Source organism: Lagenorhynchus albirostris, chromosome 12 (assembly GCF_949774975.1).
Source record: "Lagenorhynchus albirostris chromosome 12, mLagAlb1.1, whole genome shotgun sequence".
Lineage (NCBI taxonomy): Eukaryota > Metazoa > Chordata > Mammalia > Artiodactyla > Delphinidae > Lagenorhynchus > Lagenorhynchus albirostris.
The window spans coordinates 68,579,952-68,724,130 of record NC_083106.1 but is presented as its reverse complement, the minus strand read 5'-3'; positions in this window follow the sequence as shown (position 1 = coordinate 68,724,130).

The window sequence follows — 144,179 nt, the reverse complement described above, 5'->3', positions numbered from 1 at the left end:
CCAAATCTGCTCACATTTAGAAAGTGCTCTTTGATTTCAGTTTAGAACCTTTCTCTAAGAGGAGCCAGGGTAGGGCACTTGAACTTGAAAGAAGTGTTTCATCTTCTCATCTTTTACTATCCCACTTCCACCCCCAAATGTCTTAAAATAAAGGTGTTTTATGAAACAGTATGGTGGCAGGAGTCTCCTTTGTAGAATCTTGTTCACAGTCTTTATTCTTTAGTTTAAAGTTAATGATTCTGAGTATTTCCCAGAGAAGTCAGTCGAATTAAAAAACTATTAGTATTCTCAAATACTATTAGCCACCTGGGGCCCAGGCTGAATCAATCCAATAGTTATCTACCCTACAGCTCACACTGAGTAGTCTATCACTGTGGTCCAGAAGCTCCCAGTAACGCTGTGTTCAATTGATCCGGAGAGGTTGGCTTCATTCCTCCAGGCAGTGAGTGCTTACCTGTTGAAAGTTATATCATACGTGTGGTGCAAGGAGAATGAAACTACCATGGTGCCAAACTTTTAAAAGGCGAGTCTCGCAATTCTTCCTGGAACTGTGAAACTTTAGTGGGGTTGCTACAGTTTCCTTACTGCCCTAAAGGGTATGTTTTTCTTTTTACAAAATAAACTGGTTTAAAATAAATTTTATTTTAAAAATTTGTTAGATTTTACAGTCATATATTTAGGTAATTAGAGAAAACTGAGATCTCATAAAACATGTTTCTGGCTTTTAGGACTAGTAAGAACTCTGTTATATGTGGGTAAATAATGAGGCACTGCTATGCAGAGCACCAGTTAGTTACTGTATCTATTCCATCAGGGGAATGTTTCAAAGAATTAGATATTTGTATTAAGTTTGTAAACAGAGGTTTTGGTGCCCAGGAGCCATTAGATATCTCTGTTTAACACTGTCATTGAATAGATTGTTGATTTGTCTTTTGCAAAGGAGTGTCAAGGTCACATGCTAATTGACCTAGAACTGTGATTTTTTTTTTTTTTTTTTTTTTAAAGAGTAACTTTCTTTAGTCATGGTCTGAAATGTTCTTCCTGAAGTTTTGGAAAGTGTGATTGACACTCTGCTAAATTTACTCTAACTTGTGCATTAAGTCAGAAATTTTGGCAAACCTTACTTCTTCAAGTGTTTTGTTTCCTATTTTTCCTCAGTGCGTTCATGAGAATCTTGATCTACCCGGTCCTGATAGCTGCGTATGGGATCTTTCTGAAATTATTCCGTAGCATTTTGAAAACAATAGAAAAGATTTGTGAAGAATGACTACATCCTCAACAAGTAACAAAAGTTTTATGTCTTACCAAAGGATTTAATTCATCAATCACACATTAGGGTTCTGTTATTAATTTCCAGTTTATCTTCATTAAAAATATTAGTGGAAGCACTCAGCTGGGTTACCTCTGCCATAACTCAGGATGAGTTCTCCTGTTTTATAGTCTAGACTTTGCTGACCTTCTTTTACTCCATATCATTCTTGTCACAGGTGTTTGGGTAGGAAGATTATTATTTGTGTTTCACGTTCTTTTTACTACTGACCAAAAATTCTGTCTCTAATCTGCAAAAGTTCAAAGTCCATGTAACAGAAAATTTTAATGTACTGTATTACTATGAAGGATTATTTTCTTTCATACTCTGTGCAAAATGTCCACCGCTAATTCTTTATTAACATGGAAATAGCATCTCTGTCTGGCTGCAAGTCTCTCTAGTGGGGCTGTCTGTGTCATACTGACTCCTGGGTGCAACCTCTCCATCCTCTGTCTGTCAGTGGGCATAGAGAGGGAGCAGTGAGAAAAAAACCTGAATCTTATTACTTCCCAAGGTAGATCTTGCTGTTCGTGAAGAGCTTGACTTATTAGGAACTTTAGCCTTATACTGATCCAGATCTGTCTTCTGGAACTTTCACTAGTCCCTGTTCTGATCTTTGAATCACACATCGTCTGACCTCCTTGTAGCCCTATAGCCTATTGATGCAAACAATGACTGTGAACCATGAAAAAATGACTGTGGAAAAACATTTACTTTGCGATTACTGTAAAAATAACATGCTCATTGTTTAACATTTAGAAAATATAGACATATAAATAGGATATTAAGAATAATCTATTATTCACCTCAATAGATGCTGAAAAAGCCATTTGATAAAATTCAACATCCATTCATGATAAAAACTCTCATCAAAATGGGTATAGAGCGGACATATCTCAACACAATAAAGGCCATTTACGACAAAGCCACAGTCAATGTAACATGCGATGGCGAAAAGCTGAAAGCCTTCCCATTAAATTTAAGAACAAGAAAAGGATGCCCACTATCATCGCTTCTATTTAACATAATATTGGAAGTCCTAGTCACAGCAATCAGACAAGAGAAAGAAATAAAAGGTATTCAAGTTGGAAGGGGAAGAGGTAAAACTGTCACTATTTGTAGATAACATGGTACTCTATATAGAGAACCCTAAAGTCTCCACTCAAAAACTATTAGAACTAATGAATGAATTCAGCAAGGTTTCAGGATACAAGATTAATATACAGAAATCTGCTGCATTTCTATACACTAATAATGAAATATGAGAAAGAAAAAAAATCCCATTTAAAATTGCATCAAAAAGAATAAAATACCTAGGAATAAACTTAACCAAGAAGATGAAAGACCTATACCTATAAAACACTGAGGAAGTAAATTGAGGATGATTCAAAGAAATAGAAAGATCCTATGCTCTTGGATTAGAAGAATCATATTATTAAAATGGCCATACTACCCAGAGCAATCTACACATTTAATGCAATCCCTATCAAAATACTCCTGCCATTTTCCCCAGAACTAGAACAAATAATCCTAAAATATATATGGAATCACAAAAGATCCAGAATTGCCAAAACAATCCTGAGAAGAAAGAACAAAGCTGGAGGTACAACCCTCCCAGACTTCAGACTGCAAAGTTAAAGTAATCAAAACAGCATGGTATTGGCACAAAAACAGACACATAGATCAATAGAACAGAATAGAGAGCCCAGAAATAAGCCCACGCACCTATGGTCAATTAATCTATGACAAATGAGTCAAGAATATACAATGGAGAAAAGACAGTCTCTTCAGAAGACAGTGGTACTGGGAAAACTGGACAGCTATATGTAAAGCAATGAGATTAGAACATTCCCTCATACCATACACAAAAATAAACACAAAATGGTTTAAAGACCTAAATGTACGACTTGAAACCATAAAACTCCTAGAAGAGGACATAGGCAGGACACTGACATAAATCATAGCAGTATTTTCTTAACTCAGTCTCCCAAGGCAAAAGAAATAAAAGCAAAAATAAGCAAATGAGACCTAGTTAAACTTAAAAACTTTTGCACAACAAAGGAAAGCGTCAACAAAATGAAAAGACAACCTACGGAATGGGAGAAAATATTTGTTGACAATGCCACCGACAAGGAGTTAATATCCAAAATATATAAACAGCTCATACAACTCAATATCAAAATACAAACAATCCTATCAAAGAATGGGCAGAAGAACTGAATAGACATTTTTTCAAAGAAGACATACAGACTGCTAGCAGGCACATGTAAAAATGCTCGACACTGCTAATTATTAGAGAAATGTAAATCAAAACCACAATGAGGTATCATCTCACAGCTGTCAGAATGGCTATCTCAAAAAGTCTACAAGTAACAAATGTTGAAGAAGGTGAGGGAAAAAAGGGACCCTCTTACACTTATATTTGTGTAAGAGTGCAAATTGGAATTTGCACAAAGGAATGCAAATTGGTGCAGCCACTATAAAAAACAGTATGAAGTTTCCTTAAAAAACTAAAAATAGAACTACCCTATGGTCCAGCAATTCAGCTCCTGAGTAAATATCTGGAAAAAATGAAAATACTAATTCGAAAAGATACATGCATCTCAGTGTTCATAGCAGCATTTACAATAGCCAAGACATGAAGCAACCCAAGTGTCCATCAACAGATGATTGGATTAAGAAGGTAATATATATATGTGTGTATATAATATGATATATAATATGTGTATATATATACATATATATAATGTAATATTACTCAGCCATAAAAAGAATGAAATACTGCCATTTGCAGCAATGTGGATGGACCTAGAGAATATTATGCTTAGTGAAATAAGTCTGACAGAGAAAGACAAATACCATGTGATATGACTTATATGTGGAACCTAAAAGAACCCACAAATGAAGGTATATACAAAACAGAAACAGACTCACAGACATGGAAAACAAAATTGTGTTTACCAAACGGGAGAGGGACTAGTGGGAGGGATAAATTAGGAGTATGGGATTAACAGATACAAACTACTATATATAAAATAGATAAGCAACAAGGATTTACTGTATAGCACAAGAAATTATACCCATTATTTTGTAATCACCTATAATGGAATGTAGTCTACAAAAATAAATTAAATCTATTATTATAATAATTATAATATTCACTTTCATTTGATAGAATTTCACATCTATGTGTATTTTCCAACAGTTTGATCCTATTGTATACCCAGTTTTGTTTTCTGAATATGAAATGAATTTGTAAATTCAGTCTCTTCATTGAAAAAGATCAGAAGACACACCTATTCCACACATAACTTATGTTAGTGATTACTACATACATTGGGATGTTAGGATTTCATGGTCATGCCCAATATCATATTCTTCCTGTAAAATACATAGTGGGGAATGTGAAGAATAATTTTGCTATAGAGCTCTGCTGAATGTTAGTCTGTTTCAGAGTAAAACCCTGTGCTATGTTCCTCCTGAGGCTGGCATGGAATTCTTGACATTCATTCTTCATGCTTGAATGGAGAGGCAAACAGTAAGAAGTGATTATTCCTAAACACAGCAAAGAAAATTTCTATTTGTTTATTTTTCTCTCTCACAATAACCTATCTCTGACAAATCCCAGGACTCCTTTCCCAGGCCAGTGCATGACCAGGCAGGTTCTGGATTAATTACAGTTGAGGTAGTTTGCAGGTAGCCGTGGCCAAGGCTTTGGGTAACTCTTGTACCTTAACCAGCGTCTTCCTTAGCAGCGTGGGTGAAGTCAGGGATAATTCTCTTCTCTTCATACTCATTTACAAAGGTTTTAATCAACATAAGACCCCGCAAACCTTGAGCCTGACCCAAAATGAATTTTTCCGGGATTCCTATGCAAGCTTTAGGCCTGTCCTAATTGTGTATAGCCATTGGAAGGATAAAAAGAAGATTTGGGAGTGTGGATTAGCAGGAAGTGAAGTTAGTTGAACTTTGGATCAACTTTCAATGCAATTGAAGGCACAATTTGATAGTTACAGAGGCCTCGAACAGTAAGGAATTGGCTAACTTCAGTTCCAGAGAAGATGCTAGGAAAAAACACTCAGTAGATCTGCAATCATCTGGAGCAGCTGTAATTGGTGTTGCTCAGATTATGCTTAGAAAACAGTGTTCGGTTTTGATTTCAACACTTGAAAAATGATGTGGAATAGGGCCAGAGAAGAAAAACCTGACATTTTCTGGCATTTTAAATTGTCACTTGTACCATTTAAGTTAAAACAAAATTCTCCCAAAGCAACTAACCAACAAAGAATGTGAATTTTGGGTCTGACAGATTGCAGTTTGATTATAGGCAATGTCTCCTTTAGCTATGTAACCTTGGAAATTAAAAAATGCTAATATTAAATATATTAAAATATTTATAGTTATCATACAGGATGGCATGAAATATAGCAATAAAATGAACATTTTTAGTTCTGCTTTAGGAGGGTTGTGTGCAGACAGAATATCTGTCCGCTATACTATCAGAAATGGAGGTTGGGTTATTAAAAAAAGTTTCTCCGAGTTTGTTTTCTTATCTATTAACAGGGATAATGATCCCTGATTCACAGGGTTTCTGTGACGATTAGATGAGATAGATTGTGTGAAAACAGCAAGGAGAGTACCCTCTTAGGAGTGGTCCCACCCACTGCCCACATTCCCACGGCCCATTCAAGCCAGCACACACACCCTGGCCTCTGCCCAGCCCACCTCTGAACCAAAGCTCATCAAGAGCAGCGAAAGAGCCTCTTGGTTCCCAACACTGATTTCAGGGCAGCCTTTGTCTCTTTTCTCCACTTTCTCTTCTTGAAGACCATCTGCTGTTGTTTGTGCAACGCTGCTTGCTCTTTGTTTTCCTCCTACTGTTCTCACTAGTCTCGCTCATTCTCCTCCTCAGCTTCTTCCTTCTTTACTTATCCCTTAAATGCCAGTGTATCCCCAGGCATCCGTCCTTAGCCTCTTTTTTCTTTTCTCTTTGTAGTCTCCCTGTGTGATTTATTGACTTGGTGTTCAAACTACTACTTCAGGCTGGTAATACAAATCTCTATTGCCAGCCAGAGATTTCTTCTGATCACCAATCAATTTCCTATTGGTCCTTTGCCATTAAATAATTGACAACATTTCCCAAACGAAAGTCATTGTCATGCACCTATTCCATATATATATATATATATATATATATATATATATTTGTGTGTATTTGTTTGTTTTGTTTGCTTGTTTGTTTTTGTTCCATATATATTGATTGGGTGCCTGAGATGTGCCAAGCCTTGACTATTTCTCCAACCCTATGTTCAGTCTGTTCCTCAGCTGGTGCCCTGCCTTACAGTCAAGTGGCGCTATAGAGTCTCCCCAATCCATCATGCTCCCTTATGTCTCTATGCGTAGAAAGAAGGAAGAAAGAGGCCACCTGATCTTGGACCAATAGAGAAAACTACTTGAGGTCCTGATTTTCCAGATTCCTGATTCCAGTCCTCATGAGACCCAGCTTTGTTCTGCTGATTCTTGACTTCTGTGAAATAAATACCCCTGTTATTTCTCCAATAAAATTTCCTTTAAGGTTGGGCTAGTTTGAATGGATTTATTCTTGAAGATCAAGGAGATTTGAAGTAAATGGCCTTTTCATGGAGGGAGCTTTGGAGGTGTTGTGGTTCCAATAATGAGCTAATCTGCTCCCTTAATAAATGAAATCAATGGTCTCTGCATAATGGCATGGCTGCAGATTGCTTTCCTTTAGGGTAATTTGGGATGATGACTAAGAACCAGGTGCTTCTCCCGATGCCATGAGATGACACAAGGGACCCCAGAGAAGGAAGGGAGGGAAAGAAAGGATGGAACAGGGAGAGGTTGTACCCTTGAGGGTGGCCTCTCAAGTGGCAGTTATGGGATGCTTTTTTGTTATGGTTCTTCTTCAAAGCCCAAATCAGCACTGAAATGGTGTTGAGAGGTGCAGGTGGAGAAAATACAGACTGAGTTGTGTTTGGGAGGGGGGCTATTTGGGGAGGGCTGAGCAGCGAGTGGGCTTCGGTGGGGCAGGACAAACAGCCAGGAGCCAAATGCCTGGCTGAGGTGGAAAGGGACTTGGGGAAAGTGTGAACGGGGACCGGAAGGTGTGCACATTATCTGAGGATTCCGAGAAGCATCTGGAGAAAGAGAATTCTTTACAAACCAGGTTTGGTAAATAAACTTCAAGCATGGGTGATTCAAAAGTCATTAGAATTTGCATATTAAAGGAAAGGAGACTCCCTGCTAACACTTAAAATGAGGGAATAAAATTAGGTTATCTCTAAGTCCCCTTTCCTAAAATATACCTTTTAGTCCCTCCCTATCAACTTTTTTTTCAATCTGAACAATAAACAACTGTGACCAATCAGGGTCTTATGAGATTATTACTTTTTATGCCACAGAAACACGGGCTCCAAGTCTAGTACACAGCTCAATGCTGAGGGAGCTAAAAAATACTGAGGCCTGGGCATAGCACGCTGCCCAAGCAGAATTCTGATTTAGTTGGCTTGGGACATTGTTTTTAAAAGCTCCCCAGTGGTTCTAACGCATGACCAAGGCTATGAACTACTGCAGTGATGACTTTAGATCGTTTAACCTGTGGTTTTCAGGAAACTATCTATAATAGCATCTATGTCCCTTTAAATGGGACAGAAATCTATTGAAAAAGATTCCAAAATCATCAATAATCAAAGGAAGAGAAAGGGGGATGTCATAGAAAGCTAAGGTTGGTCTTATCTGTCAGTCTCTCTGTGTCTGATCTTTTAGCTTGTGAGTGACCCAAGCTCTTTCTGTAGTGTCTTTTTCCCTTTGGCAGTCTACCTTCAGGACATTTCATTTTCTTCAGCTGCTTTAAAAGAAGATGGATGAAGAGTCTATTTTGTTGCTTGTTTGATTAAAAAGTTTGGCTGGACAAAATTGAAAACTATTCACGTACGATTGGGGGACAGGGAATACACTGTATTAATCTATACTATGAACAAACATGGGGGATATGAAAGCTTTGCTGTGCTTTCTTAATTTCCACTTTTCCATTTAATTTGGAATTGGAGACATAAAGTGGCAATTCTTAACCTTTTTAGAATTAAAAAGTACCCAACAGATATTTGTGTAATATCATTACCTGTCTCACCAGCTCTGGCCTCAAGGATGCGGCATGGCACAGGTATGGTTGAAGTCAAAGGATATAAGAGGAGCCCTCCTTGAGAGGTCACTGAAAATTGTTGGCACCAGTGGCTGAGATTTTTTTGGTTTTTGTTCATGTCTGGTACCATCTTCCTCACTATTGGGGCAGAAAGCTTGGCTTTAGCTCTTGTACATTTTTCCTTAATGTGCAGCTTTTTTCTACCTGACTACCTTGGGTAGAAAAGGTTCTGATACAGTTCTAGTATTCTCATTGTGGGAAGGTGCATTCTAGAGTGAAAGGCACTCTGTTACTCTTTTATGGCAACTAACTGCCAACTAGGCTCAAGTCTTTGTTCTGGAGAAAAATTAGAAAGTATCTACATTCCATTAAAAATAAAGGCTCATGTAGCAATGCTCCTTGCCACTTTTCAGTTGTTATTTCAGGTAGCTTATATGTTACTCTGTAAACCAGCAGAACTTCATGACTTTACAGATGTAACCTTGAAAACAACCTTTGGATAAAAGTAAATGTCTGCACATAATCTTAGGAGTATCCAATTGTATAATTTTTCACTAGGTTCCAATGCAAGAGAATGGTAAGAGAGTATAAAGAACTAGTTTGCAAGGAGAGTAATGTCATTTTTCTTGAATCACATATATTACTTTAAGCTGTAAATGTATCTTTATTAGCTTTCCACCTGGGGAAGCTAGAATTAAATTCCCAACAATGTGATCACAATCAGACTTACTCTCATTTGTTTTATCTAGTTTTAGCTTATAAAGTTTGGTATTACTACAAATGAAAACAAAATCTGAAGGTAGTTTGTGGTTTTTTTCTATTCTTTGGGTTTTACTTTCTAGTCATAGGAAAATATAATATTATGGGCTACCAAAGCTGGTGAGGGCAAGAAGCAGTCACTAGAACACTATGAGTGAGATGGTGCAAATTTATATGGCTTTTAGAAAGCAAAGGATGTTGATATCTTTAAATTATTTATGCTGTTTAATGCAGTGATTCCACTTTTATGAGTTTATATAAAAGAAACTGCCCTAAGTAAGTAATAATTTAAAAAATGTTTCATGTGCATATTCATCATAATGTTATTTAAATGTAAGAAAGTTAGAAGCAATCTTAATGCCCAGCTATGGGGAAAAGGCTAAGTAAACTATAGGACACCCACTGTATGAAATATTACAGTGCCATTTAAAAGAAGGAATATAGATATATAGAAAAATGTTTATGATATTATATGAAAACAGCAGAGTAAAAAAAAATTGTGTAAGATGTGCAAGTGCAACTTGGTTAAAAAACAAAACCAAAATCTATGCATAAATCCCTGTAAAAATACATTATATTGTTTATTTCTGGACGGTAAGATCAGGAAAAATCTTTTTTTTTTTTGTTTTGGCTGCACTGTGTGGCATGCGGGATATTCGTTCCTTGACCTGGAATCGAACCCATACCCCCCACAGTGGAAGCATGGAGTCTTAAGCACTGGACTGCCAGGGAATTCCCAGATCAGGAATAATCTTTAAATGTTTTTCCTATTTTATGTATATTTCCACATTTTCTAGGAAAAAGATAAATTTAAAACATTAAATATAAATAAGTAAAATGATGGGGTAACTGGTTTATGGGCTAAAGAGCTGCAGAGAAATTGAGGAAGAAAGGAGGCATCCTTTCCTTGGTGGGTGAAAGGCTATCAGAAGAGATCACCAGGGTGAATGCACAGGCTGCTTTGCAAATAATAAAGCCCCCATATATTTCTCGGTTTCCCAGTCTTTGTGAGCCATTGGATTGTTCAACTGTGATTTTGAAATTTGTTTTAATCAGAGACTTTTTGTTTAGAAGAAATGTCATATAGAAGCACAACAGATGGAATAAAATTAGGTTATCTCTCTCTCTCTCTCTCTCTCTCTCTCTCTCTCTCTATATATATATATATATACATATATATATTTTTTTTTTTTTTTTTTTTTTTTGTGGTACGCGGGCCTCTCACTGCTGTGGCCTCTCCCGTTGCGGAGCACAGGCTCCGGACGCGCAGGCTCAGCGGCCATGGCTCACGGGCCCAGCCGCTCCACAGCATGTGGGATCTTCCCAGACCGTGGCACGAACCCGTGTCCCCTGCATCGGCAGGCAGACTCTCAACCACTGTGCCACCAGGGAAGCCCAACAGTCTTCATTTTAAAGTCTATTTTATCTGATATGAATATTGCTATTCCAGCTTTCTTTTGATTTCCATTTGCATGGAATATCTTTTTCTATCCCCTCACTTTCAGTCGGTATGTGTCTCTAGTTCTGAAGTGGGTCTCTTGTAGACAGCATATATATGGGTCTTGTTTTTGTATCCATTCAGCCAGTTGGTGTCTTTTGGCTGAGGCATTTAATCCATTTACATTCAACGTTATTATCAATATGTATGTTCCTATTACCATTTTCTTAATTGTTTTGGTTTGCTTTTGTGGGTCTTTTTCTTCTTTTGTGTTTTCTGCTTAGAGAAGTTTCTTTATCATTTGTTGTAAAGCTGGTTTGGTGGTGCTGAATTGTCTTAGCTTTTGCTTGTCTGTAAACGTTTTAATTTCTCCGTCAAATCTGAATGAGATCCTTGCCGGGTAGAGTAATCTTGGTTTTAGGTTTTTCCCTTTCATCACTTTCAATATGTCATGCCACTCCCTTCTGGCTTTTAGAGTTTCTGCTGAAAGATCAGCTGTTAACTGTACGGGGATTCCCTTGTATGTTATTTGTTGCTTTTCCCTTGCTGCTTTTAATACTTTTTCTTTGTATTTAATTTTTGATAGTTTGATTAATATGTGTCTTGGCATGTTTCTCTTTGGGTTTATCCTGTATGGTACCCTCTGTGCTTCCCGGACTTGATTGACTTATTTCCTTTCCCATGTTAGGGAAGTTTTCATCTATAATCTCTTCAAATATTTTCTCAGACTCTTTCTTTTTCTCTTCTTCTGGGACCCCTATAATTCACATGTTGGTGCATTTAATGTTGTCCCAGAGGTCTCTGAGACTGTCCTCAATTCTTTTCATTCTTTTTTCTTTATTCTGCTCCCTGACAGTTATTTCCACCATTTTATCTTCCAGGTCACTTATCTGTTCTCCTGCCTCAGTTATTCTGCTATTGATTCCTTCTAGAATATTTTTAATTTCAGTTACTGTGTTGTTCATCACTGTGTGTTTGCTTTTTAGTGCTTCTAGATACTTGTTAAACGTTTCTTGTACTTTCTCCATTGTGTTTCTGAGGTTTTGGATCATCTTTACTATCATTACTCTGAATTCTTTTTCAGATACGTTGCCTATTTTGTCTTCATTTATTTGGTCTTTTAGGTTTTTACCTTGCTCCTTTTTCTGTAACACGTTTTTTTGGTCGTTTCATTTTTTTTTTTTTTTTTTTGATGGATGGGGTTGTATTCCTGTCTTACTGGTTGTTTGGCCTGAGGGGTCCCACACTGGAGTTTGCAGGCAGTTGGGTAGAGCTGGGTCCTGGTGCCGAGATGAGGACCTCTGGGAGACCTCACTCCGATTAATATTCCCTGGGGCCTGAGGTTCTCTGTTAGTCCAGCAGTTTGGACACAGCGCTCCCACCTCAGGAGCTCAGGCCAACCTCCAGCCTGGGAAGCAAGATTCTGCAAGCTGCATGGTGGGGCAAAAAAAAAAAATAAGAAAAAAAGGAGCAATACAATAACAAAGAATAAAAAATAAAATAAAATTTGAAAGATAAAAAATATATTAGGAAAAATAAAAATATAATTGAAGGAACTGCAACAAGGTAACAAAACCACAAGAGGAAAAAGAAAAGGAGGGGGAGGGAACAAGCCAAAAGGAGCAGAACAATAAAGCATAAAGAATAAAATAAAATTAGAAAAATAAATGATTTATTAGAAAAAATAGAAATATAAATGAATCAATAACAACAAGGTAAAACAGAACCCCAACCTAAAAGAAGAAGAAGAAAAAAGACCTTGGTATGGGAGGCAGAGTTTAGGAGTGTGGAACTTAGGCAAGGGCAGGGTTTAGGGTGGGGCGGGGCCTAAGGGGTGACGTTTGAGCATGGGGCGGGGCCTAGGCTCAGGACCCACAAGGCTGGAAAAGGTTTTGGGGGCGGGGCCTAGGCGGGGCGATATCCATGCGTGGGACAGGGCCTCTGCTTAGGACCTGCGTGGAAGGAGAGAGGCAGCACGTCCAAGGTGGGGGGTGTCCAGAGTGTGGAGTTCCAGAGTTTGGAGGTAGGGCCCTGGGTGAGGGTGTGTGTGTGGGGTTTAAGCCCAGCCAGGTTGGAGGGGGTCTCCGAGTGCAGAGTTAGGGCCCTGAGTGGGAGTGCAGGGGCGGGGCTGGGGCTCTGCGCAGCAGGAGGGAGGCTCTGAGGGCAGAGGATTAGGCCCCGGGAGCTCAACAGGCTCCCGGGCACCTAAGACAGGGAAGGCACTGGCTGCGTTCCCTTCCCTTCCTTCGCGCCTCTCCCCCACCATCTCCCCCAGGGTCTCCCCAGTCGCTGCTGGACCCCTAACCATGGGTGGGTCCCGCTGGGTGTAGGAACTCCTCCTCTCCCCAGCCGCCCCTCAGGGGTGCCGGTCCTGGAGGTCCGGCCTTTACTTTTGCTCCCCCTTCCCTCCCTCCCACTCCCCCAGGACCCGCATGGCTGGAGGGGGCCTCTGTGGGCAGAGGATCAGGCCTGGGATCTCAGCAGGTTCCTGGGGGTCCAAGAGAGCAGAGGAAACCTGGCCACACTCCCTTTTGATCATCTGCCCTTCCAGTGGTCCCCCAATTTCCCCCCTCAGGCGTGGGATCCCTTCCCCTCCCCCAGCTGCCCCTCAGGGACACCAGTCCCATCCTGCCTCCACTTCTCCTCCCCCTTCACTCCCCTCATGCCCCACATCCTACTCAGTCGTTGGGGGTTCCTCCCGTCCCCTTAGGTGTCCGTGGTCCCCCACCAGTGCCTGGTAGGTGCCCTAGTTGTGAGGACATGCGAATTCCATGTCTTCCTTGTCCACCATCTTGACTCTCCCATAGTCTACAGTGGTACATTTGTTAAGATTGATGATTCTACACTGACACATCATAATCACCCAAAGTCCGTAATTTATTTATGTTTCACTCTTGGTGTTGTACATTCTGTGAGTTTGGACAAAGTTTAATGACATGTATCCATCTTTATGGTATCAGAGTGTTTTCACTGTCCTAAAGGTCAGATGTTTTTAAGGTGGCAGGTCTAATTGCTTCAGATCCTATGTAAAGTGGCATAAAGATAAAAAGAGTGTAATTGAACTGTATTAACTAGACTGATATGCAAGTGGAATAACAAAGAAGTAGGGGAGGATGTACAATTGGTGCTTCTGTATGGGCTTCATGGGCCAGTCTCACTGGCTTCAGCAAGAGGCCTTTGGGAATCCAGACCGGAAAGGAGGAAAGTGGTATCCGTCACATGGAGGCCTAAAGAACTGCTTCATAATTCCAGGAAAGACACCTTCTAAGGATTCCTAGAGGAATCTGAAAGGGCTGGAGTCATAGAAATGCTTTTTGGGTTACATTAAACACAACCAGATTGTTACCCTAAACTGCTGTGTTTACATAAGCAAAGAGCAGATAAACTTTATGCAAGTTTATGAATTGTTTCCTCCTTGATGCCACAATCCTGTTGCTTTTTTCAGCAAAGTAATAAAATAGTTTTAATGAAACCGATAGAAATAATTCCCCCTGCAGACGTGTGGTAATCCTCAGCTTGTGACCCAAGGCCCTGCAGTTCTGGGTTACTGAGTAAGGGAATTATTTCATATTATGGTAGATGCAAAGGAGATTCCCCAGTGTTCTGTGATGGCGACAGAAACATATTAAGAACCACAAATGAAAATAGCAGCATAATTAAAGTATAACGTAAAAGTTAAGAAGTTCAAACCTAAGCTTGTTCTGTCCTTCATCCCGAGACCTCTTGACAGAAGTGTGTCAAAATTTTGCTTTTTGAAGAGATCTCATTTTAATGTTTTAAATTAAAGGCAGACCATTTTTGTGGAATTAGCACAACTTCGAAATAATGAGAATTATGCTACTTTGATTTGCTTTTTCCCTGAAGATTTTTTTTTTTTTTAAATCTGACATAACTACATTACGTTACAGGCACCAGGTCATTCATCCAGTGCCAGGGGCTTGGGGCAGTTGAAAGGGACACAGAGACCCCCATGTGTATCCCATTACCTACAGAGTGTCCTATAGAGTGTCTACCATTCTGTGGACTCTGGTCAGGACCCTGGTTCAAGCCCGACTGACAAATTTCACAGCATTTTATTAGTTTCAATATTAGAATATCTTCGTTTTCGCCTCTCTGTTTCACCTACTTCCTATCAGCAGTGCCACACTCATAACTAGCAGGGCAAGAGAGGCAATCCTGTTGCTTACCGGTTCAGGAGGCTTGTCTTGTTTGATGTATCATGATACGCCAATAAGTTCAGCATTCTGCATTTTCCCCCTCTTTTTTTAACTGAGTCATAAAATGCATAATATGAGGTATATTAATTGAAACATATATTTTAAGGAGTTTTTACATATGTATACACTTGTGTAACCACAACACAGATTAAGATATAGACTATTTCCAGGAGGTTTCCTGATGCCCCTTGCTGATTAATGCCACCATCCTAGAAGTAACCATTTTTCTGACTTCTCTACATACAGAACGCTTTCCTTTGCATCTGGCTTTTTTTTTTGCTCAACACCAGGTCTGTGAGATTTATCCAAGTGTTTCATCCATGAGCAGTTTGATTTTTTTTTTATTGCCATGCCATATTCCCCTGGATGAATCCACCACATTTTATTTATTTATTCTCCAGTTGATGGATTGTTTCCAGTCCATGACTTTTTATGAGTAAACCTACTCTGAACACTCCTGTATATATCTTTTGGTGGATGGAGATAAGCATTCACTTCTCTTGGGCATATGGCCAAGACTAGCATTGCTAGGGTATAGGTAGGTATATGTTTAGTTGACTAGTTTCTCTTAGTATTTACATGTTACATAACCATAGTACAATATCACAACCAGGAGACTGGTGTTGATACTATGTGTGTGTATAGTTCTATACCAGCTTATTACCTATGTCTATTTGTGTAACCAGCACCCCAGTTAAGGTTCAGAACCATTCCATCGCCACAAAGATCGCCCTCCTGCTATCCCTTTGCAGCCACGGCCAACCCTTTTTCCTCCACCATCCCTAATTCTTGACACCCACTAGCCTGTCATCCATCTCTAAAATTTTGTCATTTCAAGAATATAAGATGGATGGAATTATACAGTAGTGACCTTTTGAGACTGCCTTTTTTCACTCAGGTTAATGTCCTCAAGATCCATCCAATTTATTGCATGTATCAATGATGGTTACTTTTTATTGTGCAGTAGTGTTCCATGACATGACATGACCTCTGGTTCTAGGACAGGGGTCCCCAGTCCCGGGCCACGGACTGGTACCGGCGAGTGAGCGAAGCTTCATCTGCCACTCCCCATTTCTCCATCACTCACATTACCGCCTAAACCATCCCCCCCACCCCCAATTCGTGGAAAGAGTGTTTTCCATGAAACCAGTCCCTGGTGCCAAAAAGGTTGGGGACCGCTGTTCTAGGGTATTTGTCCAATGGAGGAGAGAAGCTGTAGTTGCACATGATAAATGTAATCTGACTGGATAATTTTCATCAAAGCTCTTAGAAGTCATGACAAATAAGCAAAAGATGATGATGATGATGATGATGACAGTGACAATCAGAATATGTTCAATTGAAGAAAAATCTGTTACAAACTCCTGCTGAGTTGTTGCCAGTGTCCTCATCAAGAAACAAGTAGGAGTCCAGTTGCCATGTGAGTCCCTTTAATCAATGTTCTTTTTTCTTTTTAGATTTTTAAAAATTTTTATTTTTTTCATTTATTTATTTTTGGCTGCTTGGGTCTTCGTTGCTGCACGTGGGCTTTCTCTAGTTGTGGCGAGTGGTGCTTTTTGTTGCGGTGCGCAGGCTTCTCATTGCGGTGGCTTCTCTTGTTGCAGAGCATGGCCTCTAGGCGCCTGGGCTCAGTAGTTGTGGCTTGCGGGCTTTAGAGTGCAGGCTCAGTAGTTGTGGTGCACGGGCTTAGTCGCTCTGCGGCATGTGGCATCTTCCTGGACCAGGGCTCGAACCCATGTCACCTGCATTGGCAGGTGGATTCTTAACCACTGAGCCACCAGGGAAACCCTTAATCAATGTTCTTGACATTTCCTAGAAATAAAGCTAAAGAATAAGAAGTGGCAAGAGATTCTCAATGAGGTATCAGGTATGAGGGTGCTCCTTAGCTTACATTAGATCGCTGGCAAGGTTTATTAAGTAAAAACAATGTGGCAATGGCAAATTTATATATTGGTTTGATGAAACCTACTCTGTTACGAAGATGCTTTCAATATTTTATTTCCCTTTTATCAATAACAAACCAATAAGGAAGGTGTTATTATTGTTGCAGTTTTAAAATGAGGAAATTGAGGCACAGAGGATTAAATAATTTACCCCAGAAATATAAATAGTAAGTGGTAGTGTTAGATTATACTGTAAGTGGTGTCAGCTGGGGCTGTGATTATCTGGGGACGGTATGAGGCTGAAACTACCAAGAGGGCTCACTTACACGTCTCCCAGTCTGTGCTGGCTTTTCTAGGAGCTCAGCTGGGACTGTCAACCACAGTGTCTCGATTTTCCTCCATATGCTTCATGGGACTTGAGATCCTAACAGTATGGTGGCCAAAGGAAATGTTTCAAGCATGAATGCAGAAGATGCAGATTTCTTAAGGTTCAGACTTTGAAATTAGACAGCATTACTTCCACTGCATTCCATTGGTGATAGCTGTCTCAGGGCCAGCCAAGATTCAGAGGGAGGGGATATTGACAGGAGGGGCGAAGAATTTGTGGTTGCCTTTTTTTTTTGTTTGCGGTACGCGGGCCTCCCCCTGCCGTGGCCTCTCCCGTTGCGGAGTACAGGCTCCGGACGCGCAGGCTCAGCGGCTATGGCTCACGGGCCTAGCCGCTCCGCGGCACGTGGGATCCTCCCAGACCGGGGCACGAACCCGTGTCCCCTGCATCGGCAGGCGGACTCTCAATGTGGTTGCCTTTAATCTACTGTAAGCATTGACTAATTCAAGCAAGAAAAATGATGTAGGGCAACTGTTGCTTTAATAACAGGTCTGTTTTCGGTCCTTGCATCTGACCTTATATTTTGTATCACTTCATTTTGTCTTAGCCAACAAAGCCTGATATTTAAACATACAGATTTAATTGATCAATAGAATTTCATGAATAGAATTAATATTTCAAAACGTATTATTGTCTAAGGTGAATTTTGGAAAAATCACAACTTCACAATTATCAGCTTAGGTGGTATCAGGTATGGACTTCTCATCAGTCAATCCTCTATTCCCTTTAGGGGTACTAGAGTCCTTGAGGGACCTTGTAATGTTTGAAGCAGGGCCAGTGTATTGGAACTGATTTTTGAAAAACATAGTCAGAACTTAGTCATGCATATTGTGCTGTTCATATCTAAAACATTATCTTGGAAGCTTCGCAATTATTCCAATAATGCTGCCTTATTAAAAAAGAATTTATGGAACTATTACTTTGGAATTGCTTTCGGAGTCTGTAACACTCACTTTGAAAATCCAGGCCAGTTATTTTTTTTTTTTTAGTGTGACTAATTTTTTAAGTGCTATGAGCTGAACAGACCTAAGTCTGATGAATGTGGCATGGGGGTCAAACTACGACTGCTGGTTTTGATGCTAAAAAAGATTTAATGACAAACTAATTAGGATTGATTTTCTTATTGCTTATAAATTGGCTTCTGATAGCAGTTCCAGGAAAAAAAAATCAAACATATTTTGAGCAATAGCTTCCTATTAAATTAGTGTGCCTCTCAGGGAATCCACTTTGAAAAAGGCAGCACATATTTGGATGTATAAATTCTGGCATATTTATTCAAAAAAGCAGATGAGTTACTTTATCTTCATCTTATATCACTTATAGTCTGATCTCATGTTTTTCTGATGTATGTATATAATATTAGTATTTTATACATATGTAGTGATTTTAACTTTTAAAATATTTTACAAACTTTTAAATCTTCGCAGTGAGGTCATGAACATATTATTTCATGAATATGTTGTTCAGTTTCGAAATGAGGAAATCAAGTTATAGAGATTTAAGAGCCTTTCTAAAAAAAGAAACAAAAATAAATAAATAATAAAAAAGAAACAATAGATGGTAAATGCCAGAACTGCAATAAAATCAGAGTTTTTTCCTTCATAATGCAGTAATAGTCCTTTTTATGACATGGTATCAGAAACAGTGGAAGAAGATAGCTATTTCGTAAAGGTGTTTGGATCTCAAAGAATAAATTAAGGTAAAATAATATTTTTTCAGAGAAGCGTTTAAAAAAGCTTTTGCAGGGCTGATCTGAACCATTAATTTTTCTCATAAGAATCTCAATTGATTCAGTAAATAATTCCATTCCCATCACTTTGGGTTCAATGGATTTTCTCCTTGTTTCTAACTATAGTATCCTAAGCAGGATGCTTTTGTGGCACTTTAAAGCGTTGCATTGGATTTTTCTAACACTGTACCTAAGATCAATGGTACCCGAACCGCGTGTCAGTCTGCGAACTCACTCCTGTTCAGTTAATGCCTGTGGAAAAAGAGGTCCATACTCCTGACAGAATCCCAGGAACAAGTCCCTTCCTCAGGAGGAGAAATTGCCTGTGACCATGAATGAGTGGGCTGCCGTACAATCCTTGGACCTGTCCTAAGTACTTCGGCAACTGCCCACTAACCTCTGCATGTTTCTCAGCAGAGTGAAGAATACAGTTCATTGTAATAAGCCCTAGGCCAGAAGATGTCCCTATAATCATGGATGTGTAGCTCTTCTCTGAGCATTGTCTGCAATTTCCTGCTTTAGTTAAAGGATGAGAGTTTCTGAAGTATGTTAGCCTACAAGGACTGCAATCGGAGAACTTAGTCTCTCTCCAAGTGCCATTTCAGCTTTCTATCAACCTTACAGGTAACCCAAGACTGAGATCTCAGAATTCTGCTGGGCCTCGCTTTTGCTTCCGGCATGAATGAACAATTTCTGTCTTCCATCCTATCCTCACTGATAGCAGTCTGTCTTCCTGTTCAGTCCAGCAAGGTTGGGCTTTCAGGTGTAGTAAAGGGGGACAAAGTGAAGAAGGTGGTCTTCCCCCCCCCCATGAAAATGTTCCAAAGGTGGGAAACTTTTGCAAAATTGCTGGTCTTTTTCTTTTTTAAACGGAGCAAAATTCTTATATTATGAGAAATACTAGTTTCTAGATTATAAATAATAGGGGGAATTTCTCAGGTTGACTGACGACAGAGACATGTGCAGCCTTCTTCTGTATGAAGAAAAGAGCAGACAGATTCCAAAAATGGGAAAAATAGCTGTAGACTGTGCCAGAAAGGGTTCCAAAATTCTATTCTTAAGCCCCTTGAAAGGTCAGAGCTCCAAACTTTGTTGTTCAGTTAAACCAAAACTTGGAGGAGCAAGAATTTCTAAACTAGAATTCGTGACATTGCTCTGTGTAGATCAGAGGGTACGGATCTCCAAAAATGGGAACATATATTTACATGTGGGTACATCTAGGACATGTAGACAAGGGTTCAGAGAGGAAGATTATTAAAATACAACAATTTCTTCTAAGTCTTCAGTGGATCATGTAAAAATTAAATCAGTGGGTGACTTAAGGTGTTGTATAAAACCAAATCACAAAATAAGTCCTATAATCCTGAGATCCAAGTGAGTAAGAACTCCTTTCACACATATCCAGGTTCTTTATCAGAATGAAATGTTGTTTTTAAGGGAAATATTTTTGTTTTTTAAGAAGTATGCTGAGAACAGGGTGGAGAAGTATGAGAACACTGAGAAATAAGAGTGATGACCCAAGGTTCTATGGTTGTATTAACCTTATTTTTTAAATAAATTTTAAAAAGAAAAAAAGGAGAGATTAAATTAGTGAGGACTGGAATATTTAAGTGTATTAAGTAGGTGGAAGATAGGAGATGAAGAAAAGATAGAAAGAGGTCCTGCTCCTGTCATATACTCCATGATAATTAGCCATGTTCTAGACTGAGACAGCAGACCCTCCCAAATGGGAAGCCATGGCCTCAGTATTGCAAACATGCCTCTCACCAAGGCTGCTGATAAAAATTGTTAGCATTCAGAGATTAAGAATTCCTTTTTTGTTTTTTTTAGAAGAGCAAGTAACCAGTTAGGCGGGGCTAATTCTCCTAATTTAGTTCTGTTACACCATGCCTAAAGAGAGAAAAAAAGATGGGTAGGACCATGGTGTTTGTCCTTAAAGGACTCCTATGGCACTACAATTTATTTCATTTTTTAAAACTAGTTTTAAAATTTAGACTTTTGTACATGGGTTGGAAATTACAGAAACCGATAGGAAAATACCATGAAATACTCTCCAACCAGAGGGGGATTGGGGCTCTTTCTCTTCCTCTGCTTCATTCTTCCCAACCTTACTGGGGGAAGGATTTTTTAGCATAACAATACACTGCAGGATTTGCCTGGTAATACCTTAAATGATTGTGACCTCGACATCCACAGTTGGGCAAGGAACCCTTGTTCTAAGTCTGAGGTTCTCACTTCAGGCATATAGGTGGACCAGGCTATGTAGGTGTGGAGAGGCTGTGAGGTATCGATGAGGAAAGCATAACATGCACACGCCTGAAGCTCTGTGGTCATGTGGCCTGTTGTACAACCCTGAGACTGATGGTGTGTAGCTGGCTCAGCTGGGATGGTCTTTTGCACATTTCCAAGCTAGACTCCATACAGAACTGTTCCAGTCTTATGTGTACATAAGTTCTGTTGTATATAACTTTGGCCTTGAAGGGGGCCAGCTGAGCTTCCACAAGTCTGATTTGGTGCTCAGTCCTTTAGGTGTTAGCTTCCAGAAATGTGTACTGTCTTCCTTCTTTGTATTTTCAATAAGTAAACCATATATGATTTAGCCGAGGTTGTGTGTCTGTCATCAGTGCAATCCTACTCCTGACGGCGGCCAATATGCTGATTACCCACACATCTGAGTTTCTCTACTAAAGGTAATAAACATTAGCAAGACAGACATTGTCTTGTTGGTACTCTGCTTTGAAGAACGTGAGGATCCACATTCCCTTCTAGGATAAAGCCAGGAATATATCCCCCCAGCCAGAGTCATACCAGGAAATAGGTCCCCTGGGTTATAAAAATTAAGGGAAATATGGAGTAGAAACCCTGAAAGGAAGTTTGAGTTGTGAAATAGCAGAGGGGCCTTAAGGTCAATGGGGAGAGAATTCCAGGTGCCCATCAGAGGCAGACTCTGTGAATTGAATTCATCCTGATGGAAATGGCAAAAGAATATTTTGCATCATCCTGAAGCCCCTATATATGTTCATGTAGAGCTATTCGAGATTATTCTTCTAGTCACTGAGCCAGTATTTTCTTTGAGATATTGGAGATAAAATTAAATTAGAAAATATTAATCAGTTCTGTGTACTCTATGTGTCTTTTACCTCGTTTAGCAATTTTACTAGAATAAACTTTTTACTTTGTTGATCTTTATTTTCTATTTCATTAATTTCTGCTCATCCAGCATGTGGCTTCATTCTTCATATACATGCTCTTTGGTGGTCGTTTCCCTTTTCGCATCATGACTTGTCCAGATCTCTGGGGCTCATCCAATCCTCTGGTACAATGCAGTACCCAGCTCTAATTTGCTACTTGCTCTTCAATGTGTTAAGGTATCCAGCCTTTTTTGCAGAAACACGTATTGCTGCCATTTGGAACTGTTCTCAATTAACAGATTCCACAACACCAGAGTCAGGCTTTAAAATACATTTTTTTTTTTGGACAGTGCCTAAAATGTGGAGCCCAAAGACTGTACTTCCACTGTATCTTAGAATATTATTTCATCAGAAGGGATATTTAGGTGGACTTTTGAAGTGTTGGCACTTTTGGCGAGTTTGGAGGATCCCCGCAGAAAAGGCAGGGAGTATTTTCTTCTAATGCTCGTCCTTGCGTGGTTCCCAGCGTACTGCTTCCTCTCTCACATACATATGTTAAAGTTGCTTCAGTGAAGTGGTGAGCAAATTCTTGATTATTTCCAATTTTCTCATTTTTCTTCAGGTTATTTACTTTACATCACTTTGGCATAAAATTCTCTGTACTATTTTGAGGACATGAAAGATAAACTATTTGTAAATTCCCAGTTCTCCACAGAGATGGACACCAAAGTCAATTCATTTTCTGTTGTTACTGTGTTCAGTGCACACATGCCATGGGGTTGTGAAACAATAAGTATATACCCTCCTTAAAAACTCATAATCTGTTGGGAAATAGTTATGTGGATAACATTAGAAGTGTCAAAGAAGATAAATTGCTGGGGAAAAAAACTCCATGGATTGTGTGTGTTCGTGTTTGTGTGTGTGCACATGCACACGTATACACATATATGTACTCTTGTCCTGGGGGTAGGACTGTTGAAGATGATATGCAAGGGAAGGACTTCAGTTCTTCTGAAGGATGGATGATGTTTCACCAGATGAAGTTGAAGGAAAAAGACTTTTCAATGGAGAGAACAGGGAGATAAAGCCAGGAATGGAAGAAGTATGGTTCTAGAGATTGCATTTTGTTTATTCTCATGATGTTAACATAACTGCCTCATTACAGACTGCAACAGAGAGATTAAATATCCTCATCAAACACACATGAGGAAGCTAAGGAAATGGAAGTGGAAATCACTTCTTCCAATTCATATACTACCTTCCCATCAGATTTCTAAGGAAATAATGTGTGAGCTGTCCCAGCAAAAATTTGGAGGCGGTATTAAGCCATATGCAATGCTCTCTAGGACCAACCCTGGTCCAGTGGTAAAGGAAAGAGAGAAGTGAAGTAATACTTACGGAACATCTTTCCATCAGATCTAGATACCTACTGACATACTTCTATGTAACGCTCATAATGAATGGTTTTACAGGCATCAGGGCTGTGTTTCAAAAGATTAACTTTATGTTTATGCTGTTCCCCACAAAAAGTCCACCAAGTAAGGATAAATAAACTTCATTTGTTCATTTTAGTTGAGAATTAAAGGGTAAAGTGGCTTCCCCTAGGCAAAGAGACAGGGAAGGAATGCTTGGGCCAAGGAAGCCGGTTGGAAGAGACAAAGGGATTGGAGAGGCATGATGAGGTCAGATAGCTAAGGCCGTATCAATGTGCAGTTGACACTCATTCATCCATTTATCAATTCATTCATTGCACAAATATTTATTGAGCTCTTGCAATGTGTAAGACACACTGCCCTGTGGACTCAGGATATAACAGTAACCAGATAGACCAGATCCTTCTTCTCATATGGTTTACATTCTTGTGGGTAGTTGCACACAGATAAAAAGCCAATGAATAAGAAAAGAAAATATTAGATAGTGGTGAAAAGTGCTGTACAGAGAAATATAAAAAACTAACCAGTATAGCTAGATGGCTGCTTTAGATTGGATTGGATTGTTGGATGATCAAGGAAGATAATGTACATAGGCTGAAGTTTGAATGGCAAAATTAAAAACAAAATACCAACCCAGAACACACAAACAAACAACATCTAGCTATATGAAAGTCAGGAAAAATAGAATTCTGAGTGCAATGTTCCTGAACTTAGAATCCTACTATAAGCTCAAGGAACTTAAGAAGCTAGGGTAGTTGGAGCATAGTGGCAAAAGGGAGAATGATATGAACTGAGGCCAGGTGAGTAGGCAGGTGTCAGATCACTTATGGCATTGTGAGAAGTTTGTATTTTATTTTATGGGTAATGGGAAACCATTGAAGAGATTTAAATTAGAAATGATCTCATATAACATTTTAAAAGATTTTTAAAACCTCACTGACTGCTGTGTAGAGAGTGAACCTAGAGGCTCGAGAATGAAATCAAGACCAGCTGGAGATCACTGCATCATACGAGAGAGAGTATTGTCTTGGACGTATATGGTTGCCTAAGAGGTTACGAGAACAGGATGGGCTCAGAACTGAATCATTCATGTCAATGAAGACTTATGCAAAAATCTATGAGATATGATGGTATAAAGAGTGACGAGCTGCCAAACACTTGGAACACAAGCATTCGTGCAGCAATGCTTCCAGATGCAAAGTGCTTCTTTTTACTCCCCAACTTTTAAAAGACACTGATAGCCTTTGAAGTTTCTGAAAAAGGCTCATAAAATTGAAAATTTTCTTTGATGTTATCAATGTGCAAATAATGATTGAAAACCAGGCACTGCCTTCATAGATAGAGCAGAGTTTCATCTAGATCCATGCTGAAGGGACATTGTGTAACAGCCATTTCTCCGTGATGTGCCACAAAATATTAGAAGAAATGTAAGCAACTGTGAGTATTTATGGACTGCATAATGTCACTTGACAAAGGCACGGCTTCAGTTCTCCTCTGCTGCTCTCCCAAAGCCACAGAGCATTTGGATGACTGCAAGACACGTTCAGCAAGGAAGTAAATCAATGGAAATCTAAGCCTCGTATTTTCTTTTCTTTGAAATCTTTTATTTTAAGCTAATGTAAGCTTGATATGAATCAAGACAGCTATTATAATAACAACATACTTTTTCCTTAATCACCATCAGTTAAAAATAATGTTTGACTTTAAAACCTGAAGAAGATAGTAACTTCATTTTACTTGTGTACAGTAGGATTTGATGTCATCTCACAAACTTTTGTAGTGAAATAATACCTAATTCAGACTTACATGATTTTTATGAAGACACTTTTTGATGCCTAATTCGTATTTGATCCTCTCAGTAAGTTTCTGTCAATACTTTACACCCTAGGGTGAGTTGGTAAGAAGAATTTCCCCCACTACAATTAGCTTGAAGTCAGGGCACTTAGAGGATAGGAACTTTAATTAAAATTAGGGAAGCAATAATTTGGGTGACTTTAAGGAAGATTTTCTGAGTGGTTAACCACGAACATCAAGTAGGTACTGGGTACATCCTAGGGAAATCTTGGAGAACGAGACCAAAAGACAAGATGTTGGCATCACCTAGATGGTAAAGGTGCAGCAAATTAGAGGCAAGAAGTTGTAGTATGAATAATGTGGGTGGTTGAGTCAGAGCCATCTCAATTACTGTTGTAAGGTTTTGGGGAATGTTATATGCAAGAGAGTTTCATAATTGGTAAAGAATTAATATAAATGTTAGATATTTTTATTTTTGAGAAGATGCTAGGAAGAAAATGATTGCACAGATGGCTCACTAGAATTTGAGAGCTACTGTTCCAGTGAAAGGACAAACAGTATCACCCAGTCCAATACAGAGTAGGAGAACCTCCGACTTCCACACAGATTCAGGGACACTGCTGGACCACAGTATTAGAGGGTGGCATACAGTAAAAAAGCAAGAAATATAAATGGGCCTGAATTCTGGAGGAACTCTTGTCAGCTTAAGTTTAGCTCTCTGTACATTTTATCATCAGAGTAGCAAGTTCTCAAAGCCTGGGGTGGAACTGTAGACATAGGGTTAAGGTAAGTTACAAAACTCACCAAAATTTAGTCTTGGTGCATTAATCTAAAAGTTGATGTATATCTAACAGTCATTCCCTACTTTTCCCCTACTAACAGACTCTGATTTTCTTCGTAAATTGGATAGATAGATTATTCTGGGAAACTGATCACATCCAGACTCAAGGAATGATTCCTCCTTGCTAGTCTAAATCAGTTATGGCAATTCCATCCCCCTTGCCAATAAGTGGTTTCGAAATGGCAAGTGACCCAATTCTATTTAAAAAAATGGAAAGCTAATGCCAGAGGGATTTGAAGCTGATGGTACACTAGCAGTAACCATAGCAACAACAACAAACAAATCTAGCCCCTGGCCAAATTGACTTAAATTTCCAGGCATAAATATTATTTACCTCAGTATATATTTTAGATACTCTATGTCGGAAAATCGTGAAATTATGAAACATGTAAAAATAGAGAAAAAAGCCCACTGTGAAGAGACAGAACAGTGAACAAATCTAGACTCAGAGATAATCCAGATATTGAAATCAGACAGGGATTTTATTTTATTTTATTTATTTATTTATTTATTTTTTAACATCTTTATTGGGGTATAATTGCTTTACAATGGTGTGTTAGTTTCTGCTTTATAACAAAGTGAATCAGTTATACATGTACATACGTTCCCATATCTCTTCCCTCTTGCATCTCCCTCCCTCCCACCCTCCCTATCCCACCCCTCCAGGCGGTCACAAAGCACTGAGCTGATCTCCCTGTGCCATGCGGCTGCTTCCCACTAGCTATCTACCTTACCACTAGCTATCTACCGTTTGTTAGTGTATATATGTCCATGCCTCTCTCTCGCCCAGACAGGGATTTTAAAATAAGTCTGGTTAATATGTTAGATGCTCCAATATGGAAAAAGTAAAAACATGCTATAGCCGGTTGAGAATTTTAACAAAGAGATGGAAAGTATAAGAAAGAGTCACATGAAAATGCTAGAAATAAAAAATACAGGTATGATAATGCCTTCAGCAGGCTTATGAATAGTTTCCATACAGCTGAGACAAGAATTAGTAAACTTGAGGAAATTGCTCAAACTGAAATTCAAAGAAAAAAAGTGAAATGAATATAAGCATACCTCAGAGATATTGCAGTTTGGTTCCAGACCACTGTAATACAGCAAATATTGCAATAAGTGTGCCACGCAAATTTTTTGATTTCTCAGTGCATATAAAAGTTATGTTTATGCTATGCTGTAGTCTATTATGTGTGCAATAGCATTATGTCTAAAAAACAACATACATACCTTAATTAAAAATACTTTATTGCTAAAATTGCTAACCATCATCTGACAATGCAGGATTGCCGCAAACTGCAGTAAAACAAGGTATGCCTGTAAAAACAGAGCACCCAAGAGCTTGGGATAATATCAAACAGTCTAACATAGGTATAACTGGACTCTCCAAAGGGGAAAATTGAGAGAATGTGGTGTGATAATATATGAAGATGTAATGTTGATAATTTTCTAAGAATTATGAACGATATCAAACCACAGATCTAAGAATATTAGAGAACCACACTGAGGATGAATATTGAAAAAATCACTCAGACACATCATATTCAAACATCTCGTTACCAAAGATAAAGAGACAATCTTGAAAACATCCAGAAAATTTAAAAACACAGAGAGACACCTTATATTCAGAGGAACAAAGGAAATATTATAATTACAGCAGACTTTCTTCAGAAACTCTGCAAGCCAGAAGACAATGAATCAACATCTTTAAAATACTGGAGGAAAAAAACCCAACAACAGCGGCCAAAAACCTGTCAACCCAAAATCTATACCCAGCAAAATTGTCTTCAGCATTGGTCATGATGTCACCATGCCTGCATAGACGGATTTTGAAATCTTTCCTGACTGCTCCAGTCAATTCTGACCACACCCTTCTCTGAATTTCTATAGCTCTGATCTTCGAATCACATGTTAGGTGTTTGATTCTTTCCTATAGTGTCTGTTCTTCAGGAATCACATGTCTGGAAGTCTCCAGAAAGTTGATAGTTTTCAGAAGGAGAGAAAATTCTGCTGCACTTTCCTGTCCCTAGCTCAGTGCTGGGCTCATGGTAGGAAGGTGACACATTTAAATCAAGCTTTTTCGTTGGTTGCTTTTGACTAGAAGGTGGCATATTTTTCTCATGTATTATAATAGATTTTTCTCATGTAATAGGGGCAAGGAGTCTATCTGATAGGCAAAATAGAAAAAGAGAGGACAGATAAGGCAGTTACCTTTTCTATGCCAGTGTTGCTCTTTATTTTCTTATAAGCAGAGTCTCTCCCTGCTCTAAGCACTCCCTACCTCACTTCTCTCCCTCTACCCCCAAAAGATATGCTTTGTCTGGTGAAATCTTCGATACATTGTTTGGAGACAGAAGAGCAGGAGCCTTCTCACTGGACTCACCCTCATCAACATCGATAATTCGAGAACTGCTTTCTTTGGAGCAAGGGGATAAGGAAGGTCGGCCACAGAAGGCTTTGTTTTGTTGAGTGGAGCATTGAAGTTGAAGATGCTTGTGAGAATAGACAGGGATTAAAGGGGGGCTGCAGGGGAGACATGAGGGTTCTGTAGTGGGAGAAGAACTTTAGCAGAGAAGATATTAGAGATCTAAGGAGGAAAATTTGAAAGTTTTGCTGAGGTGTGTTAAGTAACTCTGTATCCCCTGACGTTGCCAACACTTTAGAAGTTGGATTTATTAGGAGGGGAGGGAAGAGGGTAATACTGCAAATGCTGACTCTGGCCTCACAGAGGGTGCCGGGTAGGGTCAGTGGCAACCACAGGAAGTCTAACCTTCATGGATTAATTAAGTACCATTGCCATGATGAAAAGAACAGCTGCAATTCTGAGTTTTGTCAAGATCTGCCTGGACACTGCAGATAAACAACACTTCAAAAAATCATTTAGTTTTTAAAGTGGGCAGGTGGAAACTTTATTTTCGCTTCCCAGTGGGAATTATATTTTGAGCCTGGGAGTAGATACACATGCTAAATTTTGCTTATCAAAATGGAAACTATGGACAGACCTTAAATGATTACCTTAGTAGTCAAAGAGGCCTAGACAAATACAGATAATCTCTAAATACAATGTACTTTAAATATAAACAACAAACTTATAATGGTACTGAGAGACCACAGCGGCAACTAGATATATTTTAACAAGCCTGTGCCTCCTTTTCCACACATCTTCCTTTAATGGGCATTCTCCTTTCACAAGAAGTACCTGCCTGCACACACTAGGTCTGCTTCTCTCTAGGTGTGAGTCCTATACTCCTGGCCGGCAAAGCTAGCCAATAAGCAGATGCTGTACGTTAGCTTTGATCGCCATTAACTAAATGAGGCTGAAATTGTGCTCGTTATGAAAAGATTCTCAAATCCACATCCAGAGCTACTCCTGACGAGATGCAGCCAGACCGCCCAGCAGGACCCTGCTGTAGCACAAAGAGAGGCTCCTGCCCAGACACTGCTACTGAATACATAACCAGTTGAGTCAATAGCTGACTTAGAAGGTATTTTCTAGATTTTCTTGTACAATGGGAAGATGGGTCAGGGTGTAGTTACCTGAGGCTATTTCTGAGAAAGTGTACAGAAACTGTAGTAGATTGTTTCCAAAGGCGGCCTCACAGTTCCTCCCATCCAGCATGCAATTTTATAGTGCGACTTTGCCCTTTCCCATCAAGAGATGGAGTTTATTTCCTTTCCCTTAAATCTGCCTGGCTTCAAAGGCTCACTTTGAATAACAGAATGTGGTAGAAATGACATTCTAGAATTTCCAGGCCTAAGCCTTAAGCGACCTTGCAGCTTTCGCTCTTGCCCTCTCGGAGCCCAGAGCAACAGTTTAAACGAGTCTGACTACCTTCCTTCCAAGTGGGTGGCCATGTCGGAAAAAGGCCTTGAATGATGCGGGATTACAAAGAAATAGAAACTCAGCCTTTCCCTGGCCATTCCAGCTACCCCGGTGGCAATCCCGCTGGGAGAAATGGATGTGAATCCACCGTGGGTTCTCCAGCCCATCTAAGCTCCTCCAGCTAACATCATGTGAGGCGCAGCCTTGCTCCCACTGCAGAATCGTCAGCAAATAAATGCTCTTTATTATTTTCAGCCACATTGTTTTGGGAGCATTTCTCATGTAGCAATAAATAACCAATACCTAAGTAAACTAGCAGTGTAATAGTAATAAATATCAATGATGGTGATGACAGCAGTTAACATTTATATAATACCTCATATGTACCAGCACTCTTCTACATACTCTGCTTAAATTACTAATTTAATTTATTAATTTATTTTATTTTTGCTGTGTCGCGTCTTCGTTTCTGCGCGAGGGCTTTCTCTAGTTGCGGCAAGCGGGGGCCACTCTTCATCGCGGTGCACGGGCCTCTCACTATCACGGCCTCTCTTGTTGCGGAGCACAGGCTCCAGGCGCACAGGCTCCGTAGTTGTGGCTCACGGGCCTAGTTGCTCCGCGGCATGTGGGATCCTCCCAGACCAGGGCTCGAACCCGTGTCCCCTGCATTAGCAGGCAGATTCTCAACCACTGCGCCACCAGGGAAGCCCACTAATTTAATTTAAATGGCCCTGTGAGGTAGGTATGATAACTTATGTTCATTTTAAGAGATGAGAAACTTGAGACCCAGAAAGGTTACAGAGTCCAAAGTCACAAAGTAAGTGGTAGAGGTGGGACTGCATGAACACCTCTTAGGTGCTAGGTACTGTCTCAGGTCCTTTCTATAGATCATCTCTTAATTCTCGTACACCCTGACTCATGACATAAATATTAGTTCCTCTGTTTTGTAGGTGAGTAAACTAAGACTTGGAATCTGGTTAATGCGAGAGACAGCTTTTAAACCCAATGTAGCTGACTCCAGTGCCCAGTCTCTTTTCACTCTATGATGTGGAGTACCATCCACATTCAATTAGTTGTTCAAAATCATCTACAGGATGTCTTCCTGAAAACCTTTATGAATGTTGGATGTGTAACAAGGTAAGGATGTCCCCTCTCCTCACTCTTATGCAATACTGTATTATAGGCCTTTGCAGCAGGCAAGAAAAATAAATGAAAGTCATACTAAAGGAATAACTAAAACTGTCCCCATTTACAGACAGTGTGACTTCCTGTATATAAAAAAAGGAATGAGAAGGGAATAACTAAAACTGTCGGCATTTACAGACAGTGTGACTTCCTGTATATAAAAAACTCCCACCAGTAGAATAAGTGAATCTAACAAGGTCACTATGCAAAAATCAATCATATTTTCATACACTGTGAATAAATAATTAGAAATTGAAATCAAAAGTATCAGTTTTAATAGCACCAAAACCATGAAGTACTTAGGTGTAAATCTGACAAAACATTTGCAAGATCTGTATGTGGAAACTAAAAGACACTGATGAAAGAAATCAAAGACTTGAATAAAAGATATATCATGTTCATGGATTGGAAGACTCAATATTGTTAAGATATTAATTCTCTCCAAATTGATCTATAGATTAAATTGCAAGTCCAACCAAAATTCCACCAGGATTTTTTTATCTGAATCTTTTATTGAGGTGAAATTCACAAAACAAAATTAACCATTTTAAAGTGAACAATTCGGTGGCATTTAGTACATTCACAGTGCTGTGCAATCGTCTCTATCTGGTTTTCATCATCCCTAAAGGAGACCCTGTACCTGCTAAACAGTCACTCCCCTTCCCTCCCTTATCCTCAGCCCCTGACAACCACCAGTCTGCTCTGTCTCTGTGGGTTTGCCAATTCTGAACATTCATATAGGTGGGATCATACAATATATGGCCCTTTGTGTCTGATTTCTTTCACTTAGCAAGTTTTTGAGGTTCATCCACACTATAGCAAGTAAAAGAGCTTCATTCCTTTTATGGCTGAATAATATTCCCTTGTATAGATGAACCACCATTTGTTTATCAATTTGTCAGTTGATGGGCATTTGGACTGTTCCCACCTCTTGGCTATTGTGAACAGTGCTGCAATGAACATGCATGTCTATGGGCTTGTTTGAATCCCTGTTTTCAATTGTTTGGGGTCAGATGAGTTTTGTAGTCTCTCAACACACCTTCCCTGGGTTTTCTATCTCACTTCACATTTTACTTCTCTTTGTCCTTCTGTTTAACAGATCTAGCCCCAAGGCACCGAGAAGCTGATTCATACATTTCTTTTTCTTTCTTTTTTTTGAAGATTTTTTTGATGTGGACCATTTTTGAAGTCTTTATTGAATTTGTTACAATATTGCTTCTGTTTTATGTGTTGGCTTTTTGGCCACAAGGCATGTGGGATCCTAGCTCCCCAACCAGGCATCGAACCCACACCCCCTGCGTTGGAAGGTGAAGTCTTAACTGGTGGACTGCCAGGGAAGTCCCTGATTCATACATTTCTTAATCTGAGCAGGGGCTGCATTCACTGTGTGAAAATTCTTCAGAGTTCTGGGTGCAGGTGCTGTGGCGGTAATTTTTCCTTATAAGCATCTGGACCAATCAGGGTTATTGACTCTAAATACCAGAAACAAACTCTAACCAAGCAGAATTAATTCAATGAGATAATCCTGTAGCTCACAGAATTCACAGGGATCTGGACAATCAGACTTGAGAATATGCAGGAACTGTGGGGAATATGCAGGAACTGTGGGGTGGTGGGTACAGTGGACATCCTAGGACACCCCCGGCCACACCCTAGGAAGAGCTGTCTGTGTCAGCAGGCTGTCCTGGGTGTCCAGACTTTGAACAGAATCCACAGGCATCATTAAGGTGGGATACACACTGTTTTAGCTCCCAGCAGACACACACAGACATATACAGAAACACACATGCAAACACAGACACGCACAGACACAGAAAAATATACTCACACATCACTCATGCCCAGAGGCAGAGCTCTTCATGTAAGCCTAAATTATAACAATTTGAAAAGTCTAGAGAATTCCCTAGCGGTCCAGTGGTTGGGACTCCATGCTTCCACTGCAGGGGGCATAGGTTCGATCCCTGGTCAAGGAACTAAGGTCATGCATGCCATGGGGCATGGCAAAAAAAAAAAAAAAAAAAATCTAGCTGAAGACTTGATAATATCTCCTGTCCCAGGTCCCGCGAAGGCTGGATAAAATCCCTTCATACAGAACTACCTTCCTCCCCCTTTCCTATGGAGACAGGCCTTGACTCCTTGTCTGAAGAAAACAGGACACTTTCTTGAATAAGATGAAATGGTACTGCTCAAACTATCAATTTTCACAGACCACTGTTGTTCCTTTTTAATTCACTGTTGCTTCCTTCTGGAGGCTATGAGAGGAATTTTTTTTCCCCTTTTTTTCCAGTTCATATATTTTTGTTTGTTTGTTTGTTTTTGTATGTATGTATGTATATATGCGTCTATGTATTTATTGAGATATAATTGACATATAACATTGTGTTTGTTTAAGGTATACAATTTAAGGTTTGATACATTTATATATTGCAATATGATTACCGCCCTAGCATTAGCTAACACCTCTATCATGTTACATAATTATCATTTCTTTTTTTGTGGTAAGAACAATTAAGATCTAGTCTCTTAGCAACTATTAAGTTTATCATATGGCATTTTTTTTAACTTTTTATTTTGGAGTATAACGGATTAGCAATGTTGTGATAGTTTCAGGTGCACAGCAAAGTGGCTCAGCCATACATATACATGTATCCATTCTCCCCCAAACTCCCCTATCATACAGGATTGTTGCTTATAATCACTATGCTGTGCATTAGCTCTCCAGAACTTATTTGTCTACTAGTTGTAAGTCTGTACCTTTAAACAACATCTCTCCAGTTCCCCCACCCCGTAGTCCCTGATAATCACCATCTACTCTCTGCTTTACAAGTTAGACTTTTTTAGATTTCACATATAAGTGATATCATACAGCATTTGTCTTTCTCTGTCTGACTTACCTTACCTAGCACAATGCCCTCAAGGTCCATCCATGTTGTAGCAAATGTCAAGATTTCTTTCTTTTGAATGGCTGAATAATATTGTTTTTTTGGTGTGTGTTTATATACATATATGTGTATATGTATACACACACATATACATAATCTCACATCTTCTTTATCCATTCATCCACTGACAGACACTTAGATTGTTTCTATATCTTGGCTATTGTGAATAATGCTGCAATCCAGCAGAATTTGTGTGTGAGTGTGTGTGTGTGTGTGTGTGTGTAAAAATCAACAAACTGGTTCTAAAATCTATACAGAAAGGCAAAGTAGAATACCCAAAATAATTTGGAAAAAGAACAACAGAGCCAAAAGACTCTCACTACGCTATTTTGAGACTTACTAAAAAGCTACAGTAATCAAAGTATTGTGGTGTTGACTAAAGGGTATACATACAAATCAACAAAATAGAGTCCAGAAAATGACAATAGATTTTAAACAATAGGTCAATAGATTTTAAACAAAGGCAGTTTGAAGGAGATAGTTGGTTGACGCTCCACAAAAGAGTACAGTTGACCCTTGAACAACATGGTTTTGAACTGTGCAGGTTCACTTATACATGAATTTTTTTTCAAGAGTAAATACTACAGTCACGGGGGGAAGAGGAGGGTGGGATGACTTGGGAGATTAGGTCGACATAAATACACTACAATGTGTAAAACAGATTGGTAGTGGGAATCTGCAGTATAGCACAGCGAGCTCAGCTCGGTGCTCTGTGATGACCTAGATGGGCGGGATGGGTGGGGGGATGGGAGGGAGGTCCAAGAGGGAGGGGATATATGTATACATAGAGCTGATTCACTTCATTGCAGAAACCAACACCACATTGTAAAGCAATTATACTCCAATTAAAAAAAAAGTAAATACTATGGTACTACAGGATCCATAGTTGCTTGTATCTGTGGATGTGGAACGAAGGACACGGAGAGCCAACTGTAAAGTTACATGTGGATTTTTGACTGTAGGGTAGGGCATCCTTGCCCCCGAATTGTTCAAGACTCAACTGTATATCCAAACAGTTAACAAACACGTGGAAGATGCTCATTCTTATTAGTCATTAGGGAAGTGAAAATTATGAAAAATATGTAGGTGTCTAACTGAATTACTTTGCTGTACACCTGAAACTAACACCACATTATAAATCAACTGTAATATAAAATAAAAATTAAATTTAAAAAAACACAAGAAGCAAAAGAACAAAAACAAAATAGGATAGCACTACTCAACCTTCCAAAGGGTTAGAATTAAATATTGAAAATTACAATTTTCAGTGATGGTATAACTGGAACTCTTAGATGCCCCTGCTGGGAGAATAAACTGGTACAATCATTTTGAAGAACTATTTGACTGTTTCTACTAAAGCTGAACATTGCATACCCCATGACACAGCCATTCCACTTCTAGAAATATCCCAAGAGAAATGCATGCCTCAGTGCCCTAAAATACATGTTCAGGAATGTTCATAGCACTATTATTTCCCATAGTGGAAAAAGCCCCAAATGGCTGTTAATAGAATGGATGAATAAATTAGAATATTCATACATGGAATCCTGTATAGCAATGAAAAAGAACAAACCACTGCTATATACTATGGCATGGATGAATTTCACAAAAGTAATGTTGTTGAAAGAAGCCAGATATAAAAGAATATATACCATATGACCCTATTTACATAAGGTTCAAAACAGGAAAATCTGTATTTGAAATCAGATAGTTGATTCCATCTGAGAGAAGAGAAAAATGACTGGTTGGCATGGGGCACAAGCAGAGACTTCTGAGATGCTGGTAGTATTTCATTTCTTAACCTGAGTAGGGGCTGCCTTCACTTTGTGAAAATGCTTCAGCTTGTATGATTTTGATTTGAGCACTTTTCTCCATGTAAGTCTTTCTTTAATAAGAAATTTATTTTAAAAATATGTATACATATTTGGTTTTGCCTTTTTTTGATCTTAAAATGGAATCAGACTGAACATATTCTTATATGATTTGCTTTTTCATTTAACGTTCTTATTTTGCATTTATATGTTTATATATTTATTTCATATGTTGATACATGCAACTAGAGTTTAGTACGATCATAACTGTGTTTTAGAAAAATCATTCTTGTTGTTTTGTAGAGAATGGATTTGAGGAGGAAAAACCAGTGGCAGGGAGACAAGTCAGGAGATGATTGCCAAAATTTTGGAGAAATTAGGTGGCCCGATCAAAGGCAGTGGAAATAACCGTGACAATAGGGCCTGAAATTTAAGAACTGATCTTATGGCATTCCCATAAGATCTGGTGACTAATTGGATATTGGAAGTAGCAGAAAGTACGAGGTCTAATGTAACTTCCAAGTTTCTTTTTACATGGACCATAGGCTGGTATTCCAATATACCAGGGTTTTCCATCCCTGGCTACACATTAGAATCACTTAGAGGACTTTAAAAAAAAATAATAGTGTGCTTTCCTCTTCAATAAAGATCAATTAAATTGGAATATCTAAGGGGAGGGACCATGCTTTGGTGTATTTTCAAGAAACCAGGTGATTTCATTTGTGGCTAGGGTTGAGAACTGTTGCACTAGATTTTAAATTTCTTGTGGGAACATCTAATTTGTCATTGAATCCTGAGAACCTGGCAAATGTTTGGCATTCAGTATGTGATTAACAGAATTCATAGATAAATTAAGGAATATAGGAAAGAGGACCATGTTCTGTTGAATTTGAGATGCTGTGATACACCCATGAGATACTGTGTAATGGATTCATAGGGCTTTATGGCTCTAACTACAGAGAGAACTTGGGGCTGGAATGTAAACTTAGGAAACATGGCAATATGACTGGTGGTTTAAGCCAAAGGTGTAGATATAAACATGGCTCAGGAGGGCGGTGTAGACTGAGAAACAAGAAGAGAAATCTAGGGGAATAGATGAATGAATAATCCAGTCCTTGAATTCATGGCCCATAACCTTGGTGCAGGAACTGCATTGTTTATACTTCTTCCTCTTCTACCATCCCTCTGAGGACAGGACCCCACTTCCTATGAACAGACATTCTTGGTACAATGTCTTACCTGCCTGGCTGTCAGTGTTTTGACTTTCTGCACCTCAAAGTCCCAGTGGCTGCCCCACTGGCCACGATTGCATCTATTTCAATTCCCTGGCTTTCTAAGTCTTTGGTGTTTTGCTGCCATTACTTCCTTTGCTGAGCCATATTTTGGAACATGACTATTACAGCTGAGAGATTTTTGATGCCTATAGAGTTCTCTACAATTTTTTAAAAATATGCATATATCTTCTTCTTTTAAAGAGTTTTCTTTTGATGTGGACCATTTTGAAAGTCTTTATTGAATTTGTTATAAAATTGCTTCTGCTTTATGTTTTGGTTTTTTTTTGGCCACAAGCCTTGTGGGATCTTAGCTTCCTGACCAGGGATCTAACCAGCCCCTGCGTTGGAAGGCTAAGTCTTAACCACTGAACTGCCAAGGAAGTCCCCAAAATATGCATATATCTTCTTTTTGGTAAACCTTTGGTAAATAAAAGGCTTATTGGGATTGACATATATACACTATTGATACTACGTATAAAATAGATAACTAATGAGAACCTGCTGTATAGCACAGGGAGCTCTACTCAGTGCTCTGTGGTGACCTAAATGGGAAGGAAATCCAAAAAAGAGGATATATGTATGCGTACAGCTGATTCACTTTGCTGTATAGCAGAAACTAACACAACATTGTAAAGCAACTATACTCCAATAAAAATTTTTTTAAAAACCTTGTTTAGATGATTTCAACCTTGTGATCATCCTTAAAACCAGTAAATATGTGTTTTTTACTGTCTTAGAGAATGAAAGGATAAAAATATCCCACTTATACATAATAATATTACTCATTTCAAATGTGTTCACTAGTATATTTTTCATCATAAATATTCTCTATTTACAGTCTGGAATAATCACCACTAGTCGGGTGCAAACAGCTTCCTCTTTGTGTCGTTAAAAAAAGCAGTGAATGAAAATGTTTTCAAATTTAAATTTTACAAGGTTTAATTTTATGCGAAGGGATCAGACATAGCAAATTCTTATATATAAATTTATCTGATTATGGCAGAAAATATTTCTAGGCAGCAATTCATCTTACTAATATGTTATCAAGAAACTCCATTCATTAGCTAATTGCCATTTTGTTTTGGTGATCGTTGCATTTAGAATAATACCTTACTTTTGTTGAATGCTTGAAAATTTGCCAAAAAAATATTTTGAATTTAATAACTTGTTGAGAACTTGCTACGTTGATTGATGTGCTCGATGCTGAGAATGTTGAGATAAACAGTTCATGTTTTTAAGAAGAGGATGCTTTATCAGTCAGGGTTCCATTAGAGAAGCGGAATCAATAGGACACATTTTTATCTATCAGTATCTATAGCTATCTACTTCTATATCTATATCTATAGATCTATATATAGAGAGAGATCTATCTATATCTATCTACTTCTATATCTATATCTATTTCTTTATATATGGTAGTGGATGTATTCTAGAGATTTGACCTTATGCAATCGTAGAAGCTAAATAGTCTGGGGGAGATTATTTCTTCTGTATCCGAAGCTTCATTCTGGAGGCAGCAGTGCAGGCATTTGAGAGGGGCAGATGGATGTGAAGTGGGGCAGCAAGGAATGGATGAGCTGTAACCCACAAGGATGGACTGGACTTCTTGTCAGTGTCTCCCTGCCTTTAATCCTTGATGGAGTGTCTTTTGGTGAAGCTGGGGTTCTATATCATGGCGTTTAACAAGCTCCTGGCCTAGCACTCAGAGAAGCTGAAGAAGCAGCCAGCACGACCGTGAGTGCTGCGGGCGCTGAGGCCCGGCTGCTGCCCCAACCCCTCCAGGGGGCTCTGCAGAAAAGCAGCACTGAGTGTGAGATGCAGCATTGCCTCAGGTTCTGCACCGAGCCTCCGAAAAGATGGCTGCTGCTTCACTACCACCTTCCACTTCCTTCCTAATGCCTCTTGCAGCCCAGACTAACCTAGAATTATGCAGGGAAGGGAATTCTGGGAAATGTAGTTGCATTCTAGCTAAGTTGATGCAGTGCAGCTACATGTGCATGTCCATTCCTTAGCGAACCTGGGAAGAAGTGAAGAAAAATATACCCATTTTACTGATGAGGAAGGGCATCGAGACTCTGAAAAGTCATGCACCGCCAAGGCCTACGTAATGAGAGAAGGGTGGAGCCAGGGTCAGAGCACACATCTGATTCCCGACCCTGTGCTCTTCCAGCGCTCCCGCTGCCTGTAGACTGCCGCCATGCCAAGTGTACATTGCTCCCCAGTCGTATGTACGTAAATTTGATGTCTGATTTTTTTCTGATCTCCCACAGATGAAATTCATATTGAAATCATCACCCTTTGCTCCAGTAAATCCAGGAGGACTAGAAAATGAATTGTCCTTTATGAGAGGAACACTAACAAAACTTTGAAAGAACTGATTTAAATTTTAAAACAATTGATTTTGCTTTCCTCAGTTCTCTTTTTCTCCTCTCTCAGATTTTCTTCTCTGATAATTGCAGGGAGACCTATTTCAGGAATGATTTGTAATACCTGAGTGGACTGCTTTCTGGATGGAATGCAGAGACTTGGTCTCCCCAGGGCTGACTCATTTCATTGCAACTGGATAACAATGTGCTATTACTTCCAAAGATCAAAGTCTCCAACTTCCCTAAAGATTACATTGTGGGTAGAAGCAAGAAAGGAGGGGTTGAGAGTAGTGAGTGTATTTAACAAATTAATCCTCAGTAACTGAGAGCTAAAGCTCTGCAGCTGGTCTAATAAGAATTCATTTTCAGTGTTGAAAAATGGTAACATCCAGGGCATAAATTCTTGTAGCTGCAAGTTAGGTTTAATTTGGTATCAGTTACTGATGTTCTGTGGAAGGTTAAATAAAAAATCATTTAACTTCACTTTAGCTCCACTTCCTTTTATATAAAATGGGACTAATTTTTTCCCCACTACTTCCTACAAAGACATAAACTGAAAATTAATAGCTAGTAATATAACAGTTTGGATGAAATGACAGGCTACAGCTTTGTAAGTGCAATCTTATATTTAATCTTGGCTTCCAATCAAGATTTCTGATTCTGATGACGATAAGTCCTCAAAGTGCTGAAAATCAACTGCAGTCTCATCTCCAGTAATCTCACTTACTGTAGCCAGTTCAAATCATGTTTTATTTCTTTTTAGCTTTATAATCAATAACTCATGAAAAAAGCAGCCCATTAAATGATACTCTTTTTCAAGTTTTTAAAAATTAGCATTTTGGCTTGTCATATGTCTAATTCGTCCTACTAGAACTCTGCTTTGTGGAAAATTTCTAGCATAGTGCCTAAAACAGAGTATTTTATAAATATTAGTTTTATCTTCATCAGTCTGAAAAATATATCTGTGCTTTTCAGTAGAATCTTCATTTTATACCTGGTAGAGTCATAGAGTTTCTTTTTGGGTTGGAAGCATTGTATTGTCAAAACTAAACTTTGTCCTTATTTCATAATTAAAGAGTTACTGACATTTATTTATTTTATTTTTATTTTTATTTTGGGGGTGGATTTGGGGAACCGATACATTTAGTGTTGAGCAAGAGAAATCAAGAAAGAGAAATACTCTATTTATGCTGCACCCGTTGGGGCTCTATTTTCAGAGTCGGGTTCTCTTATTCTAATGCTACTGAAAACTTGATTGGGGATTTTGTTCTGGATCCAACTTTTAAGGGACAGAGTGTCCATCTTTGTTGTTCCCCTAGTTTGGTAGATACATCTGGCCCCAAGTGCCAAGGGTACAAAGGTCTCATTAAAGGTACTAAAATATGTTTGCACACTCCTTCTCAGTATGTGGACGTCAAGCCAGACACTTCACTAGCTACCTAAGGAGCCATTTCACCGTCTGGAGAAGCAACCTAACTTTTCCACACTTTTGCTTCTGATCTGGACAAAAACATATTCTTCTTAAGGAAAGGAAGAAAGAAAGCTAGGGCATCACAGTCTGGGTGTGTTGGGGGCTTGCACCATTAAAATAAATAGAAAATCTGGGTCAAGGTTGAGGGAAAGACAAACAGGTTAATTCTTAGGACATGGGACTCTCTGTCCTGGTGATCAAACAATTCTATCATCCAGGTTTTTTATTTAAAAAAACCCTTTTCTACCTTTGGTAGAAATGGCAGAACTAAATAAAACCTGAAGAAGCCAACCAGATGGGTCATGGGTGCAGTGAAACCAAGGGGGATGTGGCCAGGCAGAGAAAGGTCTTCCAGGTATCACTCTATTTGCGCTGGGAGATGTAACGTGACCTTTGAGAGATGCACCCGAGGGACAATTACAAGGAAAGGACACCTGTAGAGGGGAGAACAGGGATTTCAGAGAGAGAAAAAACAGCTTCCTACTTTTGCCTCATACTGGATAAAAAAGGTTGGAAGAGGCGGTGAGCAGAGAAGATTGACTAGTGTTAGTGAGTGCGGACCTTTTAGTTCCTTCTCTCTCCAGGTCCCTTTGATTCTCCAGATCGACTCTTGTTTTCCAGCTGAACCCTGGGTCCCACTCCAACATTCATAACAACGTTGTTTTCCTTTTTCTGTCACTTAACCAGTTCTCCCTGATGTTTTTCATAAACACCATGAGGCCAGGGCTTTGTCTCTCTTGTTCTCAGTAACATGGCTGGCATCTGGCAGAGTGACACATATGAGACACTTTACTAATATCCGCTGAGTAACTTCATGGTATCACAAACCTCCCTTCCAGTTACCCGCACAAAGCTCGGGGGTGGTCTCTGATGTGTGTCATTGATTCACACCTTGCTGTATTTTCCTGCTTCCTTCCCACTCCCCCACCCCGGTTTCCAATACTGTCATTACCTCACCCTTGGATTATTGCCATTGCTTTTTAGCTATTCCTCCCCCTTCTGGTCTTTTCTAGCAAATTGATGTTTTATTGCCTTAATAATTTTTCCTAAGCACTATTTTTTTTAACTTATTTTATTTATTTATTTTTGGCTGTGTTGGGTCTTCGTTTCTGCACGTGGGCTTCATTCTGCACGTGCGACGAGCGGGGGCTACTCTTCGTTGCGGTGCGCAGGCTTCTTATTGCGGTGGCTTCTCTCGTTGTGGAGCACGGGCTCTAGGCACCCGGGCTTCAGTAGTTGTGGCACGTGGGCTCAGTAGTTGCGGCATGCGGGCTCCAGAGCGCAGGCTCAGTAGTTGTGGCGCACGGGCTTAGTTGCTCTGCTGCATGTGGGATCTTCCCAGACCAGGGCTTCAACCCATGTCCCCTGCCTTGGCTGATGGATTCTTAACCACTGTGCCACCAGGGAAGCCCCCTAAGCACTATTTAAATCATAATACTTTCCTGCACACAGAATGACTCCTCTTCACTTACCTCTTATCATCTAAACTGATCTAACTTCTTAATTGGGCTTACTTCCCTCATTTAGTGGGGGAATTAAACGAGATCATCTAAAAAAATCCAATCTTGCGTTAACACCCACATAGTTCTACTTCTCTTTATGATTTTTTTTCAGAAGGAAGATGTTTGGGACCCTTGAAAGTGTCTGGTTGATCATCTTGAGTGAGAGAATTGGGGCATAAGGTCTGATGCACTTCTCTTTGAAAAGGCGTGGGTCATTGGGGAATAGGAGAACAGATACAGAAGCATCTGTGGTTTTGACCCAGTGCCCCCCACTAGAAGAACACAGGAAGCTCCCCAGGGCAGGTGGAGGCCCTATGGAGGCGACAGATGACACTAATAGGCGTGGATGTCAACAAGCATCTGAGGAAAACCAGCCTGCTTTAGCCTATGGCTGAGAAGGCTAAGAAGGATGCAGCTAGCCACTATTCAATTAACAAGGCACACAATTTGCGTGTTGCATTGTAATTTCAAATAGTTATAGTTTGCATTTGATAAGTGGGGAGTAAGTAGTCTTCACTCATCCCTATGGTATTGGCTAATGATTTTTCTTAAGTTATAGAAAAGTATACACAAGAATACGAAATAGGGCTTCCCTGGTGGCGCAGTGGTTGAGAGTCCGCCTGCCGATGCAGGGGACACGGGTTCGTGCCCCGGTCCTGGAAGATCCCACATGCCGCGGAGCGGCTGGGCCCGTGAGCCATGGCCGCTGGGCCTGCGCGTCCGGAGCCTGTGCTCCGCAGCGGGAGAGGCCACAACAGTGAGAGGCCCGCGTACGCAAAAAAAAAAAAAAAAAGAATACGAAATAGGTAAAGTTTTCTGTGATATTTATTTATTGTTTTTTATTTTATTGGAGTATAGTTAATTTACAATGTGTTAGTTTTAGGTATACAGCAAAGTGATTCAGTTAAACATATACATGTATTCATTCTTTTTTAGATTCTTTTCTCATATAGGTTATCACAGACTATTGAGTATAGTTCCCTGTGCTATATAGCGGGTCCTTGTAGGTTATTTATCTTATGTAAGTTTTCTGTGATTTATATTTGAAGTAAATCTGATAGAGCTTTCCTCATGCCATGCCACATAGTTTCTAGTGAAGGAAAGAGAGCACAGAGGATTTAGAATCAAAAGGACATTTTGTGGTTCATCCTGAAATATTACCCACTAAAGTTGGGAAATATGAGTGGCAACTCTTTAAGTTTCTATGTTATAGTCATCCTCATTTTTGTTTGGTTCATCTTTAGGCCCCTAGAACTAATTCCATCTGGGGAGCTGGGGTTCAGGGGCCAAACGTGTCTGGCATCTACCCAGCAGCACCATATTTCCATGATTTTTTTTCCCTGGAATTGTCCACGTGAAATGTCTATCCCAGACCAAGTGGACTTCTAACTGGACCCTCTGTTTCCCTAAACTTAGATGGCAGACTGAACATCAGGGTGATTCAGTGATAGAACCATGGGATGGGGAATCAGAAAGAAACCTCACAGACCTGCTAAGAGGCCAAACATCAGCTCTAAACCAGCATTGTCGTCTTGTGCAAGTCAGTTATCCCTCATAAGCCTCAAGGCCCTCACTTGTCAAATGTGGACATTAGTTCAGAAAGCCCCAGATCTTGAGGGTTACATGATATAATGTACAGGCAAGTTCTTTACACATTTTAAAGTGGGGCATGGCTCTGAGCTGTTATCCTATCTTGTACTCTTCTCTGATTTCATGTATTTCTCCAAGGAAGAGGCCGTAACTCCTCATTTTGTCTTCCCTGACACATCTTTCGTTCTAGAGATGCTGTGGGACAGAGAGCAGAAATTATACAACTAAACTGTCATACGCATCCAGATAAGTGCTAAAACCTAAATTTGGTGTCGCCTCTTAACTCCTCACAGGGCTTGCTGCAGCCATTTGCCACAGCCGACCACTGAAAAATCTTATTTTGAGAATACATGGCTAAATGGAAATGCTTTGAAAGTAGGACTGTTAGGCTGTAGGGAAACTTAGAAAAGACAGAGACTTTCTGATGTGGGATTTAGAGCCAGACACACAGCATATACTCTCTTTCGTTGGGAGCCTTAGGTATTTTGCTTTATTTGGTCACTTGTATACAGCTGCTCAGGACACAGTTCTCTTTAGGGGCAAACACAGCTGAAGGATGTACAGTCTTCAGAAGACAGCTGGGAGACAAAACCTTATGAGATTATGTCACCCTTTGCCTCTTAATAATTGAGCAACATTATGGTCATCGCTTGTTATACAGGGGGCATTTGTTCCAGGACCTCCATGAACACCAAATCCGCTGATGCTAAAGTCCCTCATGTAAAGTGGAATAGTACAGTCATCCCTCCACATTCACGGATTCAACCAAACATAGATGCAGAACCTGCAGATGAGGAGGGCTAGCTGTATATAATTTGACATGTTTGTACACTATCTATTTTTTAACCCCTGTAACAGGCTTTTAAGTGTACATTATTGTTGACTGTAGGTACAATGTTGTGTAGCCGATCTCAAGAGCTTTTTTTTCTCGCTTAACTGAAACTTAATGCCCATTGATTAGTAACTTCTCATTTCCCCTTTCCTTCAGCCCTGGCAACCACCATTCTACTCTTTGATTCCAGACATTTAACTATTCTTGAAACCTCATATAAGTGGAATCATGCAGTATTCATCCTTTCGTGACTGGTTTATTTCACTTGGCAAAACGTCCCCCAGCTTCACCCACATTGTCACATATTGCAGAATTTCCTTCTTTTTAAAGGCAGGGTAATATTCCATTGTGTGTGTACACCACATTTCCTTTATGCATTTATCCACTGATGGATATTTAGGTTGTTACCATGTCTTGGTTATTGTGAATAGAGCTGCAATGAACATAGAAATGCTAATATCTCTTCAAGATCCTGATTTCAATTTTTTTGATAAATATGCAGAAGTGGGATTGCTCTATCATATGGTAGTTCTATTTTTAATGCCTTGAGGAACTTCCATACTCCTTTTCATACAGCTACACCATTTTGCATGCTCACCAGCAGTTGTATAGTTGACCCTTGAACAACATGGGGGTTGGGAGTGCTAACCCCATTTCCCACCCTGTTAAAAATCCACCTGTGACTTTACAATTGGCCTTCCTATCTGTGGTTTTGCATACGGATTCAACCAACCTCAGATCATGTAGTACTGTAGTACATATTTATTGAAAAAAAAATCTATGTATTAGTGTACCCGTGCAGTTCAAACCTGTGTTGTTCAAGGGTCACCTATATACTGTATTTTAATGGCTATTATATTCCCCTGGTTCAAAGGTGCTTTGCCCTTGGCTAACCATCTTCCAGAAGGAGGCACCAGAAGGTACCTCTAAATGTGTTTATAACTTCATACTTACAAGCTTCTTCTCTTCCTTTTGCCGTGATAGATAGACTCAGCTAGAACTGCCAAGTACAAAGAAAAAACTTCAGCAAGGATGAAGTAATCTGAGTCTCTGACCAAACCTGCTAAATATTAATTAAAAGTGGATGGTCACACAATTTTAAAAGATGAAGTTTTTAAGAGCTCTGAGCATAAGACGTCTGATCTTACTCTTTTCTTAAACACCGTGGTAGATGGACAATTTTAGCAGAGAGAAGAAAGACTCAGAGCGGTAAAACTAGCACTTACCATTTGCAAGGTGCTCGTACTTCTACACCCTCTATATCCATGAACTCAATTCAGTAATTCTCTCAGCATCCTTCAAGGTAGGGACAGTTATGATCTGTATTTTATGGAAGCTGATTAATGGAGAAGTGAAGCAGCATGCCCACATCACATAGACAGTAACTGGCAAAGCTGGACTTTCCACCCAGGGCCTGTCTCTATAGCTGGTGCTCAGAACCACGGCTTTGTCTCCTTTGTAACAGGTGAGCAGATCTGCGTTCAAGGCAGTTAGAGGGGCTCTCCACTTCTGTTAGCTTGGGTAACTGAAGACTCCTTTGCAGACTCAGACCCATGCGGCACCGGAGTCAATCCTGAGGCGAGCGAGAAGCGCATTAGCAACTCAGCTGCAGCAGGTGAGTACAGAATTACTTGTCCTGGCACAGACCCAGTGTCCCTGGAGTGAATCCTGACTGTCCCCTGCCATCAGTCACAATTTGAGCTTTCCCTAATCTTTGCTCTATTGGCCTTGGCAGCTGGATGAGCCTTCAGCTCAATTCTCCAACCTGAATTTTATATCCCTGAGACTGGGACCGCGCTGAATTCCAACCAGCTTCTCTGCAGCTCTGGGTTTGGCCTAGCTTTTACAAGTCTTCTCAGGATGGAAGGTGAGAAAAATCAGATCTTTCTCTTGATGTCCTCAGCCACTGACTGGGATTCTGCTGTGAATAGCTTGGAACCAATGTTAGCCTTTAATTACCCTGGCTGTTCACAACCTACCATAGCCATTTGGCCCTATTGATGGATCAGTTAACTTGCTCTGACGATGTCTTACAGATGAATGCTAGTATAGGAGGCCCTCCTATAGCTGAGGTTAGATTTTCCAGTCCACTTCCAACTGCCTGTCCCCCCTCTTTCCTATCAGCTTTTATCACAGCTTGACTCATGCTCTGACCTGCTTGAATTAGGATAATTCCCTTTATACAGAACCCCCGGGCAGAGGTACTGTCAGTTCTGTGCAGCTCCTCAAGTTCCACAACCAGGACCAGCCTGGAAGACTGTGAAGCCAGAGGTCTTTGATGCCACATGGTGCCCTCACATTACCCAGATACCCTCACTCTCTCACCCTTTCCTTGCCTCTTCTTTCTCATATGTTAGGGCCCAGCTGTTAACATTAGTGACAATGAATTATTCAGGTAAACCGCTCAGAGACGATGCAGAGGGTTATGAAGGACTCAGCAGATAATTCAGCAACAAAAGCATTTTTAAAGTTAGAAAAAAAAATCAAACCAAATGTTTGCAAGGAAACCAACATTAGCAGTATTCCTTTAAATTTATAATATGTCTTCTTTGTTCGTGTGTATGGTTTGACCACTTTCATCACCATACAAAGATATTATTGACTATTACTATTGACTATATTCCCCACACTGTACATTTCCTATCCGTGACTTACTTACTTTGCACCTGGAAGTTTGTGCCTCTTAATCTCCCTCAGCTGTTTCCCTCCTCTGGCAACCACCTCTTTGCTTTCTGTATCTCTGACTCTGTTTCTGTTTTGTGATGTTTGTTCATTTGTTTTGTTTTTTAGATTCCAGTGAAATCATGTGGTATTTCTCTCTCTGACTTATTTCACTCAGCATAATACCCACTAAGTCCAACCGTGTTGTTGCAAATGGCAAGACTTCATTCTTTTTCTGGCTGAGTAGTAGTGCATTTTATATATATGATATATAAACATACACCTCACATCTTCATTCATTTATTGATGGACACTTGGGTTGTTTCCGTATCTTGGCTATTGTGAATAATGCTGCAATGAACATAGGGGTGCATATATCTTTTCGATAAATATTCTTTTGGATTTTCTTTGGATAAATACCCAGAAGTGGAATTGCAGGAACATATGGTTGTTCTATTTTCAATGTTTTGAAGAACCCACATACTGTTTTCCATAGCGGCTGCACCAATTTACATCCCCACCAACAGTGCCTGACGATTCCCTTTTCTCCACACCCACGCCAATGCTTGTTATTTCTTGCCATTTTGGCGTGGTTTCTTAGGCACCAAAGCTGACGGATGGGTGCATGTTATCTCATTTGATCCCCATGATTGCCCTACAGTGAGAACGGGACTAAGATGCTTAACTTGTAAGTGGCAGAGCCAGGAACAGGACCTGGGTAGCTCTCAACTCCCATGCACCTGTGTTCTCCAACGCACCCCCTCTGCTTCTCAGTCGGCCCGATGAGTATCTGATGAGATCGAGTGGAATAGTGAAACACTGGATTAGAAAGAGCTTTAGGGATAACCTGTACTCCTCTCTCATCGCACACTTGAGGGATCTGAGGCCTGGGAGGGTTTGCCTAGGTTCTTAAAGCTCGGAAGGTACGTAGCAGGGATGCTGTCCCCAGGTTTGTCCCTCACTCTCCTTCTCATGCTCTCTGCTTCATGAACCTCTCTACTCCACCATCAGGCCCCCCGAAATTCACTGTCTTAAAGCGAGATAGTGACAGTAAGGTGGTATTGTGGTGGGGACATTGTAGGTTTATGACAAGCACGAGTATGTGTGTGTGTGTTTGGTGTGGGCTGCTTTTAGAACTCTGAAATTAACAAGGGGTAGCCAGCTGCCTCTTCGCCTGCCTAAAGTTTACCTTCAGCAGTGGATTCCCCTTCTCAGAGAGAGCAGATGGCCTCCTTCTAGAAGCACATTACTGGTAACAGTTTCTCCCTGTTGTTTAGCAGTAGCGCTGCCTAAAAGCCTGGTGTGAAGGAACCTCTGGAGAAGAGTTACCTCTGTCCAGAAAAGGAAAGGGAAATAGACCCTGATTTTAGGCAAGTCACACACAGGGGCATACAGAGAGCAGAACTTAACTCTACTGTGGCCTCCTGGGCAGAGGGCTGCCACTTCTACATCTTTATTTCTTTTCATCCCCATAAAGACCTTTCTTTGCCAATCTGTATGTATTCAAACAGCCATCCACCATCCTTTGGGGTGCAAGTAAAGCACCTCAACCTTACCCCCGCCTTGCCCCAAGCCTGAACAGAGGCCTGAAAATGGGTACCACTATGAACCAGCACTTTTCCTCTGTTAGTGTTGATTTGCAGCCCTTCCCTTTCAGGTCTACTACTTTAGGTATATTGTTTCTATTTTGTGAAATGTCTCCCTTTAGAGATTGTTTCAAGAAGGTAATTAGATAGGCAGACAGAAATAGGATGTGCAGTAATGAGAGCAGGCTGTATGGTCTGGGAAGGTTTTTCATGCCTGTAATGGGGAGAGGGCCAAAGCAAGATTACTGGTGTTTAGTAAAGTGGCAGGTACAATTGTCTCTTTTCCCTTATCAAATTACAGCCCTCTTGTTATTCCATTTCCTGACTTTGAATTCTTCCTTTTGTAAAGTTATATACTAACTGGAGAAATGGAACACCTTATCATTGCCAACATAGATATGTATATATATAATATATATTTTTTTTAAAAAAAATAAGAAAATAGGGGAAATGTACTTGAATCTTAATCGCTTGTTTTTTTTCTAGAGCATTTCTTTTGTGGTTCTCCTTTCTGAGTCTTAGGTGGCTTATCTGTGTATCAGAAGCATAGCGAGAGGGAGAAGGGGAAGAGCAAGGCCATGGCCCTGGGGATTCAGGCAGCAAGATAAAGGCTCCTCTCCTCCCCACACTGAGGGAGGAAACAGGAAGTGATGGGGATGGCCTGACTTTAGCCCTACAGAGACCTTTATTTTATTTAGTCATTTATTTTTTGATAGTAGCCTTGGACTTGGGTGTGATCAATAGTGATATGTGCGAGGAGAAACAAACAAAATAGGGGTGAATTAACAGAAGTATAGTCTCTACAGCAGCCTTTAAATCATTTGATTGTAAGAGGTGAATTCTTTTAAATAATTTAAAAAGAGGAATAACAAAAAATGGCATTATGCACACTTCTTAGACAAGATACAACTAATTTGGCTAAATATTGGATAAGGGGAGCTGAAAGCCCTAGGGAAAATCAAGTGACTGGTTTCATCCAAGTCTTCTATATATATATGTGGGCAATAGCTCTCATTGTCATATTAGGTAAATTGAGAAGAGAAAATAGATGTAATTGTCTATTCGTGTCACTGCATTGCTCAGAATCCTTGAGTAGCTTCTGAGTTTTACTCTAGATATCCAGTGAAAACTTCTAGCCCTGGCCTTCAAAACTGCACACCACGCTTACCTTGCTTGTCTGCTCTCATCTCCAGCATCCAGCAGGAACCCTCTTCTGCAGCACAAGCAACCTCCCTGTAGGATCCTGAGGTCAGATTTTCCATTCTCCCTATTCATTAGGTTCATACTCTGAGCAGGTGCTCAACCAGCCCTAGAGATTTTGCTCGGGTTCCTTGCACGCACTGGAGTCTCCAGATATCTCATCTGTGTGCTCCTACCCAGGATCAGGTTAGTGTTTTTGTTTGTTTATTTATTTATTTTCTTTTGGCTGCACTGCACGGCATGCGGATCTTCCAGGACCAGGGATCAAACCCCCGCCCCCTGCAGTGGAAGTGCAGAGTCTTAATATTATCTTTTTTTTAACATCTTTATTGGAGTATAATTGCTTTACAATGGTGTGTTAGTTTCTGCTTTATAACAAAGTGAATCAGTTATACATATACACATGTTCCCATATATCTTCCCTCTTGCGTCTCCCTCCCTCCCACCCTCCCTATCCCACCCCTCTAGGTGGTCACAAAGCACCAAGCTGATCTCCCTGTGCTGTGCGGCTGCTTCCCACTAGCTATCTATTTTACGTTTGGTAGTGTATATGTGTCCATTGCCACTCTCTCACCTCGTCACAGCTTACCCTTCCCCCTCCCCATATCTTCAAGTCCATGCTCTAGTAGGTCTGTGTCTTTATTCCCGTCTTACCCCTAGGTTCTTCATGACCTTTTTTTTTTTCTTAGATTCCATATATATGTGTTAGTATACAGTATTTGTTTTTCTCTTTCTGACTTACTCTTAGATCCATCCACCTGACTACAAATAACTCAATTTCGTTTCTTTTTTATGGCTGAGTAATATTCCATTGTATATATGTGCCACATCTTCTTTATCCATTCATCTGTTGATGGACACTTAGGTTGCTTCCATGTCCTGGCTATTGTAAATAGAGCTGCAATGAACATTGTGGTACATGACTCTTTTTGAATTATGGTTTTCTCAGGGTATATGCCCAATAGTGGGATTGCTGGGTCGTATGGTAATTCTATTTTTAGTTTTCTAAAGAACCTCCATACTGTGCTCCATAGTGGCTGTATCAATTTACAATCCCACCAACAGTGCAAGAGTGTTCCCTTTTCTCCACACCCTCTCCAACATTTATTGTTTCTAGATTTTTTGATGATGGCCACTCTGACCGGTGTGAGATGATATCTCATTGTAGTTTTGATTTGCATTTCTCTAATGATTAATGATGTTGAGCATTCTTTCATGTGTTTGTTGGCAGTCTGTATATCTTCTTTGGAGAAATGTCTATTTAGGTCTTCTGCCCATTTATGGATTGGGTTGTTTGCTTTTTTGTTATTGAGCTGCATGAGCTGCTTGTAAATTTTGGAGATTAATCCTTTGTCAGTTGCTTCATTTGCAAATATTTTCTCCCATTCTGAGGCTTGTCTTTTGGTCTTGTTTATGGTTTCCTTTGCTGTGCAAAAGCTTTGAAGTTTCATTAGGTACCATTTGTTTATTTTTGCTTTTATTTCCATTTCTCTAGGAGGTGGGTCAAAAAGGATTTTGCTGTGATTTATGTCATAGAGTGTTCTGCCTATGTTGTCCTCTAAGAGTTTGATAGTTTCTGGCCTTACATTTAGGTCTTTAATCCATTTTGAGTTTATTTTTGTGTATGGTGTTAGAATTTCATTCTTTTACATGTAGCTGTCCAGTTTTCCCAGCACCACTTATTGAAGAGGCTGTCTTTTCTCCACTGTACATTCTTGCATCCTTTATCAAAGATAAGGTGACCATATGTGCGTGGGTTTATCTCTGGCCTTTCTATCCTGCTCCATTGATCTATATTTCTGTTTTTGTGCCAGTACCATACTATCTTCATTACTGTAGCTTTGTAGTATAGTCTGAAGTCAGGGAGCCTGATTCCTCCAGCTCCGTTTTTTGTTCTCAAGATTGCTTTGCCTATTTGGGGTCTTTTGTGTTTCCATACAAATTGCGAAATTTTTTGTTCTAGTTCTGTGAAAAATGCCAGTGGTAGTTTGATAGGGATTGTATTGAATCTGTAGATTGTTTTGGGTAGTAGAGTCATTTTCACAATGTTGATTCTTCCAATCCAAGAACATGGTATATCTCTCCACCTATTTGTATCATCTTTAATTTCTTTCATCAGTGTCTTTTATAATTTTCTGCATACAGGTCTTTTGTCTCTTTAGGTAGGTTTATTCCTAGATATTTTATTCTTTCTGTTGCAATGGTAAATGGGAGTGTTTTCTTGATTTCACTTTCAGATTTTTCATCATTAGTGTATAGGAATGCCAGAGATTTCTGTGCATTAATTTTGTATCCTGCTACTTTACCAAATTCATTGATTAGCTCTAGTAGTTTTCTGGTAGCATCTTTAGGATTCTCTATGTATAGTATCATGTCATCTGCAAACAGTGACAGCTTTACTTCTTTTTTCCGATTTGCATTCCTTTTATTTATTTTTCTTCTCTGATTGCTGTGGGTAAAACTTCCAAAACTATGTTGAATAAGAGTGGTGAGAATGGGCAACCTTGTCTTGTTCCTGATCTTAGTGGAAATGCTTTCAGTTTTTCACCATTGAGGATGATGTTGGCTGTGGGTTTGTCATATATGGCCTTTATTATGTTGCAAAAAGTTCCTTCTATGCCCACATTCTCCAGGGTTTTTATCATAAATGGGTGTTGAATTTTGTCGAAAGCTTTTTCTGCATCTATTGATATGATTCATATGGTTTTTCTCCTTCAATTTGTTAATACGGTGTATCACGTTGATTGATTCGCATATATTGAAGAATCTTTGCATTCCTGGGATAAACTCCACTTGATCATGGTGTATGATCCTTTTAATGTGCTGCTGGATTCTGTTTGCTAGTATTTTGTTGAGGATTTTTGCATCTATGTGCATCAGTGATATTGGCCTGTAGTTTTCTGTTTTAGTGACATCTTTGTCTGGTTTTAGTATCAGGGTGATGGTGGCCTTATAGAATGAGTTTGGAAGTGTTCCTCCCTGTGCTATATTGTGGAAGAGTTTGAGAAGGATAGGTGTTAGCTCTTCTCTAAATGTTTGATAGAATTCGCCTGATCTTCACCATTTTTAAGTGTACCGTTTAATAGTATTAAGTACCTTCATATTGTTGTGCAGACCTCACCACAATCCATCTCTAGAACGCTTTTCATCTTGCAAATCTGAAACTCGGTACCTGTTAAACAATAACTCCCTATTTACCACTCCCCCCATCCCCTGGCAACTACCATTCTGCTTTCTGTCTCTATGAATTGGACTACTCTAGGTACCTCATGTAAGTGGTTCCTTTTTCTGAATGAATTATTTCACTTAGCTTAATGTCCTTAAGGTCCATCCATGTTGTAGTATATGTAAGAATTTTCTTAAAAATAAGGCTGAATAATATTCCATTGTGTCATGTAAAACATTTTGCTTGTCTTTTCATCTATCAATGGATTATGGGTTACCTCATTATTATAGTTATTGAGAATAAGTGTGCTATCAACGTGGGTGTACAAATATTTCTTTGAGACCCTGCTTGCAATACTTTTGGGTATATCCCAGAAGTGGAATTGCTGGATCACGCGTAAATCTATTTTTAATTTTTTGAGGTACCACCATACTGTTTTCCACAGTGGCTGGGCTATTTTACATTCCCACCAACAGTGCAAAAATGTTCCAGTTTCTTCACATACTTGCCAACACTTGTGTGATCTATCCTGGAGAATATCCCATGTGCACTTGAGAAGAACATGTATTCTGTTTTTGTTGAGTAAAATTGTTCTCTGTATGTCTGTTAGGTGTAGTTGTTTTATGGTGTTGTTCAAGTCCTTTTTTTTAAAACTATGGTTTTTTTAAAATAATGGTTGTTCTATCCATTATTGGGAATGGGGCATTGAAGTCTCCAACTATTATTGTGGAATAGGGTTCCCTTTTCTCCACATCCTCACCAACATTTGTTATTTCTTGGCTTTTTTGATGATAGTCATTCTGACATGTGTGGGGTGATATCTCACTGTGGTTTTGATTTGTATTTCTCTAATGATTAATAATGTTGACCACCTTTTTATATATCTGTTGGCCATTTTTATGGTTCCTTTGGAGAAATGTCTATTCAGGTCTTTTGCCTATTTTTTTTTTCAGTAATATGTTTTGTTTTTGTTTTTATAAAAGGTATACCTAGGACATACTTTTTTTTCCCTAAGACATATTTATAAGGAATTTTTTTAACATAAAGGGATAGAAAAAGATATACCATGCAGTTATAAATCAAAATATAGCTGATGTAATGATGTTAATTTAAATTAAATAACCCTTAAGACAAGAAGCATTATTAGCAAAAAGAAAAAATATCATTACATAGAAAATAATTTGCTAGGAATATATAATCAGAAACATGTATTCTTTTAAGAAAATAATCCTCAAAAATATAGAGAGGGGCTTCCCTGGTGGCGCAGTGGTTGAGAGTCCGCCTGCCGATGCAGGGGACACGGGTTCGTGCCCCGGTCCGGGAAGATCCCACATGCCGCGGAGCGGCTGGGCCCGTGAGCCATGGCCCCTGAGCCTGTGCGTCCAGAGCCTGTGCTCCGCAACGGGAGAGGCCACAGCAGTGAGAGGCCCGCATAACGCAAAAAAAAAAAAAAACCAAAAACCAAAAACAAACAAACAAACAAAAAATATAGAGAGTAGAAACTGAACGAATTGCAAGGAGAAATTGACTAATATGTAATTTAAATGGGGATTTGTTTTTTTTAATTTTTATTGGAGTATAGTTGATTTACAATGTTGTGTTAGTTTCAGGTGTACAGCAAAGTGAATCAGTTATACATATACATATGTTGACTCTTTTTTTAGATTCTTTTCCCATATAGGCCATTACAGAGTACTGAGTAAAGTTCCCTGTGCTATACAGTAAGTTCTTATTAGTTATCTATTTTATACATAGTAGTGTATATATGTCAATCCCAATCTCCCAGTTTATTCCTCCCCCCCATCCCCTAGTAACCATACATCTGTTTTCTACATCTGTGACTCTACTTCTGTTTTGTAAATAAGTTCAATTTTTTAATTGTATATTTGTATGTATTGCAAAATGATCACTAAAATGTCTAACATTTGTCACCATACAAACTTGCAAAAGTTTTTTCTTGTGATAACTTTTAAGATTTATTCTCTTAGTAACTTCCAAATATGCTATACAGCATTATTTTCTTTATTTTTAAATCAGGTTAAAAAATTTTTTTTTGCTCATCAGTGTTGACAATGGAGACAAGTTTGGATAGTGATCCGTCCTACTTCTGCAGGGCAACTCTGACACATGGCCACGCTCTTACTGGAAAGGTTGTCCCCCTCATTCCTCCTTGCTTGTCCAATTGTGTGGTCTGATGATTGTGCCTTGATCACAGTCATCTACAGATTACACGTGTAGGTGTGTCTCCTAGGTGAGATCTTCACTGGTTGGTATCCTGTTGATAATAGTCATTTTTCTATAGAAAAATGACTATTACATAGCTGATGTTGTAATAACTTGAAAACTATCAAAGCATTGCTTTTGGAAATCAATACACCTATTTGTAATGCTTGTTGTTTTTGTGGCTTTGAGGTGCTAGTACATTATTTTTCTCCATCCTGATGCTTCTCTCCTTTCATGATCCTTCACTTCTGCTGAACGGTCTTTGTCCAAAAATAACAGTAGGAATGCTCAATACAAATTTTAAAAATTCCTTATTGTATTTTACATGTAAATGATTTACAAACGTATTATTAATTCTTTCCCCAAAAGCTAATAGAAGAGATTCTATTATTACATCTTGTAGATGAAGAAACTAAGCCCCACATGTTACACAGATGAGTAAATTTTAAATCCATTGCTCTTTCCATTTCTTCATGCTAAATCCTTTGCTTGGTCCTTCAGAATCTTTTCCATGCTGTAGTCAATCTGAAACATCCAGCTCATCAGATAATGTGTTATCCCTCATGCCCCAAATTTGCATATTTCACAGGAATATTGATATCTTTACGTAAAAGAAATGATTAGCACTAAGATTTCTAGACCACTTGCTTAGTAATGTCACTTCCAGTTATAACTGAGTGGAAGAAGTCTCCTTAGCCCCTAGCATTTAAAATTGAGTTATTCCTGAGATTGTAAATAAAAGGCTAAATGTGGTCTGTCCACCTTCCTTAGCATCCGTGGCGGCAGGGTGCACTATTAACTGTAGAGAGAGGTCAGAGGTAAAGTCACAGAAGGCCAGTGCTAGGAGAGACCTTAACAGCCATCCAGCCCAGAGCCTCGCCTAGGGTCAAGGAAGATGAGGCTGGAGGTGGGGCATGGGGGTGGGATGGAGAGCCTGCTAGAATCCTGTGATGAGCTGGCAGGAGAGTTGAGGCTAGGGCCTGGGTCTCCCTTCTTATGTTTCATCAGAAGACTCTCAACTGACACATTTGTACCTGAATCCAGAACAAATTTTCTACCCTGTGAGGTGCTTGTACAAATAGAATTTCAGAATAATAAGGATGCTAATAAAAACCAGTTCCTGCCAAGAAGAGCTAACCTAACATTACTACTGATACATATGTATATTATCCTAAAAAGGTACATTCCTCAGCAAGGTGAAAAGGATTTGCAGATGACAGAGTTCAGACCGGTTCCTTGTCTGAACAAGAACATAGTGCACTATTTTGAGTCTTGCCTGTGGGCAGGATGCATATTTCAATTAGTCAATCAGCAAGTGATCACTGTACTCTGCAAGGCCTCCTGAAGGATGCCAAGAAGGTTTCCTGCCTATGGGGAGCTTCTAATGTATTGGGAGGCCCAATTAACACCCACAGAATAATTAGGAACAATTAAATACAAAACTGAAAATTATCGACCCAGAGTTCAACAGATGAAATCTGGGTGTTGAGACCTCCTCTCCCACCGCCTTCCCCCGCCATCAGTACAATTGCAACTTCAGCTGGATGTGATCAATAAGAAAAAGGGGGAAGTGTCAGCAACTCTTGCACAGGTAGGATGGTGTTGTATGGGAACCATTCTTGGCCCAGTGGGATAAGATCCCTGATGTAAACTCAGAACGAACTCTTTGCCCAGCCCAGCCTTGTATGTTTTAGCCATTCTGTGTTCCCTTGAGCTTCTGGCCCACCCTGATAACCAAGGCCTGAGCTCTTTTGCCACATTCAGGGTCACCCTTTTTAAGAGTTTGAACTTGTTCTGTCTCGAACTCTGCATCTTGCTTGTTTCTGCAGAGGCCTGGCCTTTCACCTCTTCTCCCGACTGGACCTCTGACTTGCCCTTCTGCTGGAGTCTCAGTACTATTCCTCTGGTACTAATGGTGGCCATTTTAGTGGATATATTTTATATCCACTCATTGTGTTAGGTTATCTCTCCACTGAGGGTAACATCTGACTCAGTCAAGCCTCTAGCCTGTCACAAAAATGCTTACCTGTGGGGCTGGGATTTCCTTGCGAAAGGCACCTGAACTATTCATTCAATCCTTCCTATATTAACTTTTCAATCATTTGCTGAGAAATTACTAAACTGGGCACTGTGCTAGTTGTCAGAGTTATAGAAACATTGAAACATGGTCCCTTCCACAAGGAGTCAGTTCTCGGTCTAGTGTGGGAGACAGATAAGAATATAAGAAAGTTCAATGTCCTGAGTTAAAGTTTTGAGAGCTATAATCGCAGGGCACTTTGAAAATACAGCTGTGGAATGTTGATCCATACTGAGGGCATGTGTGTTGGGGGAGTGACAGTAGGATGAGGTCTCAGGAAAGGTTTCTGAGCAGAGCTGAACTAACAAATAATACCTGCTGAAATTTTTGAGCAGTCATGAAGATTATTGTCTTCTTACAAGAGCCTGGAAGATCCACACACATTTTTGTATTTGGGAATGAGTCATTTCAGTCCCTTGTCATCTCAGTTTAATTGCTTGTGAGTAGGTGCAGGGTTAATAGCCATGCCTCCATTAAATATTAGCAAGAGGAATACATTTATGAAAAATGCCTAGCATTTTGCTGGAATTGTCTCAGAAACCACCAAAGTGTGCTGATTCCTACCTGAGCCAGCACTTGTGGGGAAGCAAAATAGGATCTGAAGAGATGCAGATGTGGTGAACGTGTGTACTTCTTTTCTAAAGACGTAATCAATGCATGTGGCACAACATTCAAACAGTAGAAAAGGTGGTATGGTATGAAGGGAGTCTAATTCCTTCCCTGGCCCCCCATTCCCTAGTACTCTCTTTGGAGGCAATCCATGTTACCAGTTTCTTATGCACCCAAAGATGGTCTATGCATTTAGAAGTGTGTATGTATATATATATATATTCATATATCTTATATTCATATTTCCCCACATATAATAATTGTAGCACACCATTCTGTGCCTTGCTTTTTCTCACTTTATTACCTCATCAAATATTTGTTGCAAGTCTAATGTGTGCTATACATTGTTTTATGTGTTAGGAATACAACAGTAAGCAAAAGAAAAATCCATGCCCTCAGGAAGCTTATATTTCAAAATATCTTTCCATATCACTACATTTGTTCCTGCTTCTTTATAATAGCTTCATAATCTGTCTTTGCCTGGATGCGCCATAATTTGTTTTACCAGGCCTTTATTTGTGGATACTTAGTTTGTTTCTAATCTCCTATCTAGTGGCTATCCTTGTATATAGAGTGCCTGGAAGAGAGCTTTCAATAGAGTAGGCACTCATTTGTTGAATGAATGGATAAATCCTTTCACACATGTAGGGGTATATTTGGGGATAAGTGACTAGAGGTTGAATCCATAAGTCAAAGGGTATGTGCATTTTAAATTTCAAAAGATATTGCTAAATTTTCTCAATTTATGTTTGAAGCAATTTATACTCTCACCAGCAATATATACGAGTAAAGTCCTGTTTCTCCTTACCACCATATGTCAATCTGATGAGTTAAAATGCTTTAATTTTAATTTTAATTTGTATTGCCCAGAATGAAACTAAGCATCTTTTCTTATGCTGAGAGGTCATTTGCTTTTTTTCTGTGACCCATCTATTCACACCCTCTACTCTTCTACTGCATCGATGGTCTTCTACTTATTGGTTGTAGAGCTTATTATATATCAAAAAAAGATTCCTTTGCTGTGATATGAGTTGCAAATATTTTTCTCAGTCTGTTAGTCTTCTTTTGATTCTGCCTATGAATTTTTGCAATGTTGTATACATTTTCTTTATTTTTCTGTAACTGAATTTACATAAAATTCAATCATTTGTTTCATGGCTTTTACCTTTTGTGTTAAGAAAGATCTTCTTCCCTCTGAAAAAATTTTTTAAATTCTATGATTTCTTCTTGCACTTTTATGCTTTTATTTTTTACAGTTAAATCTTTGATACATATGAAATTTAGTGTGAACATGTGAAGTAGGGATCTCATTTTTTTCAGATGGTTATCCCATCCCATTTCCCAATAACATTTATTGAGTTGTCTATCTTTTATTTCCTGATATGAAAACATCACTATTATTTTTATCACATATCTTCTTAACTAAATATTGTAATATTTTCATCTTTTTTTTAGATTTTTCAGTCTGCTCTACTAAGCTGAGATTCAGTTGAGCTTTAATCTGGCTGCCTGTAAAAGAAAACCCAAATAATAGTTGTTTAAACAAGACAGGATTTTATTTCTCTCTCACATAACATGAAGGTTGGAGGAAGCAGTCAGCACTGTAGCAGTGGCGGTACAATATCATAAAAGTACCAAATTCTTTCCGTCATTCTGCTGTGAAAACTTTCGTGCTGGCTTCCAGCCTCAAGTGCCTCATGGTGACAGTATGGCTGCTGTAGTTCCAGCAACCATATATAAATTTTAAGCAGGGTACAGCCACTGTGGAAAACAGTATGGAGGTTCTTCAAAAAACTAAAAATAGAACTACATATGATCCCCTTTTGATCCCACAACTCCAATCTTGGGTATACGTCTGAAAAAAAAAAAAAAGAAAACATAATTCAGAAAGATACATGCGTCCCAACGTCACAGAAGCATTATTTACAGTAGCCAAGATATGGAAGCAACCTAAGTGGGATGAAGAAGGTGCGGCATTATATATACACAACACACACACACACACACCACATATATACACAATGCAATACTACTCAGCCATAAAAAAGAATAAAAATTTGCCATTTGCAACAACATGGATGGACTTGTAGGACATTATGCTTAGTGAAATAAGTCAGACAGAGAAAGATAAATACTGTATGTTATCACTTATATGTGGAACCTATAAAATGAAACAAACTAGTGAATATAACCAAAAAGAAAGATACTCACAGATAAAGAGAACAAACTACTGGTTACCAGTGGGGAGATGAAGTGAGGAGGGGCAAGGTACAAGTAGGGGGTTAAAAGGTACAAACTACTATGTATAAAATAAATAAGCTACAAGGATATATTGTACACATTGTACATTAGCATTCTCACCTTGGCATCTGGATAAATCAGTAGTTGGGATGAGAACCAGAAGTCAGAGGATGGGCTTTAGCACAACAGCATCTCGATGCCTCCGCCCGCCCTCTCCTCTCCTCATTGCATCCTCAGCCATGCGCTCAGTCTGTTGTTCTTCCCCTTACTCCTTATTCATGCATTCATTCCAAAAATAACTACTGAACACTTACTGCACGCTGGCTTCTAAGGATACAGCAGAGAGCAAGACAAAAGGTCTGCCTTTGTGGAGCTTAGTAGTAAGCAGAGAAGATATGCTGTTAACTAACCAAATTACAATAACGTGTCTAGCTGTGTCTACCCCATCTCGCTGTCATTCACCTCCAAAGTCTACATCTTATCCCCTCTCTCTGGGCATATGGAAACTAGGGTTGAGGGGGTAGACGAGGAACAGAGGAGGTGACTCTTTTCCTACGTTCTCCAAACCTTGTACTTTCGGGGGTAGAGTACTCAGTTTTCAATTTAATGTTAAAGATATTTTTTATTTCCAAACTTAAGTTACAATTCACATCATAGTGTCACCTTACAAACTGTAAAGCATTTTAGAATTTGCAAAGTCCTTTTACAGTCATTACCACCTTAGACTCAAAACAATACTGTGAGATGAATGATCCATTTTATGGAGGAGAAAACCAAGGCTCCTGGAAGCTAAGCTACTTGTATCATTAGTGGTAGAGCTGAAACTTGAACTCTTCTGTCTGATTTGTAATGGTTATGGGCACATTCTAGATTTAAACCTGACTTTGCCTCACTGATGCTTCATAGACCATCTATTGCTCTAGGAAAATGTTAACAATCATAGCTTGTGTTACTTTAGTAAGTCATTACAGAGACAGCAATTAGATTTTATCTTGGCTGTTTCCAGGAATTACACTGCAGGTGGCACACTGACGTATTCAAACACAGGAATGCGTTTGCCAAGTGGTTTCCTAGAAGCTGCCTGTTTTTGATTCCCTTGCAACACTAGTAGTGGCTGGAGGTCAGCAAGAAGGGGCAGGACGGGAGACAGGAGACTGCAGGAGCGAGGGCCCTAACGTACCTGCACCACTCAGAGTTCCATGGCATAAAGTGGGTTAAATCTGGGAGACAGTAAGAAAAGTTGTCAAGAATCCCAGGGCTCATCACAGTGAGAGTTAATCAGCAGGACAGAAACCAACCAGACTGGGCCTCAGGCTGGCTTCATGGGCCTGGAACCTGTGCAGTCCCTTGAGGAATGGCGCTTAAAAGGGACCTGTGATCAAAAGAGCCCCAAACTGGGTTTAACGTTCTGCTGTTGCTATCTTGAAATTCTTGATCATTACATCTTTATACATTTAGTACAGTGGGACGATGAAAGGTGCAGAGGAAGGAGATATGTGAAATATGCTTGTGGTCGGTCATTTCCCTCCTCACTTGCTTATAGCACTCACCATGCCCCGTGAGCACAAGATGCCTATGGGCACAAGGTGTCTCTGAAAACAGGGTGTCCATGAGCACAGGATGCCAAAACACTGGATGCCCTTGAGCACAGGGAGTGCTGTGAGCACAGGATACAATGACCAGAGGGTGCCCACGAACACAGGATTCTATGAGCCCAGGGTGCTATCAGCACAGGGTACCCATGATTAGAGGGTGCATGGGAGATCAGTGAGACTCAAGGCGGGGACGAGGTAAGCACGTTACATCTAGGATTGAGTGAGGAGAGATTATGACAATCCTAATAATCCAGGCTTTCCATTCTAACCAGAACATGCTTCAAGCACAGAAAGAAGGCAGTAGCGTCCTAAGAAACACAAATGACCAAGGATCTCTGTCACGTTCTTTCCCACTCCTGTACCTCCCTGCATTAGCCAACCACTTATGCTGAAATGATGACATAGAAGGAAAGGGAAAGATGGGGTAACCCAGAGTTTCTTATCATTTCGCTCCTTCCTTTCTCATCAGCAAGCCAAAAAGATAGTTAGATCATATATGTATACATAAACAAGTGCAAGAAAAACAGGTGATTTTGTTTTGTGCAGTTTTCCCACTCTTCCAGTTAGAAAAACATACATATGCTTGTACCAGTTCTGATATACAAATTATGTAATTTTGGTGATGCTGCATATGAGGTAAGTGCTCTTGTATTTTCATTTAAAACTGGCGTTGCACAATATCAAGATGAATGGTCAAATTCAGACTATAAGTTAAAATTTTTTCTTTATTTATAATAACATTAAATACTAAATTAAAAAAAATTCCATGATGAGTGAAGAGAGAAGCCATGGAAGAAAGACAAAGTTTGTATACAAGCGCTTTTAAAGCACATTTTCTCCTGCTTTTGGAATAAGGTTCCTGCATTTTCACTTTGCAGTGGGCTCCACAAATGATGTAGCCAGGCCTGTTTCTCCCACACAGGGTGGAGAAATCTTCAGCACCCTGGAAGGCCTGAAAAGATCAGGGAGGGCTCAAGAGTTAGTGATTTTGTGTTTGGGTCAAATTAGAGGATATTCATTAAAGGAGGCCCAGACAAGTGCATCGGGAGCCTGGGGGACAGTCAAGTCGCCTTGATACAGACCCTAACTGGCTGCAGAGGCGTGTAGTACCCAGTGAGGCTTCCTAGTCATTTTCTGGCCTTTGGGTGGCTTCTGTGAGCACCCTGGAGGGAACAGGCCCAGGAAGAGGAAACGGCAGCTGCTAGCAGCTCCAAGAACCAGGTGGCTGTGAGGTGCAGTGTCTGAGTCGAGGTGTTTCTGACATCCTGTCAACTTCTCGTACTAAATATTATTGCTACACTTGAGCGCCGAACACTTGAGGTCAGCCAAATCGTGTTTTGTGAGTTTTCAAGTAGCCCAGGGAAACAGTTCTCCTTGTACCAGATATCTAAGCAATAAAACATCATGAAAGCGTTGGCTCTGCCAACCCAGGGTACATGGGTGCAGTGAGACAGGAAAGCAAAGCTGTTGCTGGAGGTTGGATCTGAACCCCATGTGGGCAGCGGCTGGCAAGCATGAACACTAAATGCATCTAGACCTCACTGTTCTCTCTGTTCGCATCTGGCAAATAGGGTGAAATTCATAGGCTTTCCCGGACAGAACGCTCCTTGCTTCCCACCCTCAGCTTCTGACTTGGAGCCTGTCCCCGTGGACACTTTCCCTCCTTCCTTCGTGCTGTCACGTCACCGACAGGGAGAGGGATGTATATCCATGCAAAACCAGCCGTGTGGCAAACTGTCCTTAACATCTTCCATTTGCCTCTCGTTGAGCCTCGCTAACAATGCTAACAGCCTACGATAATAAATACACACCATATAAGGATTTTCGCCAAATTTAAATAACGACTCAAGAAGTCTCAGAACTTCTTCTCCCACCCTTATTTGTACCCACACGTTGGATACTCCTTTGGGAAGATATACCCTTTTTAAACCTTGGGAGTAACCAAGGCAATAGTGTGCTGAATAGGAAATACACTGCATTTAGTATCAGAACTTGCCACTAGGGCACCTGAAAAAGTTATTTTACATCAGTGGGCCCCCTCTATTAAATGGGGAAAGAAGTTCCCTTCCTCTGTAGATTGTGTGGGTATGGCTTTGTTAGCGGTTGGGGTCTATGAAAGTGTTAGTTATCGTTATTACAGTTGGTACTTAAATTTCTGTTGAATTGTTGAATCTTCAAGGAAACTTGGTGAAGAAGTCCCCTGAGTCATTACTATGATTGTCCTAACCTCAGCTTGACATTAGGTGTCCCAAAGGCAAAAAATGACTGAGGAGAAAGGATGAGGGCCAGTGGCTGGAGCATCCTGGCTAATTCTCAAAATAAATTTGACATACTCAAGACTGACATACTTGAAACTGATTAAGAGGTGTGCTGGGACATGGCCAGTAGCAAAAAAGAAATACTAAAGACAAATTTACAGCTCAAAGAAATCCCTTCACCTTATGCAGTTCACATGTGTTCTTTTAAAATTGTAAATACTTTTAAAATCAGTTTGTCTTCATTTTTAGGTGGCACAAAATTATATTAAATTCCATAGGAAAAAATTTGACAAACTGCTTGTTAGAAAGAGGTAACAGTAATTAATGTTTGTAACATGTCTTAGTCTTTACAAAGCACTTCTTTAATCATAATGCATTTGTTTCTCACAGTAACCTTGTGGGAGTAGTAATTATTGTTTACCTGTTTTATTGGTGACAATACTGGGCTCAGTATCTTATCAAGAAGAACTAAAAATTGGCAGGACCGCAACTTGAACCCAGGTCTTTTCACTCCAATATCCATGAAGTTTAATAAAAAGTACAGTTAATAGTCAGATACTGTGACTAGAGACGGAACTAGCCCAGCACTCAGGGATTCTGGTTCCATCTCTGTCATCACGCAGAGTTGCCTCAGTCCCTCCTTTTCACTAGGTCTCAGTTTCTTCATCGGCAAAATGAAGAGGCTCAGTGGAGCACCCGGAGTTGTCTCCCGTTCCTTCATCACTTGATCGGTGTGAAGAAAAAAAAATGCAGTTGAACAGCATTGAAAAGAAATGACTTCAATGGGGCTTCCCTGGTGGCGCAGTGGTTGAGAGTCCGCCTGCCGATGCAGGGGACATGGGTTCGTGCCCCGGTCCGGGAAAATCCCACGTGCCGCGGAGCGGCTGGGCCCGTGAGCCATGGCTGCTGAGCCTGCGCGTCTGGAGCCTGTGCTCCGCAACGGGAGAGGCCACAGCAGTGAGAGGCCTGCGTACCGCAAAAAAAAAAAAAAAAAAAAAAAAGGTGGCAAGAAATGACTTCGATGCTGTCTATTTCAGAAAATGTGTTTTTTGTTTGGCTTATGGGAGGAGGAGGGCAAGTAGGAACAGCCAGGCAAGTGCCAGGACTAGTCCAGGCAAATGTTCTCACCCAGCGTAAGTCCTGCAGGAAAAGAAATCCCACCGGGCATTTGGAATTCATGGCGGACCTGAATAGGAAGCAGCTGTGGTTGTGTACCCTGCACGCAGTCCAGTCTCTGAGCCTCAAGATAGGAGGACGCTCCATCAGGAGGGTGGGAGTTGATCCCCAACTAATAAGTGAAGGTTTCAGAGGCACTGAACCCGCGCCACAAGCATCGTGCCTTTCCCAGAGGAGCGCATACTCGTTAGTCGTAAATAAGTCCTGTGAAATGTCTCCCACGTTCCATGTGAATATTTCAAACATCGTGCTTAGCCAAGACAAAAAAAAAAAAAAAAAAAAGAGAACAAAAACAAAAGAGATCTTTACCCTTTAAGCTTTAAATTTGTCTGCTTGTTTATTACCAGATTTAATCTCCTGAAAGAAATTTTGGCATGACATCTTTAAAATTGCTCCTCTCTGACATTTATAGGCAAGGCCCAAATATTCAGGCCAAGACTGGGGCTTTTGGGGCCCCATCTACTCTTTATACTTCTTCCCCTTCCAGGTACTGGAGGTCTTCTCATACTGGAGGTCAGGCAAAGTGCTGTGAGAGAAATCTGTGGTGGGGAAGCAGGTTTCCCTGGGGCCGTGAGCACCCAGGCATGCAAGTCGTTGGAATGTATTTCTACAGCTGTGTTACTCCCCATTTATTTATGCGGCAAAACTTTACTGAGCAGCCCTTAGGTATCAGGCACTGTTCTGCACATTAGTGGAGGCAGGAGCCGGAAGACGAATAAGATACCGTTTAACTAGTGGTTACCAGTGGGGAGAGGGGCAGGGGGATGGGCAAGTTAGGGAAAGGGGATTAAGAGACAAAAACTACTAGGTTTAAAATAGATAAGATACAAGGATATAACATACAGCACAAGGAATATAGCCAGTATTTTATAATAACTTTAAATGGAGTATAATCTATAAAAATATCAAATCACTGTGTTGTACCCCTGAAACTAATGCAACATTGTAAATCAACTACACGTCAATAAAAAAAGGACACAGTTTGTCTCAAGGAACCCTCAGTTTTAGTGAGAGAGAGAGCTAGGTAAAGGAATCTAAGGAAACATTGCAAAATGTGTGCTTGGAGAACATAAAGGGGTCAGGCATACAGAAGAAGGCTGCCTGAGAGAAGGGAATTCAGAAAAGCCTCAGAGAGCAGATGACATTTGAACTGGGTTTTGTGGGAAGAGTTTCACCTAAAGAGAAGGGATAGGCGAGGAGAAGAATCTTTTAGAGAGAGATTAAGGCATGTTCAAGGCAGGGAGGTGAAAGAACATAGTCTCTTCTGGGAGCCTGGCCCTCCTTTGCATGGCAGGCGCCCAGGATTTACGTGTGGAAGAGGTGTGATATTAGCCTGGCAGTTTGAACATCAGCCAGAAGGTGAAAGGGGCTTGTATTCTATCAGGCTGGGGGATTCGATCTTTTTCTCAAGGCAATGAGAACCCTGTTTTTGGATGATCATTCTGGCAGAAATACTGAGTTGGCCCAAAAGTTGGTTCGCGTTTTTCCATAAGATGTGACGGAAAATAGAAAGGATGGATTAGAGGGAAGACAGGCTAGAGAAACTTAGATCAGTCATATAGAGGCAAAGGAGGGAGCACATGTGAGAGAGATACAGGAGGCCAAATTGGGAGGACTTGATGTCCTGCTGCACAGACCCAATAAGCAACATGGTCATGGGGCTTGGGAATGGGACGTGATCATGACAGGAGAGGGTGATGAGCAGTGCCTGTCCTTGATTGTTGGGTTAACAAATACTAACTGAGTGATCTGTTGGTATGGAGGCCTGGGGTCAGGGGTGATCGGGGAAGTGGGTGCAGCAGTGGTAAGGCTTCTTCCCTCTCTCCAGCAGCTTGTCATCTGCCTCGCTGTTCAAGGGGTGACCTGAGGTCTGCGGACCGGCAGCATCAGCATCACCTGGCACCTTGTGTGGCATCTTGGGCCCCACCGGCATTACTGAGTGAGACTTTACTTTCTAACAAGATCCCCAGGTCAGTTAGACACATGTTAAAGTTTGAGAAGCCTGACTGAGGGTAACTCTTAGAACTTCTTCCATTGGCAGGAGGATTGTAGAGGGAATAACAGCAGAGAGATAGCATAAGGCATAAAACAAAAGTGCCAAAAATTCAAATGGTTCATCACAAGACTGTGGAGCCAGACACTGATGTTTCTCTTTGTCCTGAAGTTTATAACTGCTGGGAACTATGCCTCATTACTAATCTTGACTCTGATATTTTTCCACTTCATATTTCTACTGCTATCCTTTATGTACATGGGACACTTAAAGGTACTTAAAGGGTTGTAAAGTGAGTAAAGCTATTTTGAGAACAACTAAGATAACAAAATAGACAAAAAATAACAAACTTGATCCCTGGCATCTTCAGAAACTCGTTATTCCTGGGATATAAGGAGCTGGTGAGTATGGCTTTAATAAAGACTGAGCTAAATTCTCCAACTTCTAGGTCAGAGAAGAGACAAAGTTAGGGTCACATGGTGGCAGGGCTTGGTTGGGAGCCGGGCAGCTCCAGGCAAGGAGCAAGAGACTGAATCATTGTGACATCTCTGTTAAGCCTCAGGAACTGTGTTTTGCTCAAGACATGAATTTGGGGGGTTGGCTGTGGCTCTTGCCTTTTCAGCCTCTCATCCATTTTGTTAGGACGGATTTACTGGGGTGAAAATTTGATATGGATCCAGAAATCTCCGGACAGATAGTAATAACATTTGATGGAAGTTGTAAAGATGACTCGGGCCCGTAAAAGAAAAGGGCTCTGCAAAATGCCTAAAGCACACCAAGATAAAGAACAGGATATGTTGTCTTCTCACAAGCTTAAGATGGCATTCAGCTCTAGGAACAGGCTTAATCTAAGCTTTGGCATACGCCATCACACTCAAGACTTCCAAAGTCTGATGATGTATTAGTTGTACCAAGATCGTGGGAGAAGGTAGATCACATTCAATTGCCCCCATGATGACTGGAATGACTATGTGTTGGAGCGGAGAAGTGACAAAGAAGAATGCATGCACTTCAGAAGCGCTAAAGTGATGCAGTCTAAACAAATCACAGGTGACTTTAGTGACAATGTGAAATTGTTTTTCAAGTACATCATAAACGATAGGGATATTCTGTTCTGAACTATTCTTGTTTCTACGAGCGCCAGCTGTGAAGAGAATGTATTTATTAGGGACAGGACAAAGACTTTGAAACAGAAACAACAGAGTCCATAGCTACTCTGGCAGAATGGCTAGTTTCCATTACAGAAATCACTTTGGGGTGGTTTTTAATAGCACTGTCCTGGGCGGCACTTTGCACTTAGTTACTTCACTCAGTTTTCTCATCTGTAAGGTGAGATGCATCCTAAAGTAGACTGAATGGATCCATCAAACCATCCTGTGGTTATTTCTCCAGCTCCTGGGTGTACAGTAAATAATTATGCTCCTATCTGAGCTCCTTAAAGGGTGGAGTTTAGGATACTGTGGTAGCAAGAGTGGAATGAAAGTCTCCTCTCTCCACCGTCCTGTACCAAAATTGCAAAGACATGGGAGGAGGGCAGAGGGTGGTGAATGCCATCACATTTTCATTTTATCCACTTGTTTGAACTGTGCAGAAGATGTGGGATTGACAATGAATTATTCCAAGTTTAATTAACTGGTGGCTTGAATTATATTTTCTTCTCTAGATATAATATTTTCACCAGCATAAATACACAAATTCTCTGACACCTGTTTGGTAGCTACAGATCTGGCCACCTCCAAACTCATATTTAACCCTACTTCAGAGAGTGGGATCTAACTTTGTGAGAGAAGAACAAAGAGAAAGGGCTGGATGTTGCAAACTCCTAAGTAGGGGAAAGTTAATTCCTCATGGTGAAAACTTTGACCAATGGGGAATATTTGACAGGAGGGATCCGGGCAGATCAATAGCAGACCTCAAGAAGAATGTCCTGTGGCTTGTAAGATACGTGCATCCAGGGTGAGGGTGGAAAAATCTCTGTGAGAATTCAAGGGCATACCTCCTGTTTCTTTTAGGAAAGGAAGGCTATAACTGGTGGATAGACTTCCAGACGAGACCTCGGAAGTATTTAATCCATTTTGTAGCTACTCTGAGAGATCTGGCAGGACTGGAGATTAGCTAGGAGCTAAGCCTGAACTCCCCAGGGAGCCCCTAGAGCCTCTGGGCTGTATGTTATCCTCTGGGCCTGGCAGCCAAAGCTAGGAGCGCTGGGAATGGGGAAGATGGAAAGGACACTCAGCCTGGTGGTAAGAGAGGGCGTGGGGAGGGGTGGGCAGTCGAGGAGCGCCCGTCACTCCGTGTGAATGCTTGCCGGGCAGCAGAAAATCTTCAGTTGTCAGTTTACTGCTAGTGAAGACCCAGTAAAGCAGATGCTTGATTTGCCCCAAAATAGAAAGGTGAACGGGAGGGAGATATTCTCGGGTAAGGAAAGCAGTGAAGCGGTGTTTTGTTTTCCTTCTCTTTTTTTCTTTGTTTTATAATATACTTGTCTCAATTGACATTATTTTTAAAGAGACTGCTTCTGTGCTGGGAAAGGAGAGTGTTCTGATGTGCAGATTTGGGCCATTAAATGAATAGAAAGGAAGGCCATTTTCATCCATCCCCCAAGCTCCTCATATTTTTAAGCTCTTATTTTTGTTCTTATTTGAAAAGAGGTGACTTTTCCTGGATGGACTTATTACCTGTAGAAAAAGACACAAGGGAGGACATTGAGAATTTGGAAGGAAGAATATTGATAACTTCATAGAATGTTTGCTGAGGAAATACATATATATATGTAAATATATAAATATAAATTTATAGAAATATATATATTATATATATATATACATATATATATATATGTTTTTAGGTAAGTACCAAACGGAATGTTTGGTTTTCTTCCTTTACCCTTCAAAGTACATTCTTATTAGGTTTTCTGTAAGATTAAATGACAAGGGAATGGGCAAGGTAAACATAGGGCTTGGAAAATTACTTTTTGTTGGAAAAACTACATTGGCTTAATCCTAACCTACACTTAAACCAGGGCAGCACACAGCTACACAATTTAGCATCGTAAACTGTGTCCTGATGCCTGTGATGTCCATAACAGCCCCTTCTCATGGCCAACACATATTTTAACTTCTCAAACTTTTTAATTACAAGGATGTTTCTATGCTATCTAGTAAGAAAGTCTCCACTGGAGAAAATGTGATGCCCAGATAAGAAGTATTTCTTCCTTCCTTTTATTTTTCTGGTAAGTATTCTAGAAGGATAGCTCAAAAATCAGTGACAGCTGCCTGTCAAGAAGACATTCTGTCAAATTAAACAATATAGTGTTTTGCAGTGTGACGGGAAATTCCTACTTTTAATAGAATTGTCACAAAGTCTCATCACCAACTACAGACAGGTACATGGTTTAGTTGTGAGTCACCAGTTAGCACTGACTAGAGACCTTACCTGAGGGACCAGACTTAGTAAGAAGAGAATGAGAGACACTTGTGGTTTTGGTGGAATGCCCGTGTGGGTTCTGTTTATGCAGGACTAAAGTGACTTGAAGGTCTGTTTTCTCTGTTGATGTTTTACATCTATCTTAGTTTTGCTAGAATCTCTTGAGGTTATCAGTTGATGTTCTTTTGGCCAGGGATCTGTGTCAAGCAATTTTTTGTAGTTCTCAGGATATTTGGTAACCTACAAAAACCTTTCTATGAGGAAATGTCCTTAGAAAAACAATCCTGTTTAAATTCTTTGGCAGAAAATTTCCATCAATACACTCATAAATGCAGACTCCCATCTACTCTAATCTGTTTACTCATGGATTTATTAATATAAAATAAATTTCAAGTTCAATATTATTGAATTATATTTAATATTATAAGAATTATCTTTAATATTATAAGAATTATCTTTAAATTCTTGTTTATTACATTATTACAATCATTAAATTTTTATTATTTCAAATCTCATAAATAATTCATAACAGTGGAAATAATCATTAACTGCTATTCATTTCACAGCATCCCAAATTTCACATGGTTTTGCTGTTGTTAAGTCACCCTTGAGCATCACTTTTATATTGTTCTGGTAATATGACCATCAACCTGTATTTATTTTTCTATCACATAGCTCTCATAACTAAAATATGGCAGCTAAAACCAACCTCTCCCTGGATTCATGGTTCCTAAGAAAGTCAAAATCTTGTATGAAACCAACTCTCTGCTTTCTCTCTTCCTAGGAAAACAACACTAAATAGTTCAGGTTGGGTCCTATATTAATTCATGATCAAAGTTGGAAGAGTACTTATTAGCCACTTTTAGATTCCACAAAGAGAGATATTTTCCTTAACATCCCTTACTCTGCCCTACCCAGGGCAAGAGATTTGAATTTTCCGATTCTAGAGTTTGAGGGTAGAATCTGACTGTGACCCCCAGCTCAGTCCTTTCCTCTGCCCTTTCTTGTTGCGATGTGTCTAGCTGCAGAAAGCACACATTCTGCTCTGCTCCTCTAAGCTGTCTAAATTTCAGGGGGCAGGCTCAACCTTTGTAGGGAGATGGTGAACAGAGGTGTCCTTAAGTGACCCTCCCCAGATCCCAACATCTGGTACATGGGCTGAGGATCTTGGGAAATAAACAAGGAGTTGAACTTGGGGAGAAAAGTAACACTCACAGAGATTGAGACTTTGGAATGGATCAGGCCCTGTTTTTATTGTGTCAAGTTTGGCATCTGCAGGTGTCTGTATTGTGTGATGCTGCTAGTTACTACCATTGTGGGGGTAGAGTTGGGGGTTGGTGAGATGGACTTTTAACTTGTGTGGCCAGGGCAAGTGAGTTTAGGTTTTAAAGTTTGGCCTGCTTCAGTTTGGCTTGCTATTACAAGAAGGCTGGGATGGGATTAGATCCTTCATGTGTTGGTTAAACAATCAGCATGTACTGCATCAACAGTATTTTTCAGCTGGGTTGATAGGCAGGAGCTTTAACTTTCATGGGATCTAAGTTCTGCACACCTTACAGAGCACTCATGAGGCTCAAGGTTTTAGTTTTTCCGGCCAGATCTAAGGAGGCAGTCTAAATTCCATTTTGCACTCTAGACCAAGGAAGACGAAGGAGGCTCTAGGCTAAGTTTCAGTGAATGTGGCTTATTCATAAGCTTGGGTTATTCCCTGTTGTGTTATTTAAAACTGACTCTGGATTTCTTATTGACAGTATCTTTATCCTTAGCTTTCGTTTTCAGAGAGCCAAGCTGTAAATCTAACCATAGAAGTGTGGTAGACTTTATTAATAAAATAATAAAAAGAGTTTGGAAGCTCTTATTACAATAAAAAATATGGCATATTTTTAAATGGATATAAATAATAAATTTGTTGTGGACCCAGAAGCTAGGAAGATAATGAAAAAGGTCCTTTCTAGGTATTCTCTGTTTCCAAGGATCAGATTTGCTTAGAAAGTCAAGAAGGAGCTGGAGGGATCTCAAAATTGTTCTTCAAAAAGACAAAGAGGGCTATGTGCTCTCTGAGCAGCAGGAAGAAATGGGAGCAGGAAGAAGTGCGATTGATGGGGACTAAGACATAGAAGCTCACATGTAGATTGGTGACATCTTGGGCTGCTGGATGAAACCCTCTGTTGCATTTAAGTCTAACCAGGGCAGAGTCAAGATGGCATACCAAGAGGATGCAGAATTCGTGTCTCCTCACAACTAGGGCACCTACCAGGCACAGGAGGGGGACCACAGACACATAAGGGGATGGGAGGAACCCCCAGCGAGTGGTTGTTTCAATTATAGTTTTATTTTTCCTAATATAATTTTTATCTTTCTAATTCTATTTTGTTTTTTATTCTTTGATATAATACTGCTCCTTTTTTTCTTTCTTTTTGTTTTTCTTTCTTTTTTTAACCAAGCCATGAAGCTTGTGGGATCTTGGTTCCCAGGACAGAGGTCAGGCACGAGCTCCTGTGGTGGGAGCTCTGAGTACCAACTGCTGGACTAACAGAGAACCTCAGACCCCAAGGAATATCAATCGGAGTGACACCTCCCAGAGATCCTCATCTCAGCACCAAGACCCAGCTCTATCCAACTGCCTGAAAACTCCAGTACTGGACCTCTCAAGCCAAACAAACAATAAGACAGGTTGGAAGAAGAAAAAGGAACAAGGTAAAAGCTACAAGACCAAAAATAAGGACGAAATAGGCAACCTACCTGAAAAAGAATTCAGAGTAATGATAGTAAAGATGATCCAAAATCTCAGAAGGAGAATGGAGAAAATACAAGAAACATTTAACAAGGATCTAGAAGAACTAAAGAGCAAACAATGATGAACAACACAATAAATGAAATTAAAAATTGTCTAGAAGGAATCAATAGCAGAATAACTGAGGCAGAAGAACAGATAAGTGACCAACAAGATACAATAGTGGAAATAACTACCGCAGAGCAGAATAAAGAAAAAAGAATGAAAATAATTGAGGATAGTCTCAGAGACCACTGGGACAACATTAAACACACCAACATTCAAATTATAGGGGTCCCAGAAGAAGAAGATAAAAAGAAAGGGACTGAGAAAATATTTGAAGAGATTATAGTTGAAAACTTCCCTAATATGGGAAAGGAAATAGTTAATCAAGTCCAGGAAGCACAGAGAGTCCCATACAGGATAAATCCAAGGAGAAACACGCCAAGACAAATATTAATCAAACTATCAAAAATTAAATACAAAGAAAAAATATTAAAAGCAGCAAGGGAAAAGCAACAAATAATATACAAGGGAATTCCCATAAGGTTAACAACTGATTTTTCAGCAGAAACTCTGCAAGCCAGAAGGGAGTGGCAGGAGATATTTAAAGTGATGAAAGGGAAAACCTACAACCAAGATTACTCTGCCCAGCAAGGATCCCATTCAGATTTGACAGAGAATTAAAACCTTTACAGATAAGCAAGAGCTAAGAGAATTCAGCACCACCAAACTAGCTTTACAACAAATGCTAAAGGAACTTCTCTAGGCAGCAAACACAAGAAAAGGAAAAGGCCTACAATAACAAACCCAAAACAATTAAGAAAATGGTAATAGATACATATATATCGATAACTACCTTAAATGTAAATGGATTAAATGCTCCCACCAAAAGAGATAGACTGGCTGAATGGATACAAAAACAAGACCCATATATATGCTGTCTACAAGAGACACACTTCAGACCTAGGGACACATACAGACTGAAAGCGAGGGGTTGGAAAAAGATATTCCATGCAAATGGAAATCAAAAGAAAGCTGGAGTAGCAATGCTCATATCAGACAAAATAGACTTTAAAGACTATTAGAAGAGACAAAGAAGGACACTACATAATGATCAAGGGATCAGTCCAAGAAGAAGGTATAACAATTGTAAATATTTATGAACCCAACATAGGAGCACATCAATGCCTAAGGCAAATGCTAACAGCCATAAAAGGGGAAATTGACAGTAACACAATAATAGTAGTGAACTTTAACACTCCACTTTCACCAATGGACAGATCAACCAAAATGAAAATAAATAAAAACACAAGCTTTAAATGACACATTAAACAAGATGGACTTAATTGATATTTATAGGACATTCCATCCAAAAGAACAGAATACACTTTCTTCTCAAGTGCTCATGGGACATTCTCCAGGATAGATCATACCTTGGGTCACAAATCAAGCCTTGATAAATTTAAGAAAATTGAAATCATATCAAGTATCTTTTCTGACCACAGTGCTATAAGACTAGACATCAATTACAGGAAAACATCTGTAAAAAATACAAACACATGGGGGCTAAACAATACACTACTAAATAACCAAGAGATCATTGAAGAAATCAAAGAAGGAATCAAAAAATACCTAGAAACAAATGACAATAAAAACAAAACTACCCAAAAACTCTGGGATGCAGCAAAAGCAGTTCTAAGAGGGAAGTTTATAGCAATACAAACATACCTCAAGAAACAACAAAAATCTCAAATAAACAAACTAAACTTACACCTAAAGCAATTAGAGAAAGAAGAACAAAAAAACCCAAAGTTAGCAGAAGGAAAGAAGTAATAAAGATCAGGTTAGAAATAAATGAAGGGAATGCTAACAAAGATCAATAAAACTAAAAGTTGGCACTTTCAGAAGATAAACAAAATTAATAAATCACTAGCCAGACTCATCAAGAAAAAAAAGAAGACTCAAATCAGTAGAATTAGAAATGAAAAAGTAGAAGTAACAACTGACACTGCAGAAATACAAAGGATCATGAGGCATTACTACAAGCAACTCTATGCCAATAAAATGGACAACCTGGAAGAAATGGACAAATTCTTAAAAAAGCACAACCTTCCGAGACTGAACCAGGAAGTAATAGAATATATAAACAGACCAATCACAAGCATTGAAATTGAAACTATGATTAAAAAACTTCCAACAAACAAAAGCCCAGGACCAGATGACTTCACAGGTGAATTCTATCAAACATTTAGAGAAGAGCTAACACCTATCCTTCTCAAACTCTTCCAAAATATAGCAGAGGGAGGAACATTCCCAAACTCATTCTACAAGGCCACCATCACCATGATACCAAAACCAGACAAAGACACCACAAAAAAGAAGACTACAAGCCAATATCACTGACGAACATAGATGCAAAAATCCTCAACAAAATACTAGCAAACAGAATCCAACAGCACATTAAGAGGATCATACAACATGATCAAGTGGGGTTTATCCCAGGAATGGAAGGATTCCTCAATATAATCAATCAGTGTGATTCACCATATTAACAAATTAAAGGATAAAAACCATATGATCATCTCAATAGATGCACAAAAAGCTTTTGACAAAATTCAACACCCATTTATGATAAAAACTCTCCAGAAAGTAAGCATAGAGGGAACCTACCTCAACATAATAAAGGCTATCATATATGACAAAGCCACAGCCAACATCTTTCTCAGTGGTGAAAAACGGAAACCATTTCCACTAAAATCAGGAACAAGAGAAGGTTGCCCAGTCTCACCACTCTTATTCAACATAGTTTTGGAACATTTAGCCACAGCAATCAGAGAAGATAAAGAAATAAAAGGAATACAAATCGGAAAAGAAGGAAAGCAGTCACTGTTTGCAGATGACATGATACTATACATAGAGAATCCTAAAGATGCCACCAGAAAACTACTAGAGCTAATCAATGAATTTGGTAAAGTAGCAGGACACAACATTAATGCACAGAAATCTCTGGCATTCCTATACACCAATGATGAAAAATACCTAGGAATAAGCCTACCTAAGGAGGCAAAAGACCTGTACTCAGAAAACTATAAAACACTGATGAAAGAAATCAAAGATAACATAAGCAGATGGAGAGATATACCATGCTCCTGGATTAGAAGAATCAATACTGTGAAACTGACTATACTACCAAAAGCAATCTACAGGTTTAATGCAATTCCTATCAAATTACCAATGGCATTTGTCACAGAACTAGAGCAAGAAATTTTACAATTTGTATGGAAACACAAAAGACCCCAAATAGCCAAAGAAATCTTGAGAAAGAAAGATGGAGCTGGAACAATCAGGCTCCCAGACTTCAGACTATACGACAAAGCTACAGTAATCAAGACAGTATGGTACTGGCACAAAAACAGAAATATAGATCAATGGAACAGGATAGAAACCCAGAGATAAACCCACGCACATATGGTCACCTTATCTTTTTTTTTTTTTTTTTCTTTTGCGGTACGCAGGCCTCTCACTGTTGTGGCCTCTCCCGTTGCGGAGCACAGGTTCCGGACGCGCAGGCTCAGCGGCCATGGCTCACAGGCCCAGCTGCTCCGCGGCATGTGGGATCCTCCCTGACCGGGGCAGGAACCCGTGTCCCCTGCATCGGCAGGCGGACTCTCAACCACTGCTCCACCAGGGAAGCCCTGGTCACCTTATCTTTGAGAAAGGAGGGCAGAATATACAATAGAGAAAAGACAGTCTCTTCAATAAGTGGTGCTGGGAAAACTGGACAGCTACATGTAAAAGAATGAAATTAGAACACTCCCTAACACCATACACAAAAATAAACTCAAAATGGATTAAAGATCTGCATGTAAGGCCAGACACTCTAAAACTCTTAGAGGAAAACATAGGCAGAACACTCTATGACATAAATCACAGCAAGGTCCTTTTTGACCCACCTCCTAGAGAAATGGAAATAAAAACAAAAATAAACAAATGGCACCCAATGAAACTTAAAAGTTTTTGCACAGCAAAGGAAACCATAAAAAAGACGAAAAGACAACCCTCAGAATGGGAGAAAATATTTGCAAATGAAGCAACTGACAAAGGATTAATCTCCAAAATTTACAAGCAGCTCATGCAGCTCAATAACAAAAAAAAACCCAATCCAAAAATGGGCTAAAGATCTAAATAGACATTTCTCCGAAGAAGATACACAGATTGCCAACAAACACATGAAAGGATGCTCAACATCACTAATCATTCGAGAAAGTCAAACCAAAACTACAATGAGGTATCACCTTACACCAGTCAGAATGGCCATCGTCAAAAAATCTACAAACAATAAATGCTGGAGAGGGTGTGGAGAAAAGGGAACACTTTTGCACTGTTGGTGGGAATGTAAACTGATACAGTCACTATGGAGAACAGCATGGAGGTTCCTTACAAAACTAAAAATATAACAGTCGACCTAGCAATCCCACTACTGGGCATATACTCTGAGAAAACCATAATTCAAAAAGAATCATGTACCAAAATGTTCATTGCAGCTCTATTTACAATCGCCAGGACATGGAAGCAACCTAAGTGTCCACTGACATATGAATGGATAAAGACGTGGCACATATATACAATGGAATATTACTGAGACATAAAAAGATACGAAATTGAGTTATTTGTTTGGAGGTGGATGGACATAGAGTCTGTCATACAGAGTGAAGTAAGTCAGAAAGAGAGAAACAAATACCATATGCTAACACATATATATATGGAATCTAAGAAAAAAAAGGTTCTGAAGAACCTAGGGACAGGACAGGAATAAAGACGCAAATGTAGAGGATGGACTTGAGGACACGGGGAGAGGGAATGGTAAGCTGGGACGAAGTGAGAGAGTGGCATGGACATATGTACACTACCAAATGTAAGATAGATAGCTAGTGGGAAGGAGCCGCAAAGCACAGGGAGATCAGCTCGGTGCTTTGTGACCACCTAGAGGGGTGGGATAGGGAGGGTGGGAGGGAGAAGCAAGAGGGAGGGGATATGGGGATATATGTATATGTATAGCTGATTCATTTTGTTATGCAGGAGAAACTAACACACCATTGTAAAGCAATTATACTCCAATAAAGATGTTAAAAAAAAGGAAGAGTAGGTGATTTAGATACAAAGTCAGCATCGTGATTCTCTGCACCCATCTAGGGTAAGGGTACATGCAGGTTGACTGAGTGCTCCTATCCCTTAACAGAATTAGCTAATATGATAATAGGTTGCTTTGTAAGAAGCACAACATGATAATATGGCCAGGAAAGGAATAGGAAAAAGAGCTAGTCATTTCCTAATCAGTAAAATGGGGATAATAATACTGTTTTGCATGGTTGTAAGAATTCACAATAATATAGGAAGTTTTGGGCCTTGGTCTGTTGCAGAGGCGATTCTCCACCTGGGATATTTTAATGTTATTCTTGGCAGATAGAATTGTTTAAAGATAGAGAGGAAGGAGAGTTAGTACTCAACCTTTCCCCAACTCCCCTCTGCATTGCCCTGTTTATTCCTACTTTTTGCTTGGAGTAGTTGGAAATGAACTAGTCTTGCTACCATCAGTTTTGTTTATTTTTTTTTGAGAGATGAATAAATGGTTTATTTAGTTCATTCATTCCCAAAGCTTCACACCTCACTCTCCCACTTTCAAAATAAGTCACAAAGAACAGGGGCGCACAGTTTCCACCACCTCCCCACCTGACAGAGCACTGTAGGGACAGTGTCACCTTGATTGAAAGCCATGCGTTACAGACACTTTTAAGGGCACAGTCTCTTCAAACTAGAAACCCCACCAAGTAAAACAGCCTCATCCATCAGTTTAAACCTGTGCAACATTTTGGGTGACTCCGTAGAACACCAGGGTCCCCCAGCACAGTTTAAAACTCCTGTTTTAGATAAGCCCTTCTCTGCGAATCATTGGGAACTTTCCAGAGAGCCAGCTGCTTCTACCTGAAGTGCATATACAAAGATTTCACATGATCAATTCTTCCATCCACTGAGATAAACAGTCCACAAAATTAAGCTGCCTTCAGTTTTGCTGCCCTGAACCTGTTTTCTGTTTGCAGCCAGGGAAGGCTTGCTAATGCTCACATCTGATCATGTCACTGTCACTTCACTTTGTGGAACACGGCAAAGCCTACTTTGAATAAGAGATGAGGTTTTTATAGTTCAGCACAGTTAAAAGGTCTGGGGTACACTGGGTTGTGCCTACCGTGCAGCCTCCTCTCTCACCACTCGCTCACCTCCCACCTTTGTGCTTGTTACTCCTTTCAAACCAAACCCTTCCCACCCCAGGACCACATACATTCCTGCTCCTGAAATACCTGCCCCCTTCACAAGCCCATCTGCACCTTAAATTCTGAGCATCATACACTTACCTTAGACAACACATCCTCCAGGCAGCCTTCCCTGGAACCCAAGATTAGGACAGGCTCTCCTAGGGCCTTTAGTATCCTGGTGTTCCTTCAATCATCATGTTTATTGCACTGTATCTGAGCTTCACAATGTGTTCATTGAGGTGTTGCTTCAGCAAATTCACAGGATATTTTCAAATTTTGAAATTTAGACCCAGAGAGCTGTTGGACATCACATGGACCACTGTATTAAGTTACTTGGACCTAGCTACTTAATAATTTGAACTGTTAGGTATTTCTTTTAACCTGGGGCACATGAAAACATTAATGATACATAAAAGACAAAGTCTGGAAACCTCTGCCCTATTGCAATTTCCTCTTTACTTGTCTGGGTGTCTCAATAGAACATCTTTTATGTTATGAAACTTTTTTGGAATCAGTGGAAACTTTTTGTCCCATTTTCTAGAAAAAAAATTGCATATGCACCTGCATTTAAGAGATTCTTGGGCCCTTGCTGCTCATCTGTGGACCTTCCAGAGTAAGAACATGTAATACAGCGTTTGCCGTAGGCTGAATGAATGAAAGAGAAGCTTAACCTATCTGATTTCACATCTGCAGAACAGTCAGAGGAAATCAGAACACTGGAAGTAGGCCTTAAGAAGGGAGAAGTGTTTCAGTTGTTTGCCAGAAGAAGAAAGTAGAGATTTAGCTCTACACTTTGGGGATTTGAGAGTCTAATTAATAAGATCTCTCTTTTGGATTCTGAATCAATTGATAGCAGACACAGGGGCTGAATAGGACCGACTTATCAGTTCTATTAATGTTGTGGATGTAATAGACAAGAAGCTGAAATTGGACTCTAATTGGGGAGGGGGCTCTGGTTATTATATGGGCAATGGGAGGCATTGAAAAGCTCTGGCTTTGTTGGTCCATAAGACAAGAAACACCAGATAGATCATAAGAGATGGAGTTACACGTGAGCAGCGATTGCTGATGCGTGCCTGCCCATAGGAAAAATGCCAACCCATCGGTGTCAACCTCTCAGTGGTTTCCCTAGGTGAATCTGTCATCCCTTAAATATGGACAGAAAATAGCATACCAGGTATGTTCCCAGTACTTCCTCAAGAGAGTTTAAGTGCTGGAAGCTCCTATTTTTAGGATCCAGGCAGGATCTCGGGAAAGGGAAGACGATTACCCTTATACTTACCTATTTTCATTGTCATAATTTTTGTTGTTTGTTTTTTGGTCTGTTAATAGACACATGACCCGAAATCTCACTCAGAAGATCCCAAGAGGTCTTTAGGCATCAGGGAGACAATTAGTACACCTTCAGAAGAGGTTCAAACAGACCTCATATTTTTAGAGGTGTGTTCTTCCTTATCTCTCTGTCTCTATGTCTGTGTGTCCTTGGTCACCCTGTACCTCTGTCTGTTTATATTAATTGTGAGCTTCACTGCCCATTGCAGCCAATGACCTATTCCATTTGCCACGAGACCACTGGATCCCCCCCAACCTAGCACCGGGCTGTCTCTCTCTGGTGTCTGCAGCGCCTTGCCTTGATTTGGTGACAGATCATCCTATTTCAGTTACAGATGCCATTGATGACATTGCTATAAGAGCACAGGACCTTGTCGTTTCATGTGCTAGATTTATTTATTCATTTATTTTTACCAGTGAAATGATTTCATTTGTCATTCTGATTGCTTTTGTCTTTAATTTCCTGAAAGGATGATGACTTCTGTTTAAATTATTAGAAATATTTCCTCATCTGGAATGAATTACCCTTTTTCAGAACAAACCCTTCCCCTGACAATTTATTATACTCTGTTGTAAATCCGAAGGATGAGCTTTCTTTCCCTGCATGGGGAATAAGCGGGATAGAAAAGATTTCATCTGAAGTGTCAATGTCAAAATTCTGGGTGAACAGGGGGAGGCACCATTCCCGAGCGGCTGGGTAGGTAAATTCCTACCCGGCTGATCTCACGTCACTGATTTGATTGTTTAATGCAAAGTTTGGGAGGGGAGGGGAGGGGAGGTTACAGAAGGTTGGAAAGATTCATAGAAATTGTTCTGTGCTGTGTTTGAAGGCAGGACTTCTGATTAGCATATAAACAGTATGCTATCTCCTTACCTAGTGGTTACAGTTTTAGTTCTACTATTCGGTTATCAAAAGAAAATCAGTAAGTATGAAATAACCTAGGACCTGGCCTTTTGGAATTAGAAATATATAAATTGGGAGGAAAGACTGAATTGAGGATCAGTAGATGCACCTGAGCCCACTTCATGTTGTTGATGCAAAGTCATGGGTGATCGTGGCGTCCGAAATAGAAGATGATTCTTTGTTCACCTGGGCAAATGGAGTAAGGTAAAAGTCGCAGAGCTGAAAAGCGCAGACCATTCTCAGAAACGATTAATGTAAGAAGACCCTAGATGTTAGATGTGTGAACTCGAATGCCCTCAGGATCCAGGCAGGGTTTGGAAATGAATGAGAAATGAATGAGAAAGGCAAGCACAACTGCAAACATCAAAAGACAATGGGGGGCTTCCCTGGAGGCACAGTGGTTGAGAGTCCGCCTGCCAATCCAGGGGACACAGGTTCGAGCCCTGGTCCGGGAAGATCCCACCTGCCGTGGAGCAACTGGGCCCATGTGCCACAACTACTGGGCCTGTGCTCTAGAGCCCACAAGCCACAACTACTGAAGCCCATGTGCCATAACTACTGAAGCCCATGCACCTAAAGCCTGTGTTCCACAACAAGAGAAGCCACTGCAATGAGAAGCCCGCGCACTCGCGACGAAGACCCAATGCAGCCAAAAAATAAAATAAATAAATAAAAATTTAAAAAAAGAAAAAAAAGACAATGGGAAGGGAATTCCCTGGTGATCCAGTGATTAGGACTCCGTGCTTTCTCTGCCCAGGTTCAATCCCTGATCAGGGAACTAAGATCCCACAAGCCACCCCGTGAGGCTCAAAAAAAAAAAAAAAAAAAAGACCATCAGAAAACTCGTGCCTTGTGTGAAGAGACAGTTGCTTCTTACTCTCCATTTTTGCTATATGAGGTTATGAGCCCAGCAGTGCAAGATCTTGCAAGATTTTAAAGAAATTATTCAAAGAATTATTTTATTCTCACTTGAAAAAGTTGTTTAGAGAAGAATTTGTATGAAATCTCTCCATTTCTAAATGCCGTCAACTAATTTAAATTTTTCAAACTTGGTGCAGTTCAGGGGACACATTTCTATCGCTTGAATTTAGCCCAGTCTAATGCAATTCTGAACGCAATTCAGTCTGAACGCAATTCTGCTGAAACAAAGAGTAGGAGGATTTTTAAGCACCTGGGGAAGAGAGAGCACTGGACATCAGTGTTTGCGAAAGGAAAAGCAGACTTCTTTGTGTGTCTTTATGACAGGAGGTAGTTTTACACATTGGAGCAAAGTGCCTGCTGAAGTTAGGCTCACAGAAACTAGGAGATAGGGGTGCTATTTCCCTTGAGGCTTACATTTCAAAGAGATGGCTCCAAATCCTTGAGAAAGATATTTCTGGGTTGTAATACTGGCAAGAGGCTTAAAAAAAATATACATCGGGACTTCCCTGGTGGCAGTGGTTAATAATCCACCTGCCAGTGCAGGGGACATGAGTTCAATCCCTGGCCCAGGAAGATCCCACATGCTGCGGAGCAGCTAAGCCCATGCACCACAACTACTGAGCCCATGTGCCACAACTACTGAAGTCCATGTGCCTAGAGCCCATGCTCCACAACAAGAGAAGTCACCACAATGAGAAGCCTGCACACCATAAGGAAGAGTAGGCCCTGCTAGCCGCAACTAGAGAAAGCCCACATACAGCAACGAAGACCCAACGCAGCCAAAAATAAATAAGTTAAAAAATTAGAAAAATATGTATATATATCTCAAAGAGGCAGAGAAAGAATTTACAATGATATATATTTACTGGAGTAAATGCTATAAGAAAAGGGGGTCAGAGTCTGGAGCTGGGGAGAAGCTGGTCTAAAGTTTAGTCAGGCTGAGGGCCATCTTGGCCGCCACCTTCTCCTCTCCAAAATGGCATCTGGGGGTGTGGGCAGTGGTGTGGCTTGCATGATCTCCTGGTGACTGGGAAGATGTGGTCCTCAAATATTGTGGTTTCTCTGTCTCCATGGTGATGTTCCTTGTGTGCCTGGCTACTGCTCATCCTGGTAGCCCTCATGGCTGAGTGTGCAACATGTGTGATATTGCCCAGTCTCTCTTGGCTTGATAAGAGTCTAAAGCAGTGACTGTCAATCATGGCTGATCCCTCACTTGCCAGTAGGGAGAATGGAGATGAGTAGGCATGGATAGTGTGTGAGATAAAGTCTTCCATGAGTCCAAACATGAAATAGGACAAAATCCTTTGCTTTCAAGATCTTTTTCAATGTATCTAACATTCTCCTTTTTAAAAAAAATTTTATTTTATTATATTTTTATTTATTGTTTCTGGCTGTGTTGGGTCTCTGTTGCTGCACGTGGGCTTCCTCTGGTTGCGGCGAGTGGGGGCTACTCTTCATTGCAGTGCGTGGGCTTCTCATTGCAGTGGCTTCTTTTGTTGCGGATCACGGGCTCTAGGCACGTGGGCTTCAGTAGTTTTGGCATGTGGGCTCAGTAGTTGTGGCTCGTGGGTTCCAGAGCGCAGGCTCAGCAGCTGTGGCACATGGGCTTAGTTGCTCCATGGCATATCTTCCCGGACCATGGCTTGAACCTGTGTTCCTGCATTGGCAGGTGGACTCTTAACCACTGTGCCACCAGGGAAGCCCTCTCCATTTTTTCTTGGTTGAAATCTGAAAAGGGTGAATGGGAACATACATGACTGACTACCTCTACCACTTCTATTTCCCTTTCTCTGTCCCTCTTCTTCCTACAGGCTGGCTGGACCAGGCTTCTCTTTTTCTTCCCTTAATTGAGGTCCTCATCTTCCCATAGGGCAAGAAGCCTCAGGGTCCAGCTTGCATGGGAGGAAGGCTCAAGGTTCTTAGAAGAGACAACTCAATTATCAAGGCTTAGTACTCAATAAGCTAAAGGAATTTGGAAAATCTTCTCTCTAGTCTGCTGTTTAAGCTTACAGTTTTGTCCTGGGACATAAACCTCAAGATTTGGCCTCAGAGGGCTTCCCTGGTGGCGCAGTGGTTGAGAGTCTGCCTGCTGATGCAGGGGAAACGGGTTCGTGCCCCGGTCCAGGAAGATCCCACATGCCGCGGAGCGGCTGGGCCCGTGAGCCATGGCCGCTGAGGCTGCGCGTCCGGAGCCTGTGCTCCGCAACGGGAGAGGCCACAGCAGTGAGAGGCCCGCGTACCGAAAAAAAAAAAAAAAAAAAAAGTTTTGGCCTCAGAGGGTAGAAGGCTACAAGGCAATAAGATTTAAGAAGAAAGTTAAAGTTAGTTTAATATTTGCAAAATATTATCCCTCTTGCAAATGGTTTACTTCTATTTAAAAAGTTGTTATGCAAAGTGTGCTGGGGTAGGTGAACTGTGAGCTCAAAGGAAGAGTATAACAAGTGTAAAAAATCAATAAAGAGAAACCTCAATTAAATAGAGTCAGGAGACCAAAAGGGGGAGCGCTCACATCCTGCAATGATTGCTGAGCCCAACAAGAAGAAAGACTCCTCTTCTTTCCTGGCAAGGACTTGGCCAATGAAAAGCCATGGACTCCCTGTTTAATACAGGTCTCCTGACTTCCTTTTCCCCTCTGTAAAAGGGGTCTCTTTCCCTTGCCATGCAGGAACTTGCACATGGTTTGCCATGGTGGCAGACCCCAGGTTGCAATTCTCAGCTGGTCCCAAATAACGCCCCCCCCCTTTTTTTTTTTTTTGCTGGGGAAATAACTGGCAGTCTGTTTTAGGTCAACATTTTGGTGGCCCATATGAGGACCACAGAAGACCCCTGAAGGCTCTGGGGCTGGTGAGCAAACAAGTGAGGTACCCACATGGAGCTCATTGTCTCTCTCACCGCTTTTCTTGCTGACCCCGGTGCTTGAAGCTATGTCTTTTCTCCTCAATCTAAGCCTCCACCGTCTTTGTGTTTGAAGATCTCTAGGTTTTATTCTGGATTTATTTTAAGATTTTGTCCTTGCTGATTAAGGCCTTGTTCTGCATGCAAGTACCGAAGTTTGACACTTTGGTCTGATTTTGAGATCAGACTCTTTCATCTGAAGTGGCTGATAAGACTTTGGCCCATTCCTTTTGGGAACAGGGATTGCTTCACTGAGACTGTGCCTAAATTGTACGATAATTGGGAATAGAGGCTGTTTTATGGGAACTGGCTTAGAAGCCTTCAGCCTGGCTCCTCCAGGACCAAGCTGTTCCCTTAGAACTGGCTGGTATTAAGCCTGCATGTTGTTTGTTTGAGTCACAAGTTGTTTGAGATACTTGAACAGTTTAAGCTGCTTGAATTTAATTGTTTGAGCTGTATTAGCTGTTTGAAAATTATTCTTTTATTCTATAGAAAAACATCTGAGAAATGGGATCCCAGTTTTCCAAATATTTTTTGAGGGTGTTCCCCAACCCCCCTTCAGGGACTCTGGAGATTACGTTTAAAGACTGAGGTCCTTCCTCATGTGCAGATGGGATGGGAAACTGTGTCCACTCCAGATCTGGCAAACTGGCTTCCTCAAACTCTAGATGAAGTCATCTCAAAGCAAGACAACCAAAATTCTTAATTTTCAACTCCAGCAAACGAAGGCTTCTAAAGGAAACCCAAATGCTTCTAGTTTCTGCTATTATTGCAAAGAGCCAGGGCACTGGAAAAGAGATTGTTATACATTTAAGTGCTTCAGTGCCTTCAGACCTCTAACCAGCCTTTCCAGTGTCCTCCCAATTCTCAATGACAGAGCTCCAAGGAGCTACGGGGCCCTTCCCAATCCTCCCTCTTAATCAGCTCAGAGAAGCATTTTTCCAGATGGGGACGAATCTCTTCCAGTCCTAACTGACACTGCAGCCACACTCCCAGTGCTCAGTCCCACTACTGTAAAGCAGCCCCTGCCTCGTAGCACTAAAACAGTTCAAATAGTGGGGATCTCCAAGGAACCTCAAGAGGTTCCTGTCTCTGAACCTGTTTCCTTTTGTTTAGGCCCTTTGAGAGATACATACCCTTTTCTCTTTAGTTCCTCCCTCTATCCATTTATTAGGCTGAGATTTCTTAAAGAAGTATCAGGCCAGAATTTTTTTTCTCCCAAAAGGGAGAAATAGTCCTAGAACTTGATGGTAATCATCAAAAAAGCTAACCAGGTGAATTAAATGACCCTTTGACATCTTTTACTTGTTCTGTCTCTGATGGTACTAGAGCTGATTCTGGAACCAGTGATCATTTGTCCCTACTGAGTCAGCTATCACCTTCCATATGGGCAAAATCTCCAGCTGATGCTGGCAAAGTTCACAGGGCACCTGCCATCAAGATTCAGATAGATACTTCCAAACCTCTTCCCAGAATTAATCAATACACTTTAAGTGAAGAAGCCCTCCAAGGCATAAATCCCATAATAGGAGATTACAAGGCTTCAGCCCTCATTGGCCCTTGTAACACTCCCATTTTACCAGTGAGAAAACCTAAGGGCTTTGTCCAGGACCTCCAAGCAATAAACCACATCCTGTTTTTCCTAACACTCATACATTACGAACATTCATTCCATCTGGAACTAAATTCTTTACTGCAATTCATTTATGCATTTCATTCCTTGGTATTCCAGTTGATGAAGCTACCCTATGCCTTTTTGCCTTCACTTGGGAAGAAACAATTCACCTGGATAGTGATGAGTCCAGGTTTTACTGAGACTCCTTATTTCCGCACCAATCCTGAAGGCTGATCTGGATGATGTAAGGTTCCCTAGAGGTTCAACTCTAGGGAACGTGGATGATTTGCTTCTTTGCTCTGTTTCTCAAGCCTCCTCACAGGAAGACAGCATTCGCTTGCTAAAACTTTCAGCCTTAAAGGGACTTAAGATTGCCAAAGGAAAATTGCAGTTTGCCCAAACCCAGGTTCGATATTTAGGGCTTCAACTAGGTCCAGATAGATTTCACGGTGTCCTAAGATTCCCGGAATCCAAAACTAAGTGCCAACTGTGAGGTTTTCTCATGCTATTTGATTATTACTGAAATTGCCTTCCAAATTTCTCTCTTCTGGGCAAATCTTTGGTATGTTTTTACTCAACAATAACAACCCCAATCCATTTTTATGAGAAGGACTCGATGACATAATCTTCAAGGCCTTAAAGGAAAGTTTGATAGACCTACCTGAACATGGGTGTCCCAAATCAGATTCCCTTTTTCCTTTTTGCCTATGAAAACAAAGGGAGTACCATTGGGGTACTCACCCCAAAACATGGGGATTACCATTGACTCATAGGGTATTATAGACAGCAACTGGACCCTGTGGCATGCAGATACCCCCTTTGCCTTAGAGCCATTATGGCCACTGCCTTTTTGGTTAAGGCCACCAAGAAAATGGCTGTGGGATTCCTTTAACCATTTTTGTACCTCATGCAATAGAAGTCCTCCTGAATTCTCGTCACACTCAATGTTTCTCAGTCAGCTGACTTACCTCCTGTGAAGTCCTTTTGTTAATTGCTCCTCATATAACTCTTATTTTGTAATAACCTTAATCCTGCTGACTCTTCTCCCCTCCATCACTGACAGAGTCCCTCACGACTGCTTAATGATGTTGGATCACCACCTGACTTCTCTGATAATCTGTAGGAAATTGCTTTGGGTAACGTTGACTTCTAATGGTTCACTGATGGTTCTTATTTAAAAGGTAACAATGGCAAATATAGCGCTGGGGATACTATTGCAACTCTTTTTGATGTTGTTCAGGCAGCATCTTTACCTGTGGCTACTATAGCCCAAGAGGCTGAATTACATGCTCTTAAATAAACTTTTTCTTTAACCAAGGACAAAACTGCCAATATTTACACAGACAGTATATATGCTTTCAGAGTAGCAAATGATTTTGGAATGTCATGGAAGCAACATGACTTCCTTACTTCCAGCAAAAATAAAACTTAAAATGACCTCTATGTTCAGGGATTATTGGTGCAATAATTTTACCTGCCGCATTAGCTACTCTTAATATTCCAGGGCACTCTAAACTTGACTCTCTGGAACTAAGGGAAATCACCTTGCTGACATTTCTGCAAGGAATGCTCCCTTAAAGGAACTAGCGGCAGCCAAACCTCTGTCATAGTCTAAAGGAGTCTTTCCCCAAATGATAATTTAGAAAACCTGGCTAAAGAAGCCCAACCTTTGGCACCAGAAAAGGAAAAACAAGATTGGAAATTCAACAATTGTTGGTTTAATTAAAAAGTGCTCTGTTTACCTTGTCATGCAGAGAGTTGCACCGTGGCTCACCATGGTTACAGACCCCAAATTGCAATCCTCAGCTGATCCCCAAAAAAACCATTTTTGCTGGAGAAATACCTAGTAGTCTATTTGCTTTAGATCAACACAAGAGATATGGAAGTTTGACTACGAGCTGGATAAGGAAGGAAAACCTAGAGAGAAATAAAAGTTTCAAGTGAATACGTCAGATTAAAAAATCTGAAAATAGTACTTACTAAAGAGGGGAGTGGGAGACTCTTCCCAGGAGAATTTAAAATTTTGGGGTTTGAGCAGTTCCAGATCGCATAATTTTTCAGATATATCTCTCAGCTGGAGAATGAATTCTAGTTTTTATTCTGAAGAGCCCGTGTATTCCGGACATGGTAATATGCAACGAAACTGGGTAACCAAAACCAGCACCATCTTCAGGCAAAGGAAATTTTGTTGCCCTAAGTTGTAAGTTCCTTCTCCCTCTTCTGTTTCTTCTCCCTCTCCCTCTTCACCCCCTGTCCACACCCACACCCATTCTAATTAAGCTCAGCCTGTAGGTTATCAAGGTATACGTAAAACCTCACTGTATGTATAGGAAACTATTTCAGAAAATTGTTTTTGAGAGACTATGAAAATCTCTATGCATCAATGTGTTGACATTTTGTGAGATAGTGTGATGAGAAGCCCCAGGATACAAATTTCCTCAAATAGCTTATAGTCACCATGGATCTCCACACACAAAGCCTGCAAGGTTCTCCATCTGCACAAACAGCCCATGATTCAGTTATTCACACCACACTTCTCTTTGAGATGCCTTTTAATGTACAGGGATCAATTAAAAGTGAAACAGTACTTTTATTTAAATGTCATCTCACAAAGGCAGGCAACACAAATAACCTTTTCCTGGAGCGATTCTATTCTAATGTACTCCTCACAGATGGCAAAGCCTTCTCTTCATCCCAGTCACTTGACCAAGTCTGCTCACATTTATTTCCCTAAAAGTTATTTATTGCCAACTGGAAAAAAAAAACATGCAGAAAAAATTTTATAAGAAGAAAAACATTTTGGAATACACAAAAAAATCAACTTGTTTTTTCCCTCAGCTGCCTTCTTTTTGAGTTTATCTCTTGGACTTTGAATTTCATGACTAGTGGTCTGTCAGTGGGACAAATAAGGTAGAGCCACATGTACATACTGTGAAGCGAAGTTGAAGACTGAAAGGGGAAAGGGCATTTTCTAGAAAGTCCATTCTTTATTCTCATTTTTTTTCTTATGGCTTTTCAAAAGATAACTGGCCCTGAAAACTAATTTTCTTTCATGCTATTTTGTATTTTTAGACCAGCAGGGTGAGGGACAATGAAGCAAAATAACAAAGGCGGCAATCATGAAAATTAGTATCTTCAACACGCTGCTTACCCTTATTTGCCTTTTGAAAACACCGGCCTACAGTGTTTCTTTCCACTCATTATGGGCTTGTCTGATCAGTGTTTTGCATGTCATGCAGACAACTTGATTATCTGAAAACTCACAAAGTATAATTTCTTCTTTTTGTAACTGTTGTCCTAAGGTATGAAAGAGGTGGAATCCTGAAGTCGTGCAAGTTCAAAGAAAGTTTTCAGATTTTTCTCCTTGCCTCCTATACTCTCACTTTCCCTTTCCCTCACCACCACCCCCCTTCCTTCTATGGTTGAAATAAGAAAACTTTGGCATTAGCTTGAGTTGGCTTTAAATGCCTGCTCTCCTAGGCAGAAGCTATTATATTTAGTCTTGAGTAAATCAGTAAATTTTTTAAGAACCTCCGTTTTCATATCGGGAAAGTGAATATGATATTGCTTTCCTTGTATGACTTTTATGAGATTTGGAGATATTTGGGAAATATTGGGTTAGCCAAAAATTTCGTTCGGGTTTTTCTGTAAAATCTTTTTTTAATTTAATTTTTTTAACATCTTTTTTTCATCTTTATTGGAGTATAATTGCTTTACAATGGTGTGTTAGTTTCTGCTTTATAACAAAGTGAATCAGTTATACATATGTTCCCATATCTCTTCCCTCTTGTGTCTCCCTCCCTCCCACCCTCCCTAACCCACCCCTCCAGGCGGTCATAAAGCACCGAGCTGATCTCCCTGTGCTATGCGGCTGCTTCCCACTAACTATCGACCTTACATTTGGTAGTGTGTATATGTCCATGCCTTTCTCTCGCTTTGTCACAGCTTACCCTTCCCACTCCCCATATCCTCAAGTCCATTCTCTAGTAGGTCTGTGTCTTTATTCCTGTCTTACCCCTAGGTTCTTCATCACATTTTTTTTTCTTAAATTCCATATATATGTGTTAGCATACAGTATTTGTTTTTATCTTTCTGACTTACTTCACTCTGTATGACAGACTCTAGGTCTATCCACCTCAGTACAAATAGCTCACTTTGTTATAAAGCAGAAACTAACACACCATTGTAAAGCAATTATACCCCAATAAAGATGTTAAAAAAAAAAAACAAATAGCTCAATTTCGTTTCTTTTTATGGCTGCATAATATTCCATTGTATATATGTGCCACATCTTCTTTATCCATTCATCCGATGATGGACACTTAGGTTGTTTCCATCTCCGGGCAATAGAGCTGCAATGAACATTTTGGTACATGACTCTTTTTGAATTATGGTTTTCTCAGGGTATATGCCCAGTAGTGGGATTGCTGGGTCATATGGTAGTTCTATTTGTAGTTTTTTAAGGAACCACCATACTGTTCTCCACAGTGGCTGTATCAATTTACATTCCCACCAGCAGTGCAAGACAGTTCCCTTTTCTCCACACCCTCTCCAGCATTTATTGTTTCTAGATTTTTTTGATGATGGCCATTCTGACTGGTGTGAGATGATATCTCATTGTAGTGTTTTTTTTTTTTTTTTTTTTTTTGCGGTTCGCGGGCCTCTCACTGTTGTGGCCTCTCCCGTTGCAGAGCACAGGCTCCGGACGCGCAGGCTCAGCGGCCATGGCTCACGGGCCCAGCCGCTCCGCAGCATGTGGGATCTTCCCGGACCGGGGCACGAACCCGTGTCCTCTGCATCGGCAGGCGGACTCTCAACCACTGTGCCACCAGGGAAGCCCCTCATTGTAGTTTTGATTTGCATTTCTCTAATGATTAATGATGTTGAGCATTCTTTTATGTGTTTGTTGGCAGTCTGTATATCTTCTTTGGAGAAATGTCTATTTTAGTTTTCTGCCGATTTTTGGATTGGGTTGTTTGGTTTTTTGTTATTGAGCTGCATGAGCTGCTTATAAATTTTGGAGATTAATCCTTTGTCAGTTGCTTCATTTGCAAATATTTTCTTCCATTCTGAGGGTTGTCTTTTGGTCTTGTTTATGGTTTCCTTTGCTGTGCAAAAATTTGAAGTTTCATTCGGTCCCATTTGTTTATTTTTGTTTTTATTTCCATTTCTCTAGGAGGTGGGTCAAAAAGGATCTTGCTGTGATTTATGTCATAGAGTGTTCTGCCTATGTTTTCCTCTAAGACTTTGATAGTGTCTGGCCTGACATTTAGGTCTTTAATCCATTTTGAGCTTATTTCTGTGTATGGTGTTAGGGAGTGATCTAATCTCATACTTTCACATGTACCTGTCCAGTTTTCCCAGCACCACTTATTGAAGAGGCTGTCCTTCCTCCACTGTACATTCCTGCCTCCTTTATCAAAGATAAGGTGACCATATGTGCGTGGGTTTACCTCTGGCCTTTCTATCCTGTTCCATTGATCAGTCTTTCTGTTTTTGTGCCTGTACCATACTGTCTTGATTACTGTAGCTTTGTAGTATAGTCTGAAGTCAGGGAGCCTGATTCCTCCAGCTTCGCTTTTTGTTCTCAAGATTGCTTTGGCTATTCGGGGTCTTTGATGTTTCCATACAAATTGTGAAAGTTTTTGTTCTAGTTCTGTGAAAAATGCCATTGGTAGTTTGATAGGGATTGCATTGAGTCTGCAGATTGCTTTGGGTAGTAGAGTCTTTTTCACAATGTTGATTCTTCCAATCCAAGAACATGGTATATCTCTCCATCTATTTGTATCATCTTTAATTTCTTTCATCAGTGTCTTATAGTTTTCTGCATACAGGTCTTTTGTCTCCTTAGGTAGGTTTATTCCTAGATATTTTGTTCTTTTTGTTGCAATGGTAAATGGGAGTGTTTTCTTGAGTTCACTTTCAGATTTTTCATCATTAGTGTATAGGAATGCCAGAGATTTCGGTGCATTAATTTTGTATCCTGCTACTTTACCAAATTCACTGATTAACTCTAGTAGTTTTCTGGTAGCATCTTTAGGATTCTCTATGTATAGGATCATGTCATCTGCAAACAGTGACAGCTTTACTTCTTCTTTTCTGATTTGGATTCCTTTTATTTCCTTTTCTTCTCTGATTGCTGTGGCTAAAACTTCCAAAACTATGTTGAATAAGAGTGGTGAGAGTGGGCAACCTTGTCTTTTTCCTGATCTTAGTGGAAATGCTTTCAGTTTTTCACCATTGAGGACGATTTTGGCTGTGGATGTGTCATATATGGCCTTTATTATGTTGAGGAAAGTTCCCTCTATGCCTACATTCTGCAGGGTTTTTATCATAAATGGGTGTTGAATTTTGTCGAAAGCTTTCTCTGCATCAATTGAGATGATCATATGGTTTTTCTCCTTCAATTTGTTAATATGGTATATCACGTTGATTGATTTGCATATATTGAAGAATCCTTGCATTCCTGGAATAAACCCCACTTGATCATGGTGTATGATCCTTTTAATGTGCTGTTGGATTCTGTTTGCTAGTATTTTGTTGAGGATTTTTGCTTCTATGTTCATCAGTGATATTGGCCTGTAGTTTTCTTTCTTTGTGACATCCTTGTCTGGTTTTGGTATCAGGGTGATGGTGGCCTCGTAGAATGAGTTTGGGAGTGTTCCTCCCTCTGCTATATTTTGGAAGAGTTTGAGAAGGATAGGTGTTAGCTCTTCTCTAAATGTTTGATAGAATTCACCTGTGAAGCCATCTGGTCCTGGGCTTTTGTTTGTTGGAAGATTTTTAATCACAGTTTCAATTTCAGTGCTTGTGATTGGTCTGTTCATATTTTCTATTTCTTCCTGATTCAGTGTTGGCAGGTTATGCATTTCTAAGAATTTGTCCATTTCTTCCAGGTTGTCCATTTTATTGGCATAGAGTTGCTTGTAGTAATCTCTCATGATCCTTTGTATTTCTGCAGTGTCAGTTGTTACTTCTCCTTTTTCATTTCTAATTCTATTGATTTTGGTGGTGTGTTTTGGGGTGTCTGTGGACTTATTATGATTTTAGGCAGCCTCTCTGCTAATGGGTGGGGTTGTGTTCCTGTCTTCCTAGCTGTTTGGCATAGGGTGTCCAGCACTGTAGCTTGCTGGTCGTTGAGTGAAGCTGGGTGCTGGTGTTGAGATGGAGATCTCTGGGAGATTTTTGCCGTTTGATATTATGTGGAGCTGGGAGGTCTCTTGTGGATCAGTGTTCTGAAGTTGGCTCTCCCTCCTCAGGGGCACAGCACTGACTGCTGGCTGCAGCACCAAGAGCCTTTCATCCACACGGCTCAGAATAAAAGGGAGAAAAAGTAGAAAGAAAGAATTAGTAGAAGTAGAAAGAGAGAGAGAAAGAAAGAAAGAAAGAAAGAAAGAAAGAAAGAAAGAAAGAAAGAAAGAAAGAAAGGGAAAGAAAGAAAGGAGGGAGGGAGGGAGGAAGGAAGGAGGGAAGGAAGGAAAAAAAGAGGAGATAAATAAAATAAAGATAAAATATAATAAAGTTATTAAAATAAAAAAATAATTATTAAGATAAATTTAAAAAAAAACACGGATAGAACCCTAGGACAAATGGTGGAAGCAAAGCTATACAGACAAAATCTCACACAGAAGCATACACACACACACTCACAAAAAGAGGAAAAGGGGAAAAAATCATAAATCTTGCTCTCAAAGTCCACCTCCTCAATTTGGGATGATTTGTTGTCTAAAGGAGGGAAGGAAGGAAAGAAAGAAAGAAAGAAAGTTAAAGTATAGTAACGTTATTAAAATAAAAAACAATTATTAAGAAAAAATTTTAAAAAAAAAGGACGGATAGAACCCTCGGACAAATGGTGGAAGCAAAGCTATACAGACAAAATCTCACACAGAAGCATACACATACACACTCACAAAAAGAGGAAAAGGGGAAAAAATCACAAATCTTCCTCTCAAAGTCCACCTCCTTAATTTGGGATGATTGGTTGTCTATTCAGGTATTCCACAGATGCAGGTTATATCAAGTTGATTGTGGAGCTTTAATCCGCTGCTCCTGAGGCTGTTGGGAGAGATTTCCCTTTCTCTTCTTTGTTCTCACAGCTCCCAGGGGCTCAGCTTTGGATTTGGCCCCACCTCTGCGTGTAGGTCGCCAGAGGGCGTCTGTTCTTCGCTCAGACAGGACGGGTTAAAGGAGCAGCTGCTTCCGGGACTCTGGCTCACTCAGGCTGGGTGGAGGGAGGGGCACGGAGTGTGGGGCGGGCCTGCGGCAGCAGAGGCCGGCATAACGTTGCACCAGCCTGAGGCGCGCCGTGTGTTCTCCGGGAGGAGTTGACCCTGGATCCCGGGACCCTGGCAGTGGCGGGCTGCACAGGCTCCCGGAAGGGGGGTGTGGATAGTGACCTGTGCTCGCACACAGGCTTCTTGGTGGCGGCAGCAGCAGCCTTAGCGTCTCCTGCCCATCTCTGGGGTCTGTGCTTTTAGCCGCGGCTCGCGTCCGTCTCTGGAGCTCCTTTAAGCAGCGCTCTTCATTCCGTCTCCTCGCGCACCAGGAAACAAAGAGGTAAGAAAAAGTCTCTTGCCTCTTCGGCAGGTGCAGACTTTTCCCCGGACTCCCTCCCAGCTGGCTAGCCGTGGCGCACTAACCCCCTGCAGGCTGTGTTCACGCCGCCAACCCCAGTCCTCTCCCTGCGCTCCGACCGAAGCCCGAGCCTCAGCTCCCAGCCCCCGCCCGCCCCGGCGGGTGAGCAGACAAGCCTCTCGGGCTGGTGAGTGCTGGTCGGCACCAGTGCTTTGTGCGGGAACCTCTCCGCTTTGCCCTCCGCACCCCTCTGGCTGCGCTCTCCGCCGCAGCTCCGAAGCTTTCTGCCTCCGCCACCCGCAGTCTCTGCCCGCGAAGGGGCTTCGTAGTGTGTGGAAACCCTTCCTCCTTCACGGCTCCCTCCCACTGGTGCAGGTCCCGTCCCTATTCTTTTGTCTCTGTTTTTTCTTTTTTCTTTTGCCCTACCCAGGTACGTGGGGCGTTTTTGCCTTTTGGGAGGTCTGAGGTCTTCTGCCAGCGTTCAGCAGGTGTTCTGTAGGAGTTATTCCACATGTAGATGTATTTCTGGTGTATCTGTGGGGAGGAAGGTGATCTCTGCGTCTTATTCTTCCGCCATCTTCCCGGAAGCCTCGTTAACATCTTTCTTGGAGTATAATTGCTTTACAATGGTGTGTTAGTTTCTGCTTTATAACAAAGTGAATCAACTATACATATACATATGTCCCCATATCCCCTCCCTCTCGCGTCTCCCTCTCACCTTCCCTATCCCACCCCTCTAGGTGGTCACAAAGCACCGAGCTGGTCTCCCTGTGCTATGCAGCTGCTTCCCACTAGCTATCTATTTTACATTTGGTAGTGTGTATATGTCCATGCCACTCTCTCACTTCATCCCGGCTTACCCTTCCCCTTCCCGTGTCCTCAAGTCCATTCTCTGCGTCTGCATCTTTATTCCTTTCCTGCCCCTAGGTTTTTCAGAACCATTTTTTAAAATTCCATATATATATGTGTTAGCATATGGTATTTGTTTTTCTCTTCCTGACTTACTTCACTCTGTATGAGAGACTCTATGTCCATCCACCTCCATACAAATAACTCAATTTTTGTTTCTTTTTATGACTGAGTGATATTCCATTGTATATATGTGCCACATCTTCTTTATCCATTCATCTGTCAGTGGACACTTAGGTTGCTTCCATGTCCTGGCGATTGTAAATAGGGCTGCAGTGAACATTGTGGTACATGACTCTTTTTGAATTCTGGTTTTCTCAGGGTATATGCCCAGTAGTGGGATTGCTGGAACGTATGGTAGTTGTATTTTTAGTATTTCTGTAAAATCTTATGGAAAAAACCTGAATGAACTTTTTGGCGAATCCAAATATATGGCACAGTGCACATAGTAGGTATTCAATAAGCAGTAGCTACTATCATAATTTATTCAACAATTATTGTTTACCAACCATGTGTAAGAAACCATATTGAGGTACTTATCGTTGTGTTTTGACAAAGGTGTCAAGGTGCTATCTAACAAATAGTCTGATTGTTTGGCTTATAAATAGCAGATTTCATCATAGGCAAGCAAAGTCAAGGCAAGCTGCTGTTTATGACTTGTGATTGTATTTCCTGATGTGATAAGGGGGCAGGCCTTATTCAGGTACTGTTGACATATCAGTGTTCATTGTTGTACATGGGAAGGGTATGCCCTCAGATGTGAACACTTTAATCCTGTAACAGTCCAAACACCCTCTCAGTTGTCATAATGCCAGGCCTTTTTGTTCAGACAACAGGCAATGGCTGACATAATGAACTTCTGTATATGTATTTATTTAATATGCAGATGTGCGTGACCTCTGGTACTATTCCTAGGGAGACGAGATGTGGAAATCTTCCTTATCAAAAAGCTGTGCTAAAAAATTAGTGGGATTGACTTAAAAAGACGAAGACCCAACAGAATGCCTTCCTTGTACTTCTTTCTGTAGTTATTTCCCATCTGCCCAGTCTTTCCCTCTCCTGTTCCACAGTTAAATTTTAAGATTTCAAAAACATTTATTTTCTTTGGCACAGTGGAACTTGCGTATTTTGCAGTTATCAGGCAGTATAACTGATCGGCATCCTTTTAATGGGCTAAACAAATTATGTATCACCTTTTCTGGGCATAGAATATTTCAGGGGTTAGGGGGTGTGTTGTAATGGTTAAGAGTTCTGGAGTCGGGCTGCTGGCATTCAAATTCCAGCTGCACTATTTCCTGGTGCTTTGTACTTGTACAAGTTATTTAACCTCCCTGAGTCTTGAGTCCTTGTCAGTAAAGTAGGGTTTATTGAGAGGCTCAAACAAAATCATGGTCTATAATACTTAATGCATGCCTGCATATAGAAGACACTTTAAAAATTGTAGGTACAGTCATCCATTGGCATCTGTGATGGATTGGTTCCAGGACCCCCCTAAGATACCAAAATCCACAGACGCTCAAGTCCTTTATATAAAATGGCGTTAATATTTGCATGTAATCTACGCACATCCTCCTCTATCTTTTAAATCATCTCTTATAACATGTAATACAATGTAAATGCTATGTAAATAGTTGCCAACCCCCGGCAAATTCAAGTTTTGCGTTTTGGAACTTTCTGGAATTAAAAAAAAATTTTTTGTTCTGGGTGGCTTAATCCATGGATGCAGAACCCACAGATATGGAGGGCCGATCCTATTATTATTAGGATTGCATAGCATTTTAATCGGAATTATAACTAGGTTTGTTGCGCTGAGCCGTCACATATGTGAAAATTTTATTGGCCGTTCATATACTGTACTGATTTAGAGGGCCATTTCACTTAAGACAGATTTACAAATGTACAGAGTTCAGGACTGGACTTCTATTGCTGTTTAAAATATCTTCTCTCTGTCCTCGCCCTCCTCCCATTCCTATAAAGATTCATCTTGGATGAGGAAGCCAGCAAACAATTGGCATATTTGATTTCATACAGATTTTATAAAATAAGGCTATGTGGAGGGTCAAATCTTTACTTTCTGACAAATTTTGTAAGAAAAACCCAACAAGAATCTTTGGATCTTTGCTTCTGGATTTCCAGTAAACTAAGCAAATTGTGCTGGTATAGCTATCTGCTCCTGTGATAGTTAATTGAAAGGCACACCGCCTGTGCTGTCATGTCTACCTGGGTGCTAAACACAAACTTTGATTTATATTTTGAAACTCGAGTCATCTGAGAATAAAATAATCTCAGCTGTTAAGTGTACTTCGTTGTTGTTTTGGCTCAGGTGCTGGTACTTTGTATTTGAAAATAAAATCTTAATTCCTTTGCTGACATTCCCCTGTGTAACGCCACAGCTGGTGGCAGTTTGGAATTATTCTGCGTCCATCTCTGCCGTGAGATCGCTCACATCTGCGATGAACTGTTGGAGGATTACAAAAATACCACGAGGCAGATTGTCATTTCCCCTGGAGGAATGAATGGGGTGGAGGCGGGCAGCCCAGGAGGCAGCCCTGTTTCCAAGACCCCTGCCGGCCTCCCTGCCTGTCCTCTCTGGCACTTCACCCTCGAGGCTCTCATGCACTTGCCCTCTTGTTCTCTAGCTTTCTATTTCTCGCTCTTCCTGTCTGTCTGTCTCTGTCTCTCTGTCTCTCTCTCCCTCCACCCCCCCCACCCCATATGCCTATGCCATCGCCTGCATCGTTTGGTCTCTTTATTTCTATGGCACTCATCTCCATGGAATCTAACCACTCAGACAAACACATTAGGTTAAATATAGGCCTGTGTAGGAAGAGAGGGAACGTGTCCCTCCTGCTGCCTGCCCTCCGGGATGATCCATGCTGGATTAAGTGAAAGGGACAGAGGCAGATGGCTCCCACCCGTGAGCGCTGCAGAGGGCATCATAGGACCAATCAACAGTCATTTCTCCCCAGCTGAAGGGACTGCTCCAAAGACCTATGAATGCCTCCAGGAAGCAGAAGGAATATGGGGGCCTGCGCCTGACGCTGCCACTCACCGGCACTGCAAGGTGGGCAGATCGCCTCTCCTCCAATTCCGTCAGCTGAAAATGTAGGGGTTGGTCAGGTGATTGCTGAAGATGCCTTTACCCCCAACCCTGAGTGATTTCATGAGCTCCCTCAAACGATCCAGGCTTTCAGGGGGGGCTTTCTTCTAGTCACTCACTTAAGGCCAGGGCCTTGATAACTCACCAGCTCAAAAGGCTGTCAGTCACATAGAGGACAGATTTGTGGTTGCTAAAGGGGAGGGGCGTGGGAGAGAAGAATGGCTGGGAGTTTGGGTTAGGTAGATGCAAACTATTACATGTGGAACAGGTAAATACCAAGGTCCTACTGTATAGCACAGGGAACTATATTCAGTATCCTGGAATAAACCGTAATGGAAAAGAATTAAAAAAAAAAGTATGTATATGTATAACTGAGTCACCTTGCTGTACAGCAGAGACTGACACAACACTGTAAATCAACTATACTTCAATTAAAAATTTTTTTAATTAAAAAAATAAAAACAATTTACCACCCAAAAAAGGCTGTCAATCAAAGGATTGGTGGGCAGGAGTAATGTTCCTGAGCTTCTCCCCTGTCCCCCCCAGCCCCCTGCAAGTATGCTGGTGGGGGCAACCTGGAGATGGTCCATAAGACCCAGGGCCTGATCAGCTTCCCCAGGGCCGTCATCTGGCAAGGAGAGTTGACGTTGAGATAATGCGGTGCTCAGTAAGGAGGTTCTGCAGCAGGAATGACATCAGAAAATGTGGAGAGGGTTCTGAGCAGGTGCCACCAGGTGACACCTCTACAGATCTTGCATAGGAAGTAAAACCACAGTTGCTTCAGGAACAGAGTAAGTGTAGGTATGATGGGATGTGGGGTGGGGGAACCTGCAGAGGGAAAGGGAAAACTGGTTGAGCCTCTGATGCCCAAGTCTTGTTTTTCTGACATTTTTTATGTTTCTCTACTTGATCTTTATCCCTGCCCCTCCAAGAAGGAGTTTAGCAAGTAGTGCTGAGTCAGGGGGATCATTGTGTCCTTGGTTTCCGGAAAGCATACACCAAAGCCAAGTCTAGGTTATATTAATATATTGATGTGAATTATTTCAAAACTGAATGATGTGAAATGTTTGACTTAGAATGATAAACTGAATAATATGTTCCTTGATATTACAAGAGCTTAATTTCTTTATCAGCCAAAAAAACATAAAGGTACTAACTTGTGAAACTGGCTTATGTAGAGAGACTAAAGAAAATTGTTTTAGGCACTTTAGCACTACACAGTAATACTGAAAGCACAGCCATAACAAAGGGTATTTTCTGACTATTAATGGTCCACAGACATGGACAAACCAAGCCTAACAAACAAAACCAACATGTCCTACTTGAAGCAAGTGTGAAGAATGAAAATGTCATTACCAATTGTAGTCCTACTGTGCTTAAAATTATTAATGCCTTTTTTGAAGGTTCCAAAATTAACTAAAAGTTATTCATATATTCATTTATTCAGCAGAAATATACTGAATGCCTAATTTATGTCAGGAATAGTGCTGGGTGTTAAGGATACAATACTGTTAAGATACCTATGGTCCTTGCTCTCACTTAACCTCCTGTGATCAAAAAGCATGATAAATGCTATTATCATTCATCCATTCATTCAACAAACATTTGTTGAACAGTTACTATCCCAGATTCTGTTCTAGGTTTTTGGGATCCTGTGGGGGAACAAGACAGGCAAAATGCCTGCCCTCAAGGACCTTCTATTCCAGTGGAAAAGTTCAGTACTTTAGGATATTGTAGGGAGTTAAGGAAAGCTTTCTAGAAGACCTGGTTTCCAAATTGAGACCTGAAAGGTGAGAAGTTAAATAGGAAATATTGTAGGCGGAAGTAATAATGTACACTTAGACCTGAGGGTGATAGTAAACAAGGCAATTTCAAAAAGCTGAAAGGAGTTCAATATGGCTGTCACATCACATGCCACATTTGATGAATGTCCAGAGACGAAGCTGGAGAGGTGGGTCAGGTCAGGTCTCAAGGGGTCATGCCAGCCGTGGTAAGTATTTATGACTTTATTCTAAGGTAAAGGGCAGACATCAAAGGGTATTAAAAGGAGGAGAGAAATAATTAGATCTGTATTTAGAAAAATGTAACTGGCCACAAGGTGGAGAATATATGGCAGGTCAAGATGGGAAGCATGCAGACAAGTTAAGAGACTGTTTCAGTTGTCAAGGTAGTGAACATGGTGACCTGGAAAAGGGAAATAGCAGTGACGGTGGAGAGAGTGAATCTAGACATAGCTTCAATAGGACATAGTGATCGATTAGATGTAAGTGATTAAGAAAAAGGAGGAGGTGATGTTGATCACCAGGTATCTTGCTAAGACAGTGGCATTACCATTAGGGAACACAAAGGAACAGTAGATTTCAGGTGGGTGATAATGAATTTAGTACAGTTTTGGACAGGTTGGTAGCCTGTGTGTTGCCTCCATATGGAGATGCCCAAGTAGTGTGTGAATTGGAAGCTCAGGAGAAAAGTCTGAGCTGCAAAGATGTATATTTGAATCATCAGCATAAACATGACACTTGAAGCCGTGGGATTAGATGGGCTGGCCCGGGAAGAGTATGAGGGGACCCTAACTCTGAAGAAATATGGTTATAACATTTAACATTTAAGTGAGAAAGAGAAAGAAACGGCTGAAAAGGAGACTGAGAAACAATGACCAGGGAAGCAAGACAAAAACCATGAGCAGGTGGTAACATAGACACTCATGACGGCGGGGGATACATTTCAGGGAGGAGTGCCCTCCAATGTCCACACAGCTGCTGAGAAATCAAATAAGAGTAAAGGAGAATGGCTACAACGTGGATGGACTTAAAGAGTATTATGCTTAGTGAAATAAGTCAGGCAGAGAAAGACAAGTACTATATGATATCACTTATACGTGGAATCTAAAATATAAAACAAACACATGAATATAACGAAACAGAAAGAGACTCAAAGATATAGAGAACAAACTAGTGGTCACCAGTGGGGAGAGGGGAGGGGGAAGGGGAAATATAGGGATAGAGGATTAAGAGGTACAAACTACTATGTTTAAAATAGATAAGCAACAAGGATATATTGTATAGCACAGGGAAATATAGCCATCATTTTATAATAACTTTAATGGAGTACAGTCTATAAAAATATCAAATCACTATGTACACCAAATCACTATGTACACCAGAAACTAATATAATATTGTAAATCAACTATATCTCAATAAACAAAATTTCGAAAGAGTAAAAGAATATTAGCCATTTTGTAGTGAGTAGGAAATAGTAGAAAAGAGAATGTGGAGACAGCAAGGGAGGATAATGCTTTCAAGAAGTTGGTTATAAATGAGAGGAAAGACTAGGGCAGTCGATGGAGGGGTGGAGAGAAAATTTCTTTTTAAATGGGCACCTGAGCCTGTTTAATTGTAATGGAAAGGAGCCAGAGTAGAGAGTGAGAGATTAAAGGGAAGATGGGGTACTTGAAAAATCAAGTCCCTGAGAGAGAGGGAGACAAAATTCAAGGCACAGCAGAAGATTAAGCTTCTTACAGCAGAAGATTGAGCTGGGAGAAGAGATTCATTTTCTGCTGTTTTAGAGGGAAGGAAGAAGGCGTGAGTGTGGGTGCAGGTAAATTTGCAAGAGCTGAGGGAGGTACCGCCTGATGGATTCTATTTTCCCTGAGAATGAGAAGAGAAAATTTGCCGTGAGCAAGGGCAAGGTGGCAGGATTGGAGTCCTGAAAAATGAGGAAGCTCTGAAATCAGCCCAGCAGTGAATGGAGGAGAGGCTGATTAGGGAGAGGTAGAAGTTTGACCTGTAGCACCAAAGGCTCCGGTCAAGCAGGAGCTTGTGATTTTCAAGTGAAGCCCATTTGGGAGGCTGTGTGATTTTTCTCTAGAAGCCTAGTGTGGGTTCAGAGAATTGGGCACGTGAATGCACTGAGGACTTTTTTTTTTTTTTTTTTTTTTTGCCTAAGTGGGTCAGTGGAAAGAAAATGGAGCAAAGGAGTTGGTAAGACAACAGTTGATGTGACGGAGCATGAGATTTATAATGGGAAGGCGAGTGAAGAGAGAAGGCTGCTGATTGAAAAGGAAAACAATGAGAGGGGAGGTCCAAGAAGCATCTTGGTGAAATCAAACGGCAGCTGGAATACCTGAGTGAAAAAACTGGACAGATAGGGAGTTACGGAAACAAGAACAATTTCACTGAGGAACTTTCCTGATGACCTTGCTAGATTCTGCCTCTTTCCTTGCTCAGTTTGGCCGTTGCTCTCTAATAGTTATGGTTAGTTTCATAAAATATTCAGAGAAGGGTAAGTGTAAACATCAGCATGAGAAAATTGAGTGGAGTGGTTATGAGCTCAAGTTCTAAGGTTGGGTTATTGGGTTAAAATCCTATCTCGTCCACGTATCCGTTGTGTGACTTTGGGTAAGTCATCTTCCCTCTCTGAACCTGTTTTCTCACGTATAAAATTGAGAGAAAAAGGTATCTACTAAAAAAAAAAAATAGTTAAATGAGTCCATACCCATAAAGCATTTAGAATAGTTTCTGGCACATAGGAAGGACCCAGTAAACGTTAGTGTTGGGCTGTGCCCCACAGTCCTGCAGTCCTTGCAGTTGCTCAGTCATGAGACCGAAGAAAGAGTCTGGAGTCAGTGACCGAGACATCAGTGATTTATTGGACAGGGAACCTTACCAGTCAGAAGCAAAGGTCCCCGAGCGACACCCCACCACGTACACTGATGGCTGACGGCATGCAGGACACGGTAGCAATCCAGCACTCTTCGCTGCCCAGGGCAGAAGGAGGCTACCAGTTATAGGGGCATGCGAAGGGCTCCTTGGCTGCCTGGGGGGGTGGGGGACTGCTGGAGGGTGTCCCCCCATGGCTCTCTGGGTTAGCAACCATCTTGAGGGCCCTTTCCTGCTGATGAGCGAACATGCTGGAGCTTTTCTGGGCTGAGGGCTAGAACAATCGTTAGCTGGGGGTCCAGCACAGGTAGTTTCTGATTAAACTTTCAACTTAGGAAGGGGAGGCAATCATGTGCATAAGATGAGGGAGAGGCAGGGCCGGGTTGGGCAGGAGATGTACATGCAGAGAACAAGAGAACAGCCGTCTTATGGGGCCTGACCATACAGTTAGCTATTATTATCATTACCCTTATTATTAGAACTCACATGATGCTAGGTCCAAAAAGGGTCCTAGAGACAATTTTGTCTAATTAGCTCATTTTACAGATAAGGAACCTGAGGGCCATTGAGAAATGTTGACATTCCCAAGTCAGGCAGTAGACCCAGGGCTGGATCACAGTGGAGTGTGTAACACAGGAACGCGAAGCCCAGCAGAGAGTTCCTCCACACGCCTTTCTTGTGCCTTCCCCGTAGCGTGAAGGCATCCTGCACAAGAGGCAGTGCAAGTAGCCCCAGAGGCCTGGGCAAGGTCACCAAACTGCCTCTTCATGGGCTTTGTGCCACTCCTTGTCATAACAAAGAAAATTGCACTTTCACAGGCTCCAGTGTATTTTCTGTTGTTCTATGAAATACAGGCAGCAGCAGCTCCCATCCAATTTATTGTCCTGTCCAGATGGTGGAAGAAAGGACATAATGAAAGTCATTGATGGTATTGTAAAGCGAGGGCTCCGTAAGCAGCGACACTTTCCAGGCTTTGATTGTTTACGGGCTTCCAGCCAAAACTAAATGCAAACTGATCTGTCCTGCTCTGAAGTAACAGAGCTCATGCTAAGAAAGGTTGGTGATTACTTTCTCAATTCCCGTGCCTCAAAAGATAGTGTGCCCAGATATTTTTCTGACTCATGGCCTCTGGGTCTCTGTTGTGACTGAATACCCAGGCAATCCAAGCTGGGATATGTGTCACTTCTAAAATTTGCCTAAGCTAATTACTGAAGAACTTAAACGGAAGCCTTGGAATCATACAGGGTAAATCATACTGATGAGACTTCCAAACCAGTTTGGGTTCAGGTGGCTCCATTCAGTTCAAATCCCTGTGTGCTCCAAATCAAAATCTTGATTTGTGGTTTCTCAGCTGTGGCGCCAGCCTTCCTACACGATGGTCAGGACTTTGTTTTGTTTTGCTTTTTGTGGTGGTTGCTGTTTTTTTTCTTTCCAATTGAGATTAGAAACCAAGGCTATGTGAATTATTTGTAATTGTTACATTTGCCATCATGCTCTGTATTTAGGTCTAGAGAAGTAGTCGTTAACCTTCACTGCATGTCAGAATTACTAGGTAAGTTTTTACAAAACAGGGATCTCTGGGTGTTATTTTTCAAGACAGTGTTGAGAACCATTGTTCTAGATCCATGCTTCAGAAACTTTAACGTGCTCATGAATTTCACTACTACCCAAGTAATAATTCTTATTTCTCAGAGTGTGATCCCCAGATAAGCACCACTGACATCGCTAAGAGCCTGTTAGCCATGCACTCTCAGGCCCCACCCCAGACCTACTGAATCAGAATTTGCACTTTAACAGGATCCCAGATTTACCATGTACACATTGCAGATTGAGAAGGACTGCTCTAGAGAGTTTTCTTTCTTTCTGAAGACCACGATTTGGGTTTGCTGTCACCAAGTAGAGGCTGTGCCTACTGAGTTATGGCATGGAGATCGTAACAACTGGGTTTCCCCAAGTCAAAGATTATCAAAGGCTTTTCCATGTTACTATTAACATAGAATATGACTTTTCCAAAGAGTAAGGTAAAACTGTATAAATAGAATGATTCCAATTATACAAAATGCAAATGAAAGAAATACATATTATCTCCAAATTGTAAAAATGTGATTGACTTTTACTTCTTCATTTTATATTGCTTTGGGCCTTATCAGTTTTCTATGATGCACGTATATGATACTATAATCAGAAAAAGAAGATATTTCAAGCGAGAAAAAATCCTATTTAAAACGTCTAGCTTTCTCATTATTTTTTACTCTTCTTCGTCACTACAGGGCAAATTTTTATTTCAGTGTTGAAGTAAATCTAGGGATATTACTTAAACATATTTATTCTCAAGGATTTTCTAGCGTTAAGCAAATAACCTGATTTTCAAAAAGGGCAAGAAACTAAGTATTTCACATCATATAGTGATGAACTTCCTGTCAATCTTAAAAAAAAAAATTTTCAAGAAAAAAACCAAACTCACTCTTCGAGTGTAGAGGGGAGGTGACTGTGGAGACTGCATAAGTAACAAAAAACAGACGATGACAGATTAGTTCTAATTCCTTTTATAGATAAGTCAATAGAATAGTAAATAAAGGGAATCTTTAAATCATGTCTATCTTGATGTTTCCCTCTCAAAACATTTCATGGTATTTTCATTATAATATTAAAAATATCGAGAACTGTGGGATGAATGATATCATAGTTGGTAGTGATCAGTCAGGATCTCAGTAGGAATGGAACATTCAAACAGGTTAATTGAAGAGCATTTAATAAAGGGATTATTTGCAAAGATAGGGCATGTTTTAGGAAAACCAGCATGGGATGGTGCAGTATCTAGGGGTTGGTAACAGTACCTAGGGGTTGGTAACAGTGGAGAATTTTTACCACCCACAGCCTGAAGGGGCCAGGGAAAGGAGAGGTTTCCAGAATGAAGAGAGGGCTCCTGTATGCACTGTTTAATAGAGAAACAGGGCCAAACCATAGGACCTGACAGAGAGTCGGGGATTAAATGCCTTCCCCTCACTCTTCCCCTCTGAACTTCAGTCGGTGCCACTTATTAGCCAAAACACCCAACTGCCAGAGGCCAGGGAACCCGTCCAAACAGGTTAGCCTCCCAGAGCACAGGGCAAGGTTGTAAGTAGACCCATAAATGCGTGTGGAAAATATCAGCAGTAAACCGAAGTAGATCCCTAATGGGCTGAAGGATGGGAGAGAATGCGAAACAACTGGTTAATGGTTTAGAAATCCACCTGTGGTTTTGCTCCATTCAACATTTCATCAGTGATTTGGATGAAGATACAGAGGGCACATGGAAGCAATGTGAAGATGTCACAAAGCTGGGGTAGAGGACACATCAGATGACAGACTCAGTATTCAAGATAATGATGTTCTCGTTCTAATATGAAATACGTATTTAATAGATATAACTGAAAGGCTAACATTTGAGTTAAAAACACCAACTGTTTCTATAATTGTAGGAGAGATATGACTAATATCACTTATCAATAAGGGTTGTAATTGAGAAAATCAGTGTAAATAATCAGTCATGTGAAAAGACTGCCCCCCCCAAACTAATACGATTTTAGTGTGAATTAGAATCAAAGGGTCCAGAAAAAAGATGGGTGTAGTCTCACTTTCTTCTATGCTGAACAGACAGTAATGATAAACTGAAGTGTGTGCAGGAGATTTACGGTCAGGATGGTAAATATTTAACCTTGGAGAATGAGATGCCATTGAGGAAAGGAGGCAGAGGAAAAAAAATCCTGGAGCTTATTTCCAAATGTCTGAAGGACTCTCCCGTGAAAGAGGGAGATGCCTTTCTTGCGGCTCTGGGGGCAGAGGGTTGTAGGCACACGGAGCAGCAATCAGATGACAGGAAGGGTGAACATCTAAATGATCTGTGCCACTGAAAATCAACTGGATCTACTTGTGGATGGTAAACTTTTTTGTTTAATTGAAGTATAGTTGATTTACAATGTTGCGTTAGTTTCAGGTGTACGGCCCAGTGATTCAGTTTATATGTATATGTATATATATATATATATATAATATCTTATACCAATTACTCTTTTTTTTTTTTTTTTTTTTGCGGTACGTGGGTCTCACTGTTATGGCCTCTCCCGTTGCGGAGCACAGGCTCCGGACGCGCAGGCTCAGCGGCCATGGCTCACGGGCCCAGCCGCTCCGCGGCATGTGGGATCTTCCCGGACCGGGGCACGAACCCGTGTCCCCTACATCGGCAGGCGGACTCTCAACCACTGTGCCACCAGGGAAGCCCACCAATTACTCTTTTAAAGAAAAAGCCAGTCCCAATTCCAAATCTAATAGTTAAAAACAAATTTTAAGTTAGACCTTCATTTAGTTCCTTATTTAATTTTTCTCTTGTAAAAGTTCGAATAAACTAAAAAGGTCTAAAAAAATGAAAGCAAAAATCTCTGGAAATCTTACTACCCTGAAATAATCACAATCAATGTTTTGGTGAACATTCTTCCAGACCTCTCTTTGTGAGTACCACCATATGGCTTTTTGGATCCATAGAAAGATAATTTTATATCGGCAGGTTTATATTATACATACTTCTAGGCCATCTGCTCTTTATATATCATGTTTTTGAAATATTTCCATGTTAGTGAATGCTTTTTAATGCTCTCTATGGATATGAATATAACCTTTGAAAAGCCATTTAAATAGATTATAAAATTTTTAAGATGCATGTACTGGTTCTTTTAAAAATGGACTACTGAGACAATATTGTGTCCAAGCCGATACAGTTTCAGCTCTCTTCCTGGATGACAGCAGTTCTCAAGAGGATAGGTCCACGATGATGTAGCAAGGATGCGTGGGATGCTGGGGAAAGCTGCAGCTCTGGGGCTTCAGTTAAAATTAATTTTCTAACTTAATTTCAAGAACAAAAAAGTATTTATTGACTCATTGCTGTGGTAAGAAATTTAGTGTTTTTCCCTCCTTTTCTCTCCCTGTTACACATATTGAGTGGATTTAATCAGATTTATATTAATTTTAACATACTTATTTTTTAGTGTCTAACAGATTATTTTATCTGCCGTTCTTGAAGATCAAAATGTCCTGTTCTTTCTGTCTAAAAGCTCATGATCATGTTGGATTTTTTTTTTCTCCTGTGCTTTGTTTCATATTGTGAGCACACCCTCAGTAGGCCTTTATCTATAGAAATCTTTTGCCCCATGGCCCAGAGATGCATCCCTCCATATAGGTTTTGCATTTGATAATGCTGAATGTCTCAGCGACTGACTTTTAGGGTAATTTGTATTTGAGAGGCTTTTACACCATATAGGTAGTTTAAACTCAAACCATACCTTATATGAGTGCAGGCAGGTGGGTGCTGTAATTTCTTACATTCTACCCAGAATCCTAGCCAGGATGCGGGCTCTTTTGTCACCTCTTTGTGCTGGTGAAAATAATTTTCTTCATTTCCTCTTTCACTGAGGTTCTGGCTTTGACTAAAAGGGTCTCAGAGGGGCAGCTATTACCATACTCAGTGTTAAAATACAAAAGCTTTCCCCCGAAACTGACAACAAGACCAGGATGTTCCCAATCAGCACTTCTATTCTTATACTAGAGGAACTACTAGGGAAATAATGCAAAGGAAACAGGAGGCATGTGGGTTCAAAAGGAAGAAGTAAAACTTTTTATGCTTAGATAATGTGATTGCTTCATAAAGAATCCAAAAGAATCTATAAACTATTGTAAATAATAAGTGGATTTAGCAGTGTTGCCAAATACAAGGTCAATATGGAAAAATCAATTGTGTCTCTGTATAGTTAGCACCCAAGAGTTGGAACAATAAAATTTAAAAACAATAGCATTTATAAAAACATCAAAAACTTTGAATACCTAGGAATTAACTTAATGAAACATGTGTGAAACATCTATCATTAAAATAACAATGAAGAAATTAAGGAAGACCTAAATGGAGATGTATAAATGGAGAGATACTATATATTAATGTATTGGAAGATTCAATATGGCTGTTGATTCTTCTCAGATTTATCTGTGGACTCAATGTAGCCTCAGTCAAAATCAGAGTAGCTTCTTCGGGGGTGAAAATTGGCAGACATGGTTCCAAACTGTATGTGATGATGCAAAAGCCACAGGTAGCCAAGACAGTCTTGAATAAATCTGGAGGTCTTCTTCCACCAGATCTTGACTTACAGTATAGTTGTAATACTGTAGTAGTTAAGCCATCTTGGCATTGGTGCAAAGCTAGACAAACAGAACAATAAAGCAGAGATGCTAGAAATAGAAACATACATATATGACCATTTGGTTTACCAAATGGTATCACTTCTATTAAGTGAGGAGAACAGATGATCTTTTCAATGAATAGTGCTGGAGCAATTAGAAACATGGGAAAAAAACAGAACCTTTGACTCCTATATCAAACTATATATAAAAATTAATTTGAAGTGGATCATAGAACTTTAAGCATCTTATTGGAAGATAGAAATAAATTAAGCTCTAGTATAAGAAACTATTTTCACGACTTTCTGGTCAGCCATGATTCTTCCAGAAGACCCAAGAGGTAGTCATCACAAAAGTGACAAAGCAAAGTAACAACTATTGGACTTTATTAAAATTAAGAACTTCTTTAACAGAAGACTACCTGTGTGACCTCAGATAAATTACTGAATATGTGAACAGGAAATCCATAGACCAGAAGTTATTTACAATACAAAGGTCTTATATACAGAATATGTGAAGTTCTAAAACTAATAAGAAAAAGACAAAGTACCAATAAAAAGGCAAAAGATGTGAACAGGCACTTCACAAACGATACAGCCAATAAGCACATGAAACAGCTCAAAATGATTTGTCATCAGACAAATGCAAGTTAAAACCACAATGAGATATCACCTTATTGTTTTATTTTGTAGGTTATAGCTATATATTTTTATTTTATTTTAGTTATTTTTTAACATCTTTATTGGGGTATAATTGCTTTACAATGGTGTGTTAGTTTCTGCTTTATAACAAAGTGAATCAGTTATACATATACATATGTTCCCATATCTCTTCCCTCTTGCGTCTCCCTCCCTCCCACCCTCCCTATCCCACCCCTCCAGGCGGTCACAAAGCACCGAGCTGATCTCCCTGTGCTATGCGGCTGCTTCCCACTAGCTATCTACCTTACGTTTGGTAATGTATATAAGTCCATGCCTCTCTCTCACTTTGTCACAGCTCACCCTTCCCCCTCCCCATATCCTCAAGTCCGTTCTCCAGTAGGTCTGTGTCTTTATTCCTGTCTTACCCCTAGGTTCTTCATGACATATTTTTTTCTTAAATTCCATATATATGTGTTAGCATACGGTATTTGTCTTTTTCTTTCTGACTTACTTCACTCTGTATGACAGACTTTAGGTCTATCCACCTCATTACAAATAGCTCAATTTCGTTTCTTTTTATGGCTGAGTAATATTCCATTGTATATATGTGCCACATCTTCTTTATCCATTCAACCGATGATGGGCACTTAGGTTGTTTCCATCTCCAGGCTATTATAAATAGAGTTGCAATGAACATTTTGGTACATGACTCTTTTTGAATTATGGTTTTCTCAGGGTATATGCCCAGTAGTGGGATTGCTGGGTCATATGGTAGTTCTATTTGTAGTTTTTTAAGGAACCTCCATACTGTTCTCCATAGTGGCTGTACCAATTCACATTCCCACTAGCAGTGCAAGAGTGTTCCCTTTTCTCCACACCCTCTCCAGCATTTATTGTTTCTAGATTTTTTGATGATGGCCATTCTGACTGGTGTGAGATGATATCTCATTGTAGTTTTGATTTGCATTTCTCTAATGATTAATGATGTTGAGCATTCTTTCATGTATTTGTTGGCAGTCTGTATATCTTCTTTGGAGAAATGTCTATTTAGGTCTTCTGCCCATTTTTGGATTGGGTTGTTTGGTTTTTTGTTATTGAGTTGCATGAGGTGCTTATAAATTTTGGAAATTAATCCTTTGTCAGTAGCTTCATTTGCAAATATTTTCTTCCATTCAGAGGGTTGTCTTTTGGTCTTTTTTATGGTTTCCTTTGCTGTGCAAAAGCTTTGAAGTTTCATTCGGTCCCATTTGTTTATTTTTGTTTTTATTTCCATTTCTCTAGGAGGTGGGTCAAAAAGGATCTTGCTGTGATTTATATCATAGAGTGTTCTGCCTATGTTTTCCTCTAAGAGTTTGATAGTTTCTGGCCTTACATTTAGGTCTTTAATCCATTTTGAGCTTATTTTTGTGTATGGTGTTAGGGAGTGATCTAATCTTATACTTTTATATGTACCTGTCCAGTTTTCCCAGTGCCACTTATTAAAGAGGCTGCCCTTTCTCCACTGTACATTCCTGCCTCCTTTATCAAAGATAAGGTGACCATATGTGCGTGGGTTTATCTCTGGGCTTTCTATCTTTTCCATTGATCTGTTTTTGTGCCAGTACCATACTGTCTTGATTACTGTAGCTTTGTAGTATTGTCTGAAGTCGGGGAGCCTGATTGTTTCAGCTCTGTTTTTCGTTCTCAAGATTGCTTTGGCTATTCGGGGTCTTTTGTGTTTCCATACAAATTGTGAAAGTTTTTGTTCTAGTTCTGTGAAAAATGCCAGTGGTAGTTTGATAGGGATTGCACTGAATCTGTAGATTGCTTTGGGTAGTAGAGTCTTTTTCACAATGTTGATTCTTCCAATCCAAGAACATGGTATATCTCTCCATCTATTTGTATCATCTTTAATTTCTTTGACAATGTCTAGTGCTGCTGAGGATGTGGAATAACTGGAACTCTTATAATGCTGGTAAACTGGTAAACTGGTTCAGTCACTTTGGAAAACAATTTGGCAGCATCTATTAAAGTTAAATGTATAGTTACCTTATGACCCAATAAGTTCACTTTTAGGTACCAACCAGCTGTGTGGCTTTAGACACATCTCTTTTCCTCTTAAGGTCTCAATTCCTTCTGTAAGTTAATTTTTTTGGACCAAAAGATTTTTGAAATCTCTTCTATTTCTATAATTTTCCCTTAGTTTATATTATTCATTGCATTGTTATATATTACACATATATTTATATTATATATTACATTATATTATTTGATATTATACATGTAAGTTTCCATTTGATTTCTGTTGGAATAATAAGAGTACCATAGACCAAAATTAGACATGAACTTTAGGGTTTCTTAAGTGTTTTGCCTTGCCCTTGCTCTTATTATGTATATAGAAATGGGTGAGAGAGGAAAACATAGAAGAGCTCAAAATAACCTGGACTCGAAAAACAATTACTATAGGGAAATTATTAAGAGAACATTAAGAAGTATTACTTCTTTTTCTGTAACCAAACAAAATTTAAGTTACAGTCATATGTAGCAGGATGTAGATGCTTTCTCGCTTCATAAATTTAATGAAAATTATACCTGATATTTACATCCTGTTTCTAGAGAATTAAAATTACACTATATATATATATATATATATATTTTTTTTTTTTTTTGTGGTACGTGGGCCTCTCACCGCTGTGGCCTCTCCCGTTGCGGAGCACAGGCTCCGGACACGCAGGCCCAGTGGCCATGGCTCACAGGCCCAGCCGCTCCGCGGCACGTGGGATCCTCCCGGACCGGGGCACAAACCCGCGTCCCCTGCATCGGCAAGCGGACCCCCAACCACTGCGCCACCAGGGAAGCCCCTACACTATATTTTAATGAATATTTTCATCTTTTCAATTAGAAATAAAATTTAATGAATATATTACTATCTCATTTGGCAGTTAATTAGAACTTTTCAGAGCATATGCAACAGTTGAGAGCTTAAATGCTGTTGATTCTCATCTTTGCTTTTCCAAGCACCGAAAAAGTTTTGGTGTTTGATATTTCTCATCTAAAAGTATTTATAGGGAAAGAATAACATTTGCTTGGCATATTTATAGGTTTTATTTGTCCCTATATCTATTACAGACCTTCTGTTTCTAGTTAGAAAGTCACTGGTGATGAGAACTCCCACCTTCACAATGAGAAGCAATATTAACTATATAATCATAGTTAAAAAAGAAAACCTCAGTGATCTAAGGACTCAAAGAAACCCAAATGAACTAAATCCTAATAAGTGATGAGCCCTTCCTGGGGGAGAAGAGACCTTCTCTAGCACAACAGCAGTAGGAGGTGAAGGAGAAACTAGCCAAATTTTTAACAAACTTCATGTCTGCGTGTGGGCTGGAGTGAAGGATTAGAAGCTGTAGCCTCAGAGCAGCCTTCATCAGCCCATCACAGACCTTCACCAAATATGCCAAGTAACCAAGGTTGGAGTCACGATGGGAGAGATGAGAGCCAGCTACATGAGGCCTTCCCCTCCTGCAAGGCAGCAGCTACTGAAGGCTGGGGCAGGGCAGCGGTATGGAGAGGAATCCCTCAGAGTCTCTCAGGTGCCTTGTTAGTCTGAATCACATCGTAGACCCCATGGTTATTCAAAGGATGAGAAGAGCCCTCTCTCCCTGACATTAGGAATGATAAAGGTAGTAACTTTATCATTGGATCATGTTCGATCCCTCAAGCTTGTGGCTCTTCGTTTTACAGCCACATGCAGAGCCCCAGCTACCCGAATGTGTGCTCTGAGCCAGAAAGGCTGTGCTCAGAGGCTGTAACACGGGTCTCAACAAATGTCCTGGGCGCTCTAGATTTAAAACTGTGTAATGTTTAACCTAACTCCTTTAGGAGAACTTCATCAAATGCGGGCTATTATTATGGCAGCTGAGTGAGCAGGACAGAGTCTGAAGAGAAACCAGCCATTCATAGGCTTAATTATTGATCTCTGGGTAAGGAAGTAGCTAAAGAAAAGAAAAACTTCTGTAAACTTGCCTGTCATGAAGATAGTTTGCTAAAAAAAAACCATAGGAGGTGATTTTGTGTTCATTTTATTCTTTAACAGGAAAAATCTAGAGTGTGGTTTTATATGAAAATTCTCTGTGTGAACTTGTTAAGAATTAGATCCAAGTGTATAGTCTGTTTCCTGAATGGCTTTGGTAACATATAAGTGCATAGATGGACTTCCTGTGTGTGATGCTAGTGAGGCTCTTGGGCCATAGTAGAGACTGAATGGTTGACCATGGGCCACCATCTGCCAGGTGAAGAACCACAACTAGCTGAAGTGCTTGCTGAAGGCAAAGGAAATACAGAATGTGTAGCAGCAGAAGGTAGTTGAAAATACCAGCTATGACCACATGACCAGTTATAGAAACAAGGACTGTAATTGTCATATGAATTTCTTCCTTATTTTGTTATGCATATATTTGTGGGCATATATACATATATCAAGCAAATATCTTTGTTTTCTTCCCTCTCTTATTTCCTTCTTATGTAACATAAAATGTATTGACTTTATATCAGTATTTAAATATTGTTAATTTTACATCATAGTATTTAAGTTATAGGGTATCAGGAGAAGAGTAAATATCACTCGAGGATTTTATCTTCTTTTCTTGGGAAGGGATAATGCACTTTTGGTGTTACACAGGATAGCTGTTTCATGTTAGGTGGAATTATGATTTTATTATTGTCTTTATTTGGAGATTAAGAAATTGTGTACGGGTGCCAAGTTGACAAGGGGTAGACTTGTGATGATTCATTTTATGTGACTTGACTGGTATACAGGATGCTCAGATAGCTCGTAAAATCATTTCTGGGTTTGTGAAGGCATCTCCAGAAGAAGTTAGGATTTGAATCAGTAGACTGAGTGAAGAAGATTGCCTTTATTAATGTAGGTGGGCATCAAACAATCCATTGAGGTCCTGAATAGAACAAAAATGTGGAGGAAGGGCGAATTTGCTCTCTCTGCTTGAGATGAGACATCTATCTTCTCCTGCCCTTAGACATCAGTGTTTCTGTTTCTCAAATTTTTGGATTCAGACTTGGACTTAAAATCCAGTCCCCATCGGACCAGAAATCCATCAAGCTCAAGGGTCTACAGGTATCAGGCAAAAACCTGCCTACGTGGGGAAACTGGCCGTGTTCAGATACTCAGTGTTCAGATACTCAATGTTTAGGTACTGTTGCCAACTCACGTGACTATTTTTTCATTTATTCAAGTATTTACCTGATGCCCTCTATGTACTGGACACTTCTCTAGGAACTAGGAATTCTTCAGTGAAAAAGGTCCAGGGGGTCCTTGACCTCATGGAGCCTGCATCCTAGCTTGAGAGAGAAAGACAACAAACAAATCAACAAGTAAATAATATATAAGATGGTGATAAATGCTATGGAGAAAAATAAGACAGGAAGAAGGGTTAGAGAGGCACAGAGGGAAGATTTAAGGAACTTAAATGAATCAATAAGGAAAAGACTAACACTACACAAATACAGAAAATAAGTCAATGGAAATATAGGTGTAAGTTATAAACAAGCATTTCACAGAAGAGGAGAGCTGAGTGCCTAATAAACATACAAAAATGTATCACTAGTCATCAGGAAAAGAAAAATTAAAATAATGACACCATCTCCTAAAGTTCCATCAGCTCAAATTATAGTTGGAAAATACCAATTTTTGTCAAGGCTGTGCAATAACAGACACTCTCATCAACTTTAGGTAAGTAGTATAAAAATTGGCTCAGTCTTCTTGGAAAGCAGCTGGCATATTTTACTGAAGTTGAATAGATGCATACTAAACAAGTCTACTCCTAGTACCAATTTCTGTATCAGTCGGAAAGCTAGAAAATGCTTTGGGTAACAGACCCAATACATGGCCCATGATACATGGTCATTATGGGTTGGCTGGAGATCAGACTCTATGTCATTGTCACCCCTTCTCAGGGATTCGTGCTGATGGAGCAGCTACTATGTGGAACCCTTCCAGCACTATAGAAGAGAGAAAAGAACATTGCCTGTATTGCTTCTCAAACCTGCCGCCCCAAAATGTCACATATCACTTTAGCTCACACTTCATTAGCCCAACATGGCCATACCTAAACTACGTGGGCAGTGAAGTGTAATCTTGACATGAGCCTTGATGGGAAACAGCAGCAGAATATATGTGATCAGCCTTAATGATGTTTACAGCACATGCCCTAGAGAAACTCTTGCAGACACATACTGGGAGCCACATACAGAAATCCCATGCAGCACTGTTGATAAAAGCACAGAATGTCCATCAACAGTAAAATGGATAAACAAACTGTGTTATATTCACAAATGAAATACTAAACAGCAATGAACAAAATGAACTACTGCTACACTATTGTGGTTAAATCTCAAAATGTTGAGTGTAAGAGAAAGGCATAGAACCATACTGTGTGATTCATTTATACAAAGTGCGAAATCAGAAAATATAAACAACATATTGTGTTGGGATATGTACATATGTGGTAAAACTATTCGAAAAGCAAGCAAATGAGTAATTAGAAATACAAAGTTTTGTTTACTTCTGGGCAAGCAAGGGTTGGAGGAGGAAGGGGGATCTCAGAGGGGAGCACACACATATGGATTCAAAGATACTGGTTATATTCTATTTTTTTAAGTTGGCTGGTGGTAGATGAATTTTATTTTATTTTTATTCTTAAAATATATATATATCTTAGTCTGCTTGGGCTGCTATAACAAAAATGGGTGGATTAAACAATAGAAATTTATTTCTCACAGTTGTGGGGCTGGAGACTGAGAGGAGGACGCTGGAAAATTTGGTTCCTGATGAGAACCTTCTTCTTGGTTTGAATGTAGTTATTTATTGCCATATGGCAGAGAGAAAGATCATCTCTTTCATGTCTCTTCTTTTAAGGGCACTAATCCCATTCATGAGGGCTCCACCCTCATGATCTAATTACATCCTAGAGGCCCCACCTCCAAATCAGCTATACATATCTTGCATGTATGATATTTCACAATAAAAATAGAGGTCTTTAAAGTAACCTTTCCTGAACAACAAGTGACTTGATTGTCTGCCTTTAATGGCAACTTCTTGGATTCTCATTCTGCTAAGCACACATACCCAATGCCAATGCCAAGGGATGGACCTCCCTAAATGGTGACATTGAGGGAAGAGGGATTGGGTTCTACTTTGAAGACAGTTGATTTTTACTGGACTGTCCATGTCAACAGAGAAGAACATTTCAGGATCCTGAAAAGACTTTTCTCTCACCTGTTCTGTGGTTCAGTGTGGCTTAATGGATATCCCGTATTACAAATTGTCTGAGAAGAATTGTCTGTACCACAATTGTGTACAATTTACCTGTTTTATATTACTCTCTCCACTGTTCTCTGAACTCTAGAAGGGCAGGGAGATTTCTTTTTCATGATTGCAATTCCAGCAACCACCATAGAGTCTGGTGTATCATAATAGACGCTTGGTGAAAATTTGCTAAATGAAGAAATGAATGGATACAGCATCAATCATAAATACAGAAAACTTTGAAATAATTCCTTGTATATTGATTTGGATAAATGTTGCTGTGACTTGTAACTGAAATTAGTAAAGATACAAATCGGTAACAGGATTAACTACCCAAGAGGTACTTATCTCTTAATTGTTTGAAGAACACCCCCATCCTTTTTGTAATTTTCTCTGTGTCCAGTAGAGGATAAGAGCTCTCTGATACACACACACACATACACATACACACACACACCACATCATGCATATATGAGAGCTAAGCAAGCCTGTTTGGACTAATGCATCAGTGAGGCTGCCATCTTCAAGAAAGAAAGGTGTTCACAAATTTAAGTAGTAAAAAATCAAAATAGGAGTCTGTTCACCCAAATGAATGTCTGTTTGAAATGTGAGTAGGAGACATTTTCCCACAGAGGAGGCTTCCTGAGCGCTTACCTCATGAAGGTCACCATAGTGAACATTCTCTCCTCCTAGCCTCCCTCACAACCCCTCCTGCATCTGAATTTCAGGGAAAGAAGTGTGAGGGACCAGCATTGCAGAGGCCCGTCATCTACCTCTCTCAGTCAATAATCCTCCTGAGAAGGATTGTATGATCTCACCTAACAAACACTGAATACTTAAAAGCACCAATTATAAGCTTAAAAAGGTAGAGTCGTCTGTATTTTGTCAGATTTTTTCATATAATATATACGGTATGCTTGTTGCCTTTCTCTTTCTCTCTGTCTGTCTGTCTGTCTGTGTCTCTCTTTCTCTGTCACACACACACACTTTTTACATAATTTTGTTTGAAACCTACATCCCAGAAAAACCCACAGACGCTCCCTGGTAAACCAGAGTACATGACAGGATTACCCAGCAGGCCTGCGAGAGGAAGAAAGCTGGGTCACAGCCCCCTTTCCAGCACTGCCTCTCCCTAGAGGAATTAATTTGCTTGCCTCGATAACATTGCATGTGACATGACTGTCCCTTGAAAAGGAAACATGTTCCAAGTCACTACATTATGGTACATTTTTGTGATCAGTTTGAGCAATTTCAGATCCAGGGATTTTGGTCACACACGATGGTCTAATCAAATTAAGGTAAATGAACACATCACGATTAGATAGTAAACTTAATCAAGGGCACAGGGCTGCATGGATGACATATATTTAAATCAGAAGTGGCTATCTCTGTAATTATATAGTCCAGTCATTCCTGGATCCCCAAGCAGGACAGTTGTATATCTTATAATATAATGAAGGGTAGAGAGCCTAAAGAAAGAAGTGGGTAAAAGGGCATTAAGTAAAGGAGGAACAAATGAGGAGAGAGGTAAAGGAGACCAGATGGGGAGGCAGCAGGGGGATGAAAGAGTTAAAAAAAGATTGGGATTGACATGTACACACTACTTTATATAAAATAGATAACTAACAAGGACCTACTGTATAGCACAGGGAACTCTACTCAATACTCTGTAATGGCCTACATGGGAAAAGAATGAAAAAAAAGTGGGTATATGTATACGTATAACACTTTGCTGTACACCTGAAACTTAACACATTGTAAATCAACTATGCTCCAATAAAAATTTTTAGAAGAAGAAAAAAAGAGAAAAACGGGAGAATGGAGAGAACGGCTTCTTCTCAACTCTTGCAAATAGCCTATAATTCAGAGTTGCATATTGCCCTTTACAATATTTCCATTGGATAGGAATTTGTGTTCATCTTCTCATTGATTCAAGAAGCATTTATTTAAAACCTGTTCTGTGTCAGGTCTCGTTCTAGGTTCTGGAAATAAAACAGTGGGAAACAGATGTAGCCTGTTCTATTATATAACTTATACTTTAGTACAGAGAGACAACAACAACAGCGATAAAGCTTAACAAAAGCAAATAAGACAGATTTCAGAGATAAATCTTAGAGCTTATATGAATTTCCTATTGTAGTTATAAATTGTCACAATTTAGTGTCCTAAAACAACACAGATTTATCTCTTACACTTGTGATGGTCAGAAATTTAAGTGGGTCGGCAGGGCTGTGTTCCTTCTGAAGGCTCTAGGAGAAAATCCATTTCCTTGCCTCTTCCAGCTTCTAGAGGCTGCCTGCATTCCTTAGCTCATGGCCCTGCATTACTCTGTTTCTGTCAGCACATCTCCATCTCTGACTCTGTACCTCCTGCTTTCCCCTTATAGGACCTCTTACATTGGGCCACCTGGATAACCCAGGATTTTATTTCAAGATCCTTAATTTAATGATATCCACCAAGTCTCTTTTTCCATGTAAGGCACCATATTCTAGAAATTAGGACATGGACATCTTTGGGTAGTCATTATTCAGCTTACCACAGAGCGCCTTAAGTGAACTGTTCAACTTCCTGCATCTGGTCCAGACCGTCAGTCTTCTGCATCCAAATGCACTGATCTTTCTCCTTTACCAAGGCTGAATCCCCTCACCCTCTGTTCATGTTCAACCTGCTGAAGACACAAGAGTCCATTTTGATGTTCTTTGATGTTTCCTACATTTTTAACTACCCTCCTTCACTCCTGTAGTGTTCTGAAGCTGGTGAGAACAAACCTAACTTATCCAAAGATATCAGTAACTGATAACGGATTAATATGTCTCTCCATTCAACAGATATTTACTGAGCGCTGCATATGTGCTAAATGCAGAACCAGAGTGAAAAACAAAACAGCTGTTGCTCTTGCCTTGCTGGAACTTTTACTCTTGAGGGAGAGACAGCTATTAAATTATCTAACACATAGATAATTATGCATTCCAGTAAGTGTTAAGAAAGAAATGAAAAGGATTTGATGCCATAATAATTAGGGGAGTTAATTAGACAGGGAGGTCAAGGACAGACTTTTTCTGGAGGGAACACTGAAGCACACACTGAAGGATGAGCAGGGGCCTCCCATGGGAAGGAAGGTGGTGGAGAAAGGCCTTTGTGGGCGGTTTCACAGGAAGGGCAAGCTCAAAGGCTCTGAGATAGGGAAGAGCTTGATAACTTGGAAACATATTTAAAAATCTGAAGAATAATGTGTTGGGTGGGGAGGGACATCTGAGATGAGATCAGTCTGACACGTAGGGAGAGTGTAAGTCATGCAGGCCACAGACCATGGGCAAGACTTTGGATTTTATTTTAAAGTGCACTGGAAAGTTATTGAAGGATTTCAAGGTGAGAGGAAAGTGATTTAATTGTATTTATGCTTTCAAAAGATGACTTTGGAATGCCCTGGTGATCCAGTGGTTAGGACTCTGCACTTTCACTGCCGAGGGCTGGGGTTCAATCCATGGTCAGGGAACTAAGATCCCACAAGCTGCACGGCGTGGCCAATAAATAAATAAAAGACGACTTTGGCTGTTGTGAGAATACCTTGGGAAGAGATCCAGGATGGAAGCCCAGAGACTAATAAGAAAGCTGGTGTCATGGAGACGATGAAGGGCTTGGACCAGAGCTGGGCTGCGGAGGAGGTGGGAAGTGGGGGAGGTATGAGATGCTTTCTGGAGTAGCAGCAGCAGGATTTGCTGGTGGATGAGATCCGGGAACTGATGGTATGTGTGAATCACGCCTGATTCCCGGGCCACAAGCTTGAGCATCTAGGTAGATGGTGGGACTGTTTTGTGAGATGGTAAAGACCAGAAGAGGAAAGTCAATAAATTCCTTGTTAGAGCCCTTAAGTTTGAGATTTTTGTGGAATTTCAAGAGAAGATGTCAAGTAGGCAGTTGGATAAATGAGTCTGGAGGTCAGAGGAGAGGCCGGAGTTAGACATAAATTTAGAACCTATCACCATAGAGATTGTATTTGAAACTATGGGAATGGATGAGATCAGCTGGGGAGAGAGTGTGGAAGCACAAAAGGAAATTTCTGTGAGATTGGGTCAAGGTCAGAGATATAGAGAAAAATCAGAGAAGTACAGTGTCAACAAAACCAAGAGAAGAGAGTCTTTGGAGAAGAGCAAGTGGTAACAGAGCTCACCACAGTGACCATTGTTTCTGGCAAAATAAAATTACATAAATATATTTTTATAATATATATAATATTATACACTATATTACATAATTATATATAATCTATACTCTATAATTATATAATATTACATAATTATATGTTATATATTATATATAATTATTATAGATGATACATAATATAAAATTTATTGATATAATTATATATCCTAAAGGAGAGCAGCTTCAAACTCCACACCAGACAAGTACAAGCTCACACAACATGTTAAGAAGAGATATTTTCCTTCATTTGTTTCTGAGAAAGCCAAAAGCAGCCCCTGACTGCTGGAAACTGGTCTGATGCTCACAGCCAGGCCATGCTGTTCTCCTATTGGACAGAAATTCACAGAACATCAGACAAGGTCACTTTGACACCATATGATAAATGAGTCAAAACAAAAACACCATGCAACCCACAAAATAGCAAACATCCCCAGTTCTCAGCTAAAATGAGTGATGGCTACTTCTTTACCAACTACAGTTGTATCCCCATTTTAAGCCTCCCTCCCTATAGATCAGATTTGTTCAGACACCCAGTCATAGACTTGCTCCTGCTTTCTGACAGCACTCAATCTAGAGTGAGCCCCTGCTTCCTTCAACTCTCCCCAAAATTACCCACCCAAAGCCTAAATCCTATAATAGCATCTTTCTAACTTGCCCTCCCTGAAGGGCTTTATAGCACCCCCTCGTGGGCATTCTCCTTTAGTGCAAGAGGTCTGCAGAACCCTGGCCGTCTTTGGTTGAAGGGCATTAACATTTTTAGATCTTTTATGCACAGCTGAAGTGTTTTTAATGCTCTTTTGTGTTTATGAATGCATTGAAAAATACATGCAGATGATCAACTGAATTTTCCCTTTTCCACAGCCAAAAGATGGATTAACTGTAAGTTCATTTTTATACGATTTCTTCTGTTTTTATAAACTAGTTTTTAATCATGGAAGTATTCCATGGACACAGTAACAAATTTAAAACTGAGAGAAGGCATGCAATATAAAGTATGACTCTTCCTTTAACTATTTTCCTGTGGCAGCTCCTCTGCACCACCTTCACAGGGGAACCTTCACTAAACTTTTCCTCTGACTTGGTTTTTCTCTGTTTTCTCTGTTCTCTTGGTTTTTCAGTTTTAGCTGTCATACTTCTATTTCTAAACTTATAAACTTTAGACATTATCTATTGATCTTCTGCAGTGAAACCTGAAGAAGTTATCACATTAATTTTCCTTCCACCTCTTTTTCTCAGTCTACTTCCCAAACATTTTTAGTTATCTTTATTTTTATACTTCTAGAGTTCACAATAATCTACCAATCTATATCTATCATCTATCTATCATCTATCTATCTATCTATCTTTCAATCTATCTCTATATATTCTCTTAGAATTCTCTATATGCCTTCTTTGTTTCTCCTGTAGGATAATTTTTAAAATGAAACCCCAAATGGGATGTATCAATACAATATAAACATGTAAACATTATTCCCTATAGAATCAACTATTATGGCAGAAGCCATAAATGAGAGCTCCATATCAATAAAACTTTGCCACTCATAGTAGAAGCTTCCAAGAATCAAGGCCTAATGAATCTTCTTTAAATTTATTGCCATCTTTCTTCTCTATTCTGAGTGACAGTAGCTATCAATACTTTCACATCCCACACGACCCTCATCATGAAATGTTTGTTTTGTTTGATCGTACTCCTTTCTTGACAAATTAATATTTAAAGTGTAGGATGTATTCATAGTAAACTTTATAAATCCTTACTTGTCTGCAAATGTGTTTGAGAATAAACTGGTATAAAATTTTTGATTCTAAATCTTTTACCTTAAGAATTTTGAAAATGTTGCTCAATTTTTTTAGCATCCACTGTTAGTAATGAGAAATCTCAGCTCAGTCTGGTTCTGTTCTCTTGCAGGTAATTTGGGGCTTTTTTTCCTCTCTGCTTTTATGATTTTCTCTTTATCCTTGGGGCTGTGAATGTTCAGTGGGATATACCTACAAAGGAATATTTTCCAATGCTGTTTGGCACTTGGTAAACGAAGACCCAACACAGCCATAAATAAATAAATAAATAAATTTAAATCATATGGGCTTCTAAGAAGACCTCTGCTTTAAAAAAACAAACAAAAAAAAGAATTACCATATGATCCAGAAATCCCACTACTGGGCATATACCCAGAGAAAACCATAATTCAAAAAGACACATGCACCTCAATGTTAATTTTAGCACTATTTACAATAGCCAGGTCATGGAAGCAACCTAAATGCCCATCAACAGGTGAATGGATAAAGAAGATGTGGTACATATATACAGTGGAATATTACTCAACCATAAAAAGGAACGAAATTGGGTCATTTGGTTGAGATGTGGATGGATCTAGAGACTGTCATACAGAGTGAAGTAAATCAGAAAGAGAAAAACAAATATCACATATTAATGCATATATGTGGAACCTAGAAAAATGGTACAGATGAACCAGTTTGCAGGGCAGAAATTGAGACACAGATGTAGAGAACAAACCTATGGAAACCAAGGGGGAAAAGCAGCAAGGGGGTGGTGGTGGTGGTGGGATGAATTGGGTGATTGGGATTGACATGTATACACTGATGTGTATAAAACTGATGACTAATAAGAACCCGCTGTATAAAAAAATAAAATTAAATTAAAAAATTAAAAAAAATAAATCAAAAAAATATATAAAATATCTTTGTAGAATGCTACCTTTTGGAAATGCTAATTTTCTTTATTATCTGTCTGGTTTTTCTTTAACTGTTTTCCTCTCATCTTTATTATTCTCTTTCATTGGATTACTTCAGGTTTACTTTGCACTTCTTTCTCTAGGTTTTTAAGGTTTAAGTTTTTCTAGGTTTTTAAGGGCCATGGATTTTTAGATTTGTTTTCCTTTATGATATAAGAATTTAAAGCCATAAATTTCCCCCTAAGCACTGCTTTAGTTAAATCCCAAGATTTTGATATGTTGTATTTTTATTACCATTTTGCTTACTATGATTTTATTATCATTTAGCTTGCTAAATTGAATTATGAGGGTTCTTGCTAAAACTGGCATTTTCACGGAAGTGCACAGATGGGCATAGGAGAAGGTTCAGGATAATGACTAAAGTTTTATCAAGCAAAGAATCTTTGTCAGCACATAGGGCTGACAGACCTTAGATCAGAACCAGTCTCCTGACCCCTCATCCTGTGTTATTTGGGTTTTGAAATGGCTTTTCTTACGATTTATTAAAATGTCTTAGCATCTTTCTACCCCACTTGCCCAGTCCCATTAGATGAGAACCTAGGTACTAATACAGGAAGTTGAATTTTCTGCTGATTTTAAAAACAATAATGGTAGCAATAATATATGTAGTCAATTTTTACTGTGGGCCTAGATATTATTTTATATATTTTATACATATTATACTTAATGATGCATTTACTTATTCTATTTATTAATTCATTTAATTTTCACAATAAATTCTATAAGAGAGGTATCTCATATAGTTTCCAAGAATAAATCCTTCCAACCTCATTCTCATTGGTTGCTCTTCTGGAATCATTAACCTCACAGCAGGTTAAAAGATTGATGATTCTCACTTTGTGTTCCATTGCAAATATTATAGGAAAAAACCATAGATCTCAGGTTTTATTTCTAGCATTTAATACTAACTGAACAAATGTTAATTGGCAGAACAAATATGTAGCAGATATTATCCTGGTCACTCAGGGTAACAGTGGTGAGCAGAAAGGGAAGTGGGGGCTGCCCAGCAGTTTGTAGTAGGGGAGATAGACTAGTTCAAATGATCACATGACAATGTAACCATGCAACTATCATAACTGGTATAAAAGAAATATACATAGGCCATAAAAATGGGACTCAAATTGAGGTCAGGAGGACTCGAGAGCCCTTTCCTGAGAAACTGATGTGTTAGCTGAGATATGAAGCATGAGTAAGAGCTGACTAGGTGAAGGTGAACGTTCAGGTGGAAGAATGAGGATTAAGGCAGAGGGAAGAGCACTTACAAAGGCCCTGGGGGGAGAAGGAACATGGTTCTTGATGGATTTGATGGCCACAGTGATCAGCATGGCTTGAGGGGCAAATTCTGACGGAGGAAGGAAATTGATGGAATATGAATAGGAGGCTAGAGAGGTACACAGGGAACCATGTGAGGCAAAGCCTCGTATATGTATGTAGGATTTTGGTCTTTTAACAACAGTGGGGAACAATAGAGACATTATCAGATTTGCATTTTGAAAAGATTGCTTTGGGTATCTATGTGGAATCTGAATTTTCCTTTCTTATGCAAGGAAGCTTCCTGTTCATCTTCCCAAGTTGCCACAATTTCTGCTTTCTAAATAACATAAAATTTTTTTAAAGCATTAAGAAAAAACTCTCCTCCTTCCAATGATTATAAACGATTTTCCTTTATTCTCTTCTTGGTCTTCCATATTAAGAATGTTTTCTCATTTCCTTTTATATCTCCTGCAACACAAAACTTGGATTTTATTTTGGTTTTCCTAATTTCATCATCCACATCTTACAAAATCATGTGCCTCTATAATTACATCATCTATTTTTTTTTCTATCAGCATATAGTGAAAATTAGACTGACTTCAGTTTAGCCAACAGAAAGCCTAAGAAAAATTAGTAAGTAGGCCAAAATTTGTGTGTACCACTCATCTTCCCTGATGGCATTTTTCTCCCATTCATGCCTCTCTGCCTCTCGTACTTACTGACCTGAATGTCTTCCTATATCTGTGTTTGCCCTGCTTTTGCAAACTCAGGAAGAGTTTGGCAAGCTCACTTGCCTTCCATAAGATGCAGAGTCGGGCTTCCCTGGTGGCGCAGTGGTTGAGAGTCCACCTGCCGATGCAGGGGACACGGGTTCGTGCCCCGGTCCGGGAAGATCCCACATGCCGCAGAGCGGCTGGGCCCGTGAGCCATGGCCGCTGAGGCTGCGCGTCCGGAGCCTGTGCTCTGCAACGGGAGAGGCCACAACAGTGAGAGGCCCGCATACCACAAAAAAAAAAAAAAAAAAAAGATGCAGAGTCATAGCTACTCTCAATGACTAGAGGAAACTCTATACCCTGGGGTCAAACTGACAGGTCAGGTAAAGATTTGGCAGAAGTTTATTAATTTGTTTTTGGAAAAATGTATAAATAAATGGTCAAAGCTCTGAAGAAAAGGAAAACAATATCTGGGTTTTGATCCTGGCTCCTCTAGAGCTGTGCGACCCCAGGTCAGTCACTTTAACTCAAGGACCCCGTTTCCTCACTTGCTGAACTCTTGATCCCTTCTCAAGTGTGGAACAACTTCTGTGACTGTATAATTCTTTTTTGTTGGCTGATTGGATCTCTTCCTGAAGATCTCTTCCCATGGAATTATTAAAGTTCAGTGGCTAATTCATCTGTAACATCAGGGATACTAGTGAGAATTCATAGTCAGGGTGAAGATATTTGGAAAAGGTCCTAGTACCAACCTAGAGAATGCTTATGTTGGATTAAAACCAGGGAGAGGCTGGAGTTTTACATCTAAAACCATTATTCAGTGTCTGGTGTATGTTAGTTTAAAAGCAGCCATCCTTGTTATCCCCTCAAGATCACATGTTGTGTTTATTTTTACCATGTCTTATCTTCACTGTTGTATTTTTATCCTTTGGCTTCAAGGGTGCCCTTCATAGAGATGTGTGAAGACACAAAAACTCCCATTTGGGAACATGCATTGCTACATCCTTCCTGGTAGTGTTTTCAGTAAAAATAGTTTCTCTTGATAAAAATTATGGATAAAAATGTAAAAACCTAACAGCTGGTGGCCCCTTTAACAAACTGAACATAACAACTTTCTGTGCTGAGAGACAAATGTGAATTATAAGAGCAGAGGGGTCGTGTGCAGGTGCATTTGAAGGTCAGCCTCCATTGAAGGCCAAGGGCCTACTGAGGGGAAACATCAGTTAAGAGCCCCACATGAGAAGAAATATAAAAAATTTAGAGTTTTTCTAGATCAGCTCTTTGCTTGTAGCATACAGAGGGAATTTTCTCAACTTATCTCAGTTAATGAAAATGTTTAACAGAGGGCTGTAGACGGGGCAGAAGTCAAGAGAGATTCTTCATAGGCATCTAGGAATACAGTCACATCCTGGCCTTATAAGAACCAGAACCAGGTCCAAAGGGCTCCTGGGACCACCGGCATGGGTCATGTGGTCCTACAGTTGGGCTCTATAGTTAATGTCTACTTCTCAATCACCTGCTACCACCAATCGCCCTTACCCTCTTCTTTCTTTTGTATAATGTCTGCTTATTTATAGCTTCTCTTCCCCATATCTCTGGTTTGCATGTGGACCGCCATGACTTTTATAAACTCTACCTTTTATTTCCTGTTTCTATTGATAAAAGTCCTCATTCTCAACTCATTTACCCTAGAGAAAGAATTAAATTGGCCTGGTTCATCTTTTCTTACACGGCCAGGTCATGGACTGCTATTCATGGATTGACTGACTTTGGGTCAACTACCACACTTGGTTCAATGGGCTGTGACCAGAGAAGGAATCATATGAGTCACATAATTCAAATCCCACAATAGCCTAAGGGGTTGTGGGCAGAGGCTACTCCCCTTAGAAGGATAGTGAATATGAGTGATACCATCATGATTGGCGTGTCCAATCCAGAGACATTTTGGGGGACATGAAATGGTCTCTACTTACCTGCCTCTTGAAATTAAAAAGAGAACAAAGCCTATAATTAGTACAATAAATAGTAGCTGTTGAAATGAGATGGAGTCAGGCCAAGGAGCTAATTGAAAAAGAAGGTTCAATGGAAGAGAAGGTTCTAGGAACAATAGTGGGAGGAAAAGAAGAAAGGAAAGGGGGGAAGAGAAGGAGTGAAGATCGGGACAGAGGGTGGCCCAGCCTGGTAGGAGACAGAGATCAAGTTTGCAAAGGAAACAAGGAGGAGGGAAGGGAGCGTTAGTTTTCTAGAGAGGGTGGAGTGATCTTAGAGGTTAGCATCACACAGCCTTGCTGCTTCAGGGCTACGTTATCGCAGTGGTTATAACCAGAGCTACAGCCTTTTAAAATTCAAGTTAAAGTCTGATAATACTAAGTCTTGAGGAAACTGTGGAGCAATAGGAACTGTAATACACTGCCGGCAAGAGTTAAAATGGTATAAACACTTAGCAGAACAATTTAGCCTGACCTAGTAAAGTTGAAGATGCACATACTCATGGCCCAGCAATTCCACTTCTGTGTATGTAACCTGGAGAAACTCTGGCATATATGCACTAGGATACGTTTTTCAAGAATATGTATAGCAGTATTGTTCCTAAATGCCAAAAGCTAATAACAGCCTAAATGTCTATCCACAGTAGAATGGATAAAATTTTGGTATAGTCACACAGTGAATGTAATGAATATAATGAAAATGAATGAACTTCAGTGATGTACACCATACGTGAATCTTATAAAAACAGTGTTAGTAAAAGGAGCCAGAGACAAGAGAATATATGTGTATAACTTCATTTAAATTGGTAAAACCAAGCTACCATGTTTAGGGACCTAGCCTTAACTGGTACCAAGAAAAAAAAGAATATAATTTTATCTTAGAGAATTGCCCTGTTGTGTCAGAATATAACATAGGATGGTAAAAGAGAGTGTCCAGTAAGTTGGAGAAGGTGTCAGGAGGAAGTAAACTTCATTTTTCTTCATTATAATACTTCCAAATAATAAGTTTGAAAGAAGCAATGAAATATTTTAAAATGTTGACAAATCTGATCCAGTGTTGATAGGTTTATTTATAAGATGAAGAAAAGATGTGAATTTTTTAAATCAGAAAATGATATGTAGGGAGATTAAAAAAAGAGTAAAACTAGAACTCATTTTTCATTTTGTTAAAGTAAGTAATTGATTTCTGAGTGTGCAGAATGTTTTTATTAAGAAATGGTAGAAATCATTCTGGTTGTCTATGTGTTTGCCCAGCCAAACATTCCTTATACTACAAAAAGCATTTTCACAATGAATAAAACACAGTAGTGGATATTCACAAAGGCTGGCACAATAATAGCCAACAAATTTATTACTAAAAAAAATATTTTCTCTAGGTTTAAAATACTCTTGTCAATTGGTGACAATAATACCCTGAAGTCATAGCACGTCCTTTAAAACCTCAAAGATAATAATAAATTTGCATGGCTGCCAGCTGAAATGGTAGTCTTCCTGTTTTTATCTGCTTGACCAGCTCCCTACTGGAACACAAAGGGGATTTGAGTGTCAAAGGAAATGATCTTAATAGACAGGGAAGGTTTATGAATCATAATTAATGGAGCAAGAAATTTAATCACTGGGGATGCAACCTACTGAACAAAATGAAAAATTTGTATGGAAAAAAAGTTATGAAAAATAAAATAGACGTGAACAAAAAACCAACTTGTATGGAGCCCCTGTGGACTTCGAGGGATCCTGGCCTGTTATGAAGTGTCTGAACTCTGGGATCTTTGCCTGATAAGGAGAATGTCAGGACCGTAATGATGAGGGAAGCAAGTCGTTGAGGAAAAACGTTGCTTCCTAACAACTGTCACCATTTGCTGGCCAAATGGCAAGATATACTTTGTTCCATGGATGAGAACAGTTTGGAATAAAGGTTACGCTGTGAAAAGATGCTAGAAGTCTCTTCTTGAGGAACTAAAATTCAGGGGAAAAATTAGCCAGAATCAAACTTTAAAAATAAGGTTTCAAAAAGGCAACATACAACTCTATGACCAGTAGCTAGCAATAGGATTAGAACAGCACTTCTGAAAGGTTTCCACTGAAATAATCCTAACCACCAAGTCCTGACTCATTTATCGCAATGACTAAGGAAAGTGAAACAGGCTTTAGCAGCAAATAGAAAATTTGTGATGTATATTATGTTATTTTAAAAGTAGATGTCATTTTTGTGCTCTGTTCATAACACTTTTTTTTTTTTTTTTTACTATACATGATGTTTTGAATCATTTCCCATCAAGTAGAATTTATGCTCTAAAAAGACCATCCAGAAAGTGCCCTATTGTGAAGGAGTGATCCCCAACCCCTCCGGGATTCTGAAAAGTCTGGGGTGTCAGCAAGACCTGGACACCCATTCCCCTATTTGCTAAAGGTGGGTTCTGCTTTAAACCCCAGAGAGGACTTTTAAGTCATAAACATTCTAGAGGTAAATAGGACCCAAGCTATAATCTACTCAAATCCTGTTGTTTTAACTGAAAGAAAAACTAAAGTACAAGGTTATCGCATTAATTTGGCCACAAAAGCAGAACTAAAGTTAGGTTTTCTAATTCCTATTCCATTAGTACAAAGTCCCGACAGTTTCCTTGCATGACAAACCCTCATCCTCTGACAGATCTCACCACACTTCCCTGTACATCGCTGGTCTCCAGCTCCCAGTATAGAAACTGGTACATAGAAAATACTCACTAAATATTTACTCAGAGGCTGAATATTCAAGTTCATATTCTTATGTGTGGAGTTGCTAGGCCACAGGAACGTGTCTTTTATATTTTTATGGATCTTGCCAAGGCTTTCTACAAAATGATTCTGCTACTGGCTTCTCCCACCAGCAACGTGTGAAGGTGTCTGGCTGACTGCGTTCTCCCCAGTGACTCTCCTCAGGTTTTTAAGTTTTGCCAGTGAGATATAAAAAATTCCATTTATATGTTCTAATATTCTTTTTGTTTGATTATGGGAGAGGACAAGCATTTTTTCATCTCCTTTTGAGCATCTTATTTCTTTTTTTATGAATTGTCTATTCATGTCCCTTGCCCTTTTTATTATTTTTTCTTAACCATAATTTAAAGGTATCTTTTACGTTAACAAAGTAGCTCTTTTTTCTGTCAGCTGAGTTGCAAATGTTTTTTCCCCATATTTTATTTTTACTGCCTTTACTATAATCTCTTTTGATACATATGTTTAAAATTTATATATCATTGAATCTTTCAATGCTTCTTTTATGATTCAGAGTTTTATATCATATTTTAAAAGACCTTCCCCTTGCAAGATTATTTTTAGAATCAACATTATTTTTCTAGTGTGCTTATAATTTAGGTTTATATATTGATTCTCCATAAATATATTTTGATGGCAGAGGTAGAGATCTAGCTAACCAAATGTTTTGGGACTGTTCAATCATTTAAAAGTGCAGTTACCTTAAAAATAGCTACGATTGGGTCCGTGGTGACAACTGAGTGATGTATGTAGCATAGCTTTGTCTTGGGGAATTCAAGTGTGGTGTTAGTCAATTCAGATATTGGTATAGGCAGCATCGCTTGCTTCCTCCCAGCCTCTGACTGTTCTATTTCTTCACGGATCAATTGCCAAGCTGCATGCACACATGCTCTTGAACTTTAATTAAAGTCGGGAAACCTGGGTTCTAATCCAAAATCTGTCTGTTTGCATGACTTTAAGCAAATTACTTCTCAGAGTTGCAGTTTCTTTTTTTACGAAATGAGGATATGAGATGAGGATGTCCAAGAGCTTTCCAGAAATAAAATCATACCATCCTATAATGTCTTCCAGTTTCCACTTCACATCTACAGATATTATAAATAATCCACAGTGAGATAGCCTGTTGGAATCTGAAAATTATGCAAACTGTCTTCATCCCCTATATTCCTCATCCCCAAAAGAGCTTTTACTTTTGATGCTCCCTCTGCCCGGAATGTTTTTCTTAAAATTACCTGCATATTTCTTGGCCTCTCTTCCTTCAGGTCTGTGATCAAGTGCAACTCTGAGTTCCCTGGTGGCCTAGTGGTTAGGATTTCGGGCTTTCACTGCTGTGACCCAGGGTTCAATCCCTGGTTGGGCAACTGAGATCCCGCAAGCCGTGAGGCATGGCCAAAAAAAAAAAAAAAAAGACAAAATCCCAAATGCAACTCCGGCAGAGAGGCCTTTGCTTACTACCTTAATGCCGTATCAAGCTCCACTCCCAAATCTGTTCTTTTCACTTTACTCTGCTGAAGTTTCTTGTATAGAACTTTTTTTTAAAACATCTTTATTGGAGTATAATTGCTTTACAATGGTGTGTTAGCTTCTGCTGTATAACAAAGTGAATCACCAATTGTATAGAACTTTTACTACCTGACATATTACATATGTACATACTGTCGTATCTCCAAAATAGTATGTGTATCAGTCAGGTTTTGCTGCAGCAACAAATGGCCCCAGCACCCCAGTGGTTTGCAACAACAAACATTCATCGCTTGCTTATGTCACACGACGGCTGTGGATAGGCTGCAGCATTTCTTGGTTCTTCTGAGCTCACTCAGGCTCAGCTAGGCTGGCTTCCACTTCAAGACTTGAGTTGAAAAAACATTCTTTCTCTAGGATAAACTGTCCTTATGGTGAAAGGCAGGATTATAAATGGAAGCAGAGCCAAAGCAGGAAATCTCATTTAAAAATTCTGCTCAGACGTGACAGTCACATCTGCTCATATTCCATTAGCCAAAGCATGTCATGTAACCAAGCACAAAGTCAAAAAGGCAAGTAGAATATATGCTCCTCTCACAGGATCAAGGCCAAGTCACCTGACAATCAATGGGGATCTAATTAGATGCAATAATCCTATTGTTAAGGACAATAATCCAATCTATCAAAAAATATAAATTTCACAACTTGGTTCTTTTTCTGTAGTATCCCTAAGGCCTAAAAGAGTAGGTATTCAACAAATATTATTTGATGGATAAAAACACAATTCTTTCATCCCTCCTAGCTCCACTCTCAGCAAACCCCCACTTGGCTTTACCCTCACCACCATGGCCTTGGTGTGGCAAAGAGAGATGAGATGGACGGAATAATCTTTTATAGTCCTTGTGGGCGAGTGATTATGGGATAATGAAAGGCACTTTCAGCTTTGAAATGAAATGCCTGTGTTTTATGGGGACTCCTTAAACAATGTGCTTTTCTCACAAATTTCAGCATCAGTATTGACATGCTGCTCATTTCATGTCAGAGATATGGTGGCACCTGGGGCCTGCAGCATCACTGCCACGGCCAGTTCTACCACCCTCACCCTGCTCCTTTCCTGCTCGCTTGGCATTGGTCTCTCCTGAGACGGAGTGGAAAGCAGACACTGTCAGGCTGGGCAGACAAAGCCTCGCTCTTCTTTTCCCCAGCGACGCAGAACAGCTTTTCGGATAGGTGATTTCATGATGGCATTTCAAAGTGAAATATATGGAATACCTAAGTAATTATGTTGCCTCTTGACTAAGCCACTAAGCCTGGGTATCAGTAGTGGCTAGGGCTTGTGTTCTGGAGTCCAACAGACTGCTTTTAAATGCCTGGTGTATTTTTTAGCTGATTGATTTTGGGTTTGTTACTTCCTTCTCTAAGCCTCAGTTTTAAAATGTATAAACTTATGTCAATAATGGGGCATTATGAGAATTTAAAAAGCGATGTTTTAAAGTGTTTAGCATAATACTGGCACACAGCAAGCACTTAATAAATGACATCTGTTATTTCCCAGAGTACTTGAATATGTAGTGACGCGTAGTCTCAACATTACCCCGTCCTATCCACGAGGAGGAAAAGAGGTGTAAAATACGAAATACGCTCAATGCTACATATTCAGGGCTGAAACCCAGGCTTCTTATTCCTCTGTTCTATGGATACAAACGGTAGACTGTATTAAAACGTTTATCCAGTTCTTTTTATAAATGTGTGATGTGAGGCTTCCATCCTCCACCCACCCTCTAGGGCTATTTCCCAGAGTAGATTCACTGGACTCTAGCTTCTGAGGCTGTTAATAGTTGTTCCAGAAGAAAGGGTCTATGGTCAGACAAGTTTAATGGTAGATTTAAAAGGCTGAGCAGTTTTCTTTTTTTGCAGAGCCTTTACTATGCTAGTGTTCATCCTGAATCTCCAAGAGGGAAATGCAGAATAGAAAATTTCCCATTTTTTAAAATTAATTAATTGTATCTACTTTTGGATGTGTTGGGTCTTCGTTGCTGCATGCTGGCTTTCTCTAGTTGCGGCGAGCGGGGGCTACTCTTCGTTGTGGTTCGTGGGCTTCTTATCGCGGTGGCTTCTCTTGTTGTGGAGCATGGGCTCTAGGTGCGCAGGCTTCAGTAGTTGTGGTGCGCGGGCTCAGTAGTTGTGGTGCACGGGCTTAGCTGCTCCACAGCATGTGGGATCTTCCCGGACCAGGGATCAAACCCGTGTCCCCTGCGTTGGCAGGCCAATTCCTAACCACTGCGCCACCATGGAAGCCCTCCCATTTTTATTTGACCACAAAATCCTGTCTCAGCCATTCTTGCTCCACAAGGAGAGAGCCTTCTGCAGGACACCCCTTGTGAAACACTCCAAGGGCAGCTTAAAAGTGTCATGTCATGCTAACACAACACAGATGTAGAAAGACATAGAAGGCACACTAGGAACTGGATGTATTAAACAAGTGCAAAAATGAAATAGGTAAATAAAAACTCTATAGACGCCAATTAAAACTAGATTAGTGAGGTCATTTTGTAGAGTGGCAAGTTGGGTGATGATGTGCATGATGAGATCGAGTGAAACCAAGGGACAGTGACTTCATTCCATGTGGCTTTAACTTTGGACAACAATGTCGTCAGATTTCCCAATGGCGAAGGGCGTTTTTTCTAGGTTTGCATCCCTCGTATTCTCAGCCATAACGATTGTTCATATTTAAGTCTTGCAGCTTATCTAATTATGCTTTTCCCTATCCTTCAAATCCTCCTAGCTCCTGGCATTTTGCCCTTAAAATTGAATTAGTTCAGTGCTCTGATGTTACAGAAACCAGATCTATTTGGAGTTGTAGAGCCAGTGTCACCAATGACTTAATGGAGATCCGATACATTCACTGCCTAATGAAGCATAGGCCTCTGTATACATAAAAATAAAACTGCTATGGATTTCTTTCTTTTTCTAGTTTCAGTTTCTTTCATATAATATTCTCATGTTGTCTCTGAAAGAAATTAAGGATGTATAAGTAGCCAGATGCCCAAGTCAAAAATAAGAAACTTTTGGGACTTCCCTGGTGGTCCAGTGGTTAAGACCGTAGCCTTCCAATGCAGGGGGTGTGGGTTTGATCCCTGGTCAGGGAGCTAAGACCCCACATGCCTCACAGCCAAAAAACCAAAAAATAAAAACACAGAAGCAATATTGTAACAATTTAAAAATTTTTTTAAAAAGAAACTTCTTAGTATTTTTTAAGTCTATCAACAGCAAAAGCCTTTTTACTGTTTGGGATTATTCAAAACACAATATTCAGCTTGATTCTGTCGATAACCAGCTACGTAGTCAGTACGTATAGGCATTATTAGCCCCACCTGACATTGAGTTTTAGAGAAACAAAGGCAGTTCCATGGAAACTGCATCCTTAGGGTCTCTTCTTCTCACGAGTACATGAGAAATTAATTGCTTTTTTTTAATAGGTGTTTCTTTTAGAGTTTATGTTCTTTAAAATTATCACAGTGTCACAAACCCTGAGAGAAATAAGTATAATGTCAACGTGAGCCAGTCATATGTCATTTTTCAACTAAGAGAGTGAGTTTGCACAGCATTTGCAAGCAGGATATTTTAAGTGGGTCACAAGCAGAAGTGGTTAACTGACTCCCAAATTATAGCTCTAGAATCTATCTCAAACTTCACATCCATTTATTCAACTGTCTGCTGGATATTTCCACTCAGATGTTCCAGAGGCACCTCAGACACATGTCAAATATTTAACTCAACAGCTCTGTCCCCGTCCTGTGCTCCTCTCTTGTAGCCTTGGTTGTAGCATCCCCCTTGAAATCTTGATCTTTCCCTCTTCCTTAGCTTAATAACAGGGTTAATCACCAATTTCCACTGCTTTCCCTTAAACTTTTCTCCAGTCTCCTGTCCATCCCTTTACTCATGTGGAGCTTCAACCACTACCTAGAGGCTAACCTCGCTGCTTTCGTTCTAGCCCCCTTCGAACTTTCCACACACTGATAATTGCTAGAAGGACTCGTTCAAAACCAAACTGGATCATATCATTAACCTGATTGCAAGTCTTCATTGACTCCCTGTCCACTCCTAATGGGAGAAGGTCCCGGCTTCTTAGCACAGCTCACAGGATCCTCTGTGTGTGGCTTCACTTGACTCTTCGTCCTTTTCCCTGTCCAATAATTGTTGTTCCAGGAACCCTGAAATACTTGTACTTTGGCACAGAAGCCATGTTGTTTCTTACCTCTATGCTGTTCTTTGTTTATGATCTTCTCTTTCATGTAATACAACTCCACTCTTATCTCTTCCTTTCATTTTCTCCTAAAAAAAAAAAAATTCCACCATTTTAAAGATCTGTTCAGGACTCAAGAGTTCTAGAAATCTTGCATGGCCTCCTGTCTTCCCCAAGCCACCTAGATCACATTAGGCTTTTCCCCTGATTACGCTTATGATTATCTGTGAAGATCGAAAATGCTGTGCTTGCTACATTATGGAATAGTTAACCTGATGTGTGCCTGTCTCCCCCACTGAACTGGGAATTACTTGTAAGGAAGGACTGAGTCTTAAAATATTTTTGTTTCTCAACACCTGGCACAGGACTTGGCATAAAGTAGGCACTCCATGAATATTCCTGAATTGAATAATTATTCAAAGGCATCAGTCACTTTTAGAAATGTTTCTGTAAACCTATATGAGAAATCGTTTATTGGCAACAACATGACTTACAAAAAATAATGTCCAACTGAAAGACAGTTGATACGTGGGCATTTTGGGGAAGGAATCTAAAAGTTATGTGACACTGGAAAAGCTCCAGATCGGTGTGATGATTCTCTCTACAAGAAACTGGATCATAGTATTTCTACCCTTGCAGAGGAAGTTTCTGAGCACTGGGGAGAGACAACTGTGCATCTGCAATGAGGCTGGGAATGTCTGCTTCTCTCTGCCTTGATCAGCTTGGGTACCATGTAAAGAAGAAAAAGAAGTCTTTCTCTCTTCTACTCTTTTTCTCTTTCTCTCCCCTGCCCCCTTCCTACTCCTCAAGTGTACCTCTGTTGGAAAGGGGAGCAGGGAATTTGTAGTTTTCTCACAGGTCCAATCCATTAAATGGTCTTACCTCTGAATACCCTCATTGTGTGTAAGTGAGAATTTTTGGACATTTTTCTGGCAAGAAGAGAGTAAGACCCTTTCATGTAAATGTTACTCATGCTCTAAAATGTCATACTGTCCATTTAGCTGTTCCCTTCTTTTTTGTCTGTGTGGTTTACTTTCCCCTTAAAAGAAGCATTTATGAAGCCTGTGCTGTGCCTCCAGCCCTGTGGAGGATATGAAGGAAATACAGGGCTCTGGCTCTGTCCACAAGGACCCCAGACGCTCTGGGTGGGGAGAAAACACAAGCCTGTGTATCAAATGTGCTACATATAATCAAGCTTGTGGGCCTCTCCCTTGGTCCCTGTCATCAGGATGCAATCTTTTCCTTTGCTCTGTGAAACTGCTGAAACTCAAATGCTGACCCATGTACAAAAATAGAATAAGGAGCCAATTGTTATTGCTATGTTTCTGTTTCTAAATAAAAATTATAGAAAATTCTAGTTCTTGGGCTCCCCTGACCTCCATTTGTCTATACCAAGGTAGGGCTGCCATTCCCAAAGACATATATGTATGTCACAGTCCCACCTTAGATACACAGCAAGTATTTATTATTCTGCAGCTTCTGATTTAGCCCTAGGGATGCCTATTGCCTCTGTCAAATGCTACATCTTTATAATGTATTTATCCTTTGCCTTTAGTCTTTGCACAGCTTAACGATTACTGAGATGCTGCAGCTTTTCGATTTTTTTAACCAGTGTTCATTATAAGAACTGGGCTGTGGGAGTAGCCTCCTCTGTGCCTCTTTCTTCCCCTTTTTCCAGTCAAGTCTCCACCTTGTCCCATTTACTTCTTCTGGCTGCACGTTGCCTCCCTGCCCATACAGCTTCAGTGATACCCCGTAGCTCGCCACGTCAAGTCCTCAGTCTGGTGGCCACAGGATGCCTCTGTCCGGACCCTCCTACCTGTTGGACTTCCTCTCCTTCTTCCTGTTCCCAAACTCAATGCATTCTCATCCCCAACGTCCTGAAAGCTTGCTCATCCCTTACTGTTGCCCTTACGTTGCTCTTGCTGTTCTCCTCCACTAAGATGGCCTCCCTCCTGCCCACAGTGCAGCAAGCAGAGAAAGAGATGGGACATTGCATGGATGCAGGGAGAATCTCAGTTCTGCTTCCTCAAAACTCCTGTCAACTCGGGCAAGTTATTAAGCAATCTTGTTTCCAAATCCTCATAGAAAATGAGGATCATAATAGCTTCCTTGCGTTCTGAAGATTAAAGGAAATATATATGTATTCCTCTCACCCTTAGTGCTCTGCTGATTCTCTTCATTGTACTTATAAAATCTTATACTACAGTGGGAATCAAGGTACATCTTCCCTTTCTTATCCATATCTGACCCTCAGTTCAACCCTAAGTTCTTTGAGGACTGAGGCTGTATCTTACCCATCTTTGTATTCCTCCAGAAAACTGATCAGAGTGTCGTAAGCTCTGGAACTACTGGCTGAAACTTGGAGATTTCTGTTTACTGAACTTTTCATAGCTGTAGACAATTCCTGGAAAGATTTAAAAACAAATGAAATGATAATCAAGTTACTTCAACCTCAAAGAGCCACAGCATTAGAGTCATTATTAATAGCAGTCTTTGAGGCCTGACTGCCTGGTTTAAAATCTTAGCTCTGACATTTGCTTGCTGTATAACCTGGTGCAACTTACTTTCTGTCTCTGTGACTCAGTTTCCTCATCTGTCAAGTGGGAGGTGGGATAGTTACGACGCCCACCTCACAGGGCTGCTATGAGGGTTAAATAAAGTAGAACATGCAAATTCACTTAGAGAAATGCCTGGCACGAAATCAAAACTCTCTAAGCGTTAGTTATGACTATTATTAACATTTGGGTTGCTTTTTCTATGTTGCTCGTTAAAATACAAAGGACTTTTGAGGTTGCGTTGTGAACAGTTGAATTAGTTTGAGAGTATAATTCCTCTTTAGTTTCGCCTCCTCCGCTCTTCTTTTGTGGGAATCTGGATCTCTCCATAGGCTTTCTCCATTTCTTCCTTGGATGACCTACACCTCCACAACTTGTTCAATTGATTGGTCTTCTTTAGAACTGTGCCACTTATGATTAGGAAATTCTATCCCCTACTTAAGTGTTAGCTCTTAACTTCCTCTTTTACTATGGTCCAGATTTCATAGTGTTTGCCCAACGTGCTTGGTACTCTGTTTATTTCCTTGGTTATGTTTATCTCCTTATATAAGAGAGTGCACTGAAGGACCTACTTAAGTCTCAGTTTCGGCTAAGAGCCCAAGGCAAATGATAGCACACTACAAAGTGAGGTGCACGGTCCTCACCTGCAGGACCCACAAAGGAGGAAGTGGTCAAAAACCAGTATTTTTCAACTCTTAGCTGAACATCTATCGTTAGCCTTTAAAAAATTAGGACAACAATCCCACATGTGCTGGGATGCCCAGTTTTGCCCCTACTCCCCACAATAAGCATGAAGAAGGAGGACCTATCCTTCATGCTAAGCCTAGGGCAAGGAGAGTCTCCAGGTCTACTCAGATTCTCTGGACCTTGAGTAGCCCAGGGGATTGGTGTCTGGCTCAGACCTTAAGAAATCTAAAGGGCGCGTGACTCTGGCAGGCTGCTCTGAGAGCAGCGTGAATGAACGAGAGAAATGCATCGTTACAACATAAGCTACCAGAGCTTATTGGAGGCAAGATGTATGACTGTTTCCATGGGCCAGATGTGGGCATAAATGAGAGATAGCGAGTGACTTTTATTAGATAAAGTTCAAGACAGCTGCCGATAGGGTGAGGAGGCCTTGGCAGGTAGGAGCTGGAAGGGTACCATAAGATGCCCAGTGCTGAGGAAGGACATGAGCAACCAGAGTAGAGAGGCAGTGTTTAATCAAGGGGGTGGCAGACAAGAGATCTTCAGAAATATTGTGTCCCCAAACTGGATCCCTAAAAGTGCCCTCTGAGATTAATGAGTCAGGTCCAGAGAGCACCTGTCCCAGACAGGGCCAGTCTAGTCATATTTTTGTTGACCAATTATCCTTTGCCCCAACCAACCCATAGGCTCAGGAAGCATGGAGGGTGAGAAGAGGAAAGAGGGGAAAAACTAAGGCAGAGATGGAAAGAAGAAAAAAACGTTCCTACCCTTTACTATTGTACGTGCTCCCTGTAGCTGGTTTAAGTTTGCCAGAGAGGAGAAAATTTAACTTTGGATGAAGACCAACTTTTCACTACACTGAGCTGGAGAAGTTAATTATTGAAATGGGACAGTTTTTTTTTTTTAAGTTTTACTAAAGATATCAGAGGACTTCTAATTATCTGAGAATGACCATAAGACCCCTGGAATCTGTCTGAATTTTCATCCAAAGGGACAGGGAGGAACTTGGCTTCAGGAGTGAACAGCAAAGACACCAGCAGAGTTGGTTTTGGATGAAACACTTGAGCTCTACTTGTCAAATGTTAAGATTACATTTGCTTTCTTGAAGATGGATTTTTTCCCTCTTTTTTATTCTGTCTTCTTTTTGATGACTTTCGAGGTAAAGGATTGAAATTAAAATGTCTTTACCAACTTCAGGTAGCTAGATCAGTATGTAAAATCATACTGTGATTAAAACATCTCTTTAGTTATTTTCAGCAAAGGGAAAGCATAAAAGAATTTTAATAAAACGCTTTTGAGTTTTTACGTTAAGAATGAGAGAGATACAGCTATTTACTACCAGTTGAATTCTGTAAAGAAACAAAAAATTAACTTAGTTCTTAAAAAAAATTTAGAATAGATTTAAATTTACAGAAAAGTTGCTAAATAGTACAGGGAGTGCCTTTATACCCCACACCCAGTTTTATCTATTATTAACATTTTATATTAGTGGGGTATATTGGTCACAATTAATGAACCATTATTAATGAACCACAATTAATGAACACATTATTATTAGCTAAAGCCTGTATTTTTAATATTTGAACAAAATCTTTAGTTTTTATCTAATATTCTTTTTGTGTTCCATGATCCCACCCAGGATATCACATTACATTTCATAGTCATGTCTGCTTAGGATACTCTTAGGTTTGACAGTTTCACAGATTTTCCTTGTTTTTGATGACCTTGACACTTTTGAGGAATACTGGTCAGGTAGTTTGTGGAATGTCCCTCTACTGGGATTTTTCTGATATTTTTCTTATGGTTAGATTGGCGTTACAAGTTTCTGGGAGGAAGACCACAGAGATACAGTGTCATTCTCATCATATTATAACAATGATCTATATTGTCAATATGACTTATCACGTTGATGTGAACTTTGATCACCTGGCTGAGGTACTGTTTTTCAGGTTTCTCCACTTCAGTTTAGTCTTTCCCCACCCTCTGCATATACTGTACTCTTTGGAAGAAAGTCATTATGTACAGCCCACACCTAAAAGAGTGGGGCGTTATTCTCCACCTCCTTGAGTGTGACAGTAAACTCTGCACTGGAAGTTTATTCACTCTCCTCATTTATTGTTATTAAGCCAATCATTTATTTATATTGATATGAACTCATGGATACTGATTTTATACTTTGGGTTACAATCCAGTACTATATTGTTTATTTTGTTGTAAACTGTTCCAGCTTTGACCATTAAGAACTCTTTCAGTTGGCTCACATGTCCCTTTGAAATACCCCCATCATTGTGGGCTTTTTATTTTCGAGAACTTTCTCACTTTCCTGTACTATAGA